Source organism: Acomys minous (assembly GCF_964271855.1).
Source record: "Acomys minous genome assembly, chromosome: 7".
NCBI classification, from domain to species: domain Eukaryota; kingdom Metazoa; phylum Chordata; class Mammalia; order Rodentia; family Muridae; genus Acomys; species Acomys minous.
The window spans coordinates 2,020,110-2,136,672 of NC_140488.1; the positions used below are offsets into that span (position 1 = coordinate 2,020,110).

The following is a 116,563-nucleotide window of genomic DNA, read 5'->3' on the forward strand; positions in this document are numbered from 1 at the left end:
TGAAGGGAGGGGGGGCGTGTCAGTGCTTCCGGCATAGGTGTACATGATGGGTTGAAATTAGGCACTTTAAGGATGCTCGTTTGCAGTTGGCAGCAAGCTCCTGTCCTATAATGGGGGAACACCATACCTAATTATCCCACAAGCTAGGGGACAGGAGAGCTGGCAGGGAGCTGTGTCAAGGCCCATATATGAAATGTGGTCAGGGGCACCTACGTCTAAAGACACTCTCCAGGTGTGGTGAGGCAGAGAGCAGGGGGCCCTGCTGCGGAGAGGGAGGCCTGCACCTAACACCAAGCTCAGAGTGCCTATCCTGACTGGGAGGACTGCCATCTCAGACAGCAGGGCACTTCCAACAGAGTGATGCAGCTGTGGCCCACCAGAGACATACATTTTCCTCTCCCCAGCTGAAAACGGCTCGATGGCACAGTTTCCAGGAAACCCCGACGCCAAAGCAGGAGCAAGCCTTTGAGCCAGACTGGTCATTTGTGCACGTGTATGGGGGGCCCTGGAGGCACAAGGGCAAGCATGGCTGGTCCACCAGGCCTCCACGCGTCCTGTGAGACGTCAGCCATTTCTCTCCTAACAAACAGACTTAATGGCTCTGTGTCTGCTTCCTCCTGTAGCCTCCTTTACACAGAGCACCTTTTGGTACTTCCTGTTAGAAAAGCATCCATGGCAGGTGAGCGGCCTGGGACTCCTGAAGTGTTTAAAGAATCCACCATGGCTAGTCCTGCATTCCTCCCACTTGCTGCACTCGCTCTCCATTCCTCTTTCGCTTTCCCAAGAAGCACCAGACTGGAAACGTGGACCTGCGCTAGGGAGGAGCAGTCACGTTGCTTCCTGTGTGAGGACTGAACGAAGCCGTGGAGGCCATGTGGTCTTCTTGTCTCCCAACCCTCACCCCATCCGCACCCCACCCGGACCTGCTTTGGGCCTTGGTTTTTCTTATTTATTTTTTTAACAAAAGGAAATTGGTGGCCAACTTACTTTTGTAGTTCCTGAACACATAGGGGTGGGATATTGGAAGGGAAGTTGAGGCCTAAACACCCCAAATAAAGTAGAGTTTTTAAGAAGAGCACTAAGCCTGGCGGTGGGAGCTCATGCCTTTAATCCCAGGACTCAGGAGGCAGAGGCAGGAGGATCACAGTGAGTTCAAGGCCAGCCTGGTCTGCAAGCGAGTCCAGGACAACCAAGGCGATTACACAGAGAAACCCTGACTCGAAAATAAAATAAAATAATAAAATAATGAAATTATGAATGAATGAATAAATAAATAAATAAATAAATAAATAAATAAATAAATAAAAGAGAGCGCTAAAGTACAGGTATAACCACGTGTATTAAGAACACCTAATTTAAAGCGCCTTTGAGCAGGGTGATTCCTGATTTTCCATGCCCTCCTCTGGCAGGGGTTCTTGGAAGAGGCAACTTTGGAAAGCCAGGGGCGAAAAATGACTTAATTCACAACTGGGAAAACAGCTGTTGAAATGCAGAGTGCCACCTGCACAGTAAGTTAAGGAGCAGAGCTTTCCCTGCTGGCCCTTCATCTCTACTGACACCCACTCCTCAGCAGTGCAGGAAGAAGGGAGCTCTCCCCACCACCTTGCCCACAGCTACAGCATTCCCCTACTCACAGCAGCTACTTCAATGTTAAGTTAAAGGTAGCCCCTGAAGGCCAAATGGCAATTTAGCCTTCGAAAACATCCTCTGAGAGACATAACTGTCACGTGAGTCCCACAGGCTCTCAGTGACCACGTTCTCACCATGCACACATAGGCTGTGGGGTTGACAAGAAAGTCCTGGGCCCGCCAGGATCTGCTCAGGCATACCTTTGACATCTTGTATCCTATTCTCAATGGACTCCCTGTGGAAAAACCCACACAGAACCCATGATTGCGGACAAACATCCCAAGCTTGCCTTGAAGGCTAGGGGAGCCATGCTGTATGGGAGAGCCAAGAGCTCATGTGGAGGGAAGTCGGGATTTCCTCTCTTTATGTCACTGCTTTTATTCCTTTCATCACACTGTCACCATGGGCCAGCGAGGTCACTGCAGATTTTTAGGGGCACACGGGTAAGGGTTACCTTATGGACATAGGTGACAGAAATTCAGCTGTAACCCCAGGAAACCCACCCCAGGCTGCGTGTTGGGCAACTTGTGACAACCTCATCCAGGGTGTTGTTCCCTGCCAAGTGCAGACAGCTCCAGGGGAGTGTCTCCTCTCCTCAGGCAGTGGCTTTGTGTCCCGTTCGGGCAGTGTAGGGGTTTTTATACTGACTGTTTACCGGAACCCATTCACCCTATGGTGGCATGGGGTTCCATAAAGGTGTACCCACCCAAGGTCCTGCATGCTGTCCTTCCTCAGTACCCACCTGCTATGCCTCCTGTATCACCCAGACGGTGTCTCCTCGACTTTCATGCCATGTGACCATGTGCAAACTCCAGAGTCTGCCTCTAACCCCTGGCCCCCAAGGCTTCTCCTCAACTGCGTATTGCCTGCCTCTTCCCAGTCTCCCCTCTGAGTTCAGGTTGTATCATTGTGTGGGCCTATCTGTAGTCTAGGATGCTCAAGTGACAGAGAACAGGTGACAGCAGTCTCTTTGATGCTGCCTTGTGTGGCTTAGAACCACGGTCTCCACTTGGATCCATTCTCCAACAAAGGCCTAAATCTTTCTTTCTGTGCCTGCACATGACCACACTGAAACTACCCCATGGCACAGACAGGCCCATGTTCCTTTAAGACATCACCTGGCCTCTTGCTCATCTGCCCCTGAGGAACAGCTGCCCATCTCACTGATATCATCTGCTGGGTTGTCTGCTGCATCGAAGGAAAGGGCAACCCTTTGTAAATGAAATGTGCTGCTCTCATCAGCCCACACAGGAAACAGCTTCACTCTACAGCTGGTTGCCTGTGGCCACCAGTGGTTCTAAAGCATCCCCCCAGGACCTCATGTCCCCATGGCTCTCCACTAGACACAGTGGAGACTTAGCTCGGTGCGAGTGTGGGGGACACTCATTTGTACCAGGGTCACAGGGATATTCCCTCTGACCCACAGGCTTCTTCAAGAGACATGTGGGCTGGGACCAATGGCTCTGAGAGCCTTGCATCTCTGCCACACAGCACAGCGAAAGAATGTCAGGTGTGTACTGAAATACAGCGCACGCTTGAGTGCCAGAGGTCAGTGTCAGATTAACCTTGTGCCGTCTCTCCACCGCTCCTCCCCACTGCCCCAGTGTTCCACCTGCCCAGGAGTAGTGGGATGTCCCCCCTGTTGTCCCCAGCCCTATATGCCCCATATCAGGTGTCACCAGGCGTGACTGGGTCACAGTTCTGAGAGTCATCTCATGGGAGAGTCCCATCTACTCTTGGGCGCTTGGCACTTCTCTGCATGACCTTCTAGATCCTTGGTCGACACGGCTGGGACCTTCCTGGGCCGGACAGGACTCTTGATGTGAACGGGCAGTAAAGACACCGAGAAGAATTTCACGACTGCAATGGACACAGGGATCAGAACTCCACAGCCTGCAGTCATGTGCCCTGGCGCTAGTCCTGGAGCAAGGAGGAGGCCGGACAGTCACATCAGTAGCCCACCAGGAGCAGTCACATTCTGCCCCATCTCTCTACAGTGGGTCAGGACATCAGTCCCACCTCTAGGGACATGTACCTCACAGAAATCTCCCCACTACCCTCTTATCCTCCAGGGTGCTCACAGCTAGCTAGATGCCACTTCTGGAAGTGAACTACCCTGGGTCTCCAGAGACTTTGTCTTTATGCCTGGGAACCCCACATCACAGCAAGACCCCAAAACTCCTCTTACCCTAGAGGGTGGTCACAGCTAGTGAGAAGGCACTTGTGGAAGTGTTACGACATGGTAGAAAATGCGTGTGCATGCCAGAGACTGGCCACTCCTTGTTCCATGGTGAGGCTCACCTGGCAATCATGCATGTGTGTCTAGGGGCTTGGGGTTGCACATGCCTCAGCAGGAAACAGCCCAGCCCTGTTAAGGCTTGCAAGGGACATGAAAAACCCACAGGTCTCTCCTCTCCTCTCAGACATGTGGATTGAGAGAACATCTGGCGTGCCCAAAGACCTCAGAGTGGGCCATGTAGATTGTCCCAACCATTTCCCCAAGCAATACTTGCTGCCTGGTCCCCTCCTCTCCCTCGCTGAGTCCCCCAGAAAATGCTCCTAGACTGTCGTCCTGAGGCCTAGGCCACTCGGTGTGTGGCATTTGGGCGCCAGATGTGACTTGAGGAAAGTATTCTGAGTCCTGTCACCTGAGGAAAGTATCCTGTGCCCTGTCACCTCAGGAACATATCCTGAGTCCTAATACGTGGTCACTCACGTGGAGGAACACACCTCACCAAGTTTGCCCGGAACCCTGCTTCCCCTCACGAGAGTGGTCACAGCTAGTCAGTCCTCACTTTGAAAAGTATCAGGCCTCTGTGGAAAAGCACGTGCATATGCGTGTGCCCATCCACTCATTCCTTTTCCTTGGTTAGGTCCACCTGCAATCATGCCTGCCTGATCAGGAAATTGCGCTCTCATGGCCTGGAAAGACCCCAGACACACATGGATGTGCTTTATGTAGGCCCAACTGTGGAAGTGTGGACGTGGATGAGTGTCTCTGTGCGCGAGCACGTCAGCAAGGGCCCTGTGGCAGAGCCCTAGGCCTTCTGCCAGCACAGAAGCCTTCCTGCCCACTCTGTTCACCCCCTGCATTGTATCAAAGCTTTCCCACACCACCCTTGCTAGCCTCCTCCACTCTGAGGTGGAATTCAGGCTCCTGACCTTGGCCTCGGGGACTATCCTGGGTCCTAATACCTACTCGCTCACTTACAGGGACAGACATAGCTCACCACAATCCCAGAGACCCTCTTTCTCCTTGCGGGAGGCTCGGGGGTGTGTCTTCCCAGGCATCCCTCGCTCCTGGAAAGCATTCTACCTTAGGGTAAATCATGCCTGCTCTCTGTGGACCTGGGCAATGCTGTTCCATCTGGTGAACCTCCTACCTCCTTTGCCCCAGCTCCCACTGCCATGTCCTCCATATCCAACCCTGTCGGGTGTGCTTCCATAAACTGGGGGCTCACCTAGGACCTGCAGAAAGTTCCTGAAGGTCTCTGCTCCCTGAGTTCAATGCCCTCACAGGTGCAAGTGTGGGCCCCTTCAGAGTCTGAGATACTGAAAGAGCCATGTGGAAAGTCCCTGGTCTCTGCAGGAGCACACACTCTGCTGTCCTGCCCACTCCTAGGAGTCCCTAGAACCTCCACAAAGCTTTCCCAGGCAGCCCTTTAGGGATTTGTCTGCTGCAGAGTGTAAGAGAGGCCCATGACAACACCCCATCACAAGGCTACTGCACCCCTAAGTATAGGGGCCACCCCCTGAATAGAAGAGGCATTTTAGCCAATATAGGTATGTGAAAGCTCACAGCAGCCCCAAGCACAGGGGCAAAGGCCCAAATTACCCCTTCATGCTAAAGACATACACCAAGCGGGGTGCATCCATACAACAGAATACTATCCCACCTTAAGAAAGAAAAGCACAGCCAGTCCAGGAACGTTCGAAGCATTTTCAGTGAAATCGGTCAGACAAAAGTCACTGTCTGTAAGGATCCCTGGATGTGCCATGGGCAGAACAGAAAAAACCGGAAGAGGCGAACTTCCCAAGCTGGTGTCATCTAATCCTGTAAGAAAACATGTCACTGGGTGCAGGGATGGCTGCATACAGCAGTAGCCTATGGAAGACATATTCCTGTGTGCCTGTTGGAGCAGGGGGGAGGGGAGGGAGGGAGGGAGGTAGGAGAGACAGACAGACAGACAGAGACAGAGAGAGACAGACATAGACAGAGAGAGAGACAGACACACACACAGAGAGAGAGAGAGAGAGAGAGAGAGAGAGAGAGAGAGAGAGAGAAAGAGGGAAGAGAAGAGAAGAGAAGAGAAGAGAAGAGAAGAGAAGAGAAGAGAAGAGAGATTGGGTAGTGGTGAGTGTGTGTGTGTGTGATGTCCCTGTGTGTGTTTGTGGGTGGGTGGATGATAGGGTGCTGGTGCTGGTGCAGATGCTGGTGCTGGTTTGAATGAGATAGCATCCACAGCCTGGGGCTTCTGAATATCTGTTTCCTAGTAGATGGCACTGTTTGGGAGGTGTGGCAGTGATGGAGGAAATATGTCACTGGGGGTACGCTTTGAGGCTCCCAAAGCTTCCTGCCATTTGAAGTTTGATCCGCCCCCCCTTCCTGTTTGAGATTCAAGATGGATCTTTTGATGCTGCTGCCACCTGAATCCCTGAGCTGCTCTCCATCCTGTGCAGGTTCATGCTCCTCCACATTTTCTGCCAAGTGACCTAGAACACTCATTTGCATCTGGAGAAACAACAAGCCTGCCTTCTGAATTCTGGCAGGTGAAAAGGTGTACTTCTGAGACATGGCCCCTGACCTTACAGGAGGCAGAGCAGAACTGTCATCTCTTGTCTTGCCTGGTCTCACACCCTCTGTGGTCAAAGGCCCAGCATCCTGGAATGGCAGCATCACCTTCTGTGGTCCTTGCACATGCACGCTTACTTCCTTTCATGCTTGCAGCTGCAGGGGGTGGGGAGGGGAGCTAGGTGACAGGGATGTAAGTGAACAGTCAGCCTCCTGGGTGGATTAGTACTTCCTGATTTCCACAGAGAAATGGCTACTAGGAGAAAATGTCCCCCACCCTCACCCACATGACACGGCGGTTGCCATGACAACAAAGGGGAACAAGCCATTCTTTCCTGGTTACAGATACATTTGCGAAGGATACTCACAGACTGCAGAGGTGCAATCACTAGATAGACACGCAGAGCGCATAGGTAGGTGCCTGCAGCCAACCTGAGTGCCTGTGTGAGCTGAGCAGGTGACTGTGCCCTGGGAGCGTGTGTGCTCTTTCACGGGACAGGAAAGGGGCTCACTACTGTTGTCTGAAGTGAAGCCTTGAGGACTGGCTGTTCACCAGCCCTGTCTCTTTGTCCTCAGGTGACAGTTCTTTGGTGGGAGCTTTATCGTTTCAGGCCCTGAAAGCACAGTTCGCCAGCACATGTAAATGGATGCCTCCTCTCTGTTTGGGCATGATTGTCACAGGTGCTCTTGACAGAATGACCGGGCTTGTGTGGCAGCACCTTATGCTAGATAGCTGTGGCTTGCGCTGTCTGAGAGAGAAGCTGGAGGGCATTTAAGGAGGAGGTGAGTGGCAGTGGTGGGGTTGGGTGGGCGTGGGACAGAGGGTGAGGGTTGTAGGAGTTTGAGGCAGGTGCTGGTCTGCTGTTCCCTTGGAGGACTGTGGATGCCAAGTGGTGTCACTCTCTTGGCCGGGATACCTGACACAGGAAGTAAGAAATATCCCCAAAAGACAGCTGCCTCTAAACTGGCCACTAACCGCAGTTAGGCCGACTGAGGTAAAAATCAGTGCTGTATGGACACCCAAGGAAGAGCCAGACTGTGTCCCCTCAGCAGACATTAGTTTGTGTCTCTGTCTCAGCCTTCACCCTGCTCAGGGTTGGGTTAAGCACCAGCTGGGCAGTACAGGGTGTGCAGCCGGGGTTTCTCTGTGACCTTCCAGCTCATTGGGATCTCTCCGTGTATCTCTGCCTCTGTGTGTGAGCAGTATACACTGTACCATTCCTACACCCTCTCATCAGCCTGTCCTCCCTGTGTCTGTCTTACCACAGGGGGCGCGGGAAGCTGCTGTTCCCACCTGGAGAACACGCCAATAGCCTTCACAGGCAGCGAATGTGTGCAAGGTCTTGATAGAGGGCCTTTGGCGCCCGGGTTGAAGCAGGGGTGGAGACGGAGATTTCAGGGGTCCATCGCCCACACTTCTCCATGAGCCTCTGGAAAAGATAGTGCTGTTTATGCGGGGAAGGTGACTATTACAGAAATGTCAGCAAACCTTTGAAAGTAGTGCACCGCGGGAAATGGCAGAGAAGGTGGAGGCAGGTGGCATTACGGATATGATTTAAGTGGGCTGTAGGAAACTTAAGGAGGTTTCAGATGCCCTGGAGCAATAGCCACACAGGGAGCACATGCACACTGGGGAGAGCATGGCCTGATATGACCGGTTATGTCTGGTTATGACTGTTCACGATTGGGTTACAGATGCTCCTACAATGCCATGGTGTGTGGGCTTGAACACACAGTTGTTATTCCCGGGTATGCTTTCTGACTGAAGTCTGTGGGGCCGAGAACGCCCTGCCTGAGGGAATCAGGAGCAAGCGCAGGGCTGGGCCGGGTAGGAAGGGTGCATTCTATAAGTGTAACTCTGGCATCCTTTGTTGCTAAGGGTACCCTGTGAGGGCTCAGCTCTCACGTACCCGACGCATGGTGCCCAGGTGGGCGTGGGGCCAGCACGGAATGGCTGGATGGTGCTCACTCGGCCTTGGCGGAGAACAACCTGTGCCGGAAGGTCCAGCAGAAGGCAGCCTACAGTAACTGAGGGCCTTGTGTTTTCCTCTGTGTCCTCAGGAGACATCTGCGTGACAAGGCCCAGGACTCCAAGGGGCCGGAATCAGAGCAAGGCAGCCCTGGGAGGATCACACAGCCTCATCAGAGGAAGGGTTACTCCTGGTTGGTCCCTAAGTTGAGCCCATTACTGCCACCATACACATTGAATATTGCATCATCCACCAGGTGGGGCCTGAGACACACCCCGACCCCTTTCTGTAGATAGCCACTTTAGGCACTGTGAAATGGGGCTTGAAGTCCCTTAGCCTTGGATGGGAATACAAGAAGAGGGGCCCTACACATTGGCACAGTGAAAAAGGAGGTAGAGTGTACCCCCGGGTGCTTATGGATACAGGGGGTGGGAGGGAAGGGCTGAGGGAGGGACTGGCCAGAATATCATTTGCCTCCCGTGTTTCTGTAAGGTTGGGAACTCCCAGGATAAGGTCTGGGGTCCCCATGCTCGGTGTGCTCACACGCGCACAAGGGACGCAGGGTAACAAGTGTTCCCAAGAAGAGCAGGGGCCTCTGGACACTCCGTCATGAGCCCTGAGTCCACAGTGCTCTGCCTCATTGTGCCTTGCGGTGCTCAGAGAGTGGCAGGAAATCACTTGCGTCCTTGAATGAACAGGGAGCAGAGGTGGCACCTGAGCCCTTCCTAGTTCTTCCACTGTGCTGTAGTCCTTCAAAGGGAGCACAGCGCGCCTCTTCTGAGGATGAGACAGATGTGGGCGTTGTTTCCCATGGGCACACATGACATGCACAGTGCTGATAGGGACATGACAGACTCAAGGCAGAGGCAGTCAGGAACAGAGTAGCCACCACCTCAAAAACTCGCACACGCATGCATGCACGCACGCACACACAAATGTAAACTTGCTTGCATGCTCACACTTTCACACACATGCACACGGAGATGTGCAATGCATAGACACACACACACACACACACACACACACACAAATTGCAGGTGCATGCACACACACTGAATTGGGGCATGATAAAGGTATGAGATTCCACTGAGAAGTCGGAGGGGAAGTAACTATGTTGAGAGGCACAGAACGGAGGAACATGAACAGGATTGCTACTCTACCGATGACATTGATTAGTACTGGACGTAGAGATGGACAGGCAAGTCACCACTCGGGTCGTCAAGTAGCTGCTGTGATTTCCTACCTGTCTAAAGATGCTATGGACTAAAATTAGGACACAGAGGTTGTGGGCAGGAGAGTTCTCTGGTCTGGGAACAGTTGGAGGAACTGGGCCGCCCATCACAGGCAGATATGGTGTGCAGGGTCTACTGCAGACCAGACATTTGCAGCAGGAGGGTGCACAGCTCCAACAGAGACACTCACTCTATCTGACACTGCCGAGTCTGCCCATTTCTCCACAATGGAGTGCTTTCTCTTGGGGGCTCTCTCCAAGTGTGCCCCGTGGACACTCGATCTCATACTGAGGTGCAGGATGGAGTTGGGAACCACAGATCTGAACCAAAAGATTGGGAAGGGTTGGGGGGTGGGGAGGCCTGGAGCTATGAGATCAGCCATCTCTCCCTGCTTGCCATGTTATGCAAATTACCATGAAGATTTCTCCACCTCCTTGCTGCTCAACCAGGAATCCCACAAGTATGGAAGGCACGTGCACTAGGTGTCCACAGGTGTCCTGGTGGGGCATGGGAGCTGTGGAAGGGCAGGACTATTTCCCTAGGAAAGAATCCAATGAGGCTTCTTCCCTCTGGCCCCACCCCCTGCAAGGGCATCCCAGGGATCCCCAAGGTACTAATTGGGTGGGCAAGAAAATACACAAGCCTTGTAAAGACACCCACCTCTCTGGGAAGAAGTGCACCACCCCAGCCTCAGGGTGGGAAACAAAATGGTTATGAGTGTGTGGCACACACAGGCTCGGGAACCCTCCATATCTTGTCCTGCACCTGGAGAACAGACTTCTGTGAGCTCCCTCGATTTCCCGCACCTCACCTCACTGCGCTGATGCTCCTGTGTCCACTAAAGGCCATTTCCTTCCTCATGCAGCTCTGTTTCCCTCTCCCACCCTCCAGGGTATGCCCACGCCCACCACATCACCCTGAGCGAAGAAGTCACTTCAAGCTTCTCACCAGACGCTGGAGGGAGGCCAGCACCTCAGGCAGGGCAGCCAGGCCGGAGAGGACCCTCAGGCAGTCAAGGAGCCCACTGCAACCCTGTGGTTGGTGACCAGCACAGCCCCAGAGTCCAGTCACCATGGACTCTGCAGAGTATGTGCTCTGCGGCTGGAAGGGCCAGCTGTGGCCTGCAAGGGTCTTGTCGAGACCCAGGACCTCAGCCCATAGTAAGAGGAGAGGGGCACCTTTCCTGGAGGTGCAAATCCTGTCAGGGGGTGAGAAGGTGAGAGTGAGGAGCGCCGAGGTGAAGCCCCTAACCCAGTCCAAAATCTTAACCGTGGATTTCTTGCAGGGAAGGGGTCACAGGGCAGTGATTCCCCAGGGCAGACCAGGGCATACAAGGGAGCCCTCAAGGTGGCCCTGGATGTTCTGGACAAGGGAAGGCCCTTGTTTCCAGGAGGGAGGGCACAAGGCCTAAGAACCAGCATGGATGCTCCAAAGGTTCCCAATGAGCAGGCCAGCTCCAGCCCATGCCAGAGCCTTCGCGCCCAACCATGCAGTCAGAGAGGCCAAGGGCTCTCCCAGAGGAGTCATGGGAAGCAGAGGGCCCGCCCCCAGAGTCCTGTGGTGAGGAGCTCACAGAATGTGCCTGCTGTGGGCAGGGGAAATGGTGCTGCCCATGAATGGTAGAAGGTGAGGAGAGACGGTTTTGTTGTCAGGACATAACACACAAGGGGCGGGGCACTTGAAGCCCTAGTAGGGGCTGAATCTGCAGGTGAGAATATGTCTGACATGCATCCTCTGAGAACTGGGCTGCCCCGGGTCCTGGGTATGTAGAACACAGTGACCTTACACTCGGCCTTCTCTTGGGAAAGCCATTAACATACTAGAACTCTTAATTCTTGCCCTACATGGAGTCAGAATCAGCAAGGAGGGAGGTGTCGCTGACTCAAATACTTTTTAAAAGTAAGAAGGAGTGAGTTGTGCCCTGTCGGTGGCTTTTACAGAGAGACGATTTATAGCACAGAGGGAAAATTTGCTTCCATTTTAAAGTCTTCTTCACTTTGTCTTTGATGTGTGTACACGTCCCTTTCTGTGTGTCCCTGGACCTGAAAGCCAGAAGCTGACGTCAGCTGTCTTCCTCATTTGCTCTTCACTTTAGTTTGCTTAGACATGGTCTCCTGCAGAATCCAGTGCTTGCCAATTCAGCTCCACTGGCTGGTCAGCAAGCCCCAGGCGTCCTGTCCCTGTGGTTCCACTCCCGAGAATACCAGCACCTGCACCGTGCTTGGCCCTTTACCCAGGTGAGAGGCCACTGTGTGCAGAAAGGAAAGGCAGTAGTTAGCGTCAAGGACTCAGCTTCAGCATTCTCCAGTGCAACAGGAAGGGAAGAGGTGCTGGGAATCCAGAGGCACTGGCTGGGGGACACATGGGTGTTTACAGGGATTCAGCAGAGAACAGGGCACAGTGGCCCCAGCCACTAATAAGGCTGTACTTCCGGGTCCACAGAGGCACAGATCCAGTGCCCCATCTCTGAAATACACCAAGGACTTAATGGTCCAAGAGGGGGAAACGGGACCTTCAGGGCGGTGTGGCCAGGCTGCTTGTCATCAGTACACCCCAGGTGTCAGTGACTCCAAGGAATGACAGGCCCCCTCCTTCTCCTACAAACACCTGAAGGCGCTGATCTCAGGAACCTGAGGAAAGCTGAGATGGTGATGTCTGCTGAGGAATAACACTGAAGACACCAGATTTTGACCTCAGATTATCTGCAACCTGTGCACACACACACACACACACAGACACACACACATACACACACACACACACACAGAGAGAGAGAGAGAGAGAGAGAGAGAGAGAGAGAGAGAGAGAGAGAGAGAGACAGACAGACAGACAGACAGACAGACAGACAGACAGACAGACAGACACAAACACAGATGCTGACACAGACACAGAGAATGCAATACACTGTGTTCTTTGAAAGCAGGCTATCACCAGGGTTACATTTCCCTTCTCTGGCTTCAAAGACCAGCACTAAAACACACATCCTCTCCTTCAGTGTGAATGAGTGAGGAACGAGGTAGAGGAGAAAACTCTGGAACCCAGGCCCCATCCATAGCACCCTAAAGAGAAGACAGAGAGGAGGACAAGGAAGTGGGGGGGGGGGAGTCCGAGACAAGGCATCATGAGGAACCTGGTGTGCTCTCTGGGTGCATAGGGTCCCTGTAGAGAGTGCTAGTCTGTGTGCCTAGCTAGCCAATGCTCCATACAGGGCTGCTGAGGTTCCAGGGAGGTGTGCCCACGGGACTTCTGGGTACTCGGGCTCAGGCCAAAGAGGGCTAGGCCTGGCCTGAAGCTAACAGGACTTGTACAGCCGATCTAGACATCTGCACTGTCAGGCACGAAAGTGAAGATTTATTTCGGGGAGGAGGGAAGAAAATGCTGCCCACTCTGCCAGTGAGAAGCATACACAGCGCACATAGCACGCCCCATAGGCTCAGGGATGTTCCTATTTGGGGGGTGCTTCCTGTCTCCTGTCTTGGGGAGTTGCAGGGGCGATGGCTGAAAGGAGGGAGGTCCCTTCTAAGAAGTGGGGCCAAGGGCAGGAGGGGCGCTGGCAGTCAGAAGCCTGGCTGCTGACCTCTTGCGGGCCGCCTTTAACATGGTCTTGTCGAAGAGCTCTTTCTCGCGGTAGTGCACGGGCGGGCCACGCAGGTACTTCTCTTCTGCCTCCTTGTAGCTGAGCTCCTCCAGGGCAGCGATGGAGCAGATGATTGCTTCTGGAAGAAGGACCTCCATGGTAAAGCGCACTATGTCGCCTCTTGTCAGGGAGAGCAGGGCCTCTTCTGCCTCCTTGGCTATATCTTGCAAATGCCTGGCCACGAGATGCAACTGGTCATCATCCTCCAGGTGGGTCTCAACACAGAAGACTTCCCTCTTTGCTTTGCGGAGGTCGTCCAGCTGCTTGGACTGTTTTCTGCCCTTCACAGTGTCCAGCAGGTGCTGGCCAGCGATCTTCTTCTTGATGATGAAGTCTACGATCTTCTTGTTGGCTCTGTGCCAGGCAGCCCTCATAAGGTCAGTCAGGAGTTTCTTGCAGGACCCCTTCCCAGCCAGGGCTGTCTCCTCCTCCCAGTCTTCCAAGTTGGCATAGCTCACCTTGGGGAAGTCAATGTGCAGGTCGCCCTCTTGGATGGCCCTCCTTAGCGGGGAGCTGGCTGGGGAGGTCTAGTAGCCCATGAAGGAGCCCAGGGAGGAGCCACAGGCCAGGCCCTCTCTGTAGTGGTCGATCACTGAGAAGCACCAGCTGATGCCCGGGCCAAACACTCTGCTGGCTCTCCTCAAGAGCGATCTCTTCTCCCCACAGTCCAGAGGCTTCAGCTTGCAGAGAGGGACGCGGACACCCCTGTGCTCAAGCTGCATGTTGCCCTCGATCAACAGCACCCTTGCCATCTTGTCTTGTTGGCTGATGCTCTTGACCACCGCTGGCCAGAAAAGAAGGTCCTGACATTTGAACCAGACCAGCATTCCTCCTTCAATGGTATTAGGACCCCGGGCAGAAGAAGCCAACTTGGTGGTCTGTCTGTCTGCTTGAATTGCAGCCCCTCTCCTATGGAACCTGGTGCTAGCCGCTTTTGAGTGCACATGAGGTTCCAGTTCTGAGACTCTGCATAGGGGACACAGCATGTGGATCTTCCTTTTTCTGCTAGCGAGGCTCCGGATAGGAGACAAGCAGGGTGCTGATGCCCCCTTTCCAACCGGCTTCAGGGTCCCCGGGCAGGGGTCCTCCTTGTTCTGTGGCAGGGCGGTCTTCTTCCTCTGCCCTCCAATAGCCCGGATCTCTAGGCCTGCACACAATGCTCTTGCCAGTGGCTTTGTGGCTTTGGGCGAGGTGGAGACGCGCCTCCTCCTCATCCTTCACGGTGGCCCAGAAGCAGCCGGCTGCTCACTTTTAGCCTGGGCACCGTCCGTGGAGTCTGGGGCACTCTGAGGCCTGTGATTGAATGTGCTCAGCTTTCTCTTGCCAGGATTACCAGCAGCCTTTCCTGCAGGTGCTGGGGACCTTGGCCACACTCAGCTGCCCCTTAGCACACTCCCTTGCACTTCAAAGTGAGGGGGCCCAACAGTACTGTGCACCTGAGTTTTCCCTCCTTGCACAGCAGGCACATTCTGTGAGCTCCTCACCACAGGACTCTGGGGGCGGGCCCTCTGCTTCCCATGACTCCTCTGGGAGAGCCCTTGGCCTCTCTGACTGCATGGTTGGGCGCGAAGGCTCTGGCATGGGCTGGAGCTGGCCTGCTCATTGGGAACCTTTGGAGCATCCATGCTGGTTCTTAGGCCTTGTGCCCTCCCTCCTGGAAACAAGGGCCTTCCCTTGTCCAGAACATCCAGGGCCACCTTGAGGGCTCCCTTGTATGCCCTGGTCTGCCCTGGGGAATCACTGCCCCGTGACCCCTTCCCTGCAAGAAATCCACGGTTAAGATTTTGGACTGGGTTAGGGGCTTCACCTCGGCGCTCCTCACTCTCACCTTCTCACCCCCTGACAGGATTTGCACCTCCAGGAAAGGTGCCCCTCTCCTCTTACTATGGGCTGAGGTCCTGGGTCTCGACAAGACCCTTGCAGGCCACAGCTGGCCCTTCCAGCCGCAGAGCACATACTCTGCAGAGTCCATGGTGACTGGACTCTGGGGCTGTGCTGGTCACCAACCACAGGGTTGCAGTGGGCTCCTTGACTACCTGCGGGTCCTCTCCGGCCTGGCTGCCCTGCCTGAGGTGCTGGCCTCCCTCCAGCATCTGGTGAGAAGCTTGAAGTGACTTCTTCGCTCAGGGTGATGTGGTGGGCGTGGGCATACCCTGGAGGGTGGGAGAGGGAAACAGAGCTGCATGAGGAAGGAAATGGCCTTTAGTGGACACAGGAGCATCAGCGCAGTGAGGTGAGGTGAGGGAAATTGAGGGAGCTCACAGAAGTCTGTTCTCCAGGTGCAGGAGAAGATATGGAAGGTTCCCGAGCCTGTGTGTGCCACACACTCATAACCATTTTGTTTCCCACCCTGAGGCTGGGGTGGTGCACTTCTTCCCAGAGAGGTGGGTGTCTTTACAAGGCTTGTGTATTTTCTTGCCCACCCAATTAGTACCTTGGGGATCCCTGGGATGCCCTTGCAGGGGGTGGGGCCAGAGGGAAGAAGCCTCATTGGATTCTTTCCTAGGGAAATAGTCCTGCCCTTCCACAGCTCCCATGCCCCACCAGGACACCTGTGGACACCTAGTGCACGTGCCTTCCATACTTGTGGGATTCCTGGTTGAGCAGCAAGGAGGTGGAGAAATCTTCGTGGTAATTTGAATAACATGGCAAGCAGGGAGGGATGGCTGCTCTCATAGCTCCCCACCCCCCACCCTTTCCAATCTTTTGGTTCAGATCTGTGGTTCCCAACTCCATCCTGCACCTCAGTATGGGATCAAGTGTCCACGGGGCACACTTGGGGAGAGCCCCCAAGAGAAAGCACTCCATTGTGGAGAAATGGGCAGACTCGGCAGTGTCAGATGGAGTGAGTGTCTCTGTTGGAGCTCTGCACCCTCCTGCTGCAAATGTCTAGTCTGCAGTAGACCCTGCACACCATATCTGCCTGTGATGGGCGGCCCTGTTCCTCCAACTGTTCCCAGACCAGAGAACTCTCCTGCCCACAACCTCTGTGCCTTAATTTTAATCCATAGCATCTTTAGACAGGTAGGAAATCACAGCAGCTACTTGACGACCCGAGTGATGACTTGTCTGTCCATCCCTAGGTCCAGTACTAATCAATGTCATCGGTAGAGTAGCAATCCTGTTCATGTTCCTCCGTTCTGTGCCTCTCAACATAGTTACTTCCCCTCGGACTTCTCAGTGGAATCTCATACCTTTATCAGGCCCCCCTTCCGTGTGTGTGCATGCACCTACATCTGTGTGTGTGTGTGTGTCTATGCATTGCACATCTCCGTGTGCATGTGTGTGAAAGTGTGAGCATGCAAGCACGTTTACATTTGTGTGTGCGTGCGTGCATGCATGCGTGTGCTAGTTTTTGAGGTGGTGGCTACTCTGTTCCTGACTGCGTCTGCCTTGAGCCTGTCGGGTCCCTATCAGCACTGTGCATGTCATGTGTGCCCATGGGAAACAACGCCCACATCTGTCCCACCCTCAGAAGAGGCCCACTGTGCTCGCTTTGAAGGACTACAGCACAGTGGAAGAACTAGGAAGGGCTCAGGTGCCACCTCTGCTCCCTGTTCATTCAAGGACGCAAGTGATTTCCTGTCACTCTCTGGGCATCGTAAGGCACAATGAGGCAGAGCACTGTGGACTCAGGGCTCATGACGGAGTGTCCAGAGGTCCCTGCTCTTCTTGGGAACACTCGTTACCCTGCGTCCCTTCTGTGCGTGTGGTCACACCGAGCATGGGGACCCCAGACCTTATCCTGGGAGTTCCCAACCTTTCAGAAACACGGGAGGCAAATGATGTTCTCCCCAGTCCCTCCCTCAGCCCTTCCCTCCCACACCCTGTATCCATAAGCACCCAGGGGTACACTCTACCTCCTTTTTCACTGTGCCAATGTGCAGGGCCCCTCCTGTTGTATTCCCATCCAAGGCTAAGGGACTTCCAGCCCCATTTCACAGTGCCTAAAGTGGCTATCTACAGAAAGAGGTCAGGGTGTGTCTCAGGCTCCACCTGTTGGATGATGCAATATTCAGTGTGTAGGGTGGCAGTGTGGGGCTCAACTTAGGGACCAACCAGGAATAACCCTTCCTCTGATGAGGCTGTGTGATCCTCCCAGGGCTGGCTTGCTCTGATTCGGGCCCCTTGGAGTCCTGGGCCTTGTCACGCAGATGTCTCCTGAGGACACAGAGGAAAACACAAGCCCCTCAGTTACTGTAGGCTGCCTTCTACTGGACCTTCCTGGCACAGGTTGTTCTATGCCAAGGCCGAGTGAGCACCATCCAGCCATTCCGTGCCGGCCCCACGCCCACCTGGGCACCATGCGTCGGGTACGTGAGAGCTCAGCCCTCACAGGGTACCCTTAGAAACTAAGGATGCCAGAGTTACACTTATAGAAAGCACCCTTCCTACCCGGCCCAGCCCTGTGCTTGCTCCTGATTCCCTCAGGCAGGGCGTTCTCGGCCCCACAGACTTCAGTCAGAAAGCATACCCGGGAATAACAACTGTGTGTTCAAGCCCACACACCACAGCATCCGTGCAGCATCTGTAACCCAATTGTGAACAGTCATAACCAGACATAACTGGTCATATCAGCCCACTCTGTCCCCAGTGTGCATGTGCTCCCTGTGTGGCTATTGCTCCAGGGCATCTGAAACCTCCTTAAGTTTCCTACAGCCCACTTAAATCATATCCGTAATGCCACCTGCCTCCACCTTCTCTGCCATTGCCCGCGGTGCACTACTTTCAAAGGTTTGCTGACATTTCTGTAATAGTCACCTTCCCCGCATAAACAGCACTATCTTTTCTAGAGGCTCATGGAGAAGTGTGGGAGATGAACCCTGAGATCTCTGTCTCCACCCCTGCTTCAACCCTGGCGCCAAAGGCCCTCTATCAAGACCTTGCACACATTCGCTGCCTGTGAAGGCTATTGGCGTGTTCTCCAGGTGGGAACAGCAGCTTCCCGCGCCCCCTGTGGTAAGACAGACACAGGGAGGACAGGCTGATGAGAGGGTGTAGGAATGGTACAGTGTATACTGCTCACACACGGAGGCAGAGATACACGGAGAGATCCCAATGAGCTGGAAGGTCACAGAGAAACCCCGGCTGCACACCCTGTACTGCCCAGCTGGTGCTTAACCCAACCCTGAGCAGGGTGAAGGCTGAGACAGAGACACAAACTAATGCCTGTTGAAGGGACACAGTCTGGCTCTTCCTCGGGTGTCCATACAGCACTGATTTTTACCTCAGTCGGCCTAACTGCGGTTAGTGGCCAGTTTAGAGGCAGCTGTCTTTTGGGGATATTTCTTACTTCCTGTGTCAGGTATCCCGGCCAAGAGAGTGACACCACTTGGCATCCACAGTCCTCCAAGGGAACAGCAGACCAGCACCTGCCTCAAACTCCTACAACCCTCACCCTCTGTCCCACGCCCACCCAACCCCACCACTGCCACTCACCTCCTCCTTAAATGCCCTCCAGCTTCTCTCTCAGACAGCGCAAGCCACAGCTATCTAGCATAAGGTGCTGCCACACAAGCCCGGTCATTCTGTCAAGAGCACCTGTGACAATCATGCCCAAACAGAGAGGAGGCATCCATTTACATGTGCTGGCGAACTGTGCTTTCAGGGCCTGAAACGATAAAGCTCCCACCAAAGAACTGTCACCTGAGGACAAAGAGACAGGGCTGGTGAACAGCCAGTCCTCAAGGCTTCACTTCAGACAACAGTAGTGAGCCCCTTTCCTGTCCCGTGAAAGAGCACACACGCTCCCAGGGCACAGTCACCTGCTCAGCTCACACAGGCACTCAGGTTGGCTGCAGGCACCTACCTATGCGCTCTGCGTGTCTATCTAGTGATTGCACCTCTGCAGTCTGTGAGTATCCTTCGCAAATGTATCTGTAACCAGGAAAGAATGGCTTGTTCCCCTTTGTTGTCATGGCAACCGCCGTGTCATGTGGGTGAGGGTGGGGGACATTTTCTCCTAGTAGCCATTTCTCTGTGGAAATCAGGAAGTACTAATCCACCCAGGAGGCTGACTGTTCACTTACATCCCTGTCACCTAGCTCCCCTCCCCACCCCCTGCAGCTGCAAGCATGAAAGGAAGTAAGCGTGCATGTGCAAGGACCACAGAAGGTGATGCTGCCATTCCAGGATGCTGGGCCTTTGACCACAGAGGGTGTGAGACCAGGCAAGACAAGAGATGACAGTTCTGCTCTGCCTCCTGTAAGGTCAGGGGCCATGTCTCAGAAGTACACCTTTTCACCTGCCAGAATTCAGAAGGCAGGCTTGTTGTTTCTCCAGATGCAAATGAGTGTTCTAGGTCACTTGGCAGAAAATGTGGAGGAGCATGAACCTGCACAGGATGGAGAGCAGCTCAGGGATTCAGGCGGCAGCAGCATCAAAAGATCCATCTTGAATCTCAAACAGGAAGGGGGGGCGGATCAAACTTCAAATGGCAGGAAGCTTTGGGAGCCTCAAAGCGTACCCCCAGTGACATATTTCCTCCATCACTGCCACACCTCCCAAACAGTGCCATCTACTAGGAAACAGATATTCAGAAGCCCCAGGCTGTGGATGCTATCTCATTCAAACCAGCACCAGCATCTGCACCAGCACCAGCACCCTATCATCCACCCACCCACAAACACACACAGGGACATCACACACACACATACTCACCACTACCCAATCTCTCTTCTCTTCTCTTCTCTTCTCTTCTCTTCTCTTCTCTTCTCTTCTCTTCTCTTCTCTTCTCTTCTCTTCTCTTCTCTTCCCTCTCTCTCTCTCTCTCTCTCTCTCTCTCTCTCTCTGTGTGTGTGTCTGTCTCTCTCTCTGTCTATGTCTGTCTCTCTCTGTCTCTGTCTGTCTGTCTGTCTCTCCTACCTCCCTCCCTCCCTCCCCTCCCCCCTGCTCCAACAGGCACACAGGAATATGTCTTCCATAGGCTACTGCTGTATGCAGCCATCCCTGCACCCAGTGACATGTTTTCTTACAGGATTAGATGACACCAGCTTGGGAAGTTCGCCTCTTCCGGTTTTTTCTGTTCTGCCCATGGCACATCCAGGGATCCTTACAGGCAGTGACTTTTGTCTGACCGATTTCACTGAAAATGCTTCGAACGTTCCTGGACTGGCTGTGCTTTTCTTTCTTAAGGTGGGATAGTATTCTGTTGTATGGATGCACCCCGCTTGGTGTATATCTTTAGCATGAAGGGGTAATTTGGGCCTTTGCCCCTGTGCTTGGGGCTGCTGTGAGCTTTCACATACCTATATTGGCTAAAATGCCTCTTCTATTCAGGGGGTGGCCCCTATACTTAGGGGTGCAGTAGCCTTGTGATGGGGTGTTGTCATGGGCCTCTCTTACACTCTGCAGCAGACAAATCCCTAAAGGGCTGCCTGGGAAAGCTTTGTGGAGGTTCTAGGGACTCCTAGGAGTGGGCAGGACAGCAGAGTGTGTGCTCCTGCAGAGACCAGGGACTTTCCACATGGCTCTTTCAGTATCTCAGACTCTGAAGGGGCCCACACTTGCACCTGTGAGGGCATTGAACTCAGGGAGCAGAGACCTTCAGGAACTTTCTGCAGGTCCTAGGTGAGCCCCCAGTTTATGGAAGCACACCCGACAGGGTTGGATATGGAGGACATGGCAGTGGGAGCTGGGGCAAAGGAGGTAGGAGGTTCACCAGATGGAACAGCATTGCCCAGGTCCACAGAGAGCAGGCATGATTTACCCTAAGGTAGAATGCTTTCCAGGAGCGAGGGATGCCTGGGAAGACACACCCCCGAGCCTCCCGCAAGGAGAAAGAGGGTCTCTGGGATTGTGGTGAGCTATGTCTGTCCCTGTAAGTGAGCGAGTAGGTATTAGGACCCAGGATAGTCCCCGAGGCCAAGGTCAGGAGCCTGAATTCCACCTCAGAGTGGAGGAGGCTAGCAAGGGTGGTGTGGGAAAGCTTTGATACAATGCAGGGGGTGAACAGAGTGGGCAGGAAGGCTTCTGTGCTGGCAGAAGGCCTAGGGCTCTGCCACAGGGCCCTTGCTGACGTGCTCGCGCACAGAGACACTCATCCACGTCCACACTTCCACAGTTGGGCCTACATAAAGCACATCCATGTGTGTCTGGGGTCTTTCCAGGCCATGAGAGCGCAATTTCCTGATCAGGCAGGCATGATTGCAGGTGGACCTAACCAAGGAAAAGGAATGAGTGGATGGGCACACGCATATGCACGTGCTTTTCCACAGAGGCCTGATACTTTTCAAAGTGAGGACTGACTAGCTGTGACCACTCTCGTGAGGGGAAGCAGGGTTCCGGGCAAACTTGGTGAGGTGTGTTCCTCCACGTGAGTGACCACGTATTAGGACTCAGGATATGTTCCTGAGGTGACAGGGCACAGGATACTTTCCTCAGGTGACAGGACTCAGAATACTTTCCTCAAGTCACATCTGGCGCCCAAATGCCACACACCGAGTGGCCTAGGCCTCAGGACGACAGTCTAGGAGCATTTTCTGGGGGACTCAGCGAGGGAGAGGAGGGGACCAGGCAGCAAGTATTGCTTGGGGAAATGGTTGGGACAATCTACATGGCCCACTCTGAGGTCTTTGGGCACGCCAGATGTTCTCTCAATCCACATGTCTGAGAGGAGAGGAGAGACCTGTGGGTTTTTCATGTCCCTTGCAAGCCTTAACAGGGCTGGGCTGTTTCCTGCTGAGGCATGTGCAACCCCAAGCCCCTAGACACACATGCATGATTGCCAGGTGAGCCTCACCATGGAACAAGGAGTGGCCAGTCTCTGGCATGCACACGCATTTTCTACCATGTCGTAACACTTCCACAAGTGCCTTCTCACTAGCTGTGACCACCCTCTAGGGTAAGAGGAGTTTTGGGGTCTTGCTGTGATGTGGGGTTCCCAGGCATAAAGACAAAGTCTCTGGAGACCCAGGGTAGTTCACTTCCAGAAGTGGCATCTAGCTAGCTGTGAGCACCCTGGAGGATAAGAGGGTAGTGGGGAGATTTCTGTGAGGTACATGTCCCTAGAGGTGGGACTGATGTCCTGACCCACTGTAGAGAGATGGGGCAGAATGTGACTGCTCCTGGTGGGCTACTGATGTGACTGTCCGGCCTCCTCCTTGCTCCAGGACTAGCGCCAGGGCACATGGCTGCAGGCTGTGGAGTTCTGATCCCTGTGTCCATTGCAGTCGTGAAATTCTTCTCGGTGTCTTTACTGCCCGTTCACATCAAGAGTCCTGTCCGGCCCAGGAAGGTCCCAGCCGTGTCGACCAAGGTTCTAGATGGTCATGCAGAGAAGTGCCAAGCGCCCAAGAGTAGATGGGACTCTCCCATGAGATGACTCTCAGAACTGTGACCCAGTCACGCCTGGTGACACCTGATATGGGGCATATAGGGCTGGGGACAACAGGGGGGACATCCCACTACTCCTGGGCAGGTGGAACACTGGGGCAGTGGGGAGGAGCGGTGGAGAGACGGCACAAGGTTAATCTGACACTGACCTCTGGCACTCAAGCGTGCGCTGTATTTCAGTACACACCTGACATTCTTTCGCTGTGCTGTGTGGCAGAGATGCAAGGCTCTCAGAGCCATTGGTCCCAGCCCACATGTCTCTTGAAGAAGCCTGTGGGTCAGAGGGAATATCCCTGTGACCCTGGTACAAATGAGTGTCCCCCACACTCGCACCGAGCTAAGTCTCCACTGTGTCTAGTGGAGAGCCATGGGGACATGAGGTCCTGGGGGGATGCTTTAGAACCACTGGTGGCCACAGGCAACCAGCTGTAGAGTGAAGCTGTTTCCTGTGTGGGCTGATGAGAGCAGCACATTTCATTTACAAAGGGTTGCCCTTTCCTTCGATGCAGCAGACAACCCAGCAGATGATATCAGTGAGATGGGCAGCTGTTCCTCAGGGGCAGATGAGCAAGAGGCCAGGTGATGTCTTAAAGGAACATGGGCCTGTCTGTGCCATGGGGTAGTTTCAGTGTGGTCATGTGCAGGCACAGAAAGAAAGATTTAGGCCTTTGTTGGAGAATGGATCCAAGTGGAGACCGTGGTTCTAAGCCACACAAGGCAGCATCAAAGAGACCGCTGTCACCTGTTCTCTGTCACTTGAGCATCCTAGACTACAGATAGGCCCACACAATGATACAACCTGAACTCAGAGGGGAGACTGGGAAGAGGCAGGCAATACGCAGTTGAGGAGAAGCCTTGGGGGCCAGGGGTTAGAGGCAGACTCTGGAGTTTGCACATGGTCACATGGCATGAAAGTCGAGGAGACACCGTCTGGGTGATACAGGAGGCATAGCAGGTGGGTACTGAGGAAGGACAGCATGCAGGACCTTGGGTGGGTACACCTTTATGGAACCCCATGCCACCATAGGGTGAATGGGTTCCGGTAAACAGTCAGTATAAAAACCCCTACACTGCCCGAACGGGACACAAAGCCACTGCCTGAGGAGAGGAGACACTCCCCTGGAGCTGTCTGCACTTGGCAGGGAACAACACCCTGGATGAGGTTGTCACAAGTTGCCCAACACGCAGCCTGGGGTGGGTTTCCTGGGGTTACAGCTGAATTTCTGTCACCTATGTCCATAAGGTAACCCTTACCCGTGTGCCCCTAAAAATCTGCAGTGACCTCGCTGGCCCATGGTGACAGTGTGATGAAAGGAATAAAAGCAGTGACATAAAGAGAGGAAATCCCGACTTCCCTCCACATGAGCTCTTGGCTCTCCCATACAGCATGGCTCCCCTAGCCTTCAAGGCAAGCTTGGGATGTTTGTCCGCAATCATGGGTTCTGTGTGGGTTTTTCCACAGGGAGTCCATTGAGAATAGGATACAAGATGTCAAAGGTATGCCTGAGCAGATCCTGGCGGGCCCAGGACTTTCTTGTCAACCCCACAGCCTATGTGTGCATGGTGAGAACGTGGTCACTGAGAGCCTGTGGGACTCACGTGACAGTTATGTCTCTCAGAGGATGTTTTCGAAGGCTAAATTGCCATTTGGCCTTCAGGGGCTACCTTTAACTTAACATTGAAGTAGCTGCTGTGAGTAGGGGAATGCTGTAGCTGTGGGCAAGGTGGTGGGGAGAGCTCCCTTCTTCCTGCACTGCTGAGGAGTGGGTGTCAGTAGAGATGAAGGGCCAGCAGGGAAAGCTCTGCTCCTTAACTTACTGTGCAGGTGGCACTCTGCATTTCAACAGCTGTTTTCCCAGTTGTGAATTAAGTCATTTTTCGCCCCTGGCTTTCCAAAGTTGCCTCTTCCAAGAACCCCTGCCAGAGGAGGGCATGGAAAATCAGGAATCACCCTGCTCAAAGGCGCTTTAAATTAGGTGTTCTTAATACACGTGGTTATACCTGTACTTTAGCGCTCTCTTTTTATTTATTTATTTATTTATTTATTTATTTATTCATTCATTCATAATTTCATTATTTTATTATTTTATTTTATTTTCGAGTCAGGGTTTCTCTGTGTAATCGCCTTGGTTGTCCTGGACTCGCTTGCAGACCAGGCTGGCCTTGAACTCACTGTGATCCTCCTGCCTCTGCCTCCTGAGTCCTGGGATTAAAGGCATGAGCTCCCACCGCCAGGCTTAGTGCTCTTCTTAAAAACTCTACTTTATTTGGGGTGTTTAGGCCTCAACTTCCCTTCCAATATCCCACCCCTATGTGTTCAGGAACTACAAAAGTAAGTTGGCCACCAATTTCCTTTTGTTAAAAAAATAAATAAGAAAAACCAAGGCCCAAAGCAGGTCCGGGTGGGGTGCGGATGGGGTGAGGGTTGGGAGACAAGAAGACCACATGGCCTCCACGGCTTCGTTCAGTCCTCACACAGGAAGCAACGTGACTGCTCCTCCCTAGCGCAGGTCCACGTTTCCAGTCTGGTGCTTCTTGGGAAAGCGAAAGAGGAATGGAGAGCGAGTGCAGCAAGTGGGAGGAATGCAGGACTAGCCATGGTGGATTCTTTAAACACTTCAGGCGTCCCAGGCCGCTCACCTGCCATGGATGCTTTTCTAACAGGAAGTACCAAAAGGTGCTCTGTGTAAAGGAGGCTACAGGAGGAAGCAGACACAGAGCCATTAAGTCTGTTTGTTAGGAGAGAAATGGCTGACGTCTCACAGGACGCGTGGAGGCCTGGTGGACCAGCCATGCTTGCCCTTGTGCCTCCAGGGCCCCCCATACACGTGCACAAATGACCAGTCTGGCTCAAAGGCTTGCTCCTGCTTTGGCGTCGGGGTTTCCTGGAAACTGTGCCATCGAGCCGTTTTCAGCTGGGGAGAGGAAAATGTATGTCTCTGGTGGGCCACAGCTGCATCACTCTGTTGGAAGTGCCCTGCTGTCTGAGATGGCAGTCCTCCCAGTCAGGATAGGCACTCTGAGCTTGGTGTTAGGTGCAGGCCTCCCTCTCCGCAGCAGGGCCCCCTGCTCTCTGCCTCACCACACCTGGAGAGTGTCTTTAGACGTAGGTGCCCCTGACCACATTTCATATATGGGCCTTGACACAGCTCCCTGCCAGCTCTCCTGTCCCCTAGCTTGTGGGATAATTAGGTATGGTGTTCCCCCATTATAGGACAGGAGCTTGCTGCCAACTGCAAACGAGCATCCTTAAAGTGCCTAATTTCAACCCATCATGTACACCTATGCCGGAAGCACTGACACGCCCCCCCTCCCTTCAATCAATTCCCCATGGACTGAATAGCCTTTCTTCTCCCTGAATAAAGTTGAACTAGCTTCCTGAAGCACTTGCCTCAGTGGTCATTCTCCATCGGGCTTAAGGCCTTAAGAGCTCTGGGACTTGCATTCTGTTCTCCCCACCACCTGGCCCCCCCCCCCCCGGGCCTTCACGGGCTGATGGCCACCCCCCACCCCCTGGCCCTCACGGGCTGATGGCTAAGAGACCCCCCAGGGAACAGGAGAACTACATCATGCAATAGTTGCTTTATGGCACTGGCCCTCGACATCCCGTTCAGTAGCCTTCTATTAGATGGGAGAGCAGGGGCCAGCGAGCAGCAGCAGGTCCAAGTACAGAAGCATGCATGTTGCGGCAGTTTTACCCCACCTCTTCAGTGGCCCCGGTTGCTTTGGGGGTGAGCTCAGTTCACAGGAACTCCCTGGACTCTGGGAACTGCATTGGTTTTAGCGTGGGGCCAGTTTGGGGCATCTCCACCACAGCTTCACCAGTGTGCTGGTTTGTAGGAGATGTGCCCCATACTCTGTGGCATTTGAATGCTTGGTCCACCTGTTCCTGTTCCTGGATGTTAGAATGCCCTGACTGCGGAAAACAGGAAGTTCCCCAAGACCTGCCTTTGCCACTCTGGAGATAGGTTCCATCGCATCCATCGGGCTGGGGCAGGCAGGGCGTCAGCCTGGACTGCCTGGTTTGGGGAAACTGTCCCAGGAAGAGGAGATCATACGTTTCTCAGGAACGTCTAATCCACATGGCCCCCCAACAGCTGCATAGGTTTCCTCTCACACAAGAAACCTCTCAGCCATTCCCAGAAGATATCTGACCAGCTGCACCCTCATGCTGGGCTGACGTGTGCTGTGAGGGTTCTCTGGTCAGGTCAGACTTTGCTCTGGTTCCTGCTCCTTTTCTTTACTTTCCACCATGAAATCAAACTGTATCTGTTTGGGGAAGTTTAGGAGATTAGTCCTCGCTGGAGGAAGGAGGTCCTGAGGCCTGAAAGGACTCATTCCATGTGGAGTTTTTTCTCTTGACTTCCTGTTTCCAGTTTGAGAGGGGAGCCCTCAGGTCCAGCTTCCAGCTGCAGTTGCCATGTCTGTCACCCTCTTTCCCTGCCACTGTGGACACTAACCCCCTGGAACCTTAAGCCCCAAGTGAACTCTTCTCCACTGCTGCCTTGGTTATGGCATTGCATTGCAGCAAAGTACACAGCTTAACTAAGGCCGCCTGGTACAAGACCTGAATCGAATGGTCTCCCCCCAGGAAGGGGGGTGATTTCACCAGCACAACTGTATACTCGGGAAGGCGGACTTTAACTGGGTGTGAACTTTGTCCCTCTAAAAGTAGAAATTTTCCAGGGTTCCCTGTTGCGTAAGGGTGGCCAAGGTGCGTGACTGAATATTAAGGGACTCCGAGGCGAGGTTCCAGCAGTGGCAAGTCAGAAGTGGTCTGTTTCCACAGCCCCTGGGGAAGAGAGAGTGGATTGTGAGGCTTGCCTTTCGGCCTTAGGTCATGCATGTGAGCAAGCATGGATGAGCCACTGCCCTGTGGAGCCTGCCTCGCATGGGACCATTCCCTTCCAGCAAACACCACAAGTGCGTTGGGGTCTGGGGTTGGGAACACCGACCTTGAAATGGCTGGGCCTAAACTAAGGAGCTGTGACTGCTCTCTGAAGGGAAAGAGGCTCCCAATGGTGTGGTAGGTTAGGGTCCCTAGGTGAGCAAGTGAGTGAAAAGGGCATCTCCTGGGTAGGGAGAGTCAGGAAGAGTAATGCTTGGACCACAGCCCTTGGGGGATGATGGCAGGGATCCCAAGGCGACGGACCCGAGGGGGCCTGCGACAGGGTAATGTGCCTGAGTCTGGCTTTAGCTGCAGACTGGACTAGGTGCCCTGGAGTGTCGGTCAGAGAAGAGGCTCGAGAAACAGGTGGCCTGGGGTGTCCCAGCCTGACAGCGTGGTAGCGTCAGGGACTCGTGGTGTCCACCGTCTTCCCCAGCATCTGAGTACTGTTAAGGGCCAGCCCGAACGAACACCTGAGACCTCCAGACAGAGCCTCGGGGCCGGCCCGCACCAGGAGCTCCCCGTGGAGAGAAAAGAACAGTGGACCCTTCACTTAATGCGCAAAGGCTGTGCCCAAGTGGGCTGGTGGGACCTACAGGTCGGCCTCTTGCTCCAGTATCTGCCCAGCTCTCTTTGCGCGCGCGCATATTATAGCAGCCTCGCACGTGTGACCCGTTGGACTCCACATGGGACAACCCCACCGCCCACGCCCCAGGGCCCCTGGCACACATTCCTGCTTCTTCCTGTTCCAGCCAGTCAGAGATACACACATAAGGAGTTGGGCATAACCGCCTGTGCCTCTGGCTGACCCAGCGAAACGAAGCCATGGGCCATCCTCTGTCAGGAAAGCAAGTGTAACCTCAGGAGGAGGCAGGCAGGGGCCCATGATGCAGGCACAGGGCGCTGGTATGGAGTGCGCATGCGCGAACGTTACTCAGCCAATCAGAGAGCGTTGTATTGGAATGTGGGCCTACACTAGGCAGGATTGGCCTCTGAGGGGAGCGCTGTTCTCTGGGGGAGCTGAGGGGCCTAGGTGGGTGACAGCTCCTGGTGGACTCCCTGGGGTGCGGCTCCAGAGGAGGCTGAGAGGCATCAGGAAAGACTAAAGGCCCTGTGGCAGGACTGTGGGATCACCAAGTGAGAGGGTCCAGGAGAGCCCCTGAGGTGACTTCGCGAGCTTTGATTGATTCCGGGATGGGCGAAGCACCAGGGCCAAGAGTTTTTTTAAAAGAGGGAGATGAGGGCAGCAGGGCCCTAGAAGAGTGGGTGGGGCTGTCGGTGGGCTGGGAGAGGGATTGGGGGCTTTACACGTCTGTAGCACCCTCTGGGGTTTTTTTTTTCGTTTGGTTCGGTTTTTGTTTTTTTGTGTGTGTGTGTGGGTGTGTCCGTGTGTGTCCATGTGTGTGTCCCTGTACGTGTGTCTGTGTGTCCATGTGTGTGTCCGTGTGCGTGTCCGTATGTCGTCCGTGTGCGTGTGTCCTTTTCTGGACAGGTGCGCATATGTGTGTGTGCAGGAGCGCATGCCCGCGCGTGTGTTTGAAGCCGCGGGGTCCTGACGAGACGCCTGCGTCTCCCTGTGATGGGTCCCTAGGCAGGACCTTGACAGGCTGGCTGGTCTCAAGGGGAAGTGGATCTCTGGGCACTTGGCACAAGCGCACGCAAAGGCAGCATGGCTCAAGTTGGGAATGGGTGGCTGATGGACAGGCCTCACCCCTTTGGGAGTGTCTTTAGGCAGCCTCAGGCATGCCAGCATAGTGGAGTCCTTGCTAATCAGAGATCCAGTCCTGGAGGTGCGGCCTCTCAGAACAAGTGCCCTGGAAGTGTGGTCACCTGGGTGAGGGACAGGGTGTCAGCAGTTTGAGTCTAGAGCCCCTGGTGGTGAGAAAGCAGGGTCAGCCTGGATCCACAGCCCTTTGTGGATGAGAGTGGGATCTTGAGGCGAAAGGGTCCAGGTTTATCTGTGTTGTGACGTTTGGAAGACTCTCTCCCACCTGGTAGTGACCACCGTGGGCAGTGGGGGGACAGGGGTCCAGAGGGTGGCAGGATTGAAGAGCCGAGTGTGAGCATGGCATGTAGAAGAGGAACAGATGGCCTTCCACCTATGCTCCTTGCATCCGGCTGGAGGCCTCAGCGGCCACCTGGGCCCTGCTTTATGTGCAGCCATGGGCCTTGCCTCAGCAGAAATTCCCCTCCCCCCCCCACCCGTGTGACTGGGATGGGGCATGGATGGGCCCCTTCACCATCCAGCGGCTTCTACATCCAAACCCCACAGGTGCCAGTTCAGGCCACTTCATCCTGGGAGTCTCTGCCTTTCCAGCCTTTCAGAGAGAGGCGCACTGGGAGGTGGGGCCTAGATGGGTATGGCTGACCATCCTCTGAGAAGAAGGAGGCTCCTGGGGCAGGAGGGTATCCTGGCCTGGGGGGCAGGGGTGGCAGGGGTTGATTGGCTACCGTGGAACTCTGTTCTATTGCTGGCCAGTTGGGACAGGGATCAGAGAGGAGCCTTAGCTCACCTCACGAGTTAGGGAAGCGGGATCACAAAGAGGCATGCCCAAGGCACACCTGTGGGGTGACACCAGGGGCTTCACTTCCAAATGGGGCTGGACAAGGAGGCCCCAGAAGGCGAGGCCAGAGGCCAGGGACAGGTCATGAGGGCTGCAGGGGTTGGGAAGGGTAAGTGGGACAGCTTCTGGGCTGGGGGATGTGGCCCCGCTGACTGAGTAGGCCCCAGTGAGACTCCAGCATTAGGTGCCTCCTTTTATGGGCACATGGCCCAGGATTTCCCCATGCGAGGGTTGGGAAAGCAGCAGAGGGTACTGACCTTGGGTGGTAGGTGAGTTGGGGAGCTCCGGGTTCAGACAGGGAAATGGGACGGCAGGCCAGGACACTGGTGACATCCTCTTGCCCTCTCACTGCTCCTGTACAATGCCAAGACTGTTGCCCACACCCTGTGGAGTCCTGGTCCCTGTTCCCATTGCGATCCTGTAATCCCTCCCGGGGTCTGAAGTTTCAGGCATCCAGATTCTGGCCAGGATGGACACTGACAGCGCCGGCATGGGCTCAAGGCAGAATCCAAATCTCCCATCAGATGACACCCAGAACCCAGATGCAGTCGCTCCAGGTAACAAAACAACACAGAAACAGATGGGCTCCTGTAGGGCTGCATCCACCCCAGGGGACCTCCTAAATCTCTCGCAAGGTGGAACACTGAGTGGATGCGTTGCATGGACGTTTGTCGGAAAAGCAGGAGCTTCCAGATGCTGATAAGGTTTGCTCAAGCTTGTTTGTGGATTTAGGTTCCCCTACCTGACATCCCCACTCCACAGGAACCCTGCAAGGCTCACAAGGCGGCTCTTTCTAGTCAACATGCCTCTCTGGGAGCACATGGGTCCCAGGGACTTTCTGGAAGGTGTGTACTGGTGCCTGCACAAGCTGCTCCCAGGGTCAGGGCCTTTAGAGGAGTGCAGTGTGTGTGTGTGTGTGTGTGTGTGTGTGTGTGTGTGTGTGTGTGTGTGTGTGTGTATGAGTGAGTACGTCTATGTGAGTGTGGTGATTGTTTGTGTGCATGATTTCTTTAATAAAGTGGCAGAAGCCGTTGGTGGCTATGGGTTCTAGAAACCCCTTGGTGAAGCTGTTTCCTGTAGGGGATGATGAGAACGGCACATTTTGTCTGACAATATCTTCCCCTTTGTCTTTAATACAGCCAACGAAGAAGTCCTTGGTGTCAGTAGGGAGGACTTTCCTTCCTCGGGAACAGAAGGGCAACAGGCCAGGTGCTACTTCAAAAACAAAAACAAAAAACCAAAACCAAACCCATTCATAAACTACATTTAGAAGAGTCAGGCTGGGGAGATGGCTCAGTGGAAGAGTGCTGGGTGTACAGGAGCCAGACCCTGAGTTCGTACCCGCAGGACCCATGCACACCTTTCAGGCCCAGGGCGTGAGGGGTGGCAGAGGCAGGAGGGTTGCAGGTGCTTCCTCACCGCCAGGCAGCCCAACATGAGAAACTGAGACGTGAGGAAAGAAAGAAAGGGACGCAGCAGTAAGTGAGCTGTGTGCATGCCATGAGCGTGCTGGGCCCGTGGAGCTCAAAGGCCCCAAAACACTCACCCTGCAGTCAGCCGCTCAGATGTTCAGTGTGGTACAACATGATAATCCCACGCCCGCAGCAGGCGACAAGTCCTGTCAGAGACCTTGTAGAGACGGGTAGAGGAGGACACCCCACTTCTAACTCTGATGGCGTCACACGTGCGCACATGCCCTTCCCTTGCAGGCAAAGAGATCTAGAAAAGTCGGTGTCCACTCTAGAACCGTGAACTGAGTGTAGGCCGCATGGCCCACTCTACTTCCTCCACTCACACAACAAAAGTGGCCTTCTGTACAGACTGAAGTAAAAAGTTAATGCCATTTTTTCTTTTTGCAGGAAGGAAATACAGGATTTATTTGAAGAATTTGAAGGTATGTTCTAGGAGAGGGACACTAGGAATTTGAGGAAACGGTTTGACCCAAAGAAGTGAAAGGCGAACAAGTTATTACTTGGCAGAAAAGAGACGTGTGTTGGGTGCCTTGTTCTCACACACGCAGTGTCAGAGTTGTGTTCCTCACATTGCCAACTCTCTACTTCACGTTCGTTTTCAGTTGGAAGAACACGATGCCTTCGGTGTAAAGACTCTTACTGCCTTTTTGTGAGATATTAACAACTCGGATGAGCTGATGTGTCTTCCAACAGTTTATCCACCCGAGGGCCGCATCTGTTTTTAATACCACATTTTTGCTTCACTGATTTGTACACTAGACCAGCTCTTTTGTGTGTGTGGGAGGGGGAGGCGGGTTGTGAGTGCCAAGCCCTCTTAAGTGGCTGCCCACTGTTTCATGTGCAAGAAATAGCACACAAAGTGGAAAGCTGAAGTCAGCACTGGTAGCCTGTGACCATTGTATGATCAGACTGAGTCCCGCTTGAAATGGGGTTCAGACGTTAGTCACGTGAACCATTGAAGGAATTGCAAACTGATGACAGGCTGGGAGCGCTGCAGAATTTTCTGAGGGAGAGTTCCATGTAGACACTCTTCAGGACTCGGGCTAGGGGTGGGACTGGGTGCGAGAGCTCCTGCCTACTGTGCTCAAGACTCCAGGTTGCATCCCCAGTCACCACAGACCTTTCCACAGAAGAGTGAGGGGTTTCTCCCCCTTTCAATGATCCAGGATCTCTACCTCATCCGGTCTGTCTAAAAGCCTCGATGGCTACAATGATAGGGGCACTTTTGTCTCGCTGGCATTAATTACTCATCTGTGAGCCTTTGGAGATTTCTGTTAATGGACTGCTTTTGTGTTTTTGCGTAAAGTGGCCCTGGAGTCCCTCTGAACGTGTCCTTGAGCTGAAGTGTGCCTAGTGCGTTGGTTAAGGTTACACTTTGTAGCCGGGGTCTGGTAAAGAAGCTACCCGGTGACTTGATACACTTTTTGCTACGTCCCCTCCATGCTATTTTCTGTGGAATACACAGACACTAAAGTGCGACTGTCCCATTTCACATTAAGGTCATAGGCCGCTGGAATCCCTGGCTGAAGGAGAGGAGGCAGACAGTCTTTCCATTGACGCAGCATTTCCATGCATTGATGACAAGCGTCTCTCCAGCACCACCGAGGTAGCGTTATGGGAAGGCTTACGAGATTGCATTTTAATACAGGGCCCATTCAGAACTTTCTTCAGGGAAACAGAGAAGGATTCAGAGCCATCCTCACCACGTCTTTCCAAGCCATGGAGCAGAAGGTGGAGGATGTTCTAAAACTCCAGTGTGAGCAAAGGTAAGGTTGTGGCTTCTTGGTGCTTTGATCCTAGGCCCGTTGACGGTTGCTTAGTAAGGAGGATGGCAAGAGGTCGAGGACCAGCCATGAGGCCCACTGGCTCTGTTGGAGAGTGTGTTCATCTTGGTTTTTCTATAGAATATACTTCCTTTTGTCTGATACCCTCAAATCGTGGTAACTGATGTCAGCCGTGTTTCCTAAGGATGAAATAAGATGTCTGGGCACACCGCATCTGAATCCGTGTAGCAGTAAGGGGGATTGGTGCGTGGCATGCAGATGCTGGGTGCAGTGAGCTTGGAAGCCTCAAAGCATTGACCCCTCAGTGGATCTGCAGTTCAGTGCGATAGGAAGTGAAATTCCCTCTCACCTGCGATGTTGTTCAGAATTCAAGAGTGGTGTTTGCCACACTTCTGTAAGGAAATCCTCACTGGCGTGAACGCGAGGAAGACTGGGGAGGCCTCTGAAGGATTATCTGATGGTAGTGGCTGTGCATCCCCATCAGAGCAACTCCTCAGAAGGAGAAAATAAGGGAGAAGCTGTGCTTTTCAGGAAGAGGGATGCTTGTGGGATACTAGCGCAATACCGACTGTAATTCTCCCAGAGTTTTCTGGCCCTAGGAGCTGCGAAGGGACTTCTCTCTCGACCAAGAAGAGCAGATGCTGTTAGTGAAAGACCACAGAATCCACCTCATTTCCCTTTTCCCTGTCAGAATGTTAAAGGGGGGAAAACCACAAAGGAACTTTTCCCCATCTGTCCATCCGTAGAGTTAGCGAGGGCAAGTCAATCGGGCTTTTAGGGCAATTTCCTCATGCTGTGCAGGAGTATCACACACACTGTTGTCTTTTATAGGCAGAAACTTTATGAAGACTATTCTCTTCAGATCCTGAGTTTGAATAGGAAGTTAACCGAGGATGCACATCAAGTCAAGAAGCAGGCAGAAAATCTCGCTGTGAGTATCAGGCTTAGCTGGGAAGGAGTCCCTTGTGTCAGCATCGCCAAGTCAGGATGGAAAGAGACAGGTCATAAGCTCAGGGAGACAAGCAGGGTGTTGTCTGTGGTGAGGAGAGACTTGCTCCTTTTTCTGCGGAGAAATGACTGAGTGAGGAGCCAGCGTAGGGGTGGAGTGTGTGTATGTGTGTGTGTGTGTGTGTGTGTGTGTGTGTGTGTGTGTGTAGTCGGCAGTCTGAGCAGTCACTGCCTGGAGAGAGTGCAGGAGAAGGTATGGGAGTGTATGCTGAGGGGGGAGCCCTTCATGATCCAACATGTGTGGACACCCAGGAGCAGCAGGCCCAACACAGCCTTCTGTCACAGTGATCTGGGATGCAGCCTGGGAGCAGTCAGTGTGGCTGTGGCAGAGCAGGTGGACACTCAGCTTTCAGAGGCTGCATTGCAGGTCAGACCAGCCCAGTCCCCGAGGAGAAGAGGGGAAAGGCTTCAGGCCATGATGGAGAAGGAGGTGTGATGACGACTGACTCGCCTTTAAACTGGAGATGGGACTGAGGTTTAGGGGGGTGCCGGGGTGGGGGAGCGCAGCCAATGGACTCTGAACGGTGCTGTCCATGAGGGCTCCCTCTTCCTGGCCATGGATGGGGCAGCCCTCCTGAAGATTCTGGCTTCCCAAAGTGGAGAAGCAGAGGCCGGGATCCCGAGGGGGATTGGAGGCACCGTCCAGCCAGGTGGTCAGAAGCGTGGCCTCTGAAATGCCACCTATTGCAGCGCAGTCACACCGCCCAGCCCCTTGCTAGGTGTGCCGACTCGGGAAAACAGTGTAGGGCCCCAGTTTCCCAGGTGTGGAAGGAGAGATACTTAAAAAGCCTCTATCTCACAGAATTGGTCCAAAAGGTTCCCTTCGATGTGTCTTCCTATATTGGTCCAGAACAGTATCTGAAGCAAGTCTTATAGACTCGATCCCTGTTAAGCATCTTACTGTTGGCTCTACTCTTGCTGGAAAGGAGTAAACGGAGTGGGCTCCTGTGTGCTGGAGTGACAAAAGAGGGGGACGCTCGAGGTTAATTCTGTACATACAGAGAGTTCACCAGATCCGGAGGCCCCTGATGGCCGAGTTTTCAAGTCTTCCGGAACTCATAGGAATGTTTAGAATACTGTTAGGTGGGGACCCTTCCCGTCCAATGAGTGGTCTTCCCGTTACTAAGCTTGTTTTGTGCCGTCAGGTGTCTCATGTGCATCCGGCCATGTTGTTAACTGGAAAACTAAGACAGTTGTTTCATTCCGTCTCTTTTGCAGAAATAGAATACAGAATTGAGTCTCCGTAAGCTTTCTGTTTCCTCCTGAATTGCTTTTTACACCTTTTGCTGTCTGTGTTTGCAGACTATGTTTATGGAGCAACGGAAGTTGGTTCACCAATCCCTGACCCTTCAGAAGGAGAGAATGGAGGAATTTAAATCACTGTGCGAGCAATACTTGGAGGTCTGTTGTACATTCTGACAAAGCAACCTGTACACGGGGCGGGAGGGTGAGACATGGAATATTCTGGCATTCTTTCTGTGCTTTGGCTGATGCCTTTGGAAAGTCGCCTGTAAACACCTTCCAGCATTATCCTCGTGTTCCATGTTCCCTGTAAACCTATGTACAAAATGGGTCTTTAGTTTTAGGATTCACTCGTGGTTAGGAGACTCATTAGAAGCAGCAACTGCTGCCTTGGTAACCTCATCCAGGGTTGTTCGTATTGTATAAGGCATCAGTGCTTTTCAGATCGCCTCATCTTGTCTCACAGCGCATGTTTCAATGTGCACGCATGTGTGCTGGCCACAAGTCAGCTCTGGCTACCTTCAGTCACTCTTCATCATATCTTTTATCTTTTTTATTTCCCCTCTTTCTCTCTCTCTCTCTCTCTCTCTCTCTCTCTCTCTCTCTCTCTCTCTCTCTGTAGTCCTGGCTCCCCTGGGACTCACTAGGTAAACCAGGGCTGGACTCAGACTCACAGAGATCTGCCTGCCTGTCTCAGCCCTCCGAGTGCTGGGTTTAAAGGCCTGTACTCCATCGTATCTTTTTGAGACAGGATGGCTCAGTGGTCCTGGATCTCGCCACTATGGCTTGCCTGGCTGTTCTCCAGGTCCCCAAGGATCTGCCTGCCGTGCCCCACCCAGTGCTGCGGGTCACTTCGATGTGCCCCAGGTGCAGGCCTGGCTTTTAATACGTGTGCTGGGAAGCTCAAGCTGGCTCTTTATGCTCTTGGAGCCCGTTCCTTGTCTGCCGAAGCTGTCTTCCCTGCCAGAGCCCGCTCTGACAGTACCTAACAGACCCTCGATCAGGGAGCGAGGACTGAGAAATTAAAGAGGAGAAATAAGAAACTGTGGCAGGGCGTAAGTCATAAACACAGGGTAGGCTGCAGAGGGCCTGCAGTCAGTGCTGCAGGACGCTTGACTTCATTCACCAGTTCAATTCCTACACACCTGAGGCACGGGAAAACAACGCCGAAGGTCGCTGTGAGGAGATAATGCTGACGTTCTCACGGGAAGAACGGGGCAGTCTCTACTGACCCCTCAGCCTTGAGGCCAGTTGTGGTTGTAAGACCGCTCCCAGATGTGGTACCCAGTGGGAAAAGTAAGCGGGAGACTGGGAGATTGTGAATCGAGAGTTACCCTCTGTAATAGACCCGGCTTCGTAAGTTCCTCCTAAGCAGGTTCACCCATGCTGTCTGCAAGGCGCATAGCTATTGACAAAAGAATTAGATGCAGCATTCTGTGGTTTTGTTCAGACTTACTTGATGTGAATTGGCTTGTTCAAGTTGCTGCTAAAACCTTGATCATCCAGAGTAATTAAGATGACCCAAAACAACTGAGTGGAAGGGATTCAACCCTAGCTCTCTTCTGATTGTCCCTTCGGACAGCCTGCACTGCCAGTGTCTGTTCCTGCTGAAATGTCATTCTTTTGACAACTCGGTGGCCAGGAAACCTGCCTGCCCATTCCAACGTTAAGGTCTCGGTGTTGTTCCTCTTTCTATGGTCCCCGCGTCACCAGACTGTGGAAGAGGTCCTGCAGAATTTCATCATCTCCCCACTGTATTTAACAAAACCGCTTAGATGTGGTGTGTGCTGTTTCTGAAAAAGGCACTGTGGGGGGTGGGGGGGGCGGTTGGAGCCCTTGAGTTTTAGTTTCACAGGTGCAGTGGTCATAGTACAGGGCGGGGTATTATGCCTGGCAAAGAATGGCGGTAAATGGGCTCGTGCCTCATGTTGTCTGCTTTCATTTGTCTCTGCTTGCTTTTCTTCTTGCTGTGCTGGGTGAGGCGTTCCAGCGTCTCACACGTATTAGACAAGCATCCTTGCCCTGGGCCGCCCCCATGCCTAAGAGCTCCTGACTTGAACGTGTACCAGGGCGTTGGGGGAGTGGCAGTGTCTGTGTCGCTTTGGTGGGCATTTTGGTCTTCACGTTGCACATGGCGTGTGCTAGTTTTGGGGTGATCATACCATCTCCTTTACCTCCTTTGCTCCCTTATAAATGTTGCTCTTCGCATTTGTAAGCCAAGGTGACCGGGGCTGATTTCTGCACCTGTCTCTTCACTTTAGAAACTTGAGCTACTGACAGACTCTCGGGGAAATTCCGTGGCTGAAGAGCTGAGGCGTCTCATGGACACCTTGGAAATGAAACTGCTGATGGTCAACGTGAGTGCCGAGTCTTTCCCATACAACAGGAGGGTGGACGGGCACTATTTGCTTTAAACACGTTTAATATGGCCTTGTCCTTGACAGCGCCAGCAAGAGAGTGCTGCTGCTGCTCAACAGTCCCTCCTGGACCTGTTATTCTCATAATCCTTTGAGGAACAAGAGCCCATGTGAGGGGAGCGGAAACCAGCCTGGTGAAGCCGCTGGTGGTGCAGTTTGCAGCTTCAGCCACTCCGTCTTCCTGGGTTCTTCTGTTGCCAAAGGCACGGCTTTCTGTTAAAACCCAAATAAACCCAAGGATTTGTGTTACGGCAGTGCAAAGATATCTGTTGGAAGGTCCAGCCCTCCTCGGGTAGTAGTGGCAGGTTTTCCTTGGTAGCGCCACAGTTACCAGTCGGCAGTGCATTGATGCCTGTAGGCTGCCTTCTCATACCTCAGCAATGCTTTCCCCAGTTAGCAGGCCCAAAGAGTGCATGGTCCATCCTTGTCATCTCCACCGAGAGATGACCGGAGAAGACACAGTCCTCCCCTTACATTCTGCTCTTAAATTTGTTCTGTCTTGGAGCCCATGGAAACGACCTTAAGCTTCCTAAGTGACTGTGCTCTGTATACTTTAAAAGTCTGTGCCTCGAGAGTGGCTAGACTGGTAGACGCCATTAAACTGCCCCGGTAAGACAGACGTGAGTGACGTGACGTGAGTTTGTGAAAACGTACCTTTCAAACAAACCTTACAAGGTCTGTCAATTAAATGTGGCCTACTGCCTAATGTCATCTGTCTGTCACATGAAGACTGGATCCTTAGCACTACTACAGCTGAATTCGCCATGGTTTATGTGTTTCATCCCTTGTATGGATAGGAGTAACCGAGAGTGTTTTGTGTTTCAAATTTCTTGTGCATGTAGTATGTGCGCCGCAGAGATACAGAAGGGCTCCGGTATGGTTAAGGTGCTTGTCCTCTGATTTCCTTCATGTATACCACGGGAAAACTTTTCTTGGAATCTTTTCATTTAAGAAGCATGAAATGGTTTCAGACTTGCTGGGAACGAGTCCTCTAATTGCACCCTCTGCCTTGGCATTTCACACCTCTTCAAACAAAAAACCCGGCCCCTTGCCGTGTAGAGGTGTGTTATCCATCACCTGCGTTTCCGCGTGGGTTGTCTCACTGTGTTGTGTTGTGGTGTGCTGCGTGGAATCATTGAGGACAGGGTGTGTTCAGCATCTTCCACTTGCTGCACGTGGACTTGCATTCCTCCACAGTGATTGAGAACTTCCCCTCTGGGATCAGCTTACTTGCTAAACTTTGCCTTATCTGGGGGAACTTCCCACAACCTCTCCCATGGTGTTCCACCCTGTGGGAGCAGGAAGGTCCTTGCACCCTCAGACCTCCAGGGAAACCAGGAACGTTAAGCAAGGAAAGTTGCCTCTTCAGTGGGAAAGGGGTAAAGCCTGCCATTCCATCCAGAAATCTGGGAACTGGAGGCAATAAAAGAGCCAGGTGCTCTGCGTTGGCTGATGGGCCAGGCCATATTCAAGCTCCTAAAGCCGGGCCCGGAGATGGATAGTCATCTAAATGACACTTGCAGCCTGGAGCTCGCTGAGTCCCCACAACCGGGAACGGAGGTATGGAATAGTCTGAATGGCCCATATGGTATCTGTGCAATCAGGGGCTCCCCCAGGCTCCTACTACCAGGACCCGAGAGATACCTAATGACCCTAAATGGCCCTTATGCTATCTGTACAGCCAGGCGCTCCCCCAACCAGGGACCTGAGATACTTAATAGTCCCAGTGACCCTTGCAGTACCTGCACAGCCAGGGGGCTCCCGCAAGCACATGCAACGAGGATTGCAGATACCTAATAGTCTAAATGACCCTTGGGTGATCTACGCATCCGAGGGCTCCCCTAAGCTCCCAAACACCAGGACCCGAGATACCTAATAACCCCAAGTGACCCTTACATAGTCTGTACAAGCAGGGACCCCACCTCCCCTAGGTCACACACCCAGGACCTGAGATAGCTAAGAGTCTACGTGACCCCTAGATCATCTGTATAGGCAAAAGCCTCCCAACCCAAGCTCCTACAGCCAGGACTGGAGAGATCCAATCAAGACTACAAAGGACCCTTAGGTTCTTTGAAGAGGCAGGCCCCACGCCAGGCTCCCACAACCGGGACCAGAGATACCTCCTAGCCTCAATGAGCCTTGCCTTATCTGTCCAGCAAGGGACATCCCAGGGTCACACACAGCCAGGCCAGGAATATACCCAACCGTCTAAATGACCCTCAAGATGCCTGTACAGCCAGGGGCTCTTCCAACCTCCCACTGAAGATACCTAGTAGTCTAAAGGACCCCATCTGTCATCTGTACAGTCAAGGGCTCCCCCGAGCTCTGACAAGCAGGACCCGAGACACCGAATAGTTTTAACGACTTTTGGATTATCTGTAGAGCAAGGGGCTTCCCCCCCCCCACACACACACAACTTCCCACAACAAGCATGGCAGATACCTAATAGTCTAAACGACCCTTACAATATCTGTAGAGCCTGGGCCTCCCCCTAGCTACAACCACCAGCATCACAGATACCTAATAGTCTAAATTACCTTTAAATTATCTGTCCAGCCAGGGCCTCCCCTAAGCTCCCAAAACAAGTACCCGAGAATCCTTATAGCCCAGATAACCCTTACAGCGCCTGTACATTGGGGCTCCCTAAAGCTCCCACAGCCAAGCCCTGAGATGCCTAGCAATCTAAAACGACCCTTACGTTATCCTTACATCCTGGAGCTCCCACAACCAGGGCCAGGGATACCCAATAGTTTACATGGTTGTTATGCTATCATTACATCAGTACAGCCAGATCCCCCCACCTCACGCCCCCTCCCCACGGCTCCGACAACCGGGAGTGGAGATCCCTAATAGTCTAAGTGACCCTTACAGTACCTGTACAGGGAAGGGCTCCCCCAGGCTCCCATAACCAGGACCGGGGATATGTAACAGCACAAATGACCTCTAAGCTGTATACGTGTAAGCTACGCGGTATAAATGAGACCAGGGCAGGTCTTTTTTTCCCCCCTGAGGCCCCTAAGCTAGTACAGGTAGCCTAAGCTCAGAAGCCATCTTCTTGGAAGAAATGCCATGTACCCTGGGTGGAGTTTCTATGTAATTACACTTCCTTGTGTCCCAGGGACTGTGTTACTCCAGAAAGCGCTCTCCCTCAATACACAGTTTTTAAGTATACTGGCAGTAAACACATCGCCTGGTGTCAGACACCCTGAAGTTTGATCCTGGTTGACAAAGTCAATCTCAACCTAGTGCTGAGTATTTGGGGGTGGGGGGGGCTGTTGTTGTTTTGTTTTTGTTTTTTGGTTTTTCGAGACAGAGTTTCTCTGTGTAACAGCCTAGGCTGTCCTGGACTTAGTTTGTAGACCAGGCTGGCCCCGAACTCACAGTGATCTTCCTGCCTCTGCCTCCAGAGTGCTGGGATTAAAGGTGTGTGCCACCACCGCCCAGCTCAACTGAGTTTCTCTTCTTACCTGTTTTCTGTGTGTGCCACTGCCTGCAGTGACACCTGCAGAGACACCCCTCCCTCACCACTCTCTCTTCTATACAAACAAGGTGACATCCATAGGTGTCATCCATAGGTGACATCACAGACAGCAGGTGAGGGCAGGTGAGTTGGCGAATTTTACAGGTCACGAGCGAGAGGAAACTAATTACCCAGCTATGAAGTGGCCAGGGTGCTGGGCACACAGCTGAGAGTCAGCCCCGGGTAGTGACAGCGCATCTGTCACACTGCACAGTGTGGACCATACGAAGAAGGGCTATAGCACATGGCCTTGCAGAGGACGCAGACCAGAGCTGCGTTCTTTGCTCCTCCACAGGAAGTAGGTTTTCAGGGAAATGATGCAGGTGTGGAGATGTGTGGACACAGGCCGGACGTCTGTGTCAGAGGGGAGCTAACCCTCCTCATCGGGCTCCCTTCTGTGCCAGTTGGGCATGCCCTGCAAAAAGGGTCATGGCCCTATTTGTGCAGAAATGCAAGCAAAGTGCCTGAGTCAGCAGTTAAGAAGGTGTCAACTCTGTTCTGTTGTGTTCCTATCACGCCCTTTGCTGCATCCACACTGCTAGTGACCTGAGGTGTAAAAAAATGCATGGGCTCACTGCATTTTTAGGCAAGCACAATCGGATTCTTTCAGGGCTCCTCCAAAATACACTAGAACCCCTCAGCTGGTAAGGCTTCTAAGCCGTATCATTTCCAGTGTGCGTACCTCAGCACAGACTCATCGTCACATGTCAAACCAGAGGTGAGGGCGTTGTGTAGGCCAGAGGGGCAGCCTGAATGTGGGGGGTAACAGACAAGGGGAAACACAGGCCCATAGAAAGTGGGGAGAAGGTGGACCCTGTTGCTGTGCAGACTCGGCCTTCTCCTACGCACCAAGGGGTTGGGGGTATGAGTCGGCTGCGCATGTGCACTTCGGTGGGGGCGACAGATTGTCTGCCTCTCCTAAGGCGGCCTCTCTCCGGACCATGACTAGAGGACCTGACCCTACTAAGTGCCAACTTTATTTCAAGCCCTGAGGACCATAGCCAAGTGGTAAATGAAAGCAAATTTACCTATTGTGGTAAACTTTCGGAGCTGGTATTTGACTGAGGCCACAATCCACTGTTCACATAGGAACAGCAGCAGTATGGTATAGTACTTTTGCAATCTTTTCCCAGGCACAGAGTGCATGCACTTCATTCTGTTGTACTTATTGGCTAGTGATTCTGCATTGGCAAGCTACGCCGGCCTCTCACTGGTGCTTTTGAAACCATCGAGAATGAACATATGTGCTTCTAATACTGGTCAAAAGGAAAATTCCCTACCAAATGACAGCTTCCTATTAAAATCTCCAGCCTATTCTCGTATTGCCGGTGGTCTAAATTACTGTGAATATTAAAATGACCTTGCTATTACATTTTAGCAGTGTCCAGGAGCACAAGGTTTTAGTCGTGGTCATACTGCTGACTAGGTTCCTTTTAGTATTCATTTTTTGTTGTCTGTGTGTGTGTCCATGTCTGTGTGTGTGTCTGTGTGTGTGTGTGTCTGTGTGTGTGTGTGTGTGTGTGTGTGTGTGTGTGTGTGTGTGTGTGTGTCTGTGCAGGTGCATTTGGATTCCTGTGGATGGCCATTACCCTGGAATTGTAGTTGCGGGTGACTGTGAGCCACCTGAAGTGGGTGCTGAAAACCAAACTCAGGTCTCCTGCAAGCATCGTAACCACTCTTCATCGCTGGGCCATCTTCCCAGTTCTAAACTGTCTTTTACATACATACATACATACATACATACATAGCAAAACGGGTTTAAGCCCTCCATTACTCCCTGAATATTCATCACATATTTTTCTTTCTATATCTGTCAAGTGTATTTCAGGATCCGTTTCAATGATTTTAGATGGGCCAGAATAAAGAATGTGTTTACTGAATTAGGTCATGGTGGGTGAGTTTATGAAACTGGCAAAAGATTAATTTTTAAAAAAAGGAAGCAAAGGGCTGGAGAGATGTCTCCTCGGTTAAGAGCACTGTCTGCTCTTGCCTAGGTCCTGAATTCAATTCCCAGCAACCTCATGGTGGCTCACAGCCATCATTTGTACTGTGATCTGCCATGCGGGTGTACGTGCAGACAGAGCACTCACATACATAAATAAATCATTTTCAAAAAGTAAGGGAAAACTCACTAAGCCTTTCATAACGAGGTGTTAAAGTATGGCTAAGAAACTCTCGTGTTCTCATGGTGTCTGTTAACACAGAGCATGCTTAGAAACCCTATTGAGGATGCGGAGATAGAAATATTTGTGCTTCACACATTTCCCTCAAGTCTCCAGCCTATTCGCATACTGCCGGTATTCTGAATTGATGTGGTGTTGAAATGACTTTGACCTTCAGGGCTCACTGCTTGTTGTAAGTGTGTAATATATACTATATTGGTAAATTGTCAAGGGCTGCCTGTGGTTGTTGAGAGCCAGCACTGACAGTCAGGTAGCCCCTCTTAGGCCAGACTCCACCATGCTTATGTCAAGTGTCCTACCTGAGAACCCTTGATTTAGATACCCTGCCTCTGTGACAGGGGAAAAGGAGAGCAACGAACAGCAGAGGGTGCTTAAAAGCATGCGTCCTTAATCCAGCGCCTTTGACCACCGCGTGCAGGGGTGGTGCACACCTGTAACCCCCAGCACTCAGGAGGCAGAGAGGCAGGCGGGTCTCTGTGAGTTCATGGCCAGCCTGGTCTACAGGGCGAGTCCAGGACAGCCTGGGCTACACAGAGAAACCCTGTGTGGGAAAAACAAAAAACCAAAAACAACACAAACAACGCGTGCATCCCTAAGATAGCTAGAAGGGGAAGCATGTCCCACAAGGGTTACTATAGTAACACCACGTTTGACCCCCCCCCCCACGGTATAAAAGTGCCTGCAACATGGAAACTGGTCTGTGGGAAAGATGTTCTGCCCAGGACCCTCTTAATCTGTAACTGCAGCCTGTTTCAGCAGGTCTTTCCAGTCCTTACTGGTGGGTGTATTAAATGCCAAGTTTAACGATGTTGCCTCTGGTCTCTTAACCAGGCTGCCTTAGTCTTTTCGACTAAATATCCTAAGTGCCTGAATTGATGATGTGCTGCTGTCCGTTTCTTCTATTTATATGCCTTAGGTCTATTATATATATATATATATATATATATATATATATATATATATATATATATATATATATATGGTTTGTTTTTTTTTTTTACTTTTGTTCCCTATGTACATAATAAGCGCACCCATTTGAAACCCATGCCATAGACCACTGTCCTATAGGAAGGGGTGACCTTTAAAACAGTAGTTGGTGTACTGGAAAGATTCGAAACACACAATAAAGAGAGGGGGCTGGGGTGGGCAGAGAGAGAATTTTAAAATGAATTATTAATTTTTATTTTATGTGTGTATTTGTGTTTTGCTTGGAAATGGACCCAGCTCCTCTTCAAGAGAGACAAGTGCTCTTAAACAATAAGGTGTGTCTCATAAGCCTCCAACAAGGTTTTCAAATGGTAGGCCTTCCTTCTACAATCCCATGTTGTTGTTGTTTTGTTGCTGCTGTTGTTGTCACCAACAGGCTGGTGTCCCTACATTTTCCTTTGGGCATGAGGTGTCAGTGGGGCAGGAGGGTGTTGGTGGCCTAGTTAAATGAAAACGGGGTGGGAGTGATGTTGTGTGCACCCACAGGCTGGATTCCCTAGCTTTTCCTTTGGGCAGGAATTAGGTGTGGAACGTGGGGGACCGAGGGTGAGGTGAACCTAGGGGAAGGAACACAGGGGTGTGGGAGTACTCCTGGGTGACCCACAGGCTGGATTCCCTAGCTTTTCCGTTGGGCAGTTGGTTGGAGTGGAAGGTGGCATCTGAGGGTGAGGTAGGGCTTGGTGGAGTTACACTGTGGGTGGCAGTGCTTCTGTGTGACCCTCAGGCGGGTTGCTGACAAAGGGTGGGGTAGGCCTAGTAGAATGCAGGACTCAAGTGCTGCTGGGTGACAGACAGCCCACTGTCCCTGGCTTTATCTTTGGGCAGGTGTTAGGAGTGGAACGTCAGGGGGGAGGGTCAGTTTGTCCTAGCTGAGAAACTCAGGGGGGTGTGAGTGCTGCTGGGTGACCCACACGAGGGTTCCCCTAGCTTTTCCTTTGATCAGCATGTGGGTGTCAAGGGTGCATTGGGCCTAACTGAACACACAGGGGGTGCGAGTGTTGCTGGGGGACCCACAGGCTGGAGTCCCTAGCTCTTCCTTTGGGCAGGACTTCGGAGTGGTATGTGGGCCAGAGGGTGAAATGAACACAGGGGTGAGAGTGCTGCTGGGTGACCCGCAGGCTTGTGTCCCTAGCTTTTTCCTTTGGGAAGGAGGTGGGAGTGTAAGGTGGGGGGCAGAGGGATGTGTTGGGCCTCGTAGAAAACACGGGATGTGGGAGAGCTGCTGGGTGACCCATAGGCTGGTGTCCCTAGCTTTTCCTCGGGGCAGGAGGTGATAGTGGGGGAGGAGGGTGCAGTGTGGGCTTAGTTGATGGAACACAGGGGGTGGGAGTCCTGCTGGGTGGCCCACTGGATGGTGTCCCTAGCTTTTCCTTTGTGCAGGAGTTAGGAGTAGAAAGGGGGGGGCAAGGGTGAGTTGGGCCCAGTTGAAGGAATACAGGGGGTGGGAGTACTCCTGGGGGACCCACACACTGGTTTCCCTAGCTTTTCCTTGGGGCAGGAGGTGAGATTAGAAGGTGAGGGCAGAGGGTGGGTTGGGCCTGGCTGAAGAAACACATTCGCTGGGAATGGTTCTGGGAGACCCACAGGCTGGTGTCCCTAGCTTTTCCTTGGAGCAGGAGGTGGGAGTGGAAGGTGAGGGGCCCGAGTGTGAGGTGGCCCTAGTGGGAGGAAAGAGGGGTGGAATTCAGGCAGGAGGGGATGGGGAGGTGGTGGGGTGAGGGTGACCCACGTACAGGCTGGTGTCCCTAACTTTTCCTTCGGGGATGGTGTGGGAGTAGGGGCAGAAGGTGAGGCTGGCTTAGCAGCAGGAGCACAGTGGTGTGGGGCCAGGTGTGGACGGCAGGCAGGGATGGCAGAGGAGGACTGACAGGCCTCTCTGGAGGAAGAGGAGGAGGACCTGCGTGAGGCATGCTCCACACGATGCACCTCCTGTCTCTGAAGCAGCCTGGGCCAGCCTGGGCCAGCTGGGTCAGAGCGATGGCCTTTGCCTAGGAGACCAGGGAGCAGAGGGGACCCACATGCAAAGGTGGGCTTTTGGTTGGAGACGCAGATGTGACAGAACAGTGGCATGCCGGAACTAAGGTCAGGGAGGATCATGAAGCTAGTGTGAGCCTTGCTTGACCCTGGGACGCTCAGCAAGAAGTGCCAGGAGGCTGCCTTGGCAGTGGTTGTAAGGAAGCTGTAAGCTAAGAGTGGCTCCTGCCAGGCCAGGGCCAGTCATAGCTTGCCCAGGAAGGTCTGTGGGTTGTGGAGGCTGCTGGATTCCCAAGGCTAGGCCCCGCCCCTCAGACGCTCATTTGCATACTAGGCGGGCAATGGCCCCGCCCGCCTCTCAATCACTGTCATCATAGCCCCGCCCCTACAGACTGTTATTTACATATGGGGCTGGTTTCCAGAGGGACCCACCCATCTCCCTGACTGGCTTAGGCGTTGGCCTGGGCCCCGCCCCCCGCCGTGCTCTTTGCATATCGCCGTGACAACGGCGGGGGCGTATAGAAGAAGCGCTTGGGATCCTGAGGAGAGGGCGGAAGTGTTGTGAGATCGCAGCTTAGATAAAGCTCGGGACTTGTGGTTGTCATAGGTGCGTTTCTCAGCGCTTCTCAACCGGAAGTTAGGAGTCGCAACTGGCCTGTCAACATGGCGGCAGGCTCAGCGTCTTCCTTGGTTGGCGGTGGATGGCCAGGCTCTGAGTCTGGGGACTTTTTGGCCCGCTACCGGCAGGTGTCCAACAAGCTGAAGAAGCGCTTCTTGCGGAAGCCTAACGTGGCCGAGGCCGGGGAGCAGTTCGCGCAGCTGGCCCGCGAGCTGCGGGCCCAGGAGTGCCTGCCCTACGCCGCCTGGTGCCAGCTGGCTGTAGCTCGCTGCCAGCAGGCGCTCTTCCATGGGCCCGGGGAAGCGCTGGCCCTCACCGAGGCCGCCCGACTCTTCTTGCGGCAGGAGTGCGACGCGCGCCAGCGCCTCGGCTGCCCCGCCGCCTACGGGGAGCCTCTGCAGGCGGCCGCCAGCGCCCTGGGCGCCGCCGTGCGGCTACACCTCGAGCTGGGTCAGCCTGCCGCCGCCGCCGCTCTGTGCCTGGAACTGGCCGCGGCCCTCCGCGCCCTGGGCCAGCCGGCTGCCGCGGCCGGTCACTTTCAGCGCGCTGCGCAGCTGCACCTGCCCCTGATGCCACTGGCCGCGCTGCAGGCGCTGGGTGACGCCGCCTCCTGCCAGCTTCTGGCGCGCGACTACACCGGCGCCCTGGCGCTCTTTACACGCATGCAACGCCTGGCCCGGGAGCATGGCGGGCACCCGGTGCAGCACCCCGAGCTGCCGCAGCAGCCGCCGCCGCCGCCGCCGCCGCCGCCTTCAGGCCCCCAGCCCCCGCTGCTAGGACCGCAGCCGAGACCCACCTCCGCCGCGACCCTGCCCCTCCCGCTGCTCCCGGACCACGCCCCAGGCTCTGCCGCGCCCTCTCCTGGCACACTGGGCGCCTTCGCGGACGTCCTTGTCCGGTGCGAGGTGTCCCGGGTGCTGCTGCTGCTGCTCCTGCAACCGCCGCCGGCCAAACTGCTCCCGGAGCACGCCCAGACCCTAGAGAAGTACTCCTGGGAGGCCTTCGACGGTCACGGCCAGGACAGCGGCGGCCAGCTTCCGGAGGAGCTGTTTCTGCTGTTGCAGTCCCTGGTCATGGCTGCCCACGAAAAGGACACGGAAGGCATCAAGAAGCTGCAGGTGGAGATGTGGCCGCTGCTGAGTGCTGAGCAGAACCACCTCCTCCACCTGGTTCTGCAGGAAACCATCTCCCCCTCGGGACAGGGGGTCTGATAAGCCACCTGACCCGAACAGAACAGCCTTCCCTCCTGGTAACAGCTTGTTTAATCTTTGGGGACGGGTGATGAAAGATGTGACCTTGCTTCTGTTTTGTTTTTCCTTTCTGTTCCTACCATGGTAGTTTGGCGGGCCGTGCCTAGCTTCTTACTTAAAATAGTGCCCTCCAGGTCCCTCCATATTGCCTCGGACGACGTAACTTTATCTTCAAGGCTGAACGAGAGACAACACTGTGTAACAATCGGCTCTGTTTATGCCCTGGCCAGTGGCTGCATACTGTGTGTTGGTTCAGCTTCCTGGCTGCTCTAGGGATAGCTGCAATAAACGCGGGAGGACAGATGTTCCTTTGGCGTATTGGTTTCCTTTCGTGTTATTCCTGGTGGGATTTGGCATCACCAAGAAGCATTCAGAACAGATAAGAAACGTTCCTGGAAAATTAAGAGGATTTGACTATTTGGGCATGCTCCTTCTAATACATTTTTTTTTCATTCATTTCCATATACATTAGCACCGCAGTCTGAGGAGTGGATAAAACAGCAGATGATATCATATGTAATCGTTATAATCTCTTTGTATCCAAACATGAGGACTATGTTGGTAAGCAGAACTGGCATGTTCTGTCATACAGTCGGGATTTACTTTACCTTCTGCACACTCGGCCAGCCTGGGTTCTTCCTGATGAGGTGACCCTGCCTCTATTGGGTTGCACGGGCAAGTTTCCATTATCCCAGAAGTTGTTGGCAAGAGGGTACTCAAAGTCTTTAGGATAGGTCCTCTGTTTCCAAACCCGGCTTCTCATCGCTTTCACAGTAAACCACAGCACAGTTGCCCCTGTGCAATCAAGATACATCTCCCCAGCCAATCTGGAGTCCCTTTCTGCCTTTCAGCCTTTCAGGGAAATCCAATGCGCTAAAGCTATAATTGTACTCCCTTAAAGATTCTTGGCTTGGAAACTAGAGCGACTAAACTGTGTAACCCAGTACGGCTGAGGCAAGTAGCACAGACTTGTTTCCAACTGAGTATTAAGTGATACAAGACCAATTCCACACTTCTCTATGGTTCCTGGATCCGTCCATATTTGCTTTAAAAAAGATGGTGGCATACACTGAACACTGGCTTAACACACCCAGCACATCCGGCAGGGTAGCATTCCAATTTTCCTAAGTGCTTTTTCCCTTGTCACCCTACCTAGGCCCGAGTTACACCACCTGTATATAAAAGCCAGGTGCTACGTGGCCAACGGGGCATATGGTACAAAACCAATGGATTCCATGAAGTCAGTGCCTTACCCTGTGTCTTACTGCAATAACACAGTACCACAGTTGGTGCTGGCTGTGAGGAACAGGGTTGTTTTGGCTTATGGTCCAGGTCCAAGGTCTGGTGGCTTTCTTGCTGTCAGCATCCAAAAGCAGTACAGAACACTGATGGCAAAACTCTGGGAGGTATGAGAGACCTAGGCAGACAGACTTTCCCATGAGATACACTTTCAGAATAACAGACTCTAAAGGTCACAGCTCAAGCTAACCATACACCGGACCTTCTCTTATCTGCATGAGATAACGGGAATGTAAAAAAAAACAAACAAACAAACTGCAGTCAGTAGGACTTAGGTTATTACTAGAAATAGGGTTGGTTCCCTCCCCGCCCCCCCCCCCCCCCCGCCAGAGCTGAGGCCCAAACTCAAGATCTTGCACTTGCTAGACAAGTGCTTTACCATTAAGCTAACCCTTAGCTCCAGAGATCATCTTGAAGAAAGCTCATGAGCAGGCTATTGTGGATAAAGAGCCTTCTTAGATTCAAATTTTTTATCTTACCAGGGAATATACTCTCAGCACCACTTATACCAAGGGCTACCAAGTTAAGGATGAATTAAAAATAACCAAATATGAGCATGGGAGGATAGCTCTGGTAAATAACGCTTGCTCTGAAACCATGAGAACGTGAGTGTGACTCCTCAGCACATAACAAACAAACAAACAAAAAAATAGCAGTGCATAGCTGTCCGGAGCCGGACCTGAAGCATTGGGAAAAGGACGCAAGTGCTTCAGGACAGCTGTGAGGGCAACCACCCTAACGAAAAGGCAGAACTTGGCTTGCTATCCCTTAGGAGTCACATCTAAGGTGTCTTCACCCTCTGACACTAAACAAGCTGTGGGTCACCCAGCACCGTTCCCACCCACTGTGTTCCTTCACCTAGGCCCACAACGACCCCCCCACCCCGAACCCACTTTCCACTCCCACATGCTGACAAAAAAAAAAGCTAGAGAAACCCTCGTGTGGGTCACCCAGCAGCACTCACACCCCCCTGAGTTTCTCAGCTAGGACAAACTGACCCTCCCCCCTGACGTTCCACTCCTAACACCTGCCCAAAGATAAAGCCAGGGACAGTGGGCTGTCTGTCACCCAGCAGCACTTGAGTCCTGCATTCTACTAGGCCTACCCCACCCTTTGTCAGCAACCCGCCTGAGGGTCACACAGAAGCACTGCCACCCACAGTGTAACTCCACCAAGCCCTACCTCACCCTCAGATGCCACCTTCCACTCCAACCAACTGCCCAACGGAAAAGCTAGGGAATCCAGCCTGTGGGTCACCCAGGAGTACTCCCACACCCCTGTGTTCCTTCCCCTAGGTTCACCTCACCCTCGGTCCCCCACGTTCCACACCTAATTCCTGCCCAAAGGAAAAGCTAGGGAATCCAGCCTGTGGGTGCACACAACATCACTCCCACCCCGTTTTCATTTAACTAGGCCACCAACACCCTCCTGCCCCACTGACACCTCATGCCCAAAGGAAAATGTAGGGACACCAGCCTGTTGGTAACAACAACAGCAGCAACAAAACAACAACAACATGGGATTGTAGAAGGAAGGCCTACCATTTGAAAACCTTGTTGGAGGCTTATGAGACACACCTTATTGTTTAAGAGCACTTGTCTCTCTTGAAGAGGAGCTGGGTCCATTTCCAAGCAAAACACAAATACACACATAAAATAAAAATTAATAATTCATTTTAAAATTCTCTCTCTGCCCACCCCAGCCCCCTCTCTTTATTGTGTGTTTCGAATCTTTCCAGTACACCAACTACTGTTTTAAAGGTCACCCCTTCCTATAGGACAGTGGTCTATGGCATGGGTTTCAAATGGGTGCGCTTATTATGTACATAGGGAACAAAAGTAAAAAAAAAAAACAAACCATATATATATATATAATAGACCTAAGGCATATAAATAGAAGAAACGGACAGCAGCACATCATCAATTCAGGCACTTAGGATATTTAGTCGAAAAGACTAAGGCAGCCTGGTTAAGAGACCAGAGGCAACATCGTTAAACTTGGCATTTAATACACCCACCAGTAAGGACTGGAAAGACCTGCTGAAACAGGCTGCAGTTACAGATTAAGAGGGTCCTGGGCAGAACATCTTTCCCACAGACCAGTTTCCATGTTGCAGGCACTTTTATACCGTGGGGGGGGGGGGGGTCAAACGTGGTGTTAATATAGTAACCCTTGTGGGACATGCTTCCCCTTCTAGCTATCTTAGGGATGCACGCGTTGTTTGTGTTGTTTTTGGTTTTTTGTTTTTCCCACACAGGGTTTCTCTGTGTAGCCCAGGCTGTCCTGGACTCGCCCTGTAGACCAGGCTGGCCATGAACTCACAGAGACCCGCCTGCCTCTCTGCCTCCTGAGTGCTGGGGGTTACAGGTGTGCACCACCCCTGCATGCGGTGGTCAAAGGCGCTGGATTAAGGACGCATGCTTTTAAGCACCCTCTGCTGTTCGTTGCTCTCCTTTTCCCCTGTCACAGAGGCAGGGTATCTAAATCAAGGGTTCTCAGGTAGGACACTTGACATAAGCATGGTGGAGTCTGGCCTAAGAGGGGCTACCTGACTGTCAGTGCTGGCTCTCAACAACCACAGGCAGCCCTTGACAATTTACCAATATAGTATATATTACACACTTACAACAAGCAGTGAGCCCTGAAGGTCAAAGTCATTTCAACACCACATCAATTCAGAATACCGGCAGTATGCGAATAGGCTGGAGACTTGAGGGAAATGTGTGGAGCACAAATATTTCTATCTCCGCATCCTCAATAGGGTTTCTAAGCATGCTCTGTGTTAACAGACACCATGAGAACACGAGAGTTTCTTAGCCATACTTTAACACCTCGTTATGAAAGGCTTAGTGAGTTTTCCCTTACTTTTTGAAAATGATTTATTTATGTACGTGAGTGCTCAGTCTGCACGTACACCCGCATGGCAGATCACAGTACAAATGATGGCTGTGAGCCACCATGAGGTTGCTGGGAATTGAATTCAGGACCTAGGCAAGAGCACACAGTGCTCTTAACCGAGGAGACATCTCTCCAGCTCTTTGCTTCCTTTTTTAAAAAATTAATCTTTTGCCAGTTTCATAAACTCACCCACCATGACCTAATTCAGTAAACACATTCTTTATTCTGGCCCATCTAAAATCGTTGAAACGGATCCTGAAATACACTTGACAGATATAGAAAGAAAAATATGTGATGAATATTCAGGGAGTAATGGAGGGCTTAAACCCGTTTTGCTATGTATGTATGTATGTATGTATGTATGTATGTATGTATGTATGTAAAAGACAGTTTAGAACTGGGAAGATGGCCCAGCGATGAAGAGTGGTTACGATGCTTGCAGGAGACCTGAGTTTGGTTTTCAGCACCCACTTCAGGTGGCTCACAGTCACCCGCAACTACAATTCCAAGGTAATGGCCATCCACAGGAATCCAAATGCACCTGCACAGACACACACACACACACACACACACACACACACACACACACACACACACAGACACACACACACACACACACAGACATGGACACACACACACACACACACACAGACACACACACACAGACACACACACACACACACACACAGACATGGACACACACACAGACAACAAAAAATGAATACTAAAAGGAACCTAGTCAGCAGTATGACCACGACTAAAACCTTGTGCTCCTGGACACTGCTAAAATGTAATAGCAAGGTCATTTTAATATTCACAGTAATTTAGACCACCGGCAATACGAGAATAGGCTGGAGATTTTAATAGGAAGCTGTCATTTGGTAGGGAATTTTCCTTTTGACCAGTATTAGAAGCACATATGTTCATTCTCGATGGTTTCAAAAGCACCAGTGAGAGGCCGGCGTAGCTTGCCAATGCAGAATCACTAGCCAATAAGTACAACAGAATGAAGTGCATGCACTCTGTGCCTGGGAAAAGATTGCAAAAGTACTATACCATACTGCTGCTGTTCCTGTGTGAACAGTGGCTTGTGGCCTCAGTCAAATACCAGCTCCGAAAGTTTACCACAATAGGTAAATTTGCTTTCATTTACCACTTGGCTATGGTCCTCAGGGCTTGAAATAAAGTTGGCACTTAGTAGGGTCAGGTCCTCTAGTCATGGTCCGGAGAGAGGCCGCCTTAGGAGAGGCAGACAATCTGTCGCCCCCACCGAAGTGCACATGCGCAGCCGACTCATACCCCCAACCCCTTGGTGCGTAGGAGAAGGCCGAGTCTGCACAGCAACAGGGTCCACCTTCTCCCCACTTTCTATGGGCCTGTGTTTCCCCTTGTCTGTTACCCCCCACATTCAGGCTGCCCCTCTGGCCTACACAACGCCCTCACCTCTGGTTTGACATGTGACGATGAGTCTGTGCTGAGGTACGCACACTGGAAATGATACGGCTTAGAAGCCTTACCAGCTGAGGGGTTCTAGTGTATTTTGGAGGAGCCCTGAAAGAATCCGATTGTGCTTGCCTAAAAATGCAGTGAGCCCATGCATTTTTTTACACCTCAGGTCACTAGCAGTGTGGATGCAGCAAAGGGCGTGATAGGAACACAACAGAACAGAGTTGACACCTTCTTAACTGCTGACTCAGGCACTTTGCTTGCATTTCTGCACAAATAGGGCCATGACCCTTTTTGCAGGGCATGCCCAACTGGCACAGAAGGGAGCCTGATGAGGAGGGTTAGCTCCCCTCTGACACAGACGTCCGGCCTGTGTCCACACATCTCCACACCTGCATCATTTCCCTGAAAACCTACTTCCTGTGGAGGAGCAAAGAACGCAGCTCTGGTCTGCGTCCTCTGCAAGGCCATGTGCTATAGCCCTTCTTCGTATGGTCCACACTGTGCAGTGTGACAGATGCGCTGTCACTACCCGGGGCTGACTCTCAGCTGTGTGCCCAGCACCCTGGCCACTTCATAGCTGGGTAATTAGTTTCCTCTCGCTCGTGACCTGTAAAATTCGCCAACTCACCTGCCCTCACCTGCTGTCTGTGATGTCACCTATGGATGACACCTATGGATGTCACCTTGTTTGTATAGAAGAGAGAGTGGTGAGGGAGGGGTGTCTCTGCAGGTGTCACTGCAGGCAGTGGCACACACAGAAAACAGGTAAGAAGAGAAACTCAGTTGAGCTGGGCGGTGGTGGCACACACCTTTAATCCCAGCACTCTGGAGGCAGAGGCAGGAAGATCACTGTGAGTTCGGGGCCAGCCTGGTCTACAAACTAAGTCCAGGACAGCCTAGGCTGTTACACAGAGAAACTCTGTCTCGAAAAACCAAAAAACAAAAACAAAACAACAACAGCCCCCCCCACCCCCAAATACTCAGCACTAGGTTGAGATTGACTTTGTCAACCAGGATCAAACTTCAGGGTGTCTGACACCAGGCGATGTGTTTACTGCCAGTATACTTAAAAACTGTGTATTGAGGGAGAGCGCTTTCTGGAGTAACACAGTCCCCGGGACACAAGGAAGTGTAATTACATAGAAACTCCACCCAGGGTACATGGCATTTCTTCCAAGAAGATGGCTTCTGAGCTTAGGCTACCTGTACTAGCTTAGGGGCCTCAGGGGGAAAAAAAAGACCTGCCCTGGTCTCATTTATACCGCGTAGCTTACACGTATACAGCTTAGAGGTCATTTGTGCCGTTACATATCCCCGGTCCTGGTTATGGGAGCCTGGGGGAGCCCTTCCCTGTACAGGTACTGTAAGGGTCACTTAGACTATTAGGGATCTCCACTCCCGGTTGTCGGAGCCGTGGGGAGGGGGCGTGAGGTGGGGGGATCTGGCTGTACTGATGTAATGATAGCATAACAGCCATGTAAACTATTGGGTATCCCTGGCCCTGGTTGTGGGAGCTTGGGGAGCTCCAGGATGTAAGGATAACGTAAGTGTCATTTTAGATTGCTAGGCATCTCAGGGCTTGGCTGTGGGAGCTTTAGGGAGCCCCAATGTACAGGCGCTGTAAGGGTTGTCTGGGCTATAAGGATTCTCGGGTACTTGTTTTGGGAGCTTAGGGGAGGCCCTGGCTGGACAGATAATTTAAAGGTAATTTAGACTATTAGGTATCGTTGATGCTGGTGGTTGTAGCTAGGTGGAGGCCCAGGCTCTACATATATTGTAAGGGTCGTTTAGACTATTAGGTATCTGCCATGCTTGTTGTGGGAAGTTGTGTGTGGGGGGGGGGAAGCCCCTTCCTGTACAGATAATACAAAGTTAGTTAAAACTATTCGGTATCTCGGGTCCTGCTTGTCAGAGCTCGGGGGAGCCCTTGACTGTACAGATGACAGATGGGGTCCTTTAGACTACTAGGTATCTTCAGTGGGAGGTTGGAAGAGCCCCTGGCTGTACAGGTATCTTGAGTGTCATTTAGACGGTTGGGTATATTCCTGGTCCTGGCTGTGTGTGACCCTGGGATGTCCCTTGCTGGACAGATAAGGCAAGGCTCATTGAGGCTAAGAGTTATCTCTGGTCCCGGTTGTGGGAGCCTGGCGTGGGGCCTGCCTCTTCAAAGAACCTAAGGGTCCTTTGTAGTCTTGATTGGATCTCTCCAGTCCTGGCTGTAGGAGCTTGGGTTGGGAGGCTTTTGCCTATACAGATGATCTAAGGGTCACGTAGACTCTTAGCTATCTCAGGTCCAGGGTGTGAGACCTAGGGGAGGTGGGGTCCTTGCTTGTACAGACGATGTAAGGGTCACTTGGGGTTATTAGGTATCTCGGGTCCTGGTGTTTGGGAGCTTAGGGGAGCCCTCGGATGCGTAGATCACCCAAGGGTCATTTAGACTATTAGGTATCTGCAATCCTCGTTGCATGTGCTTGCGGAAGCCCCCTGGCTGTGCAAGTACTGCAAGGGTCACTGGGACTATTAGGTATCTCAGGTCCCTGGTTGGGGGAGCACCTGGCTGTACGGATAGCTTAAGGGCCATTTAGGGTCATTGGGTATCTCTCGGGTCCTGGTAGTAGGAGCCTGGGGGAGCCCCTGATTGCACAGATACCATATGGGCCATTCAGACTATTCCATACCTCCGTTCCCGGTTGTGGGGACTCAGCGAGCTCCAGGCTGCAAGTGTCATTTAGATGACTATCCATCTCCGGGCCCGGCTTTAGGAGCTTGAATATGGCCTGGCCCATCAGCCAACGCAGAGCACCTGGCTCTTTTATCGCCTCCAGTTCCCAGATTTCTGGATGGAATGGCAGGCTTTACCCCTTTCCCACTGAAGAGGCAACTTTCCTTGCTTAACGTTCCTGGTTTCCCTGGAGGTCTGAGGGTGCAAGGACCTTCCTGCTCCCACAGGATGGAACACCATGGGAGAGGTTGTGGGAAGTTCCCCCAGATAAGGCAAAGTTTAGCAAGTAAGCTGATCCCAGAGGGGAAGTTCTCAATCACTGTGGAGGAATGCAAGTCCACGTGCAGCAAGTGGAAGATGCTGAACACACCCTGTCCTCAATGATTCCACGCAGCACACCACAACACAACACAGTGAGACAACCCACGCGGAAACGCAGGTGATGGATAACACACCTCTACACGGCAAGGGGCCGGGTTTTTTGTTTGAAGAGGTGTGAAATGCCAAGGCAGAGGGTGCAATTAGAGGACTCGTTCCCAGCAAGTCTGAAACCATTTCATGCTTCTTAAATGAAAAGATTCCAAGAAAAGTTTTCCCGTGGTATACATGAAGGAAATCAGAGGACAAGCGCCTTAACCATACCGGAGCCCTTCTGTATCTCTGCGGCGCACATACTACATGCACAAGAAATTTGAAACACAAAACACTCTCGGTTACTCCTATCCATACAAGGGATGAAACACATAAACCATGGCGAATTCAGCTGCAGTCGTGCTAAGGATCCAGTCTTCGTGTGACAGACAGATGACATTAGGTAGTAGGCCACATTTAATTGACGGACCTTGTAAAGTTTGTTTGAAAGGTACGTTTTGACAAACTCACGTCACGTCACTCACGTCTGTCTTACCGGGGCAGTTTAATGGCATCTACCAGTCTAGCCACTCTCGAGGCACAGACTTTCAAAGTATACAGAGCACAGTCACTTAGGAAGCTTAAGGTCGTTTCCATGGGCTCCAAGACAGAACAAATTTAAGAGCAGAATGTAAGGGGAGGACTGCGTCTTCTCCGGTCATCTCTCGGTGGAGATGACAAGGATGGACCATGCACTCTTTGGGCCTGCTAACTGGGGAAAGCATTGCTGAGGTATGAGAAGGCAGCCTACAGGCATCAATGCACTGCCGACTGGTAACTGTGGCGCTACCAAGGAAAACCTGCCACTACTACCCGAGGAGGGCTGGACCTTCCAACAGACATCTTTGCACTGCCGTCACACAAATCCTTGGGTTTATTTGGGTTTTAACAGAAAGCGGTGCCTTTGGCAACAGAAGAACCCAGGAAGACGGAGTGGCTGAAGCTGCAAACTGCACCACCAGCGGCTTCACCAGGCTGGTTTCCGGTCCCCTCACATGGGCTCTTGTTCCTCAAAGGATTATGAGAATAACAGGTCCAGGAGGGACTGTTGAGCAGCAGCAGCACTCTCTTGCTGGCGCTGTCAAGTACAAGGGCATATTAAACGGGTTTAAAGCAAATAGTGCCCGTCCACCCTCCTGTTGTATGGGAAAGACTCGGCACTCACGTTGACCATCAGCAGTTTCATTTCCAAGGTGTCCATGAGACGCCTCAGCTCTTCAGCCACGGAATCTCCCCGAGGGTCCGTCAGGAGCTCAAGTTTCTAAAGTGAAGAGACAGGTGCAGAAATCAGCCCCGGTCACCTTGGCTTACAAATGCGAAGAGCAACATTTATAAGGGAGCAAAGGAGGTAAAGGAGATGGTATGATCACCCCAAAACTAGCACACGCCATGTGCAACGTGAAGACCAAAATGCCCACCAAAGCGACACAGACACTGCCACTCCCCCAACGCCCTGGTACACATTCAAGTCAGGAGCTCTTAGGCATGGGGGCGGCCCAGGGCAAGGGTGCTTGCCTAACACGTGTGAGACACTAAAACGCCTCTCCCGGCACAGCAAGAAGAAAAGCAAGCAGAGACAAATGAAAGCAGACAACATGAGGCACGAGCCCATTTACCGCCATTCTTTGCCAGGCATAATACCCCGCCCTGTACTATGACCACTGCACCCGTGAAACTAAAACTCAAGGGCTCCAACCGCCCCCCCCCCACCCCCCACAGTGCCTTTTTCAGAAACAGCACACACCACATCTAAGCGGTTTTGTTAAATACAGTGGGGAGATGATGAAATTCTGCAGGACCTCTTCCACAGTCTGGTGACGCGGGGACCATAGAAAGAGGAACAACACCGAGACCTTAACGTTGGAATGGGCAGGCAGGTTTCCTGGCCACCGAGTTGTCAAAAGAATGACATTTCAGCAGGAACAGACACTGGCAGTGCAGGCTGTCCGAAGGGACAATCAGAAGAGAGCTAGGGTTGAATCCCTTCCACTCAGTTGTTTTGGGTCATCTTAATTACTCTGGATGATCAAGGTTTTAGCAGCAACTTGAACAAGCCAATTCACATCAAGTAAGTCTGAACAAAACCACAGAATGCTGCATCTAATTCTTTTGTCAATAGCTATGCGCCTTGCAGACAGCATGGGTGAACCTGCTTAGGAGGAACTTACGAAGCCGGGTCTATTACAGAGGGTAACTCTCGATTCACAATCTCCCAGTCTCCCGCTTACTTTTCCCACTGGGTACCACATCTGGGAGCGGTCTTACAACCACAACTGGCCTCAAGGCTGAGGGGTCAGTAGAGACTGCCCCGTTCTTCCTGTGAGAACGTCAGCATTATCTCCTCACAGCGACCTTCAGTGTTGTTTTCCCGTGCCTCAGGTGTGTAGGAATTGAACTGGTGAATGAAGTCAAGCGTCCTGCAGCACTGACTGCAGGCCCTCTGCAGCCTACCCTGTGTTTATGACTTACGCCCTGCCACAGTTTCTTATTTCTCCTCTTTAATTTCTCAGTCCTCGCTCCCTGATCGAGGGTCTGTTCGGTACTGTCAGAGCGGGCTCTGGCAGGGAAAACAGCTTCGGCAGACAAGGAACGGGCTCCAAGAGCATAAAGAGCCAGCTTGAGCTTCCCAGCACACGTATTAAAAGCCAGGCCTGCACCTGGGAGACATCGAATTGACCCGCAGCACTGGGTGGGGCACGGCAGGCAGATCCTTGGGGACCTGGAGAACAGCCAGGCAAGCCATAGTGGCGAGATCCAGGACCACTGAGCCATCCTGTCTCAAAAAGATACGATGGAGTACAGGCCTTTAATCCCAGCACTCGGAGGGCTGAGGCAGGCAGGCGGATCTCTGTGAGTCTGAGTCCAGCCCTGGTCTACCTAGTGAGTCCCAGGGGAGCCAGGACTACAGAGAGAGAGAGAGAGAGAGAGAGAGAGAGAGAGAGAGAGAGAGAGAGAGAGAGAGAGAGAGAGAGAGAGAGCGAGAGAGGAGAAATAAAAAAGATAAAAGATATGATGAAGAGTGACTGAAGGTAGCCAGAGCTGACTTGTGGCCAGCACACATGCGTGCACATTGAAACATGCGCTGTGAGACAAGATGAGGCGATCTGAAAAGCACTGATGCCTTATACAATACGAACAACCCTGGATGAGGTTACCAAGGCAGCAGTTGCTGCTTCTAATGAGTCTCCTAACCACGAGTGAATCCTAAAACTAAAGACCCATTTTGTACATAGGTTTACAGGGAACATGGAACACGAGGATAATGCTGGAAGGTGTTTACAGGCGACTTTCCAAAGGCATCAGCCGAAGCACAGAAAGAATGCCAGAATATTCCATGTCTCCCCCTCCCGCCCCGTGTACAGGTTGCTTTGTCAGAATGTACAACAGACCTCCAAGTATTGCTCGCACAGTGATTTAAATTCCTCCATTCTCTCCTTCTGAAGGGTCAGGGATTGGTGAACCAACTTCCGTTGCTCCATAAACATAGTCTGCAAACACAGACAGCAAAAGGTGTAAAAAGCAATTCAGGAGGAAACAGAAAGCTTACGGAGACTCAATTCTGTATTCTATTTCTGCAAAAGAGACGGAATGAAACAACTGTCTTAGTTTTCCAGTTAACAACATGGCCGGATGCACATGAGACACCTGACGCTACAAAACAAGCTTAGTAACGGGAAGACCACTCATTGGACGGGAAGGGTCCCCACCTAACAGTATTCTAAACATTCCTGTGAGTTCCGGAAGACTTGAAAACTCGGCCATCAGGGGCCTCCGGATCTGGTGAACTCTCTGTATGTACAGAATTAACCTCCAGCGTCCCCCTCTTTTGTCACTCCAGCACACAGGAGCCCACTCCGTTTACTCCTTTCCAGCAAGAGTAGAGCCAACAGTAAGATGCTTAACAGGGATCGAGTCTATAAGACTTGCTTCAGATACTGTTCTGGACCAATATAGGAAGACACATCGAGGGGAACCTTTTGGACCAATTCTGTGAGATAGGGGCTTTTTAAGTATCTCTCCTTCCACACCTGGGAAACTGGGGCCCTACACTGTTTTCCCGAGTCGGCACACCTAGCAAGGGGCTGGGCGGTGTGACTGCGCTGCAATAGGTGGCATTTCAGAGGCCACGCTTCTGACCACCTGGCTGGACGGTGCCTCCAATCCCCCTCGGGATCCCGGCCTCTGCTTCTCCACTTTGGGAAGCCAGAATCTTCAGGAGGGCTGCCCCATCCATGGCCAGGAAGAGGGAGCCCTCATGGACAGCACCGTTCAGAGTCCATTGGCTGCGCTCCCCCACCCCGGCACCCCCCTAAACCTCAGTCCCATCTCCAGTTTATAGGCGAGTCAGTCGTCATCACACCTCCTTCTCCATCATGGCCTGAAGCCTTTCCCCTCTTCTCCTCGGGGACTGGGCTGGTCTGACCTGCAATGCAGCCTCTGAAAGCTGAGTGTCCACCTGCTCTGCCACAGCCACACTGACTGCTCCCAGGCTGCATCCCAGATCACTGTGACAGAAGGCTGTGTTGGGCCTGCTGCTCCTGGGTGTCCACACATGTTAGATCATGAAGGGCTCCCCCCTCAGCATACACTCCCATACCTTCTCCTGCACTCTCTCCAGGCAGTGACTGCTCAGACCGCCGACTACACACACACACACACACACACACACACACACACACACACACACACACACACACTCCACCCCCATGCTGGCTCCTCACTCAGTCATCTCTCCGCAGAAAAAGGAGCAAGTCTCTCCTCACCACAGACAACACCCTGCTTGTCTCCCTGAGCTCATGTCCTGTCTCTTTCCATCCTGACTTGGCGATGCTGACACAAGGGACTCCTTCCCAGCTAAGCCTGATACTCACAGCGAGATTTTCTGCCTGCTTCTTGACTTGATGTGCATCCTCGGTTAACTTCCTATTCAAACTCAGGATCTGAAGAGAATAGTCTTCATAAAGTTTCTGCCTATAAAAGACAACAGTGTGTGTGGTAATCCTGCACAGCATGAGGAAATTGCCCTGAAAGCCCGATTGACTTGCCCTCGCTAACTCTACGGATGGACAGATGGGGAAAAGTTCCTCTGTGGTTTTCCCCCCTTTAACATTCTGACAGGAAAAAGGGAAATGAGGTTGATTCTGTGGTCTTTCACTACCAGCATCTGCTCCTCCTTGGTCGAGAGAGAAGTCCCTTCGCAGCTCCTAGGGCCAGAAAACTCTGGGAGAATTACACTCGGTATTGCGCTGTATCCCACAAGCATCCCTCTTCCTGACAAGTACAGCTTCTCCCTTACTTTCTCCTTCTGGAGAGTTGCTCTGATGGGGATGCACAGCCACTACCATCAGATAATCCTTCAGAGGCCTCCCCAGTCTTCCTCGCGTTCACGCCAGTGAGGATTTCCTTACTGAAGTGTGGCGAACACCGCTCTTGAATTCTGAACAACATCGCAGGTGAGAGGGAATTTCACTTCCTATCGCACTGAACTGCTGATCCACTGAGGGGTCAATGCTTTGAGGCTTCCAAGCTCACTGCACCCAGCATCTGCATGCGGCGCACCAATCTCCCTTACTGCTACACGGATTCAGATGCGGTGTGCCGAGACACCTTATTTCATCCTTAGGAAACACGGCTGACATCAGTTACCACGATTTGAGGGTATCAGACAAAAGGAAGTCTATTCTATAGAAAAACCAAGACGAACACACTCTGCAACAGAGCCAGTGGGCCTCATGGCTGGTCCTCGACCTCTTGCCATCCTCCTTACTAACCAACCGTCAACGGGCCTAGGATCAAAGCACCAAGAAGCCACAACCTTACCTTTGCTCACACTGGAGTTTTAGAACATCCTCCACCTTCTGCTCCATGGCTTGGAAAGACGTGGTGAGGATGGCTCTGAATCCTTCTCTGTTTCCCTGAAGAAAGTTCTGAATGGGCCCTGTATTAAAATGCAATCTCGTAAGCCTTCCCATAATGCTACCTCGGTGGTGCTGGAGAGACGCTTGTCATCAATGCATGGAAATGCTGCGTCAATGGAAAGACTGTCTGCCTCCTCTCCTTCAGCCAGGGATTCCAGCAGCCTATGACCTTAATGTGAAATGGGACAGTCGCACTTTAGTGTCTGTGTATTCCACAGAAAATAGCATGGAGGGGACGTAGCAAAAAGTGTATCAAGTCACCGGGTAGCTTCTTTACCAGACCCCGGCTACAAAGTGTAACCTTAACCAACGCACTAGGCACACTTCAGCTCAAGGACACGTTCAGAGGGACTCCAGGGCCACTTTACGCAAAAACACAAAAGCAGTCCATTAACAGAAATCTCCAAAGGCTCACAGATGAGTAATTAATGCCAGCGAGACAAAAGTGCCCCTATCATTGTAGCCATCGAGGCTTTTAGACAGACCGGATGAGGTAGAGATCCTGGATCATTGAAAGGGGGAGAAACCCCTCACTCTTCTGTGGGAAGGTCTGTGGTGACTGGGAATGCAACCTGGAGTCTTGAGCACAGTAGGCAGGAGCTCTCGCACCCAGCCCCACCCCTAGCCCGAGTCCTGAAGAGTGTCTACATGGAACTCTCCCTCAGAAAATTCTGCAGCTCTCCCAGCCTGTCCTCAGTTTGCAATTCCTTCATTGGTTCACTTGACTAACGTCTGAACCCCACTTCACGCGGGACTCAGTCTGATCATACAATGGTCACAGGCTACCAGTGCTGACTTCAGCTTTCCACTTTGTGTGCTGTTTCTTGCACATGAAACAGTGGGCAGCCACTTAAAAGGGCTTGGCACTCACAACCTGCCTCCCTCCGCCCCCCCACACACAAAAGAACTGGTCTAGTGTACAAATCAGTGAAGCAAAAATGTGGTATTAAAAACAGATGCGGCCCTCGGGTGGATAAACCCCTGGAAGACACATCAGCTCATCCGAGGTGTAAATATCTCACAGCGAGGCAGTAAGAGTCTTTACACCGCAGGCGCTGTGTTCTTCCAACTGAAAACGGACGTGAAGTAGAGAGTTGGCAATGTGAGGAACACAACTCTGACACTGCGTGTGTGAGTACAAGGCAGCCAACACACGTCTCTTTTCTGCCATGTAATAACTTGTTCGCCTTTCACTTCTTTGGGTGAAACCGTTTCCTCAAATTCCTAGTGTCCCTCTCCTAGAACATACCTTCAAATTCTTCAAATAAATCCTGTATTTCCTTCCTGCAAAAAGAAAAAATGGCATTAACTTTTTACTTCAGTCTGTACAGAAGGCCACTTTTGTTGTGTGAGTGGAGGAAGTAGAGTGGGCCATGCGGCCTACACTCAGTTCACGGTTCTAGAGTGGACACCGACTTTTCTAGATCTCTTTGCCTGCAAGGGAAGGGCATGTGCGCACGTGTGACGCCATCAGAGTTAGAAGTGGGGTGTCCTCCTCTACCCGTCTCTACAAGGTCTCTGACAGGACTTGTCGCCTGCTGCGGGCGTGGGATTATCATGTTGTACCACACTGAACATCTGAGCAGCTGACTGCAGGGTGAGTGTTTTGGGGCCTTTGAGCTCCACGGGCCCAGCACGCTCATGGCATGCACACAGCTCACTTACTGCTGCGTCCCTTTCTTTCTTTCCTCACGTCTCAGTTTCTCCTGTTGGGCTGCCTGGCGGTGAGGAAGCACCTGCAACCCTCCTGCCTCTGCCACCCCTCACGCCCTGGGCCTGAAAGGTGTGCATGGGTCCTGCGGGTATGAACTCAGGGTCTGGTTCCTGTACACCCAGCACTCTTCCACTGAGCCATCTCCCCAGCCTGACTCTTCTAAATGTAGTTTATGAATGGGTTTGGTGTTGGTGTTTTGTTTTTGTTTTTGAAGTATCACCTGGCCTGTTGCCCTTCTGTTCCCGAAGAAGGAAAGTTCTCCCTACTGACATCAAGGGCTTCTTCATTGGCGGTATTAAAGACAAAGGGGAAGATATTGTCAGACAAAGTGTGCCGTTCTCATCATCCCCTACAGGAAACAGCTTCACCAAGGGGTTTCTAGAACCCATAGCTACCAACGGCTACTGCCACTTTTTTAAAGAAATCATGCACACAAACAATCCCCACACTCGCATAGACGTACTCACTCATACACATACACACACACACACACACACTGCACGCCTCTAAAGGCCCTGACCCTGGGAGCAGCTTGTGCAGGCACCAGTACACACCTTCCAGACAGTCCCTGGGACCCATGTGCTCCAAGAGAGGCATGTTGACTAGAAAGAGCCGCCTCGTGAGCCTTGCAGGGTTCCTGTGGAGTGGGGATGTCAGGTAGGGGAACCTAAATCCACAAACAAGCTTGAGCAAACCTTATCAGCATCTGGAAGCTCCTGCTTTTCCGACAAACGTCCATGCAACGCATCCACTCAGTGTTCCACCTTGCGAGAGATTTAGGAGGTCCCCTGGGGTGGATGCAGCCCTACAGGAGCCCATCTGTTTCTGTGTTGTTTCGTTACCTGGAGCGACTGCATCTGGGTTCTGGGTGTCATCTGATGGGAGATTTGGATTCTGCCTTGAGCCCATGCCGGCGCTGTCAGTGTCCATCCTGGCCAGAATCTGGATGCCTGGAACTTCAGACGCTGGGAGGGATTACAGGATAGCAATGGGAACAGAAACCAGGACCCCACAGGGTGTGGGCAACAGTCTTGGCATTGTACAGGAGCAGTGAGAGGGCAAGAAGATGTCACCAGTGTCCTTGCCTGCCGTCCCATTTCCCTGTCTGAACCCAGAGCTCCCCAACTCACCTACCACCCAAGGTCAGTACCCTCTGCTGCTTTCCCAACCCTCGCATGGGGAAATCCTGGGCCATGTGCCCATAAAAGGAGGCACCTAATGCTGGAGTCTCACTGGGGCCTACTCAGTCAGCGGGGCCACATCCCCCAGCCCAGAAGCTGTCCCACTTACCCTTCCCAACCCCTGCAGCCCGCATGACCTGTCCCTGGCCTCTGGCCTCGCCTTCTGGGGCCTCCTTGTCCAGCCCCATTTGGAAGTGAAGCCCCTGGTGTCACCCCACAGGTGTGCCTTGGGCATGCCTCTTTGTGATCCTGCTTCCCTAACTCGTGAGGTGAGCTAAGGCTCCTCTCTGATCCCTGTCCCAACTGGCCAGCAATAGAACAGAGTTCCCAGTAGCCAATCAACCCCCACCGCCCCTGCCCCCCAGGCCAGGATACCCTCCTGCCCCAGGAGCCTCCTTCTTCTCAGAGGATGGTCAGCCATACCCATCTAGGCCCCACCTCCCAGTGCGCCTCTCTCTGAAAGGCTGGAAAGGCAGAGACTCCCAGGATGAAGTGGCCTGAACTGGCACCTGTGGGGTTTGGATGTAGAAGCCGCTGGTTGGTGAAGGGGCCCATCCATGCCCCATCCCAGTCACACGGGTGGGGGGGGGGAAGGGGGAATTTCTGCTGAGGCAAGGCCCATGGCTGCACATAAAGCAGGGCCCAGGTGGCCGCTGAGGAGCATAGGTGGAAATTCATCCGTTCCTCTTCTACACGCCACGCTCACACTCGGCTCTTCAATCCTGCCACCCTCTGGACCCCTGTCCCCCACTGCCCACGGTGGTCACTACCAGGTGGAAGAGAGTCTTCCAAACGTCACAACACAGATAAACCTGGACCCTTTCGCCTCAAGATCCCACTCTCATCCACAAAGGGCTGTGGATCCAGGCTGACCCTGCTTTCTCACCACCAGGGGCTCTAGACTCAAACTGCTGACACCCTGTCCCTCACCCAGGTGACCACACTTCCAGGGCACTTGTTCTGAGAGGCCGCACCTCCAGGACTGGATCTCTGATTAGCAAGGACACCACTATGCTGGCATGCCCGAGGCTGCCTAAAGACACTCCCAAAGGGGTGAGGCCTGTCCATCAGCCACCCATTCCCAACTTGAGCCATGCTGCCTTTGCGTGCGCTTGTGCCAAGTGCCCAGAGATCCACTTCCCCTTGAGACCAGCCAGCCTGTCAAGGTCCTGCCTAGGGACCCATCACAGGGAGACGCAGGCGTCTTGTCAGAACCCCGCGGCTTCAAAACACACGCGCGGGCATGCGCTCCTGCAGACACACATATGCGCACCTGTCCAGAAAAGGACACACGCACACGGACGACATACGGACACGCACAGGGACACACACATGGACACACACAGGGACACACACACCCACACACACACACAAAAAAAACAAAAACCGAACCAAACCAAAAAAAAAAAAAACCCAGAGGGTGCTACAGACCTGTAAAGCCCCCACTCCCTCTCCCAGCCCACCGACAGCCCCACCCACTCTTCTAGGGCCCTGCTGCCCTCATCTCCCTCTTTTAAAAAAACTCTTGGCCCTGGTGCTTCGCCCATCCCGGAATCAATCAAAGCTCGCGAAGTCACCTCAGGGGCTCTCCTGGACCCTCTCACTTGGTGATCCCACAGTCCTAACACAGGGCCTTTAGTCTTTCCTGATGCCTCTCAGCCTCCTCTGGAGCCGCACCCCAGGGAGTCCACCAGGAGCAGTCACCCACCTAGGCCCCTCAGCTCCCCCAGAGAGCCACCCTCCCCTCAGAGGCCAATCCTGCCTAGTGTAGGCCCACATTCCAATACAACGCTCTCTGATTGGCTGAGTAACGTTCGCGCATGCGCACTCCATACCAGCGCCCTGTGCCTGCATCATGGGCTCCTGCCTGCCTCCTCCTGAGGTTACACTTGCTTTCCTGACAGAGGATGGCCCATGGCTTCGTTTCGCTGGGTCAGCCAGAGGCACAGGCGGTTATGCCCAACTCCTTATGTGTGTATCTCTGACTGGCTGGAACAGGAAGAAGCAGGAATGTGTGCCAGGGGCCCTGGGGCGTGGGCGGTGGGGTTGTCCCATGTGGAGTCCAACGGGTCACACGTGCGAGGCTGCTATAATATGCGCGCGCGCAAAGAGAGCTGGGCAGATACTGGAGCAAGAGGCCGACCTGTAGGTCCCACCAGCCCACTTGGGCACAGCCTTTGCGCATTAAGTGAAGGGTCCACTGTTCTTTTCTCTCCACGGGGAGCTCCTGGTGCGGGCCGGCCCCGAGGCTCTGTCTGGAGGTCTCAGGTGTTCGTTCGGGCTGGCCCTTAACAGTACTCAGATGCTGGGGAAGACGGTGGACACCACGAGTCCCTGACGCTACCACGCTGTCAGGCTGGGACACCCCAGGCCACCTGTTTCTCGAGCCTCTTCTCTGACCGACACTCCAGGGCACCTAGTCCAGTCTGCAGCTAAAGCCAGACTCAGGCACATTACCCTGTCGCAGGCCCCCTCGGGTCCGTCGCCTTGGGATCCCTGCCATCATCCCCCAAGGGCTGTGGTCCAAGCATTACTCTTCCTGACTCTCCCTACCCAGGAGATGCCCTTTTCACTCACTTGCTCACCTAGGGACCCTAACCTACCACACCATTGGGAGCCTCTTTCCCTTCAGAGATCAGTAACAGCTCCTTAGTTTAGGCCCAGCCATTTCAAGGTCACTGTTCCCAACCCCAGACCCCAAAGCACTTGTGGTGTTTGCTGGAAGGGAATGGTCCCATGCAAGGCAGGCTCTGTAAGGCAGTGGCTCATCCATGCTTGCTCGCATGCATGGCCTAAGGCCGAAAGGGAAGCCTCACAATCCACTCTCTCTTCCCCAGGGGCTGTGGATACAGACCACTTCTGACTTGCCACTGCTGGAACCTCGCCTCGGAGTCCCTTAATATTCAGTCACATACCTTTGCCACCCTTACGGAACAGGGAACCCTCGGAAATTTCTACTTTTAGAGGGACAAAGTTCACACCCAGTTAAAGTCTGCCTTCCCGAGTATACAGTTGCGCTGGTGAAATCACCCCCCTTCCTGGGGGGAGACCATTCGATTCAGGTCTTGTACCAGGCGGCCTTAGTTAAGGTGTGTACTTTGCTGCAATGCAATGCCATAACCAAGGCAGCAGTGGAGAAGAGTTCACTTGGGGCTTAAGGTTCCAGGGGGTTAGTGTCCACAGTGGCAGGGAAAGAGGGTGACAGACATGGCAACTGCAGCTGGAAGCTGGACCTGAGGGCTCCCCTCTCAAACTGGAAACAGGAAGTCAAGAGAAAAAACTCCACATGGAATGAGTCCTTTCAGGCCTCAGGACCTCCTTCCTCCAGCGAGGACTAATCTCCTAAACTTCCCCAAACAGATACAGTTTGATTTCATGGTGGAAAGTAAAGAAAAGGAGCAGGAACCAGAGCAAAGTCTGACCTGACCAGAGAACCCTCACAGCACACGTCAGCCCAGCATGAGGGTGCAGCTGGTCAGATTTCTTCTGGGAATGGCTGAGAGGTTTCTTGTGTGAGAGGAAACCTATGCAGCTGTTGGGGGGCCATGTGGATTAGACGTTCCTGAGAAACGTATGATCTCCTCTTCCTGGGACAGTTTCCCCAAACCAGGCAGTCCAGGCTGACGCCCTGCCTGCCCCAGCCCGATGGATGCGATGGAACCTATCTCCAGAGTGGCAAAGGCAGGTCTTGGGGAACTTCCTGTTTTCCGCAGTCAGGGCATTCTAACATCCAGGAACAGGAACAGGTGGACCAAGCATTCAAATGCCACAGAGTATGGGGCACATCTCCTACAAACCAGCACACTGGTGAAGCTGTGGTGGAGATGCCCCAAACTGGCCCCACGCTAAAACCAATGCAGTTCCCAGAGTCCAGGGAGTTCCTGTGAACTGAGCTCACCCCCAAAGCAACCGGGGCCACTGAAGAGGTGGGGTAAAACTGCCGCAACATGCATGCTTCTGTACTTGGACCTGCTGCTGCTCGCTGGCCCCTGCTCTCCCATCTAATAGAAGGCTACTGAACGGGATGTCGAGGGCCAGTGCCATAAAGCAACTATTGCATGATGTAGTTCTCCTGTTCCCTGGGGGGTCTCTTAGCCATCAGCCCGTGAGGGCCAGGGGGTGGGGGGGGGCCAGGTGGTGGGGAGAACAGAATGCAAGTCCCAGAGCTCTTAAGGCCTTAAGCCCGATGGAGAATGACCACTGAGGCAAGTGCTTCAGGAAGCTAGTTCAACTTTATTCAGGGAGAAGAAAGGCTATTCAGTCCATGGGGAATTGATTGAAGGGAGGGGGGGCGTGTCAGTGCTTCCGGCATAGGTGTACATGATGGGTTGAAATTAGGCACTTTAAGGATGCTCGTTTGCAGTTGGCAGCAAGCTCCTGTCCTATAATGGGGGAACACCATACCTAATTATCCCACAAGCTAGGGGACAGGAGAGCTGGCAGGGAGCTGTGTCAAGGCCCATATATGAAATGTGGTCAGGGGCACCTACGTCTAAAGACACTCTCCAGGTGTGGTGAGGCAGAGAGCAGGGGGCCCTGCTGCGGAGAGGGAGGCCTGCACCTAACACCAAGCTCAGAGTGCCTATCCTGACTGGGAGGACTGCCATCTCAGACAGCAGGGCACTTCCAACAGAGTGATGCAGCTGTGGCCCACCAGAGACATACATTTTCCTCTCCCCAGCTGAAAACGGCTCGATGGCACAGTTTCCAGGAAACCCCGACGCCAAAGCAGGAGCAAGCCTTTGAGCCAGACTGGTCATTTGTGCACGTGTATGGGGGGCCCTGGAGGCACAAGGGCAAGCATGGCTGGTCCACCAGGCCTCCACGCGTCCTGTGAGACGTCAGCCATTTCTCTCCTAACAAACAGACTTAATGGCTCTGTGTCTGCTTCCTCCTGTAGCCTCCTTTACACAGAGCACCTTTTGGTACTTCCTGTTAGAAAAGCATCCATGGCAGGTGAGCGGCCTGGGACTCCTGAAGTGTTTAAAGAATCCACCATGGCTAGTCCTGCATTCCTCCCACTTGCTGCACTCGCTCTCCATTCCTCTTTCGCTTTCCCAAGAAGCACCAGACTGGAAACGTGGACCTGCGCTAGGGAGGAGCAGTCACGTTGCTTCCTGTGTGAGGACTGAACGAAGCCGTGGAGGCCATGTGGTCTTCTTGTCTCCCAACCCTCACCCCATCCGCACCCCACCCGGACCTGCTTTGGGCCTTGGTTTTTCTTATTTATTTTTTTAACAAAAGGAAATTGGTGGCCAACTTACTTTTGTAGTTCCTGAACACATAGGGGTGGGATATTGGAAGGGAAGTTGAGGCCTAAACACCCCAAATAAAGTAGAGTTTTTAAGAAGAGCACTAAGCCTGGCGGTGGGAGCTCATGCCTTTAATCCCAGGACTCAGGAGGCAGAGGCAGGAGGATCACAGTGAGTTCAAGGCCAGCCTGGTCTGCAAGCGAGTCCAGGACAACCAAGGCGATTACACAGAGAAACCCTGACTCGAAAATAAAATAAAATAATAAAATAATGAAATTATGAATAAATGAATAAATAAAAGAGAGCACTAAAGTACAGGTACAGCAGAACCGAGACCTACTGGGTAGGGTTTGAGCTTGTAGTGGGGCTCTGTCATTTTCCAAAGACATGCAGACTCATCTCAGCGCTGTATCCAACACTGGCTGAAAGACACCTGCCTATACCTTTGCCTTGTCCACGCATATCTGAGTAGGCGTTTATGGCTTTGGTATTTTGGATGGGTGTTTACAGGAGCATCTTTTGTAGTGTGCTTTATTCATGTTTATTACTCAGCCTAGATGTACACCTAACTCTGAATTAAGATTTATTGTTTCTTTTCCAGTGCCTATTTCTCAAAGGTTGAAAACTTTTTGTACAATCCATTTCAAGTCGTCTCATAATATACTTGTAATTTTCCCATTTTTGTATTTGTATAGCATACTGTTAAATAGAAAACTTGTCTCATAACACTGATTGTCATGATTTTTCATACTCCCCATTTTCATATTTTCCTATGACCGACGCATCTCTTCTTGTTTTTTTAAATTTAATTAAAATTTGAAGTTATCATTTTACAAATAAATGACATCTGCGGTGTTATGTGAGCATAGTGTATATCCAGCCACCATCTGCAAACCTTCACTTCATCCCAAATTTGCTATCTTCCAATGAGCGCTGTTCCTAAAAGTCTCTCTTCGGGTTTCAGGTCCCTGTGTGTGTGTGTGTGTGTGTGTGTGTGTGTGTGTGTGTGTGTGTGTGTGTGTGTGTGTTTCACACATGAAAGGTAACAGGCTTTACTTGGTTTTCTGTATCAGCTTGTTTTCTCTCTCAATGCCTTACAGCTGCCTCCATGTGACTACAAATGGCAGAATTTCATTTTTATAGACTGCTGAAGCTTTCAAATAGTGTGTGCTTTTATTTTTATTTTTTAAATTTTCATTAGATGTCCACTTATGCTGCCTGTTTATGTTTTTCTATATCTGCCGTACTAGGATGGTCTGATGAAATTCTTAATCTCCATTTTGGCTCAGGAGGGCATGACAGTGTGGTGAGATCACAGGGAAGTGGGCAGCTAGAAGAGGTAGTGTCAGTGCTGAGAGGGATGGGACAGTGCAGAGCTACTCCAAGATGTGACCCCAGCTGAAGTTGGGAGGGGTGTCCACGCTCAGCACACGCAGCTGCCGCTGTTTGGAGCAAGAAGTAGGCTGTAGCTGTGACCTCCTTGCCCAGAGCACACGGAGAGGTCTTCAGCTCCAGGCACCAGGAGGTTGTTGCAGGTTCTATCTGGCTGTCAGCCCTATATACAAATGAGATCCTGTGGGGTGAAACCAGCTGCCAAAGAGGTATGCTGAGGGTGGGGCCCAGAGAGACATAAATCAAGGGGCAGGGTAAGCCAAGTGTCAGATGGGTGCACAGAAAACCAGTATATGGTGTGGAGTGTGAGCCTCGGGGATATGGCCTCTTAAATCCACAAAGTCAGGGCAGCCAAGGCCGTAGGTGGTGGGATGCTTCAGGTGCAGGCAGGCTAGGTTACATCTTGTTCACCTCTATTGGGGGGGGAGGGAGCCTCCTTGTCAGACCTTGCTGACCATCCAAGGACTAATCCTGAGTTGTGATCCTAGATGAGCCTAGGCCCCACATGCTGCCTCTGTTCTGTCTGCATCCCTAACCTGACTGCCTCTGCTCCCTGGTCTCCTAGGAAAAGGCCATCACTCTGACCCAGCTGGCCCAGGCTGGCCCAGACTGCTTCAGAGACAGGAGGTGCATTGTGCGGAGCATGCCTCACACAGGTCCTCCTCCTCTTCCTCCAGAGAGGCCTGTCAGTCCTCCTCTGCCATCCCTGCCTGCCGTCCACACCTGGCCCCAACACCACTGTGTTCCTGCTGCTAAGCCAGCCTCACCTTCTGCCCCTACTCCCACATCATCCCCGAAGGAAAAGTTAGGGACAGCAGCCTGTACGTGGGTCACCCAGGACCATTACCACCCGATGTGATTCTTCCACTATGCCCACCTCACCCTCTGCCCCCAAACACCTGGGGGTCACCCAGAACCAATCCCAACCCCTGTGTTCCTTCATCTGGGGTGACCCCAGATGACCTCTGACCCCAAGCCGACTGTGGGTCACCCAGCCGCACTCCCACCCCAGTGTCCTTTCAACTTGGCCCACTTCACTCTCTGCCCCCACTTTCTACTCCTAACTCCTGCACAAAGGAAAAAGTAGGGACACCAGCCTGCGGGTCCCCCAGCAGCACCCCAACCCTCTGTGTTCCTTCAACTAGGCCCACCGTGCCCTCCTCCCCCCACTACCACCTCCTGCCCCGAGGAAAAGGTAGGGACACCAGCCTGTGTGTCCCCCAGCAGCACCCCTACACCCTGTGTTCATTTAACTAGGCCCACCTCCCCTCTGCCCTTAATCAGCCTGGGGGTCCCCCAGCAGCACTCCCACCCCTGTGTCCTTTCACCTAGGCCCACCGCGGCATCCCACCCTCACTACCACCTCATGCCCCAAGGAAAAGCTAGGGACACCAGTCTGTGGGTGCTCCAGCAGCTCTCCCACCCCCTGTGTCCCTTCAACTAGGCCCACCATGCCTTCTCCCCAAGTAGCACCCTCACACCCACCCCCGTGCCCTTCCCGTCCCCTAAGGAACAGCCAGGGAAGCAAGGCCATGCTTTTCTCAAACTAAAGCTTTAATAGGAACACAAGCGACCAGGGTGCCCAGGTACGCAGGGCTGACTGTGGGAGAGGTTGGGCGGGATGAACTGATGGAGTGGGAGGGATAGAAGGGGCAGGCAGATGGGCTGGTGGGGAACTCAGGGCCAGGGGACAGCAAGGGCTGCGGCAGCGAAGGCAGCAGGGAAGGCGGCAATGGCGGCGGCAAAGGGCAACTGAGGCAGAGGCTCCTAGCTAGCGACCACTGCGGCTCCGGCCACTTCCCTGGGCCTCAGGCGGGGCCACCTGGGAGATGGTGATGGATTGGAGCAGTTGTCCAAGCAGGGCGTTGCTGTAGACAGCGGCCTCCAGCAGCTGCGGGGTGATGAGCCTCTGGGCGCCTCGGCGTTGGGCCTCATCTCTCGCCTGCTCCAGTAGACTGCGCACCAGGAACTCCAGGATGGCGGTCAGGAAGATGGGCGCCGTTTCGCTCAGCCGCGTGCCATGGCCGCCCTCCCGAAGATGGTGCTCCACCAGGCTCACTGACATGGTCAGCTGGGCTCTGGAGGTGCGGGAGCGGCGAGACGAAGCCCCTCGAGGACGGCTGGTCTGCATGGCCCGGGGCATGCTGTCCTCCGAGTGAGACCTCACAGGTCCGCTGGGCTCCACCTGGCTGCTGCGCTCGCTCCGCTGGGCTGTTGGGCTGTGGGCCTCAAGGGAGGGACACGGATGGATGATGCCAAGGTCCGATGGTCCTCCTCTGCTCCTGGTGGCGCGTCCTAGTGACCTCTCTCTCACTGGTCGCAGGCTGCTCCCGCTCCCGCGCCCGTGCTCGCGCCTGCGCTCCTGCTGATGATGCGGCAAGGTTCCTGGCATGCCCTCGCTGGCTGCACCGAGGTCCCCTTGACACCTCTGTCGCCAGAGGAGCCTTCTAGGAAATAAGATGCCTGCCGGGGGTGGGGGTTGGGTAGGGGGAAAGGGGTGCTGGGCGGCGGGTGGGATGGGTGGTGCGGGGAAGGGGGGGTGGCAACTCAGTGTTGCCCTGGAGAACCAATCCTTCGCCACTTCCGGCTTCTATGGTACTTTCCCCGCCCCTACCCACGAAGCATGGGCTCCCTTTCCCTCTCCCCAGTACCCCTGGCTCCTCTGCAGACCTGAGGGCGTTCCCCCGGCTTTGCGTGTGGAGACTCAAACCCAGCGCCCCGAGCAAGTGTCCCACACCAAGCTACAGCTGTGCGGGTCTCCGGTGCCCCGGAGACACTAATCTGCTTTCTGCCATGGCGGCTCGTGCCCGAGCTGGACAGCCCCTGCAAGCGGATTCACTCGGTAACGGGTAGCCTCTTTTGGGTACCCGTGTCTGCCCCTTTCACTTAGCGTCCTGGATTCAACAGGCTTCCCCCAAGGGACACAAGATTCTTGCGGCTCCCCCACGCAGCCGCTTGAACCAGGGCTCCTGCATTCCTCTCCACAGCCGAATAATAGGGCCGAGAACACAGCGTCATCCGCTACTTCAAACTCCCCATACGAAGCACTTTTGCAACATGGTGGACTACAGTGGTGAGTGGAAATGAATCCTTCTGAAAGTTGCCTCTGTCTGGGTATCTCGTCACAGCGACGGGGAAATCACTTAGAAGGTAACCCATGGGATTGTAGCCTTCTCACAGGCTAGGCCCCACCATGAGGAGAACGCTCTGAAAATACTTTCAGAAAAGGAACACCTGCAATCATATACACACTGGTTTTGACAGACTTTTCCTTTAAGGAGTTTATCAGGACACACCCTGCTCAAAGGTGCTTTAAATTAGCTGTTGTTCATACAGGTGTTTATACCGGTACTTTAGCGCTCTCTTTTATTTTTATGTATGTATGTATGTATGTATGTATGTATGTATGTATGTATGTATGTATGTATTTTCAAGTCAGGGTCTCTCTGTGTAATAGCCTTGGCTGTCCTGGAACTCACCGTGATCCTCCTGTTTCTGCCTCCAGAGTGCTGGGATTAAAGGTGTGCGCCAACACTGCCAGGGTTAGTGCTCGTCTTAAAAACTCTACTTTATTTGAGGTGCTTAGGCCTCAACCTCCCTTCCAACCTCTCACTGCTATGTGGGAGAGAGGAGGTTACTAGGGAGAGGGGCCCCTTTACTTCTCCCGGCTGTTTGAGGTCGAATGGCCTTTGGGGCTATTCCAATCTCTGCCACAGCAGACACAGCCAGCCAGCAGTTTCCTAAAGGCTGCTGCGCCCCGAAGCGTTTCTCGGCTCCAAACCACCACACTGTCTGTCCATCTCTGGTCTCTTCCTACTGCTACCGGCCAGAGGCCGATACCACATGCCTCGCCAGGCTCTCCCTCCGGGCTCTCATGTATATCCCCAGAGCCTTAGACCACGCCCCTCTCCATGCAGCTGGAGGAGGAAGCCCTTACCAGCTGGCTAAAGCCACTCTCCCCAGGAGAAGGTTAGCAGCTCTGCGCAAACTGAAATCCCACACCTGGGATTAAAACAAAAACATATTTACATAACACAACTGAGCTTACAAAAAAACCAAAACTCCCACTACAATAAATAAGGAAGGAATTGCTTTTACTTCATTTTGAACTATCACAGTTCGTGCAAATGACTAACCAGAACTTGAACAAAGCATGTAACAACTCGGAAAGGGGGTGTGAATTATCACATTCGTATGCAAATAATTATAAGCTTGCACCTGGTAGAGATCTCCCTGCTTGAGAAGAACCTGCCAAGATGCACAACAGTAGCGAATTCCTATGTCACAAATTCTCTTGTCTTTTCCTCAATTTTTCATGGTGCTATCCACTCGGGCCCTATATTCCAAATTCTGAAAAGGCAGTCCGTTACAGATTAGCCATACAAAAATCAAATATACTCAGCAGGTATAGGATGTGTAAATTTTCTACTCTCATGTTCAACAACAACAACATGGGATTGTATAACGAAGGCCTACCATTTCTCGTTGGAGGCTTGTGAGACACCTTATTGTTTAAGGGCACTTGTCTCTCTTGCAGAGGACCTGGGTCCATTTCCAAGCAAAACACAGATACACACATAAAATAAAAATTAATAATTCATTTTAAAATTCTCTCTCTGCCCACCTCTCTCTCTCTCTCTCTCTCTCTCTCTCTCTCTCTCTCTTTCTGTCTCTGTGTGTGTGTGTGTTTGTGTGTGTGTGTCTCCTACTGTCTTGGTCTCTCACACTCTCTCTCTCTTCATTGTGTGTTTCGAATCTTTCCAGTACACCAACTACTGTTTTAAAGGTCATCCCTTCCTATAGGACAGTGGTCTATGGCATGGGTAAAATGGGTGCGCTTATTATGTACATAGCGAACGAAAGTAAACAAAAAACCGTATACACACACACACACACACACACACACACACACACACACACACACACACACACACAATAGACCTGCGGCATATAAATAGAAGAAACGGACAGCAGCACATCATCAAATCAGGCACTTAGGATATTTAGTCGAAAAGACTAAGGCAGCCTGGTTAAGAGACCAGAGGCAACATCGTTAAACTTGGCATTTAATACACCCACCAGTAAGGACTGGAAAGACCTGCTGAAACAGGCTGCAGTTACAGATTAAGAGGGTCCTGGGCAGAACATCTTTCCCACAGACCAGTTTCCATGTTGCAAGCACTTTTATACCGTGAGGGGGGCGTCAAACATGGTGTTACTATAGTAACCCTTGTGGGACATGCTTCCCCTTCTAGCTATCTTAGGGATGCACGCGTTGTTTGTGTTGTTTTTGGTTTTTTGTTTTTCCCACACAGGGTTTCTCTGTGTAGCCCAGGCTGTCCTGGACTCGCCCTGTAGACCAGGCTGGCCATGAACTCACAGAGACCCGCCTGCCTCTCTGCCTCCTGAGTGCTGGGGGTTACAGGTGTGCACCACCCCTGCACGCGGTGGTCAAAGGCGCTGGATTAAGGACGCATGCTTTTAAGCACCCTCTGCTGTTCGTTGCTCTCCTTTTCCCCTGTCACAGAGGCAGGGTATCTAAATCAAGGGTTCTCAGGTAGGACACTTGACATAAGCATGGTGGAGTCTGGCCTAAGAGGGGCTACCTGACTGTCAGTGCTGGCTCTCAACAACCACAGGCAGCCCTTGACAATTTACCAATATAGTATATATTACACACTTACAACAAGCAGTGAGCCCTGAAGGTCAAAGTCATTTCAACACCACATCAATTCAGAATACCGGCAGTATGCGAATAGGCTGGAGACTTGAGGGAAATGTGTGGAGCACAAATATTTCTATCTCCGCATCCTCAATAGGGTTCTAAGCATGCTCTGTGTTAAAAGACACCATGAGAACACGAGAGTTTCTTAGCCATACTTTAACACCTCGTTATGAAAGGCTTAGTGAGTTTTCCCTTACTTTTTGAAAATGATTTATTTATGTATGTGAGTGCTCTGTCTGCACGTACACCCGCATGGCAGATCACAGTACAAATGATGGCTGTGAGCCACCATGAGGTTGCTGGGAATTGAATTCAGGACCTAGGCAAGAGCACACAGTGCTCTTAACCGAGGAGACATCTCTCCAGCCCTTTGCTTCCTTTTTTAAAAAATTAATCTTTTGCCAGTTTCATAAACTCACCCACCATGACCTAATTCAGTAAACACATTCTTTATTCTGGCCCATCTAAAATTGTTGAAACGGATCCTGAAATACACTTGACAGATATAGAAAGAAAAATATGTGATGAATATTCAGGGAGGAATGGAGGGCTTAAGCCCATTTTTGTATGTATGTATGTATGTATGTATGTATGTATGTATGTATGTATGTATGTATGTAAAAGACAGTTTAGAACTGGGAAGATGGCCCAGCGATGAAGAGTGGTTACAATGCTTGCAGGAGACCTGAGTTTGGTTTTCAGCACCCACTTCAGGTGGCTCACAGTCACCCGCAACTACAATTCCAGGGTAATGGCCATCCACAGGAATCCAAATGCACCTGCACAGACACACACACACACACACAGACATGGACACACACACACACACACACAGACACACACACAGACACTCACACACAGACACACACACACACACACACACACACACACAGACACGGACACACACACAGACAACAAAAAAATGAATACTAAAAGGAACCTAGTCAGCAGTATGACCACGAGTAAAACCTTGTGCTTCTGGACACTGCTAAAATGTAATAGCAAGGTCATTTTAATATTCACAGTAATTTAGACCACCGGCAATACGAGAATAGGCTGGAGATTTTAATAGGAAGCTGTCATTTGGTAGGGAATTTTCCTTTTGACCAGTATTAGAAGCACATATGTTCATTCTCGATGGTTTCAAAAGCACCAGTGAGAGGCCGGCGTAGCTTGCCAATGCAGAATCACTAGCCAATAAGTACAACAGAATGAAGTGCATGCACTCTGTGCCTGGGAAAAGATTGCAAAAGTACTATACCATACTGCTGCTGTTCCTGTGTGAACAGTGGCTTGTGGCCTCAGTCAAATACCAGCTCCGAAAGTTTACCACAATAGGTAAATTTGCTTTCATTTACCATTTGGCTATGGTGCTCAGGGCTTGAAATAAAGTTGGCACTTAGTAGGGTCAGGTCCTCTAGTCATGGTCCGGAGAGAGGCCGCCTTAGGAGAGGCAGACAATCTGTCGCCCCCACCGAAGTGCACATGCGCAGCCGACTCATACCCCCAACCCCTTGGTGCGTAGGAGAAGGCCGAGTCTGCACAGCAACAGGGTCCACCTTCTCCCCACTTTCTATGGGCCTGTGTTTCCCCTTGTCTGTTACCCCCCACATTCAGGCTGCCCCTCTGGCCTACACAACGCCCTCACCTCTGGTTTGACATGTGACGATGAGTCTGTGCTGAGGTACGCACACTGGAAATGATACGGCTTAGAAGCCTTACCAGCTGAGGGGTTCTAGTGTATTTTGGAGGAGCCCTGAAAGAATCCGATTGTGCTTGCCTAAAAATGCAGTGAGCCCATGCATTTTTTTACACCTCAGGTCACTAGCAGTGTGGATGCAGCAAAGGGCGTGATAGGAACACAACAGAACAGAGTTGACACCTTCTTAACTGCTGACTCAGGCACTTCCCTTGCATTTCTGCACAAATAGGGCCATGACCCTTTTTGCAGGGCATGCCCAACTGGCACAGAAGGGAGCCCGATGAGGAGGGTTAGCTCCCCTCTGACACAGACGTCCGGCCTGTGTCCACACATCTCCACACCTGCATCATTTCCCTGAAAACCTACTTCCTGTGGAGGAGCAAAGAACGCAGCTCTGGTCTGCGTCCTCTGCAAGGCCATGTGCTATAGCCCTTCTTCGTATGGTCCACACTGTGCAGTGTGACAGATGCGCTGTCACTACCCGGGGCTGACTCTCAGCTGTGTGCCCAGCACCCTGGCCACTTCATAGCTGGGTAATTAGTTTCCTCTCGCTCGTGACCTGTAAAATTCGCCAACTCACCTGCCCTCACCTGCTATATGTGATGTCACCTATGGATGACACCTATGGATGTCACCTTGTTTGTATAGAAGAGAGAGTGGTGAGGGAGGGGTGTCTCTGCAGGTGTCACTGCAGGCAGTGGCCCACTTAGAAAACAGGTAAGAAGAGAAACTCAGTTGAGCTGGGCGGTGGTGGCACACACCTTTAATCCCAGCACTCTGGAGGCAGAGGCAGGCAGATCACTGTGAGTTCGGGGCCAGCCTGGTCTACAAACTAAGTCCAGGACAGCCTAGGCTGTTACACAGAGAAACTCTGTCTGGAAAAACCAAAAACAAAAAACAAAATAACAACAGCCCCCCCCCACCCCGAAATACTCAGCACTAGGTTGAGATTGACTTTGTCAACCAGGATCAAACTTCACGGTGTCTGACACCAGGCGATGTGTTTACTGCCAGTATATTTAAAAACTGTGTTTTGAGGGAGAGCGCTTTCTGGAGTAACACAGTCCCTGGGGCACAAGGAAGTGTAATTACATAGAAACTCCACCCAGGGTACATGGCATTTCTTCCAAGAAGATGGCTTCTGAGCTTAGGCTACCTGTACTAGCTTAGGGGCCTCAGGGGGGAAAAAAAGACCTGCCCTGGTCTCATTTATACCGCGTAGCTTACACGTATACAGCTTAGAGGTCATTTGTGCCGTTACATATCCCCGGTCCTGGTTATGGGAGCCTGGGGGAGCCCTTCCCTGTACAGGTACTGTAAGGGTCACTTAGACTATTAGGGATCTCCACTCCCGGTTGTCGGAGCCGTGGGGAGGGGGCGTGAGGTGGGGGGGGCTCTGGCTGTACTGATGTAATGATAGCATAACAGCCATGTAAACTATTGGGTATCCCTGGCCCTGGTTGTGGGAGCTTGGGGAGCTCCAGGATGTAAGGATAACGTAAGGGTCGTTTTAGATTGCTAGGCATCTCAGGGCTTGGCTGTGGGAGCTTTAGGTAGCCCCAATGTACAGGCGCTGTAAGGGTTATCTGGGCTATAAGGATTCTCGGGTACTTGTTTTGGGAGCTTAGGGGAGGCCCTGGCTGGACAGATAATTTAAAGGTAATTTAGACTATTAGGTATCTGTGATGCTGGTGGTTGTAGCTAGGGGGAGGCCCAGGCTCTACAGATATTGTAAGGGTCGTTTAGACTATTAGGTATCTGCCATGCTTGTTGTGGGAAGTTGTGTGTGTGTGTGGGGGGGGGAAGGCTCTTGCTCTACAGATAATCCAAAAGTCGTTAAAACTATTCGGTGTCTCGGGTCCTGCTTGTCAGAGCTCGGGGGAGCCCTTGACTGTACAGATGACAGATGGGGTCCTTTAGACTACTAGGTATCTTCAGTGGGAGGTTGGAAGAGCCCCTGGCTGTACAGGCATCTCGAGGGTCATTTAGACGGTTGGGTATATTCCTGGCCTGGCTGTGTGTGACCCTGGGATGTCCCTTGCTGGACAGATAAGGCAAGGCTCATTGAGGCTAGGAGGTATCTCTGGTCCCGGTTGTGGGAGCCTGGCGTGGGGCCTGCCTCTACAAAGAACCTAAGGGTCCTTTGTAGTCTTGATTGGATCTCTCCAGTCCTGGCTGTAGGAGCTTGGGTTGGGAGGCTTTTGCCTATACAGATGATCTAAGGGTCACGTAGACTCTTAGCTATCTCAGGTCCTGGGTGTGTGACCTAGGGGAGGTGGGGTCCCTGCTTGTACAGACAATGTAAGGGTCACTTGGGGTTATTAGGTATCTCGGGTCCTGGTGTTTGGGAGCTTAGGGGAGCCCTCGGATGCGTAGATCACCCAAGGGTCATTTAGACTATTAGGTATCTGCAATCCTCGTTGCATGTGCTTGCGGGAGCCCCCTGGCTATGCAGGTACTGCAAGGGTCACTGGGACTATTAGGTATCTCAGGTCCCTGGTTGGGGGAGCGCCTGGCTGTACAGATAGCGTAAGGGCCATTTAGGGTCATTGGGTATCTCTCGGGTCCTGGTAGTAGGAGCCTGGGGGAGCCCCTGATTGCACAGATACCATATGGGCCATTCAGACTATTCCATACCTCCGTTCCCGGTTGTGGGGACTCAGCGAGCTCCAGGCTGCAAGTGTCATTTAGATGACTATCCATCTCCGGGCCCGGCTTTAGGAGCTTGAATATGGCCTGGCCCATCAGCCAACGCAGAGCACCTGGCTCTTTTATCGCCTCCAGTTCCCAGATTTCTGGATGGAATGGCAGGCTTTACCCCTTTCCCACTGAAGAGGCAACTTTCCTTGCTTAACGTTCCTGGTTTCCCTGGAGGTCTGAGGGTGCAAGGACCTTCCTGCTCCCACAGGGTGGAACACCATGGGAGAGGTTGTGGGAAGTTCCCCCAGATAAGGCAAAGTTTAGCAAGTAAGCTGATCCCAGAGGGGAAGTTCTCAATCACTGTGGAGGAATGCAAGTCCACGTGCAGCAAGTGGGAGATGCTGAACACACCCTGTCCTCAATGATTCCACGCAGCACACCACAACACAACACAGTGAGACAACCCACGCGGAAACGCAGGTGATGGATAACACACCTCTACACGGCAAGGGGCCGGGTTTTTTGTTTGAAGAGGTGTGAAATGCCAAGGCAGAGGGTGCAATTAGAGGACTCGTTCCCAGCAAGTCTGAAACCATTTCATGCTTCTTAAATGAAAAGATTCCAAGAAAAGTTTTCCCGTGGTATACATGAAGGAAATCAGAGGACAAGCGCCTTAACCATACCGGAGCCCTTCTGTATCTCTGCGGCGCACATACTACATGCACAAGAAATTTGAAACACAAAACACTCTCGGTTACTCCTATCCATACAAGGGATGAAACACATAAACCATGGCGAATTCAGCTGCAGTCGTGCTAAGGATCCAGTCTTCGTGTGACAGACAGATGACATTTGGCAGTAGGCCACATTTAATTGACGGACCTTGTAAAGTTTGTTTGAAAGGTACGTTTTCACAAACTCACGTCACGTCACTCACGTCTGTCTTACTGGGGCAGTTTAATGGCATCTACCAGTCTAGCCACTCTCGAGGCACAGACTTTCAAAGTATACAGAGCACAGTCACTTAGGAAGCTTAAGGTCGTTTCCATGGGCTCCAAGACAGAACAAATTTAAGAGCAGAATGTAAGGGGAGGACTGTGTCTTCTCCGGTCATCTCTCGGTGGAGATGACAAGGATGGACCATGCACTCTTTGGGCCTGCTAACTGGGGAAAGCATTGCTGAGGTATGAGAAGGCAGCCTACAGGCATCAATGCACTGCCGACTGGTAACTGTGGCGCTACCAAGGAAAACCTGCCACTACTACCCGAGGAGGGCTGGACCTTCCAACAGACATCTTTGCACTGCCGTCACACAAATCCTTGGGTTTATTTGGGTTTTAACAGAAAGCGGTGCCTTTGGCAACAGAAGAACCCAGGAAGACGGAGTGGCTGAAGCTGCAAACTGCACCACCAGCGGCTTCACCAGGCTGGTTTCCGCTCCCCTCACATGGGCTCTTGTTCCTCAAAGGATTATGAGAATAACAGGTCCAGGAGGGACTGTTGAGCAGCAGCAGCACTCTCTTGCTGGCGCTGTCAAGTACAAGGGCATATTAAACGTGTTTAAAGCAAATAGTGCCCGTCCACCCTCCTGTTGTATGGGAAAGACTCGGCACTCACGTTGACCATCAGCAGTTTCATTTCCAAGGTGTCCATGAGACGCCTCAGCTCTTCAGCCACGGAATCTCCCCGAGGGTCCGTCAGAAACTCAAGTTTCTAAAGTGAAGAGACAGGTGCAGAAATCAGCCCCGGTCACCTTGGCTTACAAATGCGAAGAGCAACATTTATAAGGGAGCAAAGGAGGTAAAGGAGATGGTATGATCACCCCAAAACTAGCACACGCCATGTGCAACGTGAAGACCAAAATGCCCACCAAAGCGACACAGACACTGCCACTCCCCCAACGCCCTGGTACACGTTCAAGTCAGGAGCTCTTAGGCATGGAGGCGGCCCAGGGCAAGGGTGCTTGCCTAACACGTGTTAGACACTAAAACGCCTCACCCGGCACAGCAAGAAGAAAAGCAAGCAGAGACAAATGAAAGCAGACAACATGAGGCAGGAGCCCATTTACCGCCATTCTTTGCCAGGCATAATACCCCGCCCTGTACTATGACCACTGCACCTGTGAAACTAAAACTCAAGGGCTCCAACAGCCCCCCACCACCACCCCACACAGTGCCTTTTTCAGAAACAGCACACACCACATCTAAGCGGTTTTGTTAAATACAGTGGGGAGATGATGAAATTCTGCAGGACCTCTTCCACAGTCTGGTGACGCGGGGACCATAGAAAGAGGAACAACACCGAGACCTTAACGTTGGAATGGGCAGGCAGGTTTCCTGGCCACCGAGTTGTCAAAAGAATGACATTTCAGCAGGAACAGACACTGGCAGTGCAGGCTGTCCGAAGGGACAATCAGAAGAGGGCTAGGGTTGAATCCCTTCCACTCAGTTGTTTTGGGTCATCTTAATTACTCTGGATGATCAAGGTTTTAGCAGCAACTTGAACAAGCCAATTCACATCAAGTAAGTCTGAACAAAACCACAGAATGCTGCATCTAATTCTTTTGTCAATAGCTATGCGCCTTGAGGACAGCATGGGTGAACCTGCTTAGGAGGAACTTACGAAGCCGGGTCTATTACAGAGGGTAACTCTCGATTCACAATCTCCCAGTCTCCCGCTTACTTTTCCCACTGGGTACCACATCTGGGAGCGGTCTTACAACCACAACTGGCCTCAAGGCTGAGGGGTCAGTAGAGACTGCCCCGTTCTTCCCGTGAGAACGTCAGCATTATCTCCTCACAGCGACCTTCAGTGTTGTTTTCCCGTGCCTCAGGTGTGTAGGAATTGAACTGGTGAATGAAGTCAAGCGTCCTGCAGCACTGACTGCAGGCCCTCTGCAGCCTACCCTGTGTTTATGACTTACGCCCTGCCACAGTTTCTTATTTCTCCTCTTTAATTTCTCAGTCCTCGCTCCCTGATCGAGCGTCTGTTCGGTACTGTCAGAGCGGGCTCTGGCAGGGAAAACAGCTTCGGCAGACAAGGAACGGGCTCCAAGAGCATAAAGAGCCAGCTTGAGCTTCCCAGCACACGTATTAAAAGCCAGGCCTGCACCTGGGAGACATCGAAGTGACCCGCAGAACTGGGTGGAGCACGGCAGGCAGATCCTTGGGGACCTGGAGAACAGCCAGGCAAGCCATAGTGGCAAGATCCAGGACCACTGAGCCATCCTGTCTCAAAAATATACGATGGAGTACAGGCCATAATCCCAGCACTAGGAGGGCTGAGGCAGGCAGGCAGATCTCTGTGAGTCTGAGTCCAGCCCTGGTCTACCTAGTGAGTCCCAGGGGAGCCAGGACTACAGAGAGAGAGAGAGAGAGAGAGAGAGAGAGAGAGAGAGAGAGAGAGAGAGAGAGAGAGAGAGAGAGAGAGAGAGAGAGAGATGAGAAATAAAAAAGATAAAAGATATGATGAAGAGTGACTGAAGGTAGCCAGAGCTGACTTGTGGCCAGCACACATGCATGCACATTGAAACATATGCTGTGAGACAAGATGAGGCGATCTGAAAAGCACTGATGCCTTATACAATACGAACAACCCTGGATGAGGTTACCAAGGCAGCAGTTGCTGCTTCTAATGAGTCTCCTAACAACGAGTGAATCCTAAAACTAAAGACCCATTTTGTACTTAGGTTTACAGGGAACATGGAACACGAGGATTATGCTGGAAGGTGTTTACAGGTGACTTTCCAAAGGCGTCGGCCAAAGCACGGAAGGAAGGCCAGAATATTCCATGTCTCCCCCTCCCGCCCCGTGTACAGGTTGCTTTGTCAGAATGTACAACAGACCTCCAAGTATTGCTCGCACAGTGATTTAAATTCCTCCATTCTCTCCTTCTGAAGGGTCAGGGATTGGTGAACCAACTTCCGTTGCTCCATAAACATAGTCTGCAAACACAGACAGCAAAAGGTGTAAAAAGCAATTCAGGGGGAAACAGAAAGCTTACGGAGACTCAATTCTGTATTCTATTTCTGCAAAAGAGACGGAATGAAACGACTGTCGTAGTTTTCCAGTTAACACCATGGCCGGATGCACATGACACACCTGACGCTACAAAACAAGCTTAGTAACGGGAAGACCACTCATTGGACGGGAAGGGTCCCCACCTAACAGTATTCTAAACATTCCTATGAGTTCCAGAAGACTTGAAAACTCGGCCATCAGGGGCCTCCGGATCTGGTGAACTCTCTGTATGTACAGAATTAACCTCCAGCGTCCCCCTCTTTTGTCACTCCAGCACACAGGAGCCCACTCCGTTTACTCCTTTCCAGCAAGAGTAGAGCCAACAGTAAGATGCTTAACAGGGATCGAGTCTATAAGACTTGCTTCAGATACTGTTCTGGACCAATATAGGAAGACACATCGAGGGGAACCTTTTGGACCAATTCTGTGAGATAGGGGCTTTTCAAGTATCTCTCCTTCCACACCTGGGAAACTGGGGCCCTACACTGTTTTCCCGAGTCGGCACACCTAGCAAGGGGCTGGGCGGTGTGACTGCGCTGCAATAGGTGGCATTTCAGAGGCCACGCTTCTGACCACCTGGCTGGACGGTGCCTCCAATCCCCCTCGGGATCCCGGCCTCTGCTTCTCCACTTTGGGAAGCCAGAATCTTCAGGAGGGCTGCCCCATCCATGGCCAGGAAGAGGGAGCCCTCATGGACAGCACCGTTCAGAGTCCATTGGCTGCGCTGTCCCCCTGTAACCCCCCTAAATCTCAGTCCCATTTCCGGTTTAAAGTCAAGTCAGACATCATCACACCTCCTTCTCCATCGTGGTCTGAAGCCTTTCCCCTCTTCTCCTCGGGGACTGGGCTGGTCTGACCTGCAATGCAGCCTCTGAAAGCTGAGTGTCCACCTGCTCTGCCACAGCCACACTGACTGCTCCCAGGCTGCATCCCAGATCACTGTGTGAGAAGGCTGTGTTGGTCCTGCTGCTCCTGGGTGTCCACACATGTTAGATCATGAAGGGCTCCCCACTCAGCATACACTCCCATACCTTCTCCTGCACTCTCTCCAGGCAGTGACTGCTCAGACCGCCGACTACACACACACACACACACACACACACACACACACACACACACACACACTCCACCCCCATGCTGGCTCCTCACTCAGTCATCTCTCCGCAGAAAAAGGAGCAAGTCTCTCCTCACCACAGACAACACCCTGCTTGTCTCCCTGAGCTCATGTCCTGTCTCTTTCCATCCTGACTTGGCGATGCTGACACAAGGGACTCCTTCCCAGCTAAGCCTGATACTCACAGCGAGATTTTCTGCCTGCTTCTTGACTTGATGTGCATCCTCGGTTAACTTCCTATTCAAACTCAAGAGCTGAAGAGAATAGTCTTCATAAAGTTTCTGCCTATAAAAGACAACAGTGTGCGTGGTACTCCTGCACAGCATGAGGAAATTGCCCTAAAAGCCCGATTGACTTGCCCTCACTAACTCTACGGATGGACAGATGGGGAAAAGTTCCTCTGTGGTTTTCCCCCTTTAACATTCTGACAGGGAAAAGGGAAATGAGGTGGATTCTGTGGTCTTTCACTAACAGCATCTGCTCCTCTTGGTCGAGAGAGAAGTCCCTTCGCAGCTCCTAGGGCCAGAAAACTCTGGGAGAATTACAGTCGGTATTGCGCTAGTATCCCACAAGCATCCCTCTTCCTGACAAGCACAGCTTCTCCCTTACTTTCTCCTTCTGAGGAGTTGCTCTGATGGGGATGCACAGCCACTACCATCAGATAATCCTTCAGAGGCCTCCCCAGTCTTCCTCGCGTTCACGCCAGTGAGGATTTCCTTACGGAAGTGTGGCGAACACCACTCTTGAATTCTGAACAACATCGCAGGTGAGAGGGAATTTCACTTCCTATCGCACTGAACTGCTGATCCACTGAGGGGTCAATGCTTTGAGGCTTCCAAGCTCACTGCACCCAGTATCTGCATGCCGTGTACCAACCTCCTTACTGCTACACGGATTCAGATGCGGTGTGCCGAGACACCTTATTTCATCCTTAGGAAACACGGCTGACATCAGTTACCACGATTTGAGGGTATCAGACAAAAGGAACTCTATTCTATAGAAAAACCAAGATGAACACACTCTCCAACAGAGCCAGTGGGCCTCATGGCTGGTCCTCGACCTCTTGCCATCCTCCTTACTAAGCAACCATCAACGGGCCTAGGATCAAAGCACCAAGAAGCCACAACCTTACCTTTGCTCACACTGGAGTTTTAGAACATCCTCCACCTTCTGCTCCATGGCTTGGAAAGACGTGGTGAGGATGGCTCTGAATCCTTCTCTGTTTCCCTGAAGAAAGTTCTGAATGGGCCCTGTATTAAAATGCAATCTCGTAAGCCTTCCCATAACGCTACCTCGGTGGTGCTGGAGAGAGGCTTGTCATCAATGCATGGAAATGCTGCGTCAATGGAAAGACTGTCTGCCTCCTCTCCTTCAGCCAGGGATTCCAGCGGCCTATGACCTTAATGTGAAATGGGACAGTCGCACTTTAGTGTCTGTGTATTCCACAGAAAATAGCATGGAGGGGACGTAGCAAAAAGTGTATCAAGTCACCGGGTAGCTTCTTTACCAGACCCCGGCTACAAAGTGTAACCTTAACCAACGCACTAGGCACACTTCAGCTCAAGGACACGTTCAGAGGGACTCCAGGGCCACTTTACGCAAAAACACAAAAGCAGTCCATTAACAGAAATCTCCAAAGGCTCACAGATGAGTAATTAATGCCAGCGAGACAAAAGTGTCCCTATCATTGTAGCCATCGAGGCTTTTAGACAGACCAGATGAGGTAGAGATCCTGGATCATTGAAAGGGGGAGAAACCCCTCACTCTTCTGTGGGAAGGTCTGTAGTGACTGGGGATGCAACCTGGAGTCTTGAGCACAGTAGGCAGGAGCTCTCGCACCCAGCCCCACCCCTAGCCCGAGACCTGAAGAGTGTCTACATGGAACTCTCCCTCAGAAAATTCTGCAGCGCTCCCAGCCTGTCCTCAGTTTGCAATTCCTTCAATGGTTCACGTGACTAACGTCTGAACCCCACTTCATGCGGGACTCAGTCTGATCATACAATGGTCACAGGCTACCAGTGCTGACTTCAGCTTTCCACTTTGTGTGCTATTTCTTTCACATGAAACAGTGGGCAGCCACTTAAGAGGGCTTGGCACTCACAACCCGCCTCCCTCCACCCCCCCCACACACAAAAGAACTGGTCTAGTGTACAAATCAGTGAGGCAAAAATGTGGTATTAAAAACAGATGCAGCCCTCGGGTGGATAAACTGCTGGAAGGCACATCAGCTCATCTGAGGTGTTAATATCTCACAAAAAGGCAGTAAGAGTCTTTATACTGCAGGCGCCGTGTTCTTCCACTGAAAACGGACGAGAAGTAGAGAGTTGGCAATGTGAGGAACACAACTTTGACACTGCGTGTGTGAGAACAAGGCACCCAACACACGTCTCTTTTCTGCCAAGTAATGACTTGTTCGCCTTTCACTTCTTTGGGTCAAACCGTTTCCTCAAATTCCTAGTGTCCCTCTCCTAGAACATACCTTCAAATTCTTCAAATAAATCCTGTATTTCCTTCCTGCAAAAAGAAAAAATGGCATTAACTTTTTACTTCAGTCTGTACAGAAGGCCACTTTTGTTGTGTGAGTGGAGGAAGTAGAGTGGGCCATGCGGCCTACACTCAGTTCACGGTTCTAGAGTGGACACCGACTTTTCTAGATCTCTTTGCCTGCAAGGGAAGGGCATGTGCGCACGTGTGACGCCATCAGAGTTAGAAGTGGGGTGTCCTCCTCTACCCGTCTCTACAAGGTCTCTGACAGGACTTGTCGCCTGCTGCGGGCGTGGGATTATCATGTTGTACCACACTGAACATCTGAGCGGCTGACTGCAGGGTGAGTGTTTTGGGGCCTTTGAGCTCCACGGGCCCAGCACGCTCATGGCATGCACACAGCTCACTTACTGCTGCGTCCCTTTCTTTCTTTCCTCACGTCTCAGTTTCTCCTGTTGGGCTGCCTGGCGGTGAGGAAGCACCTGCAACCCTCCTGCCTCTGCCACCCCTCACGCCCTGGGCCTGAAAGGTGTGCATGGGTCCTGCGGGTACGAACTCAGGGTCTGGCTCCTGTACACCCAGCACTCTTCCACTGAGCCATCTCCCCAGCCTGACTCTTCTAAATGTAGTTTATGAATGGGTTTGGTGTTGGTGTTTTGTTTTTGTTTTTGAAGTACCACCTGGCCTGTTGCCCTTCTGTTCCCGAAGAAGGAAAGTCCTCCCTACTGACATCAAGGACTTCTTCATTGGCTGTATTAAAGACAAAGGGGAAGTTATTGTCAGACAAAATGTGCCGTTCTCATCATCCCCTACAGGAAACAGCTTCACCAAGGGGTTTCTAGAACCCATAGGCACTAACAGCTACTGCCACTTTTTTAAAGAAATCATGCACACAAACAATCACCACACTCACATAGACCTACTCACTCATAAACACACACACACACACACACACACACACACACACACACACACACACACACACACTGCACTCCTCTAAAGGCCCTGACCCTGGGAGCAGCTTGTGCAGGCACCAGTACACACCTTCCAGACAGTCCCTGGGACCCATGTGCTCCCAGAGAGGCATGTTGACTAGAAAGAGCCGCCTCGTGAGCCTTACAGGGTTCCTGTGGAGTGGGGATGTCAGGTAGGGGAACCTAAATCCACAAACAAGCTTGAGCAAACCTTATCAGCATCTGGAAGCTCCTGCTTTTCCGACAAACGTCCATGCAACGCATCCACTCAGTGTTCCACCTTGCGAGAGATTTAGGAGGTCCCCAGGGGTGGATGCAGCCCTACAGGAGCCCATCTGTTTCTGTGTTGTTTCGTTACCTGGAGCGACTGCATCTGGGTTCTGGGTGTCATCTGATGGGAGATTTGGATTCTGCCTTGAGCCCATGCCGGCGCTGTCAGTGTCCATCCTGGCCAGAATCTGGATGCCTGGAACTTCAGACGCTGGGAGGGATTACAGGATAGCAATGGGAACAGGGAACAGGACTCCACAGGGTGTGGGCAACAGTCTTGGCATTGTACAGGAGCAGTGAGAGGGCAAGAGGATGTCACCAGTGTCCTGGCCTGCCGTCCCATTTCCCTGTCCGAACCCGGAGCTCCCCAACTCACCTACCACCCAAGGTCAGTACCCTCTGCTGTTTTCCCAACCCTCGCATGGGGAAATCCTGGGCCATGTGCCCATAAAAGGAGGCACCTAATGCTGGAGTCTCACTGGGGCCTACTCAGTCAGCGGGGCCACATCCCCCAGCCCAGAAGCTGTCCCACTTACCCGTCCCAACCCCTGCAGCCCGCATGACCTGTCCCTGGCCTCTGGCCTCGCCTTCTGGGGCCTCCTTGTCCAGCCCCATTTGGAAGTGAAGCCCCTAGTGTCACCCCACAGGTGTGCCTTGGGCATGCCTCTTTGTGATCCTGCTTCCCTAACTCGTGAGGTGAGCTAAGGCTCCTCTCTGATCCCTGTCCCAACTGGCCAGCAATAGAACAGAGTTCCCGGTAGCCAATCAACCCCCACCGCCTCTGCCCCCCAGGCCAGGATACCCTCCTGCCCCAGGAGCCTCCTTCTTCTCAGAGAATGGTCAGCCATACCCATCTAGGCCCCACCTCCCAGTGCACCTCTCTCTGAAAGGCTGGAAAGGCAGAGACTCCCAGGATGAAGTGGCCTGAACTGGCACCTGTGGGGTTTGGATGTAGAAGCCGCTGGTTGGTGAAGGGGCCCATCCATGCCCCATCCCAGTCACACGGGTGGGGGGGGGAAGGGGGAATTTCTGCTGAGGCAAGGCCCATGGCTGCACATAAAGCAGGGCCCAGGTGGCCGCTGAGGCCTCCAGCCGGATGCAAGGAGCATAGGTGGAAGGCCATCCTTTCCTCTTCTACACGCCACGCTCACAGTCGGCTCTTCAATCCTGCCACCCTCTGGATCCCTGTCCCCCCACTGCCCACGGTGGTCACTACCAGATGGGAGAGAGTCTTCCAAACGTCACAACACAGATAAACCTGGACCCTTTCGCCTCAAGATCCCACTCTCATCCACAAAGGGCTGTGGATCCAGGCTGACCCTGCTTTCTCACCACCAGGGGCTCTAGACTCAAACTGCTGACACCCTGTCCCTCACCCAGGTGACCACACTTCCAGGGCACTTGCTCTGAGAGGCCGCACCTCCAGGACTGGATCTCTGATTAGCAAGGACTCCACTATGCTGGCATGCCCGAGGCTGCCTAAAGACACTCCCAAAGGGGTGAGGCCTGTCCATCAGCCACCCATTCCCAACTTGAGCCATGCTGCCTTTGCGTGCGCTTGTGCCAAGTGCCCAGAGATCCACTTCCCCTTGAGACCAGCCAGCCTGTCAAGGTCCTGCCTAGGGACCCATCACAGGGAGACGCAGGCGTCTCTTCAGGACCCCGCGGCTTCAAAACACACGCGCGGGCATGCGCTCCTGCACACACACATATGCGCACCTGTCCAGAAAAGGACACACGCACACGGACGACATACGGACACGTACAGGGACACACACATGGACACCCACATGGAGACACCCACACACACACACAAAAAAACAAAAACCGAACCAAACGAAACAAAAAACCCCAGAGGGTGCTACAGACGTGTAAAGCCCCCACTCCCTCTCCCAGCCCACCGACAGCCCCACCCACTCTTCTAGGGCCCTGCTGCCCTCATCTCCCTCTTTTAAAAAAACTCTTGGCCCTGGTGCTTCGCCCATCCCGGAATCAATCAAAGCTCGCGAAGTCACCTCAGGGGCTCTCCTGGACCCTCTCACTTGGTGATCCCACAGTCCTGCCACAGGGCCTTTAGTCTTTCCTGATGCCTCTCAGCCTCCTCTGGAGCCGCACCCCAGGGAGTCCACCAGGAGCTGTCACCCACCTAGGCCCCTCAGCTCCCCCAGAGAGCCACCCTCCCCTCAGAGGCCAATCCTGCCTAGTGTAGGCCCACATTCCAATACAACGCTCTCTGATTGGCTGAGTAACGTTCGCGCATGCGCACTCCATACCAGCACCCTGTGCCTGCATCATGGGCTCCTGCCTGCCTCCTCCTGAGGTTACACTTGCTTTCTTGACAGAGGATGGCCCATGGCTTCGTTTCGCTGGGTCAGCCAGAGGCACAGGCGGTTATGCCCAACTCCTTATGTGTGTATCTCTGACTGGCTGGAACAGGAAGAAGCAGGAATGTGTGCCAGGGGCCCTGGGGCGTGGGCGGTGGGGTTGTCCCATGTGGAGTCCAACGGGTCACACGTGCGAGGCTGCTATAATATGCGCGCGCGCAAAGAGAGCTGGGCAGATACTGGAGCAAGAGGCCGACCTGTAGGTCCCACCAGCCCACTTGGGCACAGCCTTTGCGCATTAAGTGAAGGGTCCACTGTTCTTTTCTCTCCACGGGGAGCTCCTGGTGCGGGCCGGCCCCGAGGCTCTGTCTGGAGGTCTCAGGTGTTCGTTCGGGCTGGCCCTTAACAGTACTCAGATGCTGGGGAAGACGGTGGACACCACGAGTCCCTGACGCTACCACGCTGTCAGGCTGGGACACCCCAGGCCACCTGTTTCTCGAGCCTCTTCTCTGACCGACACTCCAGGGCACCTAGTCCAGTCTGCAGCTAAAGCCAGACTCAGGCACATTACCCTGTCGCAGGCCCCCTCGGGTCCGTCGCCTTGGGATCCCTGCCATCATCCCCCAAGGGCTGTGGTCCAAGCATTACTCTTCCTGACTCTCCCTACCCAGGAGATGCCCTTTTCACTCACTTGCTCACCTAGGGACCCTAACCTACCACACCATTGGGAGCCTCTTTCCCTTCAGAGAGCAGTCACAGCTCCTTAGTTTAGGCCCAGCCATTTCAAGGTCGGTGTTCCCAACCCCAGACCCCAACGCACTTGTGGTGTTTGCTGGAAGGGAATGGTCCCATGCGAGGCAGGCTCCGTAAGGCAGTGGCTCATCCATACTTGCTCGCATGCATGGCCTAAGGCCGAAAGGCAAGCCTCACAATCCACTCTCTCTTCCCCAGGGGCTGTGGATACAGACCACTTCTGACTTGCCACTGTTGGAACCTCGCCTCGGAGTCCCTTAATATTCAGTCACATACCTTTGCCACCCTTACAGAACAGGGAACCCTCGGAAATTTCTACTTTTAGAGGGACAAAGTTCACACCCAGTTAAAGTCTGCCTTCCCGAGTATACAGTTGCGCTGGTGAAATCACCCCCCTTCCTGAGGGGAGACCATTCCATTCAGGTCTTGTACCAGGCGGCCTTAGTTAAGCTGTGTAGGTTGCTGCAATGCAATGTCATAACCAAGGCAGCAGTGGAGAAGAGTTCACTTGGGGCTTAAGGTTCCAGGGGGTTAGTGTCCACAGTGGCAGGGAAAGAGGGTGACAGACATGGCAACTGCAGCTGGAAGCTGGACCTGAGGGCTCCCCTCTCAAACTGGAAACAGGAAGTCAAGAGAAAAAACTCCACATGGAATGAGTCCTTTCAGGCCTCAGGACCTCCTTCCTCCAGCGAGGACTAATCTCCTAAACTTCCCCAAACAGATACAGTTTGATTTCATGGTGGAAAGTAAAGAAAAGGAGCAGGAACCAGAGCAAAGTCTGACCTGACCAGAGAACCCTCACAGCACACGTCAGCCCAGCATGAGGGTGCAGCTGGTCAGATTTCTTCTGGGAATGGCTGAGAGGTTTCTTGTGTGAGAGGAAACCTATGCAGCTGTTGGGGGGCCATGTGGATTAGACGTTCCTGAGAAACGTATGATCTCCTCTTCCTGGGACAATTTCCCCAAACCAGGCAGTCCAGGCTGACGCCCTGCCTGCCCCAGCCCGATGGATGCGATGGAACCTATCTCCAGAGTGGCAAAGGCAGGTCTTGGGGAACTTCCTGTTTTCCGCAGTCAGGGCATTCTAACATCCAGGAACAGGAACAGGTGGACCAAGCATTCAAATGCCACAGAGTATGGGGCACATCTCCTACAAACCAGCACACTGGTGAAGCTGTGGTGGAGATGCCCCAAACTGGCCCCACGCTAAAACCAATGCAGTTCCCAGAGTCCAGGGAGTTCCTGTGAACTGAGCTCACCCCCAAAGCAACCGGGGCCACTGAAGAGGTGGGGTAAAACTGCCGCAACATGCATGCTTCTGTACTTGGACCTGCTGCTGCTCGCTGGCCCCTGCTCTCCCATCTAATAGAAGGCTACTGAACGGGATGTCGAGGGCCAGTGCCATAAAGCAACTATTGCATGATGTAGTTCTCCTGTTCCCTGGGGGGTCTCTTAGCCATCAGCCCGTGAGGGCCAGGGGGGAGCAGGTGGTGGGGAGAACAGAATGCAAGTCCCAGAGCTCTTAAGGCCTTAAGCCCGATGGAGAATGACCACTGAGGCAAGTGCTTCAGGAAGCTAGTTCAACTTTATTCAGGGAGAAGAAAGGCTATTCAGTCCATGGGGAATTGATTGAAGGGAGGGGGAGCTTGTCAGTGCTTCCGGCATAGGTGTACATGATGGGTTGAAATTAGGCACTTTAAGGATGCTCGTTTGCAGTTGGCAGCAAGCTCCTGTCCTATAATGGGGGAACACCATACCTAATTATCCCACAAGCTAGGGGACAGGAGAGCTGGCAGGGAGCTGTGTCAAGGCCCATATATGAAATGTGGTCAGGGGCACCTACGTCTAAAGACACTCTCCAGGTGTGGTGAGGCAGAGAGCAGGGGGCCCTGCTGCGGAGAGGGAGGCCTGCACCTAACACCAAGCTCAGAGTGCCTATCCTGACTGGGAGGACTGCCATCTCAGACAGCAGGGCACTTCCAACAGAGTGATGCAGCTGTGGCCCACCAGAGACATACATTTTCCTCTCCCCAGCTGAAAACGGCTCGATGGCACAGTTTCCAGGAAACCCCGACGCCAAAGCAGGAGCAAGCCTTTGAGCCAGACTGGTCATTTGTGCACGTGTATGGGGGGCCCTGGAGGCACAAGGGCAAGCATGGCTGGTCCACCAGGCCTCCACGCGTCCTGTGAGACGTCAGCCATTTCTCTCCTAACAAACAGACTTAATGGCTCTGTGTCTGCTTCCTCCTGTAGCCTCCTTTACACAGAGCACCTTTTGGTACTTCCTGTTAGAAAAGCATCCATGGCAGGTGAGCGGCCTGGGACGCCTGAAGTGTTTAAAGAATCCACCATGGCTAGTCCTGCATTCCTCCCACTTGCTGCACTCGCTCTCCATTCCTCTTTCGCTTTCCCAAGAAGCACCAGACTGGAAACGTGGACCTGCGCTAGGGAGGAGCAGTCACGTTGCTTCCTGTGTGAGGACTGAACGAAGCCGTGGAGGCCATGTGGTCTTCTTGTCTCCCAACCCTCACCCCATCCGCACCCCACCCGGACCTGCTTTGGGCCTTGGTTTTTCTTATTTATTTTTTTAACAAAAGGAAATTGGTGGCCAACTTACTTTTGTAGTTCCTGAACACATAGGGGTGGGATATTGGAAGGGAAGTTGAGGCCTAAACACCCCAAATAAAGTAGAGTTTTTAAGAAGAGCACTAAGCCTGGCGGTGGGAGCTCATGCCTTTAATCCCAGGACTCAGGAGGCAGAGGCAGGAGGATCACAGTGAGTTCAAGGCCAGCCTGGTCTGCAAGCGAGTCCAGGACAACCAAGGCGATTACACAGAGAAACCCTGACTCGAAAATAAAATAAAATAATAAAATAATGAAATTATGAATGAATGAATAAATAAATAAATAAATAAATAAATAAATAAATAAATAAAAAGAGAGCGCTAAAGTACAGGTATAACCACGTGTATTAAGAACACCTAATTTAAAGCGCCTTTGAGCAGGGTGATTCCTGATTTTCCATGCCCTCCTCTGGCAGGGGTTCTTGGAAGAGGCAACTTTGGAAAGCCAGGGGCGAAAAATGACTTAATTCACAACTGGGAAAACAGCTGTTGAAATGCAGAGTGCCACCTGCACAGTAAGTTAAGGAGCAGAGCTTTCCCTGCTGGCCCTTCATCTCTACTGACACCCACTCCTCAGCAGTGCAGGAAGAAGGGAGCTCTCCCCACCACCTTGCCCACAGCTACAGCATTCCCCTACTCACAGCAGCTACTTCAATGTTAAGTTAAAGGTAGCCCCTGAAGGCCAAATGGCAATTTAGCCTTCGAAAACATCCTCTGAGAGACATAACTGTCACGTGAGTCCCACAGGCTCTCAGTGACCACGTTCTCACCATGCACACATAGGCTGTGGGGTTGACAAGAAAGTCCTGGGCCCGCCAGGATCTGCTCAGGCATACCTTTGACATCTTGTATCCTATTCTGAATGGACTCCCTGTGGAAAAACCCACACAGAACCCATGATTGCGGACAAACATCCCAAGCTTGCCTTGAAGGCTAGGGGAGCCATGCTGTATGGGAGAGCCAAGAGCTCATGTGGAGGGAAGTCGGGATTTCCTCTCTTTATGTCACTGCTTTTATTCCTTTCATCACACTGTCACCATGGGCCAGCGAGGTCACTGCAGATTTTTAGGGGCACACGGGTAAGGGTTACCTTATGGACATAGGTGACAGAAATTCAGCTGTAACCCCAGGAAACCCACCCCAGGCTGCGTGTTGGGCAACTTGTGACAACCTCTTCCAGGGTGTTGTTCCCTGCCAAGTGCAGACAGCTCCAGGGGAGTGTCTCCTCTCCTCAGGCAGTGGCTTTGTGTCCCGTTCGGGCAGTGTAGGGGTTTTTATACTGACTGTTTACCGGAACCCATTCACCCTATGGTGGCATGGGGTTCCATAAAGGTGTACCCACCCAAGGTCCTGCATGCTGTCCTTCCTCAGTACCCACCTGCTATGCCTCCTGTATCACCCAGACGGTGTCTCCTCGACTTTCATGCCATGTGACCATGTGCAAACTCCAGAGTCTGCCTCTAACCCCTGGCCCCCAAGGCTTCTCCTCAACTGCGTATTGCCTGCCTCTTCCCAGTCTCCCCTCTGAGTTCAGGTTGTATCATTGTGTGGGCCTATCTGTAGTCTAGGATGCTCAAGTGACAGAGAACAGGTGACAGCGGTCTCTTTGATGCTGCCTTGTGTGGCTTAGAACCACGGTCTCCACTTGGATCCATTCTCCAACAAAGGCCTAAATCTTTCTTTCTGTGCCTGCACATGACCACACTGAAACTACCCCATGGCACAGACAGGCCCATGTTCCTTTAAGACATCACCTGGCCTCTTGCTCATCTGCCCCTGAGGAACAGCTGCCCATCTCACTGATATCATCTGCTGGGTTGTCTGCTGCATCGAAGGAAAGGGCAACCCTTTGTAAATGAAATGTGCTGCTCTCATCAGCCCACACAGGAAACAGCTTCACTCTACAGCTGGTTGCCTGTGGCCACCAGTGGTTCTAAAGCATCCCCCCAGGACCTCATGTCCCCATGGCTCTCCACTAGACACAGTGGAGACTTAGCTCGGTGCGAGTGTGGGGGACACTCATTTGTACCAGGGTCACAGGGATATTCCCTCTGACCCACAGGCTTCTTCAAGAGACATGTGGGCTGGGACCAATGGCTCTGAGAGCCTTGCATCTCTGCCACACAGCACAGCGAAAGAATGTCAGGTGTGTACTGAAATACAGCGCACGCTTGAGTGCCAGAGGTCAGTGTCAGATTAACCTTGTGCCGTCTCTCCACCGCTCCTCCCCACTGCCCCAGTGTTCCACCTGCCCAGGAGTAGTGGGATGTCCCCCCTGTTGTCCCCAGCCCTATATGCCCCATATCAGGTGTCACCAGGCGTGACTGGGTCACAGTTCTGAGAGTCATCTCATGGGAGAGTCCCATCTACTCTTGGGCGCTTGGCACTTCTCTGCATGACCTTCTAGATCCTTGGTCGACACGGCTGGGACCTTCCTGGGCCGGACAGGACTCTTGATGTGAACGGGCAGTAAAGACACCGAGAAGAATTTCACGACTGCAATGGACACAGGGATCAGAACTCCACAGCCTGCAGCCATGTGCCCTGGCGCTAGTCCTGGAGCAAGGAGGAGGCCGGACAGTCACATCAGTAGCCCACCAGGAGCAGTCACATTCTGCCCCATCTCTCTACAGTGGGTCAGGACATCAGTCCCACCTCTAGGGACATGTACCTCACAGAAATCTCCCCACTACCCTCTTATCCTCCAGGGTGCTCACAGCTAGCTAGATGCCACTTCTGGAAGTGAACTACCCTGGGTCTCCAGAGACTTTGTCTTTATGCCTGGGAACCCCACATCACAGCAAGACCCCAAAACTCCTCTTACCCTAGAGGGTGGTCACAGCTAGTGAGAAGGCACTTGTGGAAGTGTTACGACATGGTAGAAAATGCGTGTGCATGCCAGAGACTGGCCACTCCTTGTTCCATGGTGAGGCTCACCTGGCAATCATGCATGTGTGTCTAGGGGCTTGGGGTTGCACATGCCTCAGCAGGAAACAGCCCAGCCCTGTTAAGGCTTGCAAGGGACATGAAAAACCCACAGGTCTCTCCTCTCCTCTCAGACATGTGGATTGAGAGAACATCTGGCGTGCCCAAAGACCTCAGAGTGGGCCATGTAGATTGTCCCAACCATTTCCCCAAGCAATACTTGCTGCCTGGTCCCCTCCTCTCCCTCGCTGAGTCCCCCAGAAAATGCTCCTAGACTGTCGTCCTGAGGCCTAGGCCACTCGGTGTGTGGCATTTGGGCGCCAGATGTGACTTGAGGAAAGTATTCTGAGTCCTGTCACCTGAGGAAAGTATCCTGTGCCCTGTCACCTCAGGAACATATCCTGAGTCCTAATACGTGGTCACTCACGTGGAGGAACACACCTCACCAAGTTTGCCCGGAACCCTGCTTCCCCTCACGAGAGTGGTCACAGCTAGTCAGTCCTCACTTTGAAAAGTATCAGGCCTCTGTGGAAAAGCACGTGCATATGCGTGTGCCCATCCACTCATTCCTTTTCCTTGGTTAGGTCCACCTGCAATCATGCCTGCCTGATCAGGAAATTGCGCTCTCATGGCCTGGAAAGACCCCAGACACACATGGATGTGCTTTATGTAGGCCCAACTGTGGAAGTGTGGACGTGGATGAGTGTCTCTGTGCGCGAGCACGTCAGCAAGGGCCCTGTGGCAGAGCCCTAGGCCTTCTGCCAGCACAGAAGCCTTCCTGCCCACTCTGTTCACCCCCTGCATTGTATCAAAGCTTTCCCACACCACCCTTGCTAGCCTCCTCCACTCTGAGGTGGAATTCAGGCTCCTGACCTTGGCCTCGGGGACTATCCTGGGTCCTAATACCTACTCGCTCACTTACAGGGACAGACATAGCTCACCACAATCCCAGAGACCCTCTTTCTCCTTGCGGGAGGCTCGGGGGTGTGTCTTCCCAGGCATCCCTCGCTCCTGGAAAGCATTCTACCTTAGGGTAAATCATGCCTGCTCTCTGTGGACCTGGGCAATGCTGTTCCATCTGGTGAACCTCCTACCTCCTTTGCCCCAGCTCCCACTGCCATGTCCTCCATATCCAACCCTGTCGGGTGTGCTTCCATAAACTGGGGGCTCACCTAGGACCTGCAGAAAGTTCCTGAAGGTCTCTGCTCCCTGAGTTCAATGCCCTCACAGGTGCAAGTGTGGGCCCCTTCAGAGTCTGAGATACTGAAAGAGCCATGTGGAAAGTCCCTGGTCTCTGCAGGAGCACACACTCTGCTGTCCTGCCCACTCCTAGGAGTCCCTAGCACCTCCACAAAGCTTTCCCAGGCAGCCCTTTAGGGATTTGTCTGCTGCAGAGTGTAAGAGAGGCCCATGACAACACCCCATCACAAGGCTACTGCACCCCTAAGTATAGGGGCCACTCCCTGAATAGAAGAGGCATTTTAGCCAATATAGGTATGTGAAAGCTCACAGCAGCCCCAAGCACAGGGGCAAAGGCCCAAATTACCCCTTCATGCTAAAGATATACACCAAGCGGGGTGCATCCATACAACAGAATACTATCCCACCTTAAGAAAGAAAAGCACAGCCAGTCCAGGAACGTTCGAAGCATTTTCAGTGAAATCGGTCAGACAAAAGTCACTGCCTGTAAGGATCCCTGGATGTGCCATGGGCAGAACAGAAAAAACCGGAAGAGGCGAACTTCCCAAGCTGGTGTCATCTAATCCTGTAAGAAAACATGTCACTGGGTGCAGGGATGGCTGCATACAGCAGTAGCCTATGGAAGACATATTCCTGTGTGCCTGTTGGAGCAGGGGGGAGGGGAGGGAGGGAGGGAGGTAGGAGAGACAGACAGACAGACAGAGACAGAGAGAGACAGACATAGACAGAGAGAGAGACAGACACACAGAGAGAGAGAGAGAGAGAGAGAGAGAGAGAGAGAGAGAGAGAGAGAGAAAGAGGGAAGAGAAGAGAAGAGAAGAGAAGAGAAGAGAAGAGAAGAGAAGAGAAGAGAAGAGAAGAGAAGAGAGATTGGGTAGTGGTGAGTATGTGTGTGTGTGTGATGTCCCTGTGTGTGTTTGTGGGTGGGTGGATGATAGGGTGCTGGTGCTGGTGCAGATGCTGGTGCTGGTTTGAATGAGATAGCATCCACAGCCAGGGGCTTCTGAATATCTGTTTCCTAGTAGATGGCACTGTTTGGGAGGTGTGGCAGTGATGGAGGAAATATGTCACTGGGGGTACGCTTTGAGGCTCCCAAAGCTTCCTGCCATTTGAAGTTTGATCCGCCCCCCCTTCCTGTTTGAGATTCAAGATGGATCTTTTGATGCTGCTGCCACCTGAATCCCTGAGCTGCTCTCCATCCTGTGCAGGTTCATGCTCCTCCACATTTTCTGCCAAGTGACCTAGAACACTCATTTGCATCTGGAGAAACAACAAGCCTGCCTTCTGAATTCTGGCAGGTGAAAAGGTGTACTTCTGAGACATGGCCCCTGACCTTACAGGAGGCAGAGCAGAACTGTCATCTCTTGTCTTGCCTGGTCTCACACCCTCTGTGGTCAAAGGCCCAGCATCCTGGAATGGCAGCATCACCTTCTGTGGTCCTTGCACATGCACGCTTACTTCCTTTCATGCTTGCAGCTGCAGGGGGTGGGGAGGGGAGCTAGGTGACAGGGATGTAAGTGAACAGTCAGCCTCCTGGGTGGATTAGTACTTCCTGATTTCCACAGAGAAATGGCTACTAGGAGAAAATGTCCCCCACCCTCACCCACATGACACGGCGGTTGCCATGACAACAAAGGGGAACAAGCCATTCTTTCCTGGTTACAGATACATTTGCGAAGGATACTCACAGACTGCAGAGGTGCAATCACTAGATAGACACGCAGAGCGCATAGGTAGGTGCCTGCAGCCAACCTGAGTGCCTGTGTGAGCTGAGCAGGTGACTGTGCCCTGGGAGCGTGTGTGCTCTTTCACGGGACAGGAAAGGGGCTCACTACTGTTGTCTGAAGTGAAGCCTTGAGGACTGGCTGTTCACCAGCCCTGTCTCTTTGTCCTCAGGTGACAGTTCTTTGGTGGGAGCTTTATCGTTTCAGGCCCTGAAAGCACAGTTCGCCAGCACATGTAAATGGATGCCTCCTCTCTGTTTGGGCATGATTGTCACAGGTGCTCTTGACAGAATGACCGGGCTTGTGTGGCAGCACCTTATGCTAGATAGCTGTGGCTTGCGCTGTCTGAGAGAGAAGCTGGAGGGCATTTAAGGAGGAGGTGAGTGGCAGTGGTGGGGTTGGGTGGGCGTGGGACAGAGGGTGAGGGTTGTAGGAGTTTGAGGCAGGTGCTGGTCTGCTGTTCCCTTGGAGGACTGTGGATGCCAAGTGGTGTCACTCTCTTGGCCGGGATACCTGACACAGGAAGTAAGAAATATCCCCAAAAGACAGCTGCCTCTAAACTGGCCACTAACCGCAGTTAGGCCGACTGAGGTAAAAATCAGTGCTGTATGGACACCCGAGGAAGAGCCAGACTGTGTCCCCTCAGCAGACATTAGTTTGTGTCTCTGTCTCAGCCTTCACCCTGCTCAGGGTTGGGTTAAGCACCAGCTGGGCAGTACAGGGTGTGCAGCCGGGGTTTCTCTGTGACCTTCCAGCTCATTGGGATCTCTCCGTGTATCTCTGCCTCTGTGTGTGAGCAGTATACACTGTACCATTCCTACACCCTCTCATCAGCCTGTCCTCCCTGTGTCTGTCTTACCACAGGGGGCGCGGGAAGCTGCTGTTCCCACCTGGAGAACACGCCAATAGCCTTCACAGGCAGCGAATGTGTGCAAGGTCTTGATAGAGGGCCTTTGGCGCCCGGGTTGAAGCAGGGGTGGAGACGGAGATTTCAGGGGTCCATCTCCCACACTTCTCCATGAGCCTCTGGAAAAGATAGTGCTGTTTATGTGGGGAAGGTGACTATTACAGAAATGTTAGCAAACCTTTGAAAGTAGTGCACCGAGGGCAATGGCAGAGAAGGTGGAGGCAGGTGGCATTACGGATATGATTTAAGTGGGCTGTAGGAAACTTAAGGAGGTTTCAGATGCCCTGGAGCAATAGCCACACAGGGAGCACATGCACACTGGGGAGAGCATGGCCTGATATGACTGGTTATGTCTGGTTATGACTGTTCACGATTGGGTTACAGATGCTCCTACAATGCCATGGTGTGTGGGCTTGAACACACAGTTGTTATTCCCGGGTATGCTTTCTGACTGAAGTCTGTGGGGCCGAGAACGCCCTGCCTGAGGGAATCAGGAGCAAGCGCAGGGCTGGGCCGGGTAGGAAGGGTGCATTCTATAAGTGTAACTCTGGCATCCTTTGTTGCTAAGGGTACCCTGTGAGGGCTCAGCTCTCACGTACCCGACGCATGGTGCCAAGGTGGGCGTGGGGCCAGCACGGAATGGCTGGATGGTGCTCACTCGGCCTTGGCGGAGAACAACCTGTGCCGGAAGGTCCAGCAGAAGGCAGCCTACAGTAACTGAGGGCCTTGTGTTTTCCTCTGTGTCCTCAGGAGACATCTGCGTGACAAGGCCCAGGACTCCAAGGGGCCGGAATCAGAGCAAGGCAGCCCTGGGAGGATCACACAGCCTCATCAGAGGAAGGGTTACTCCTGGTTGGTCCCTAAGTTGAGCCCATTACTGCCACCATACACATTGAATATTGCATCATCCACCAGGTGGGGCCTGAGACACACCCCGACCCCTTTCTGTAGATAGCCACTTTAGGCACTGTGAAATGGGGCTTGAAGTCCCTTAGCCTTGGATGGGAATACAAGAAGAGGGGCCCTACACATTGGCACAGTGAAAAAGGAGGTAGAGTGTACCCCCGGGTGCTTATGGATACAGGGGGTGGGAGGGAAGGGCTGAGGGAGGGACTGGCCAGAATATCATTTGCCTCCCGTGTTTCTGTAAGGTTGGGAACTCCCAGGATAAGGTCTGGGGTCCCCATGCTCGGTGTGCTCACACGCGCACAAGGGACGCAGGGTAACAAGTGTTCCCAAGAAGAGCAGGGGCCTCTGGACACTCCGTCATGAGCCCTGAGTCCACAGTGCTCTGCCTCATTGTGCCTTGCGGTGCTCAGAGAGTGGCAGGAAATCACTTGCGTCCTTGAATGAACAGGGAGCAGAGGTGGCACCTGAGCCCTTCCTAGTTCTTCCACTGTGCTGTAGTCCTTCAAAGGGAGCACAGCGCGCCTCTTCTGAGGATGAGACAGATGTGGGCGTTGTTTCCCATGGGCACACATGACATGCACAGTGCTGATAGGGACATGACAGACTCAAGGCAGACGCAGTCAGGAACAGAGTAGCCACCACCTCAAAAACTCGCACACGCATGCATGCACGCACGCACACACAAATGTAAACTTGCTTGCATGCTCACACTTTCACACACATGCACACGGAGATGTGCAATGCATAGACACACACACACACACACACACACACACACAAATTGCAGGTGCATGCACACACACTGAATTGGGGCATGATAAAGGTATGAGATTCCACTGAGAAGTCGGAGGGGAAGTAACTATGTTGAGAGGCACAGAACGGAGGAACATGAACAGGATTGCTACTCTACCGATGACATTGATTAGTACTGGACGTAGAGATGGACAGGCAAGTCACCACTCGGGTCGTCAAGTAGCTGCTGTGATTTCCTACCTGTCTAAAGATGCTATGGACTAAAATTAGGACACAGAGGTTGTGGGCAGGAGAGTTCTCTGGTCTGGGAACAGTTGGAGGAACTGGGCCGCCCATCACAGGCAGATATGGTGTGCAGGGTCTACTGCAGACCAGACATTTGCAGCAGGAGGGTGCACAGCTCCAACAGAGACACTCACTCTATCTGACACTGCCGAGTCTGCCCATTTCTCCACAATGGAGTGCTTTCTCTTGGGGGCTCTCTCCAAGTGTGCCCCGTGGACACTCGATCTCATACTGAGGTGCAGGATGGAGTTGGGAACCACAGATCTGAACCAAAAGATTGGGAAGGGTTGGGGGGTGGGGAGGCCTGGAGCTATGAGATCAGCCATCTCTCCCTGCTTGCCATGTTATGCAAATTACCATGAAGATTTCTCCACCTCCTTGCTGCTCAACCAGGAATCCCACAAGTATGGAAGGCACGTGCACTAGGTGTCCACAGGTGTCCTGGTGGGGCATGGGAGCTGTGGAAGGGCAGGACTATTTCCCTAGGAAAGAATCCAATGAGGCTTCTTCCCTCTGGCCCCACCCCCTGCAAGGGCATCCCAGGGATCCCCAAGGTACTAATTGGGTGGGCAAGAAAATACACAAGCCTTGTAAAGACACCCACCTCTCTGGGAAGAAGTGCACCACCCCAGCCTCAGGGTGGGAAACAAAATGGTTATGAGTGTGTGGCACACACAGGCTCGGGAACCCTCCATATCTTGTCCTGCACCTGGAGAACAGACTTCTGTGAGCTCCCTCGATTTCCCGCACCTCACCTCACTGCGCTGATGCTCCTGTGTCCACTAAAGGCCATTTCCTTCCTCATGCAGCTCTGTTTCCCTCTCCCACCCTCCAGGGTATGCCCACGCCCACCACATCACCCTGAGCGAAGAAGTCACTTCAAGCTTCTCACCAGACGCTGGAGGGAGGCCAGCACCTCAGGCAGGGCAGCCAGGCCGGAGAGGACCCTCAGGCAGTCAAGGAGCCCACTGCAACCCTGTGGTTGGTGACCAGCACAGCCCCAGAGTCCAGTCACCATGGACTCTGCAGAGTATGTGCTCTGCGGCTGGAAGGGCCAGCTGTGGCCTGCAAGGGTCTTGTCGAGACCCAGGACCTCAGCCCATAGTAAGAGGAGAGGGGCACCTTTCCTGGAGGTGCAAATCCTGTCAGGGGGTGAGAAGGTGAGAGTGAGGAGCGCCGAGGTGAAGCCCCTAACCCAGTCCAAAATCTTAACCGTGGATTTCTTGCAGGGAAGGGGTCACAGGGCAGTGATTCCCCAGGGCAGACCAGGGCATACAAGGGAGCCCTCAAGGTGGCCCTGGATGTTCTGGACAAGGGAAGGCCCTTGTTTCCAGGAGGGAGGGCACAAGGCCTAAGAACCAGCATGGATGCTCCAAAGGTTCCCAATGAGCAGGCCAGCTCCAGCCCATGCCAGAGCCTTCGCCTCCAACCATGCAGTCAGAGAGGCCCTGGGCTCTCCCAGAGGAGTCATGGGAAGCAGAGGGCCCGCCCCTGGAGTCCTGTGGTGAGGAGCTCACAGAATGTGCCTGCTGTGGGCAGGGGAAATGGTGCTGCCCATGAATGGTAGAAGGTGAGGAGAGACGGTTTTGTTGTCAGGACATAACACACAAGGGGCGGGGCACTTGAAGCCCTAGTAGGGGCTGAATCTGCAGGTGAGAATATGTCTGACATGCATCCTCTGAGAACTGGGCTGCCCCGGGTCCTGGGTATGTAGAACACAGTGACCTTACACTCGGCCTTCTCTTGGGAAAGCCATTAACATACTAGAACTCTTAATTCTTGCCCTACATGGAGTCAGAATCAGCAAGGAGGGAGGTGTCGCTGACTCAAATACTTTTTAAAAGTAAGAAGGAGTGAGTTGTGCCCTGTCGGTGGCTTTTACAGAGAGACGATTTATAGCACAGAGGGAAAATTTGCTTCCATTTTAAAGTCTTCTTCACTTTGTCTTTGATGTGTGTACACGTCCCTTTCTGTGTGTCCCTGGACCTGGAAGCCAGAAGCTGACGTCAGCTGTCTTCCTCATTTGCTCTTCACTTTAGTTTGCTTAGACATGGTCTCCTGCAGAATCCAGTGCTTGCCAATTCAGCTCCACTGGCTGGTCAGCAAGCCCCAGGCGTCCTGTCCCTGTGGTTCCACTCCCGAGAATACCAGCACCTGCACCGTGCTTGGCCCTTTACCCAGGTGAGAGGCCACTGTGTGCAGAAAGGAAAGGCAGTAGTTAGCGTCAAGGACTCAGCTTCAGCATTCTCCAGTGCAACAGGAAGGGAAGAGGTGCTGGGAATCCAGAGGCACTGGCTGGGGGACACATGGGTGTTTACAGGGATTCAGCAGAGAACAGGGCACAGTGGCCCCAGCCACTAATAAGGCTGTACTTCCGGGTCCACAGAGGCACAGATCCAGTGCCCCATCTCTGAAATACACCAAGGACTTAATGGTCCAAGAGGGGGAAACGGGACCTTCAGGGCGGTGTGGCCAGGCTGCTTGTCATCAGTACACCCCAGGTGTCAGTGACTCCAAGGAATGACAGGCCCCCTCCTTCTCCTACAAACACCTGAAGGCGCTGATCTCAGGAACCTGAGGAAAGCTGAGATGGTGATGTCTGCTGAGGAATAACACTGAAGACACCAGATTTTGACCTCAGATTATCTGCAACCTGTGCACACACACACACACACACAGACACACACACATACACACACACACACACACACACACACAGAGAGAGAGAGAGAGAGAGAGAGAGAGAGACAGACAGACAGACAGACAGACAGACAGACAGACAGACACAAACACAGATGCTGACACAGACACAGAGAATGCAATACACTGTGTTCTTTGAAAGCAGGCTATCACCAGGGTTACATTTCCCTTCTCTGGCTTCAAAGACCAGCACTAAAACACACATCCTCTCCTTCAGTGTGAATGAGTGAGGAACGAGGTAGAGGAGAAAACTCTGGAACCCAGGCCCCATCCATAGCACCCTAAAGAGAAGACAGAGAGGAGGACAAGGAAGTGGGGGGGGGGGAGTCCGAGACAAGGCATCATGAGGAACCTGGTGTGCTCTCTGGGTGCATAGGGTCCCTGTAGAGAGTGCTAGTCTGTGTGCCTAGCTAGCCAATGCTCCATACAGGGCTGCTGAGGTTCCAGGGAGGTGTGCCCTCGGGACTTCTGGGTACTCGGGCTCAGGCCAAAGAGGGCTAGGCCTGGCCTGAAGCTAACAGGACTTGTACAGCCGATCTAGACATCTGCACTGTCAGGCACGAAAGTGAAGATTTATTTCGGGGAGGAGGGAAGAAAATGCTGCCCACTCTGCCAGTGAGAAGCATACACAGCGCACATAGCACGCCCCATAGGCTCAGGGATGTTCCTATTTGGGGGGTGCTTCCTGTCTCCTGTCTTGGGGAGTTGCAGGGGCGATGGCTGAAAGGAGGGAGGTCCCTTCTAAGAAGTGGGGCCAAGGGCAGGAGGGGCGCTGGCAGTCAGAAGCCTGGCTGCTGACCTCTTGCGGGCCGCCTTTAACATGGTCTTGTCGAAGAGCTCTTTCTCGCGGTAGTGCACAGGCGGGCCACGCAGGTACTTCTCTTCTGCCTCCTTGTAGCTGAGCTCCTCCAGGGCAGCGATGGAGCAGATGATTGCTTCTGGAAGAAGGACCTCCATGGTAAAGCGCACTATGTCGCCTCTTGTCAGGGAGAGCAGGGCCTCTTCTGCCTCCTTGGCTATATCTTGCAAATGCCTGGCCACGAGATGCAACTGGTCATCATCCTCCAGGTGGGTCTCAACACAGAAGACTTCCCTCTTTGCTTTGCGGAGGTCGTCCAGCTGCTTGGACTGTTTTCTGCCCTTCACAGTGTCCAGCAGGTGCTGGCCAGCGATCTTCTTCTTGATGATGAAGTCTACGATCTTCTTGTTGGCTCTGTGCCAGGCAGCCCTCATAAGGTCAGTCAGGAGTTTCTTGCAGGACCCCTTCCCAGCCAGGGCTGTCTCCTCCTCCCAGTCTTCCAAGTTGGCATAGCTCACCTTGGGGAAGTCAATGTGCAGGTCGCCCTCTTGGATGGCCCTCCTTAGCGGGGAGCTGGCTGGGGAGGTCTAGTAGCCCATGAAGGAGCCCAGGGAGGAGCCACAGACCTAGAGTGGACACCGACTTTTCTAGATCTCTTTGCCTGCAAGGGAAGGGCATGTGCGCACGTGTGACGCCATCAGAGTTAGAAGTGGGGTGTCCTCCTCTACCCGTCTCTACAAGGTCTCTGACAGGACTTGTCGCCTGCTGCGGGCGTGGGATTATCATGTTGTACCACACTGAACATCTGAGCGGCTGACTGCAGGGTGAGTGTTTTGGGGCCTTTGAGCTCCACGGGCCCAGCACGCTCATGGCATGCACACAGCTCACTTACTGCTGCGTCCCTTTCTTTCTTTCCTCACGTCTCAGTTTCTCCTGTTGGGCTGCCTGGCGGTGAGGAAGCACCTGCAACCCTCCTGCCTCTGCCACCCCTCACGCCCTGGGCCTGAAAGGTGTGCATGGGTCCTGCGGGTATGAACTCAGGGTCTGGCTCCTGTACACCCAGCACTCTTCCACTGAGCCATCTCCCCAGACTGACTCTTCTAAATGTAGTTTATTAATGGGTTTGGTGTTGGTGTTTTGTTTTTGTTTTTGAAGTACCACCTGGCCTGTTGCCCTTCTGTTCCCGAAGAAGGAAAGTCCTCCCTACTGACATCAAGGACTTCTTCATTGGCTGTATTAAAGACAAAGGGGAAGTTATTGTCAGACAAAATGTGCCGTTCTCATCATCCCCTACAGGAAACAGCTTCACCAAGGGGTTTCTAGAACCCATAGGCACTAACAGCTACTGCCACTTTTTTAAAGAAATCATGCACACAAACAATCACCACACTCACATAGACCTACTCACTCATAAACACACACACACACACACACACACACACACACACACACACACACACACACACACTGCACTCCTCTAAAGGCCCTGACCCTGGGAGCAGCTTGTGCAGGCACCAGTACACACCTTCCAGACAGTCCCTGGGACCCATGTGCTCCCAGAGAGGCATGTTGACTAGAAAGAGCCGCCTCGTGAGCCTTACAGGGTTCCTGTGGAGTGGGGATGTCAGGTAGGGGAACCTAAATCCACAAACAAGCTTGAGCAAACCTTATCAGCATCTGGAAGCTCCTGCTTTTCCGACAAACGTCCATGCAACGCATCCACTCAGTGTTCCACCTTGCGAGAGATTTAGGAGGTCCCCAGGGGTGGATGCAGCCCTACAGGAGCCCATCTGTTTCTGTGTTGTTTCGTTACCTGGAGCGACTGCATCTGGGTTCTGGGTGTCATCTGATGGGAGATTTGGATTCTGCCTTGAGCCCATGCCGGCGCTGTCAGTGTCCATCCTGGCCAGAATCTGGATGCCTGGAACTTCAGACGCTGGGAGGGATTACAGGATAGCAATGGGAACAGGGAACAGGACTCCACAGGGTGTGGGCAACAGTCTTGGCATTGTACAGGAGCAGTGAGAGGGCAAGAGGATGTCACCAGTGTCCTGGCCTGCCGTCCCATTTCCCTGTCCGAACCCGGAGCTCCCCAACTCACCTACCACCCAAGGTCAGTACCCTCTGCTGTTTTCCCAACCCTCGCATGGGGAAATCCTGGGCCATGTGCCCATAAAAGGAGGCACCTAATGCTGGAGTCTCACTGGGGCCTACTCAGTCAGCGGGGCCACATCCCCCAGCCCAGAAGCTGTCCCACTTACCCGTCCCAACCCCTGCAGCCCGCATGACCTGTCCCTGGCCTCTGGCCTCGCCTTCTGGGGCCTCCTTGTCCAGCCCCATTTGGAAGTGAAGCCCCTGGTGTCACCCCACAGGTGTGCCTTGGGCATGCCTCTTTGTGATCCTGCTTCCCTAACTCGTGAGGTGAGCTAAGGCTCCTCTCTGATCCCTGTCCCAACTGGCCAGCAATAGAACAGAGTTCCCGGTAGCCAATCAACCCCCACCGCCTCTGCCCCCCAGGCCAGGATACCCTCCTGCCCCAGGAGCCTCCTTCTTCTCAGAGAATGGTCAGCCATACCCATCTAGGCCCCACCTCCCAGTGCACCTCTCTCTGAAAGGCTGGAAAGGCAGAGACTCCCAGGATGAAGTGGCCTGAACTGGCACCTGTGGGGTTTGGATGTAGAAGCCGCTGGTTGGTGAAGGGGCCCATCCATGCCCCATCCCAGTCACACGGGTGGGGGGGGGAAGGGGGAATTTCTGCTGAGGCAAGGCCCATGGCTGCACATAAAGCAGGGCCCAGGTGGCCGCTGAGGCCTCCAGCCGGATGCAAGGAGCATAGGTGGAAGGCCATCCTTTCCTCTTCTACACGCCACGCTCACAGTCGGCTCTTCAATCCTGCCACCCTCTGGATCCCTGTCCCCCCACTGCCCACGGTGGTCACTACCAGATGGGAGAGAGTCTTCCAAACGTCACAACACAGATAAACCTGGACCCTTTCGCCTCAAGATCCCACTCTCATCCACAAAGGGCTGTGGATCCAGGCTGACCCTGCTTTCTCACCACCAGGGGCTCTAGACTCAAACTGCTGACACCCTGTCCCTCACCCAGGTGACCACACTTCCAGGGCACTTGCTCTGAGAGGCCGCACCTCCAGGACTGGATCTCTGATTAGCAAGGACTCCACTATGCTGGCATGCCCGAGGCTGCCTAAAGACACTCCCAAAGGGGTGAGGCCTGTCCATCAGCCACCCATTCCCAACTTGAGCCATGCTGCCTTTGCGTGCGCTTGTGCCAAGTGCCCAGAGATCCACTTCCCCTTGAGACCAGCCAGCCTGTCAAGGTCCTGCCTAGGGACCCATCACAGGGAGACGCAGGCGTCTCTTCAGGACCCCGCGGCTTCAAAACACACGCGCGGGCATGCGCTCCTGCACACACACATATGCGCACCTGTCCAGAAAAGGACACACGCACACGGACGACATACGGACACGCACAGGGACACACACATGGACACCCACATGGAGACACCCACACACACACACAAAAAAACAAAAACCGAACCAAACGAAACAAAAAACCCCAGAGGGTGCTACAGACGTGTAAAGCCCCCACTCCCTCTCCCAGCCCACCGACAGCCCCACCCACTCTTCTAGGGCCCTGCTGCCCTCATCTCCCTCTTTTAAAAAAACTCTTGGCCCTGGTGCTTCGCCCATCCCGGAATCAATCAAAGCTCGCGAAGTCACCTCAGGGGCTCTCCTGGACCCTCTCACTTGGTGATCCCACAGTCCTGCCACAGGGCCTTTAGTCTTTCCTGATGCCTCTCAGCCTCCTCTGGAGCCGCACCCCAGGGAGTCCACCAGGAGCTGTCACCCACCTAGGCCCCTCAGCTCCCCCAGAGAGCCACCCTCCCCTCAGAGGCCAATCCTGCCTAGTGTAGGCCCACATTCCAATACAACGCTCTCTGATTGGCTGAGTAACGTTCGCGCATGCGCACTCCATACCAGCACCCTGTGCCTGCATCATGGGCTCCTGCCTGCCTCCTCCTGAGGTTACACTTGCTTTCTTGACAGAGGATGGCCCATGGCTTCGTTTCGCTGGGTCAGCCAGAGGCACAGGCGGTTATGCCCAACTCCTTATGTGTGTATCTCTGACTGGCTGGAACAGGAAGAAGCAGGAATGTGTGCCAGGGGCCCTGGGGCGTGGGCGGTGGGGTTGTCCCATGTGGAGTCCAACGGGTCACACGTGCGAGGCTGCTATAATATGCGCGCGCGCAAAGAGAGCTGGGCAGATACTGGAGCAAGAGGCCGACCTGTAGGTCCCACCAGCCCACTTGGGCACAGCCTTTGCGCATTAAGTGAAGGGTCCACTGTTCTTTTCTCTCCACGGGGAGCTCCTGGTGCGGGCCGGCCCCGAGGCTCTGTCTGGAGGTCTCAGGTGTTCGTTCGGGCTGGCCCTTAACAGTACTCAGATGCTGGGGAAGACGGTGGACACCACGAGTCCCTGACGCTACCACGCTGTCAGGCTGGGACACCCCAGGCCACCTGTTTCTCGAGCCTCTTCTCTGACCGACACTCCAGGGCACCTAGTCCAGTCTGCAGCTAAAGCCAGACTCAGGCACATTACCCTGTCGCAGGCCCCCTCGGGTCCGTCGCCTTGGGATCCCTGCCATCATCCCCCAAGGGCTGTGGTCCAAGCATTACTCTTCCTGACTCTCCCTACCCAGGAGATGCCCTTTTCACTCACTTGCTCACCTAGGGACCCTAACCTACCACACCATTGGGAGCCTCTTTCCCTTCAGAGAGCAGTCACAGCTCCTTAGTTTAGGCCCAGCCATTTCAAGGTCGGTGTTCCCAACCCCAGACCCCAACGCACTTGTGGTGTTTGCTGGAAGGGAATGGTCCCATGCGAGGCAGGCTCCGTAAGGCAGTGGCTCATCCATACTTGCTCGCATGCATGGCCTAAGGCCGAAAGGCAAGCCTCACAATCCACTCTCTCTTCCCCAGGGGCTGTGGATACAGACCACTTCTGACTTGCCACTGTTGGAACCTCGCCTCGGAGTCCCTTAATATTCAGTCACATACCTTTGCCACCCTTACAGAACAGGGAACCCTCGGAAATTTCTACTTTTAGAGGGACAAAGTTCACACCCAGTTAAAGTCTGCCTTCCCGAGTATACAGTTGCGCTGGTGAAATCACCCCCCTTCCTGAGGGGAGACCATTCCATTCAGGTCTTGTACCAGGCGGCCTTAGTTAAGCTGTGTAGGTTGCTGCAATGCAATGTCATAACCAAGGCAGCAGTGGAGAAGAGTTCACTTGGGGCTTAAGGTTCCAGGGGGTTAGTGTCCACAGTGGCAGGGAAAGAGGGTGACAGACATGGCAACTGCAGCTGGAAGCTGGACCTGAGGGCTCCCCTCTCAAACTGGAAACAGGAAGTCAAGAGAAAAAACTCCACATGGAATGAGTCCTTTCAGGCCTCAGGACCTCCTTCCTCCAGCGAGGACTAATCTCCTAAACTTCCCCAAACAGATACAGTTTGATTTCATGGTGGAAAGTAAAGAAAAGGAGCAGGAACCAGAGCAAAGTCTGACCTGACCAGAGAACCCTCACAGCACACGTCAGCCCAGCATGAGGGTGCAGCTGGTCAGATTTCTTCTGGGAATGGCTGAGAGGTTTCTTGTGTGAGAGGAAACCTATGCAGCTGTTGGGGGGCCATGTGGATTAGACGTTCCTGAGAAACGTATGATCTCCTCTTCCTGGGACAATTTCCCCAAACCAGGCAGTCCAGGCTGACGCCCTGCCTGCCCCAGCCCGATGGATGCGATGGAACCTATCTCCAGAGTGGCAAAGGCAGGTCTTGGGGAACTTCCTGTTTTCCGCAGTCAGGGCATTCTAACATCCAGGAACAGGAACAGGTGGACCAAGCATTCAAATGCCACAGAGTATGGGGCACATCTCCTACAAACCAGCACACTGGTGAAGCTGTGGTGGAGATGCCCCAAACTGGCCCCACGCTAAAACCAATGCAGTTCCCAGAGTCCAGGGAGTTCCTGTGAACTGAGCTCACCCCCAAAGCAACCGGGGCCACTGAAGAGGTGGGGTAAAACTGCCGCAACATGCATGCTTCTGTACTTGGACCTGCTGCTGCTCGCTGGCCCCTGCTCTCCCATCTAATAGAAGGCTACTGAACGGGATGTCGAGGGCCAGTGCCATAAAGCAACTATTGCATGATGTAGTTCTCCTGTTCCCTGGGGGGTCTCTTAGCCATCAGCCCGTGAGGGCCAGGGGGGAGCAGGTGGTGGGGAGAACAGAATGCAAGTCCCAGAGCTCTTAAGGCCTTAAGCCCGATGGAGAATGACCACTGAGGCAAGTGCTTCAGGAAGCTAGTTCAACTTTATTCAGGGAGAAGAAAGGCTATTCAGTCCATGGGGAATTGATTGAAGGGAGGGGGAGCTTGTCAGTGCTTCCGGCATAGGTGTACATGATGGGTTGAAATTAGGCACTTTAAGGATGCTCGTTTGCAGTTGGCAGCAAGCTCCTGTCCTATAATGGGGGAACACCATACCTAATTATCCCACAAGCTAGGGGACAGGAGAGCTGGCAGGGAGCTGTGTCAAGGCCCATATATGAAATGTGGTCAGGGGCACCTACGTCTAAAGACACTCTCCAGGTGTGGTGAGGCAGAGAGCAGGGGGCCCTGCTGCGGAGAGGGAGGCCTGCACCTAACACCAAGCTCAGAGTGCCTATCCTGACTGGGAGGACTGCCATCTCAGACAGCAGGGCACTTCCAACAGAGTGATGCAGCTGTGGCCCACCAGAGACATACATTTTCCTCTCCCCAGCTGAAAACGGCTCGATGGCACAGTTTCCAGGAAACCCCGACGCCAAAGCAGGAGCAAGCCTTTGAGCCAGACTGGTCATTTGTGCACGTGTATGGGGGGCCCTGGAGGCACAAGGGCAAGCATGGCTGGTCCACCAGGCCTCCACGCGTCCTGTGAGAC

At 52.9% G+C, this 116,563-nt stretch overlaps 5 protein-coding genes and 2 long non-coding RNA genes across 8 annotated transcripts; 2 read left to right on the forward strand and 5 right to left on the reverse strand.

Annotated features, from left to right (window-relative positions):
• Window positions 1–13,142: 13,142 nt before the first annotated feature.
• Window positions 13,143–15,232, reverse strand: LOC311602062 (PWWP domain-containing DNA repair factor 4-like; the record flags this gene model as incomplete). The annotated part of the gene is given in 3 exon segments (XM_084789754.1): window positions 13,143–13,787; window positions 13,791–14,440; window positions 15,145–15,232. Coding segments are annotated over 3 exon segments (1,383 nt in total).
• A 13,258-nt stretch (window positions 15,233–28,490) lies between these two features.
• LOC311601584 (X-linked lymphocyte-regulated protein 3A-like) lies at window positions 28,491–108,257 on the forward strand. Its single transcript, XM_084789109.1, has 8 exons — window positions 28,491–28,514; window positions 30,489–30,602; window positions 31,185–31,254; window positions 31,905–31,939; window positions 33,166–33,283; window positions 34,133–34,232; window positions 35,612–35,710; window positions 108,109–108,257. The coding sequence occupies exons 2-8, from the start codon at window positions 30,515–30,517 to the stop codon at window positions 108,115–108,117; spliced, it is 519 nt and encodes a 172-aa protein (XP_084645235.1). The 5' UTR covers window positions 28,491–28,514; window positions 30,489–30,514; the 3' UTR covers window positions 108,118–108,257.
• LOC311601576 (40-kDa huntingtin-associated protein) lies at window positions 47,086–48,805 on the forward strand. The gene has a single exon (XM_084789081.1). The coding sequence runs from the start codon at window positions 47,296–47,298 to the stop codon at window positions 48,460–48,462; it is 1,167 nt and encodes a 388-aa protein (XP_084645207.1). The 5' UTR covers window positions 47,086–47,295; the 3' UTR covers window positions 48,463–48,805.
• On the reverse strand, window positions 58,279–65,247 carry LOC311601586 (X-linked lymphocyte-regulated protein 3A-like). The gene is made up of 7 exons (XM_084789111.1): window positions 65,133–65,247; window positions 64,448–64,482; window positions 63,101–63,218; window positions 62,152–62,251; window positions 60,670–60,768; window positions 58,446–58,541; window positions 58,279–58,358 (listed from the first exon to the last, which is right to left on the reverse strand). Exons 3-7 carry the CDS (start codon window positions 63,145–63,147, stop codon window positions 58,299–58,301), a joined length of 402 nt encoding a protein of 133 aa, XP_084645237.1. The 5' UTR covers window positions 63,148–63,218; window positions 64,448–64,482; window positions 65,133–65,247; the 3' UTR covers window positions 58,279–58,298.
• LOC311601926 (uncharacterized protein) lies at window positions 74,509–88,697 on the reverse strand (the record flags this gene model as incomplete). The annotated part of the gene is made up of 5 exons (XM_084789687.1): window positions 88,547–88,697; window positions 88,123–88,222; window positions 86,649–86,747; window positions 84,422–84,517; window positions 74,509–75,099 (listed from the first exon to the last, which is right to left on the reverse strand). The coding sequence occupies exons 3-5, from the start codon at window positions 86,742–86,744 to the stop codon at window positions 74,509–74,511; spliced, it is 783 nt and encodes a 260-aa protein (XP_084645813.1). The 5' UTR covers window positions 86,745–86,747; window positions 88,123–88,222; window positions 88,547–88,697.
• LOC311602099 lies at window positions 89,069–93,792 on the reverse strand. Its single transcript, XR_014780683.1, has 4 exons — window positions 93,681–93,792; window positions 91,754–91,941; window positions 90,417–90,451; window positions 89,069–89,187 (listed from the first exon to the last, which is right to left on the reverse strand). It is a non-coding gene; the product is annotated as an uncharacterized lncRNA (long non-coding RNA).
• A 2,471-nt stretch (window positions 108,258–110,728) lies between the features above and the next one.
• Window positions 110,729–113,439, reverse strand: LOC311602507. Of its 2 annotated transcripts, none has more exons than XR_014780768.1 (3): window positions 113,309–113,439; window positions 111,382–111,495; window positions 110,729–110,799 (listed from the first exon to the last, which is right to left on the reverse strand). It is a non-coding gene; the product is annotated as an uncharacterized lncRNA (long non-coding RNA). The 2 variants fall into 2 exon arrangements; XR_014780769.1 differs by having other exon boundaries at window positions 111,382–111,569; window positions 113,309–113,420.
• Between the last annotated feature and the right edge of the window lie 3,124 nt (window positions 113,440–116,563).

What these genes read in the sequence shown, in the direction of transcription:
- LOC311601576 (XM_084789081.1), top strand. Translation starts at nt 47,296, where the DNA reads ATGGCGGCAGGCTCAGCGTCTTCCTTGGTTGGCGGTGGATGGCCAGGC.
- LOC311601584 (XM_084789109.1), top strand. Translation starts at nt 30,515, where the DNA reads ATGGACACTGACAGCGCCGGCATGGGCTCAAGGCAGAATCCAAATCTC. An exon ending in AAACTCCAGTGTGAGCAAAG is followed by an intron (nt 33,284 to 34,132) that starts GTAAGGTTGTGG and finishes TGTCTTTTATAG; the next exon opens with GCAGAAACTTTATGAAGACT. An exon ending in AGCAGGCAGAAAATCTCGCT is followed by an intron (nt 34,233 to 35,611) that starts GTGAGTATCAGG and finishes CTGTGTTTGCAG; the next exon opens with ACTATGTTTATGGAGCAACG.
- LOC311601586 (XM_084789111.1), bottom strand. Translation starts at nt 63,147, where the DNA reads ATGGAGCAGAAGGTGGAGGATGTTCTAAAACTCCAGTGTGAGCAAAG. An exon ending in AGCAGGCAGAAAATCTCGCT is followed by an intron (nt 60,769 to 62,151) that starts GTGAGTATCAGG and finishes CTGTGTTTGCAG; the next exon opens with ACTATGTTTATGGAGCAACG. An exon ending in TGTGCGAGCAATACTTGGAG is followed by an intron (nt 58,542 to 60,669) that starts GTCTGTTGTACA and finishes TCTTCACTTTAG; the next exon opens with AAACTTGAGCTCCTGACGGA.